This window comes from Leptinotarsa decemlineata, unplaced genomic scaffold, assembly GCF_025532065.1.
Source record: "Leptinotarsa decemlineata unplaced genomic scaffold, Ldec_3_MD MMD2_tig00003348_RagTag_RagTag, whole genome shotgun sequence".
In the NCBI taxonomy this organism is placed as follows: Eukaryota; Metazoa; Arthropoda; class Insecta; order Coleoptera; family Chrysomelidae; genus Leptinotarsa; species Leptinotarsa decemlineata.
Window position 1 is genome coordinate 3,029,526 of NW_027412588.1, and position 144,179 is coordinate 3,173,704.

Below are 144,179 nucleotides of genomic sequence, written 5' to 3' on the forward strand. Positions count from 1 at the left end.
GAGTATGGATTGTGCTTGTAAAGCTTTCGTGAAATCTAGTGAAATATTTTGTAGTAGACTGAACAGTGTAGAATTTTTGCCAAAAAAGTATAATATGGTGACCAGTATATTACGGTTCATATAGTTAGAATCTGGGTGCTCCTCTTTCTGAAGATTCACTTTCAGAACATCTTCGAGAAAAACGGGAATTATTCAAATTGTTGACCACCAGATTGATCTTCCTAAACACGTTGCATTTTTTCTTTTTTGAAAAATTGTTTGACGATTCCAAAACTCACGTACGCCCTCAGATGTTTCCTCACTTGGTCAAAGTCAGTAGAGCTTGAGGAATTTGATAATTTACTCCGTAACATGACGGAATATGTTAAAAACAATCATTTCAATAATGATTCATGGCTCCAAGCAACGCTTCCTGTAAACCTTAGGGGACTAGGGCTACGTTCGGCTTCTTCCTTAGCTTTACCAGCTTTTCTGTCATCAGTCAATAGTGTTTCTGATCTTATCGATTCCATCCTTCCTTCCATATTCATCAATATCGAAGACGTTTTTTATGCTGAAGGTGAATCACTTTGGCATACCGCAACTAATACAGATAAAAAGCAAATACAAACATACTAAATGATAAGCTTCTGAAATCTACAAGTGTATACGATAAGGCTCGTCTGAAAGTAGCAATGACCACGGAATCGGGTACTTGGCTGAATGCTTTATCCGTTGCATCTCTTGGAACACTATTAGACAATGAATCTTTCAGAATAGCCGTAGGACTTAGGATGGGTTTATCTATTTGTGTGCCTCATACTTGTGTTTGATAGTTGATGAGAAAGATATACTTACATGGTTTGAGTTGCAGGAGAAGTGCAGGGCGTACATCTCGACATCACCAAGTGATCGTCATATTGAAACGAACTATGGTGTCAGCGGATGTTTTTGCAATTCTAAAAGCTTTAGGTACCAGTCGAGATGATGGTAAACGACCATATGCCATGTCTGTCATACCGTGGAAATACGGAAAACCTGTGATATGGGACTTCACTTGCGTTGACACGGTCGCGGTTTCCCATCTAGCCGAAAGTTCGAAGTCTGCTGGATACGCAGCATTTTCTGGCGAAAAATTGAAACTTAAGCGTTGTAACTTTTGGCTCGGATTCTCTGTTATTCGTTCATGAACTCGGAAGGAGTTCATGAAAGAATCAGTATTGCTATTCAACGTGGTAATTCTGCTGAAGTCCTTGGAACTATTCCGCCTTCACATAATTTTGATAAGATCATGCATTGCCCTCATTTCAGTACGGAACTAAAATCTCTTCGAAACAAGCCGAGATATATGGATATTCATCAGTCTCCTATCAAGGTAAGTTCGCAAGTGATTGATCCACCTTCTTCTTTTTCAGTGAGGTCAATGGTCATTCTTGCCCCCTAAATATGAGTTGCAGTCCTCGTGGTTCTGGTCCCCTTTCAGTGGAAAAGCTTCATGACACAATTGCCGAATTGATCCCTCTACGAAACCTTTCATCACTTGGAAGGATCGATTACAGCTTGAGGAATGCATATACTGTGAAACATGTTCTTTTTTACGAATCAGTAGAGAGTATTCCTGAAAAACTTGAGAAGAAAATTGTATTAGATAATTTACGAAACACTTGCTACATGAATAGCATGGCGAAGAATTTCAAGAACAAGGTTTTAACGATGAACGACAATGAAAATGTTTTCTACTTACTCGCTAAACTCTAATAATAATAATAATAATTATTTATTCTCCAGAAGGACAATACAAGTATTGTATAGGAGTAGTCGTTTATCTAAAATTAACAGAACATGATAACATTCAGTTGAATTGTATATAACAAAACAGTAAATTTGCAGATATTATAGTCGCTCATCTATATCTATAGTATAGAATAATTGTGTAACACATATATACATATACAGACATACCTACATATATTCACCCCAATACACAAATAACAGACAAATCATAAAGGATTTACAAATACTTATTATAGTGCCTGAATAGCATCTTCCAATTAAAAAATGTTTAAGTCTTTTTTTAAAACAAGTTAAGGTTCGACTGTCTCTTACATAGTTTGGTAATGCCTGTCAGCTGATATTTTATTCTTGTGTCATGTTTATGAATGCTAGATCTGGTTGAAAAACTGTTATAGTTACTAAATATATACACACAAACTTCAAAGATAAAGAGTGATGGTAGCGTCATGATTTTACATGTTTTGAATACATCAACACAGCTTTGTCGAGAGGATAGACTCAACATTACTCGGAGTATTCTCTTTTGTGCAACAAATACATCATTAGCTCTCGAAGATCTTCCCCAGAGGGAGATGGCATATCGAAGTCTGGAGTCCACTTGGGCATAGTAGAGCATCAGAAACTGATCATTAGACAGAACTGATCTCAAATTACGTAATTGATAGGAAACATAATTCAATTTATTGATTAAGATTTCACAGTGTTCTCCCCAGGAAATATGTTCGTCTATATATAATCCAAGAAATCGGACGGTCTTATCAACTGACTGTAAGTCTCCGAAATCCACTACACTAGCTTCTTTTTTGTCTATTGTGAAAGCGTATACCTTTTGTTTTATTTGTATTTAGATGAAGTGAGTTGGCTCTGAACCACTGAGCCATATCAAAGGATTTTTTTTTACATTTCTGACGTATACAATATTCATCCCTATCTGATACAATAACTGATGTATCATCAGCGTAAACAATGATTGAGCTATCACATATCTTCACAATATCGTTGACCGAACCCTGAGGAACACCTATTTCAGAATAATCATTGCACGATGACATATGGTTACCAATAGTGACACGATTGTTACGTTTACTCAAAAAACGTTTTATCCATTCATGAGTGACACCTCGGATACCGTATCGAGATAGTTTATTAAATAAGATTGTATGACTGATGCAATCGAACGCCCTGCTTAGGTCGCAAAATACCCCAATAGGGCACTCACCCGCATCAATGCATCTAATGACTTCAAGAACATGTGAGTGTATTGCAGTTGTGGTCGATTTAATTTGCACAGAACCATGTTAATTCGCAGTTATGATATTGAAATGCTTGAGATAAGATAACAATCTCTCCAAGAATGATAATTCAAATATTTTTGAAAAGATCGAGGGTACCGTAATTGGTCGATAGTTACTTATTAGGGAGGAATCACCTTTTTTATATACAAGTGTAATTTTACCAGTTTTCAAAGCTTGCGGGAATGTTCCATTTGCAAATGATAAATTTATGAGATAGACTAGTGGTGTCATAATATGTTTAAGAACACGTTTAACGATTATATGTTGTATTTCATCCGATCCAGAGGAAAATTTATTTTTCAGTTTTCTGTTGAGCATGACAAATAGTTCATGTTCATTAAACGGAAGAAGGAGAAAAGAACTAGACTGTATTCCAATATTATTCAAATATTGATTAGCTATACCTATCTTCATCAAGCGATTCAATTTGTGAAATTAATTTCAGTGGTTCTTCTTTGAAAAAATTGCTGAATATCTTAGAGATTTCCTCAGGAGACTCGAATATTTCATTTTCATATTTTATGGAGGAGATTGATTGCTTGCGCGATTTATTAGTTAATTCATTCACTACACTCCATGCTGCCTAAGTAGGGTTGTCCGAATTACTTATTTTATGCTGAAAGTGATGTTTTGAGTTATGTACTAAGATTTCGTGATTCTTCTTTTCTGCTTTGTAGAAATCATTCAATAGAGGATGTTGGCTTTTAAGCACAAACATGTCCTTTAATCGTATGCTGGACCTCTTAATATCGTCAGTAACCCATTTGCAGTTAGGCTGCTTCGTACGGTGATGTTTATATTGTTTAACTTTAGGGAAATGTTTATCAAAATAGTACAGGAAAATTTCTAAAAAATATTGAAAGGCACCTTCCATATTTTCCATGGTGAAAAGAGACTCCCAATTTTCATTACAGATATTAAATTCAAATGAAGTTATTGCATTCTCGGAAAAATTTCGCTTAAATATGCTGATTGATCTTGGCTGGTCAACCGGAAGTCCGGGGTCAAATAGGATGGAACGATGGTCAGAAAAATGATTATCAAAAACAGGGCATACCCCATTATCATAATTGTTGCTGAATATATGATCAATTGATGAGGCTCTACCTCCAGATGATATTCTGGTTGGCCACTTAACAAGTGACTTCATGTTGAAGCAGTTCATCATACTGGAAAGTTTATCAAAGTATCCTGAATTCACTGATGAATACATATTGAAATCTCCTGCCACAACAAAGTTTACATTTGGTTTGTACAAAAATTCAAGAACATCATATAATTTTTCCAGAAAAAAATCTGGATCCTCCTTAGGGGAAGGGGTTCTGTAAATACATAATATTATTGCATATCACTGGATCAGTATACATGATATACCACATGTCTCGAATTGCTGCTCCAGATAATATTGAGATAGATCTAATTCAACAGTATTTAAAACATTTCTTGATAATATTGCAACACCACCACCCTTCATATGTGCTCTATTAGAGTAACTGGTCAAATGGAAACCATAAAAGTAGTATGATTGTAGCGAACAGGCAGAAAACCACGTCTCTGTCAAACACAATATATTAATATTGAAATCTTGTATATCTAATAAAATACTGTCTATTTTAGTATGATTAATGCACTGAACATTAGCCAAAGACAGGGATGGATGAAATATTATGTATTCAATTGAGACCTCCTTGTTAGATCTAAAAAACGACTTACGCATGCCCCCTGTGGCCAAACATTGGGATCTATTGCCGTCTTGAAATTATTAGCCAAAATAGTAACTTTATATGAGGAGTACAAGTCCGGATACTTGGGTGTCAGGCTTTCACAAGTTACTTCCGGAAAGTATTTCTCAAGCAATGTTGAGAGAGCTAGTAGTAGTGCTCTTGTTCAATCTGTACACGTGTAGTGTTACATATTTCGGGACTCCCTTGATATCAACATTTTAGTTGTTACTGACAATAACCAATCGTTGTTGGCGATTCTTTTTTAAGCTGTTGACTTTAACCCAATTATTTTGATCTAATGCCTGTGAGCTTGTTGCTTTAGGTTCAGCATCATCATTCAAGTGTATAATCTCATTCAGTTTAATTTTTGTTTGTTCCTGTAAAACAATGTTAGATAATTCATTTTCTTTCACAGGTAGAGAACCCTTTTCCTGTAAGAATTTTTTCTGTTTGTTATTGTTTGGATGAGTAGGATTATTTTTTTCTAGGAATCTCCGTTTTATTGGAATTTATGTTCTGTGTTGTTGAGTTTTTATTTTCTTCAATTTCTGGCAGTTTTTGTTCATGCAGTTTTTGCATGAAGTCGCCCCGGAGCGCCAATTAATTTTTATTGTTGTTATTATTTTATTTTTAACATAACAGTTAATCATCTTGTTTACCCAGAAATATTTAAAGAAGTGTAAAATATTGAATTTTTCACTAATTTGTTTTTCATCTTAGAGGTAAAAAATGTATTGCAAACCTTGGAAATTGATAGTTCCGCAAATTCACAAATGTAATTGAATTCTTAACCTCTATTTGATCTGTTTTCTAATGTGGAAATTGGAAGTTAGTTTACTACATGTCTATTTAAAGAATTTGTATTTTTTTTATAATGTTTATACGTAAATTCAAGTGAAATTATTAGTCATTAAGTAGGTAGAAAGTCATAAGTTTCAATTTGGTACATTATGTAAAGCACGAATTAGGTAGAATTCAGTCAAAATGAATACGCCTTAGGAAGATATTGCATAGGGGAATACGTGTTTCGGTTTCGTGAACTGTTCAGTGAAAATCTCACAATGAACTGTAACTTGAATACGTTACGAACTTTTATCAATTATCGGCCAATTCCTATACCTATCATAGGGTAAAAATTAGAAAACATATGTACTACAGATCTCATGATTCGCTTACGAAATTTTGGAAATCTTTTCATTACACCTCTGAAGGATACTATGATTCTGCTCAGAAAGTTTGTTGAATCAATCCACATTTTTTAAAATACTCAAGTGTAAATTTACGTCAGAGTGGTTGCCTTCAGCATCTTTCATTCCGAACACGTTGACACGAAAGTGCCATGCAGGAATTTTCTTAGGAATTCAATTACACGAAAGCGTTGCAAAGAGGAGATCCGACTCGTAAACAGCGCTACATGCATCTACATGATGACCCATAAACGGAATGGACGAACGTGATGGTCGACAGGTTCATTATCAGATACGGTAAGGATGGAAATCGCCTGCCTGACGGACCTAAGAGTGTAATGAGGCAGAGGGGTCGGAATTAAGCAACCGAAGAGGGCGAGGGGTGCGGGGATACGACACGAAGACGGCTTCGATCAATACTGGCTCCAGCAACCTCAAGGATTTCTCTGCACTGCTTCTCTCTAAGGACTTCTCCTCTTTGATAGTCTGGGAAGGTTTTGAGAATTTGAAATCCGGAAGAGAAATGAGTTTCTAATGTACACTCACCTTGAATTCTGGATATTCACCGAACTTGTTGAATGTTGTGTTACAAACATTGAAATGAAAGAAAGAAATTACACAATGAATTATGTTTGAATCGAGTCAGAGTCGTTAACCCAGAGAAAAAACGTATACCATCACACTAATTAGGTGACAACTACATTTGTTATAACTTATTCAACAGCTAAATACTGGATTTCCGATTGAAAAAACTTAAACATACTTTTATTGCAAAACAAACTAAATTTGTACCTTGGAACAGTGATATTTCTTTACCTTGGGACTGTCCCTAGGTACAAGCATTTGATATTTTCTATAGCCTACTCTAGTTCAGTTATAATTATTCTTTTTACTGTCATTTTAGATACTTCGGAGTACAAATAATGTTACTAAACCCCAACCAATTGCAGAAAATGTTAAAAATGCCGTTAAAAAAATGATTAAAAAACGATGTTCTATCCGAAAAGCTGCCGAAGAGTTTAAGGTTTCAAAATCTCTAATAGGTCGTTATGTAAAGCTGAATAAAGGAAAAGAAACTACAACTGTCATCGATAAACCTAATAATGCTATGAAAAGAGTCTTCAATGATGAAGAGAAAGAGCAATTGATCGAGTATTGTTTAACATCATCCAAATTTCATTATGACATACCCAAAGAGCAATTCTTGAAACTAGCATATCAGTATGCAGTAGCTTTGAAGAAACCGTTTTCAAGTGCTTGGGATATAAATAAACAAGCTGGCAATACTTTTTATGAATATTTCATCAAACGTCATCAAAGTTTAAGCCTGCAAAAACCCGAAGCTACCAGTCTTGGCCGTGCCACAGCCTTTACCAAGGCTAATGTCAATTAATTTTTTGAAAAATACAAAGGCTGGCTGATGAAATATAATTTTACAAGTGACAACATTCACAATGTTGACGAATCCGTGCTGTCTACTGTGCACACGCCGTTAAAAGTTTTAGCGCCAAAAGGATCAAAACAAGTAGGAACTGTGACATCAGCAGAAAGAGGTAATAATGTCACAATTATTGCTTGCGTTAATGCCCTTGGCAATTCGGTACCGCCTTGCATGATATTCCCGCGAGTTCACTTTAAGAGCCACATGACTAATAGTGCTCCTCCGAAGACGCTGGGACTTGCTAATGTCAGTGGATGGTCAATCTCCGAGAAATTTGAAGACTTTTTGAAGCATTTTATAAAATATGTAAGACTTAGTAATGACAATAAAGTGCTGCTGATCATGGATAATCACAAGATTCACCTATCAATAAAAATAATAGAGTTGGCTAAAGAAAATTGTATGGTGATGTTCTCATTCCCTCCATAAACAAGCTACAAGTTACAACCGTTAGTTTGAACTGTCTTTGGTCCACAGAAATATTCTAACAGAGCTTGTAACGAGTGGCTTATGCAGCCTCCAGGAACGCCACTAACAATATATATTATCGCTGAAAGCTTTGGAAATGCTCACCCATTAGCTTTCACGTCATCAAATATCCAAAATGGGTTCAACGTTATTGGATTATGGCCATTTAATGATAATATTTTCGGCGAAGATAACTTTTTAAGCTCATTTGTAACTGAAATTCCTCTGGTAGATGATGACACCATAGCAAGCACACCAAACGTGGTGGGATTTCTTTCAAAAAGAAAAAAAACATATTATTCAGTCCAACATAGAATCGCCAGCAGCACAACTTCATAATCATTACAAAATTTAGCCCGAAAATTGCCTCTAGCTATCGTATGAATCAATATACACTTCTTGCCCACTTCAACAAATGTTAGGTGACCCTAAAGACAAGATGTTGGCGAATAAAAAGGCAAGGATATATGTGTATGGGCTGTGAAAAAAAAATATTGGTCAGACTAGGCGAGTCATCAAAACTCGTTTCAAAGTATACACATCACATATCGGCTTTCTAAGACCAGAAAAGTCTACTATCGCTCAACACGCCTTGGAGAATGGCCATAGAATATATGAAAACTCTCTGGAATAGTTGAGATCGTTTCATTATACTAGATTTTTAGATGCTTTCGGAAGTCTGGAAACAGCAAAATACTATGAACAGTGACGAAGGTCCCATTCCAAACAGCCCACATTTTTATGAACCTCTTTCTTGAAAGTTAACAGGAACCCGGTAAAATATTGTTGCTCGTTGAATAATATATTCTTTCGTTCACTTCAGGAAGCAACAGATGATTTGGAGGAACAATGGATTTTCTCGATTTACTGCCATTATTCTAGGCAGCAAATAGAAAGATAAGTTCAGAGTCGGTTTCAAAAGCTACTCAATTTTGGAGATGTTCATTATTATTCCTTACTAACTACCCTACAGATATTGATTTAATTCTCAAGACTTTCTTCAGTGTTGGTGAAAAGGAAAAAGGGTTACAGCGTATCTATAATCACTGAGTATTTCTACTCTGTCGCCTTCTTTCACATGAGTGGTTCCTCAGGAACTCTGGCCGTATAGCGGTTTGTATCGGATTAGTAGATTACATACTTTGTGCAGTCACTTTCACCTGAACGAACTCTTCTGACAATATTACGAGTGTCTTCAAGTAATTAGTGCATTCAAAAATTACGTTTATTATCAAGGGTTATATGTAGAGCTTGGTGTACGAGTGATATATGTTGAGATTATTTACAGAAAAGGGAAACAATAGGAAATAGGAGCACCGACTTATGTTCATTTCAATTATTTATCATGTCTAATGCATTTAATGAGAATAAAATTCCGTGAAAACTGCCTATTCTAGTATATTCAGTATTGTCTGAGAGTGAAAGAATTTCAAGAATGCGAACATACCGGTACATCAAAGAAAGCAACATAGTCATCTCAAGTAAGTGACACTGCAATTCATCCACAAAGTCACTGAGACATTTCTACCCGCTATGACCCTTGAGGATGCCGCTAAAAAGCCATTAAAATAGTGACTTACGACAAAGAACATCAAAAGAGGCGGTCGACGCTGTTTATCATATTGCGTTAAAAATAGGATTAATAGGTTTGTTTGAAGGTAGTTGACGATGTTTCGTGGTGCATTTCATTACGGACTTCCACTGTCTAATATGATATAAATTGATTTGATATCCCTCAAAAAATCTGTAAAATATTAAAAAAGATTACCTGAAATATAACAATTATATTGAGCAACAAAAATTGAAATTACAATGAAATAAAATACAAGCAACAACCAAAAAGTATAAAAAATTCAACTATTAACACGAGATGAAAATTGAAAAAGCATTAACAAGAAATGAAAATTAAAAAGTTAAAAAAAATCAAAACCAAGTTACTTCACGACGTTTCGATTGTTAGTATCAATAATGGTCTTCAGGTGATAACTGGACTTATTCCTCCGAGTTCTGACTATTTATAGGTCATTCGAGTGTTTTCACGCTTCCACTTCCCTCTCTCCGCTGACCGTTTGGCGGGAGTTGGTCGTATTCCGCTTGATTAGAGATTTCCATATGTTACGTATCACTACGCTAGATTGGCTACATGCGTTGTTGGACAACATATATGCGGCTTCTTTGAATTTTCTCCTAAACCAGTGTTCCTCTTTGTGGATGATTTAAGCATGAGCCCACTTGATGTTGATGAGTCCAAACATGCTGATCTGCTGGTTTCTCCTCGCTGTGTGTTTCTTGTGCTCGGCAATGCGATCTTTCAATTTTATATTGTGCTTTTGTAAGATCCATTCTAGAATATTGTTCGGTTATACCCATACTTATATCAATTTGATTGAGAATGTTTAAAAGAAATTCTTTAAGAATTGTACTTTTCACTTTGGTATTCAACGAAATGAATATAAGTACAGTTAACTCTCAACCAAGTTAAATATAAAATCATTGGAAGATAGGAGAATTTCTATGAATTTCAGTTTCCTCTTCAAATCAATAAATAGTGAGATAAACTGCTCAGAACTACTTCAACTAATAACTTTTCATATTTAATAAAAATATACGAGAATTCCTTTTCAAATTTTTTCCATATCAATTATGCTTTGAACACTCCGATGCCTCGTATTTTGAAGCTGGGAAATCAATATCATAATAACTTAGATCTGTTCAATGTATCACTTCAGGTCTTTAAAAATAAATTGAAAAGGCTATAGCGTTTTCGAAGCTTTTTTTTTATTTTACCATTTTCTTTGTAAGTACCAGAATTGTTTCATCTTCTAGTAATATAGTCACTAGACATAAGAATTTATTAATATTTCGTATTTCACACTTTGCTAAATGTTTTGTAAAATTGTAAATTGTAATGTAGACATCTGACGTGAGCACTTTGTTAAATATGTTTTTGTAAATTGGCTTTGCCGTTGAATACTTCTGGCAATACTGAAGTACCTGGGTTTTGCCTCTAGCGTGGTCACTCTGCTTGGAAATTATCTGACAAACCATTCTCAGTGTGTCATACTCAATAACAAAAAAATCGAATACCCTTAAAATAAATAATGGGGTCCCTCAAGGATCGATTTTAGGTCCACTTTTTTTTGTTTTATATACTTCTCAGTTCTCACACTGCCTTCGTCACACTTCTATGCATTGTTACGCCGACGATACACAGTTGTATTTACAATTCGATGAAAACTCACTCAATATTGCGCTAGAACAAATGAGTCATGATCTGCACTCTCTGATAACTGAATTAAGTAAATATTGTCTCTCTGTAAACCCAACTAAATCTTGTGTCATGCTCTTCGGTAGGCCAAATGCAAAGAATCGTTGCACCGAGTTGATTAACATTTCCATCGATGGGGTTCAATTACCAAAAAGTGACGTCACGAAAAATTTAGGCCTTCATCTCGATAATTCTCTGCGTTTCACTACGCATGTTTCTCAGATTCTTAGGAAGGGTTATATGAATCTAAAATTAGTATACTCGAATAAAAATCTTTTGAACAAAACTAATAAAATATTACTCTGCGACGCACTGGTACTATCTCATGCAAACTATGCTGATACTGTTTATGGTCCAGGACTCTTGAAATCTGACAGGCAGAGACTTCAAAAACTGCAGAATTCGTGCATAAGACTCGTCACGGGCGTAAGGAGACGTGAGCATGTGTCTCAATACTTGAAACAACTCGGGTGGCTGAACATGGATGCTAGGCGCACACTACATTCTGCTAGTTTATTCCATAAGGTCATATCCACTGGGAAACCTGCCTAACGATTCACGAAACTGTCCTTTAGAACCGATGTACATAATCTAAATTTGAGATTTAAACATCTCTTGACTGCACCTAAACATAAAACTTCTTTTTTTCGAGGATCTTTTTCTTATAACATTGCACACTTATATAATCGGCTACCCATTGAATTCAAATCCCTATCACCACTTAGTTTCAAGAAAAATTTGAAGAGATTCATGCTACAATCCGGTTCTCTTCTTTTATAACAGTTATCAGAACCTATACATATGTTTTTACAATAAATATGAAGAAATCATCAAATTTATCATCATATTTGTAGCATGATTTTCCACACATAGAACATATAATTTTCATTTATTCGTTTATTGCCTCTCTTTTCTTCTGCTTCTCTCCCTTTTTTCCTTTTTTTTTTCTTCTTTCTAGTTTTAATTAAGCAAACAATGTGTATTATTATAAGTTATCTCTTACTGATTGGATGGAAGAGCAATTTCTGCCTTGATTCGTCATGCGCAGACGTTGAATTCTGCCATTTGTTAGGTTAGATTAGTATCCCTTGTACTGAGTAACCTTTCAATAAAAGCATTTATTATTATTATTATTATTATTATTAATAAATAAATAAATGAGTAAATAAATTTAATTTTTTTTGGGGTGCCATTTCAAAACATCGTCGTACGTTGTTTTCCGGCAAGCATTTGCCTGATCCCACTCTGTCGGAATTTTAGGTGTGGTAAATGTTTCGAATTTCTATTGAAAATATTTATTTCCTTAAGTAGTCGACTCATTTCATACACAGTCGGAAATTCAAATCGAAATTATAATCTTACAAAGTGTAATTAATGCACCACAATACCTATTTTTTCAATATCCCACTCAACCGCTGGGTTGTTTGTGATGCAGAAATTATTTTTAGTCAGTCAAAGCCAACAGATAAAAACAAACGTGTGCCGTGAAAGAACAACTCTAGTCGGCTAAAGCGAGGATAAAGAAGCAGTAGTTGGAGGATGCACAGTTAGTGGGCTATGGAACAAGTGAAGTGTATAAGAATGCTCATCGTCAATTCCAAACTAACGCGCAGCTAATGACCCAAGAGCGACACAAAGGCGTCACGGCTTTTGTCGGACGTTGTCGTCCGTCGACCACTGCCCTGTACTAGAACTAATCACCAAAAGATGTCGAGCTTTCTCAATAGGGAATTCTCAATTATGAAATCCCGTTATGAGTTGTGTCTTCATATATAACATTTTTGAACTTTGTACATGTAGAGAGGGCTTCGATAACGTACCACAATTTGGAACAATCAGGAAAATAACTTATCGCAAAAATCCGAAAACGCTTCAAATTTGTATGGAAAGGGGTCAAGTGAAGATAAAAACTATTGCAAAACTCTGAAACCACTGAGCAAGGGTGTAATTACTTATAATTTTCAAACAGAAATAGGGCTTACGTGATTCCTCATTGAAAAGGGCGTTAGATTCCCTATCTTTTGTTTTTTTTAAGGACAAAACAACAGCACTACAGAAAAATTCTGGAGGCGCTCTCAGAGTGGTGCCTGTGCAAAAGTAGTTTATTACATATAAACGCAGTTCTCAAGATGAAAGAGTTCTTAAACAGTGAAGTTCAAGGTGTATTGAGTTGAACCTCAAAACGATGAGCAGCCACAGTCTGTAGCGTATTTCTGACATGTACCGCTATTGGTGAAATCAAATGTGCCAAGTCACTCAAACATCTCCCGTGAAAGTATCTATAGAAGAGAAACAAATCTTCAACTTTTCTTCGATGTTCCAGGCTAACAACGTTGCACGTGATATTCGGGTCTCCAATCAGGCAAATGGCTCTTGCCATGCATGAGAACAATACTCCAAAGAAGGTCTGATCTCAACTTTATAAAGCATCAAACGTTGCTGAGGTGTGTATAGTTTTTTGGATTCGAACAGTGTTCTAAACAGCCTTTGCAACTCCAGCGACATGATTATGCCCCAATTTGAAATCACTTCTAGATCCTCATTAAGATTTGCAACCTCCTGCTGCCGGTGAAGATGTGCCTCCGTAGCTGATGTCCTGGAATCCAAATGGAATGTGCTGTCGTCAGCAAAGCAATATATTGGATTCTTGGTTTTTTCCAATAAGTCGTTGATATACAATAAAAAGAGTATTGGAAATCGGTAAACTTTTTGTTTTGAAATAGGAACGAAATGTTTTCCGAGAATCCGGAAATCAAATCGATTTCGAATAAAAACCTTATCATTTTTAGCAAAAAACGTATAAAGAATTTTGACTTACCAAAAGATTCAGAAAGTTTAATGTGGTTTCACACTTATGGAGTGCTCAATTTCATAAATAATTAGAGGAAGTTTTTTTTCTAACGGAGTTACAGATCTAGCAGAATTGAGACAAATTACAATGGATAGTACGCTCAGAATTGGCCACTACAATAGACGTGAGACACCCAAGTGCCCGTCGACTATTGAAAGAGCGGCATGTAATTTTACAAATTTTTGAGTGAACGACCAAATGCTAATTTACTATTTAAAGTGTGTATTGCGAACGAGTATAATTTTAATTTCTGTTTGAAACTCTCTCTCTCTCTGGAAATTTTCTACTGGGTTTAATTTTCATAGATTTTTAACTGATGATAAACTTGTACATCTGGATTCACTATAAAATGCTATCGATCCAACTCCTATCATTATCATAGAGAATGCTACTGCATACCTTGAAAAAGAAATGAAGTGTCAACAGGATGGTGCTCCTACCTCCACATCAATCACAGAATGTGCGTAATTATTCAAACCATAAATTTCGAATTTGCTGGATAGAATTATTGGATGCACTTTAGTAGACTCTCCAATCACACGACTTACATCCCTAATTTCGATTGTGGATAATATAAGGAAACAAGTGTCTCACATTTCACCTGACCCATTAAAAATCCTACGTAAGGGTTTTGGCGGACTGCATTTCCAGCATTTAATGGATTAATACAATAAGTTTATAAGTAAAATTCATTTAATTTTCCCATTTTTCGAAAAAAAATTGTCAGCATATCAAAGCTGTATATATATTCATAATGGGTGGACTAATTTTCGATAGAGAAGTATCACATGATCCCTATTTTCCATTTTGGGAGATATCAGCCCTGCTAAGATTATTGAAGGTTGTGCAATGGAATTGAATTTTTAACCTATAGGTACTCTTCAGGAAAAAAACTTGACATGTTTTTGAATTTTTGCGAAAAGTTATTTTCCTTGGCAGTTGTTCCTTCCGGTCTGTTTTCAATGGCACATCCTATATATTAAATTAAAAAATGATCATAACTAGCTTTTCTTATCAACTTTTACTCATTTTCGTATTGAGAATTTACTTCAAATTTTTCATTTCAACCCCTGGCGAAAGAAATCATCAACTGATTTATCATTAGCTCTAAAAATATAACTAATAAGTTTGAAATAAAACGGTTTTCCGTATCTCATTAAGCTTGAAAAATAGAAGACTTTCGCTATCAATTTCTTGAAATTTCCTTGTTTTTTTCTCTGTTGGTAATTTTTATACCGTAGGGAGTGAACATGTATCCCAAAAAGTCTACTACCAACTTCTCATCATCAGATATCATAAAATAATATAGCCCTTTTTATGTTTTCGGTTTGGATGTAGTTTGATATTCCTGATCAGAAGCGTTTTCTTTTTCAACTGCATATGAATAAAAAAGTTATACTTTGCACAATACTGTTTGCATATTTTGTACAGAGTGGCCAAGCACGGCAGTCGCGTATGTGTGGCGACTGAAGCGATCGCCTTGGGCGCCGCGATCCAGGGGGCGCCGCTGGGCGGAAAAAATTAATGCGAGTGTTATCTACTTTTATTTATAAGCACTTAAACAACTATGTCGGTCCCTGTCTTATACAATTGATTCATTGCTAAGTGCGTAAAATTCTGTCTGTCTATGTATAATTGATAATGTAATAGATTACTCAGTCTCAGCAACTGTGTATACTGGCGAGCAGCGCTGTGCTACTAATCAAACCACTAAAACACTACGCAAAGTTGCGAATCCAAATCTGACAGTGACATACCACACTCACAGTGGAAAAGAAGATCAAAAACAAAGTTGCTTGGATCTTGAAAGATATTCAACAGACGAAACAACCAAAGTGTCTGATATGAACGGCATTGAGCAGATTGAGCTGTATCATGAACTTTTACATGTAAGTTCGATTTTGGATCATGGAGACAAAAAAACATCAGTCACACCAAAAAAACTATCGTATAAGATCAAAACCACAAACAGTACAGATTTGTTTCCAAAGTTGTGGGTCGCGCTAAGAGTGTTACTAACAATACCTGTGACAGTTGCTAGTGCTGAACGTGCTAAAAACGTATTTGCGCTCTACGAAGCAGAGGAAAGGGTGAACTCTCCCGCCATTCTTTCGATAGAGAATGACACAGCAAAAAACTTGGACTTCAAAAAAATTCTGAGAACTTTTGCTAATGCCAAAGCTAGACGAATGCCTATGGACCACAAGAAAGAGAACCGAGAATGAAAAATCAAAGACTGTAAATAAATAAATCAAATGTTGATATTAGTATATGTATACATATAATGTATATAAAATATGTGGTGGAGGGTGGGTGGTCCGTGATGCTGTTATTTATAAAAGCTGCCGGAACAGTATTTAATATTGCATACTAATTTGGATAACAGAAGAGGAGGGAAGTGAGCATCAAAATTGAAGAGAAGAACTGAATTGGTCGTTGCTGAGACGTCGAGATATAACCGTCGTCCTCGCAGTCAACGTAAATACCACTGATGATGTGGTTTGACGGGGGTGCATTGTTCACTCTCTCTTGTTCGAGCCGCAGGCTGATCGATCGATTTTCACTTGCTATCGTCCAATCCGTGTTAGGAATCACACGTTAAAAGGTAAGACCTCGTTAGTCCTTAGCTCGCACAAGTTTCGACTTCTGAGGGTTATCGTTCGTAGGTGTGAGGCAGCTGGTTAACGGAAAAAACATATTTTAACCTATATACAGGATGTTTCTTTTATCATGTGGTAACATTGCTATACTCTAAACCGTAACAGATACGAAGACGATTAAAAGGGAAGAAAGGTAAGTGTCATCGAAGACAATACGATGGTCGAAGAAAATTCACGGGAACTCTCGCCCTTCTCAAGTTATAAGGGGAAAACCAAAAATGCCGTTTTAGGTTTTTTTCGAATGGAATTGTTATTTCGGAGAATATCAAAAAATGGAAAAAAAATGTTATTGTATTCGAAGGGTACTATGACTATGTGATAATAAATATTCCATAAAATGTTTCGTGTCAATATGGCCACCATCAACCTCTTTTTTAATACCGGCCTGTCTTTATTATTACAGATATTGATAAAGAGATAAATTCACAATCCAAGAAGGGATTTGATATTTTTATAGCGTTTCATTTGAAATAATCACCATCATCAGTGACAATAATCAAACAGAAAAATAATCGAATTTTCACCAAAAACTGATATATTCGTTACTTCCAAGATTGAGAATTATAAAAAAGTACGAATTTTCATTGTGTTAGGGTACCTACCTGTCGAATTTATTGGGTTGTTTGAATTATATTTTGAAGAAATCGATACAAATTACAAAAGAAGTAACGACAAGGCCGCGTAATTTAAAATCGTTGTCACTAATGATGGTAGTTATTTCAAATGAAACGCTATAAAAATATCAAATGTGATATACCCTTGGATTGTGAATTTATCACATTATCAATATCTATAATAAAAAAGACAGGTGCGTATTTAAAAAAAAAGTTGAGGGTGGCCATGTTGACACGAAACGTTTTATCGAATATTTATTATAACATTGTCATAGTACACTTCGAATACAATAACATTTTTTTTAAATTTTTGGATGATCTCAGAAATAACAATTCCATTCGAAAAAAAACGAAATACAGTATGTTTGGTTTTCCCCGTATAACTAGAGAAGGACGAAAGTTCCCGTAAATTATCTTTGACCAATTTATTGTTCCCGATGACAGTCACCTTTTTTACCGTTTAATCGTCTTCGTATCTGTTACGGTTTAGTTTAGAATATAGTAATGTTACCACATGGTGTATTTTACATACATACATGGTGTATTTTGCATTACATACATAGTGTTGTAAATCATGCCCGAAAGAAAATAACGTCGGCCGCCACTGGTAAGCATAAACCTATGGTGACGTAGCTAAGAGCGGACGAATGTACGATGATTCCCCGCCACTCGAGAAGCAGCGAGAATAATGCTACCGACTTCGACAGAACTTCAGCGAAATTTCTACGGCATTCGATTACGATATTTGAAGGCTAGCCACGAGGATCGAGTCAGTCAATTGGACGTTACAGTGCGGTACGCGAAGTGATCTAGTAAGGCGACAGACATTCAAATAATAGTTAGAAGTTTCAGTTGAAGTATTTATGTATTTAAAGTGAGATAAAGTTAAGTTTGATTATTCAGTGTAGTCAATTATTATTGGTCAACCTACGGGTGAAAACCGTAACATTTGGTATCGGAAGTAGAATAATTGACTGAAATTTTTCTGTTTTATGGTGAAAACAAGGAGTGTCGAATACGACGGAATGGAAAAGCTTGAGAATATGTTTGACGCTTTGCAAGCGAGCCTGGCGGAGAATGAAAAACACAGAAGAGAGGAAGAGCAATTACGCCGAAATGAAGATCGTGAATTACTACTAGGTATTCAGGAAAAACAGGAAAAAGACAGAGACTTCATGGTAAATATTAAAAAAAACAGAAAAAAGGCAATCAGATGTATCTTTATCCATTGGAAGATTTAAAATCTTTCGAATTGAGTAAAGGAGAAGTAGGTACAGGAATTTATTCAGGAAGAATTTGGAAAAGTGTTTCAGGAAATAAAGGAGGGATTAGAAAAAGCAGTTGATAAGAAGCTTGAGGGTCTTGAAAAGAAATTTGACGAGGAACTTGAGAAAAAGCTATAAAGATTCGACATAAAGTTCCAAGAGATTTTCCGGGAACTTCGGAAAGAATTACCGGAACCGAAAAGGATTACTGTAGAAAAATGCAAATCGAAAAAATGGAGAAATCAGGAAAAAGCAACAGCTCTCATACTGACACTACGAGAAAAGACTTCCGAAATTCTGCAAAATATTCCAGTGAATAGGCAAAAGGATGTGAAGCAATACCTCAGTAGGTGCCCTTTCAAGAGAATCGCACTCGTCATTTTGGGACCACTACCTATGACCAGATCCGGTAACACGTACCTTATGGCTGTGATGGACTAATTTTCCAAATTGCCTGAAGTAGTAGCCTTACTCAACCAAGAGGCTGAAACGGTGGCTGGAGCTCTGTTGCAGAACGTAATTGCTAGACGTAATTGCCAAGAACTACACTCAGATCAGGGCTGCAACTTCGAATCGGATTTATGGAATGAAATGATGACTCTGTTGGGAATAAATAAGACAAGAACAACTGCTCTTCACCCATAATCCAATGGAATGGTCGAGATACATAATCGCACTATCAATGACTACCTCTCGATGTTTGTTTCCGAAAACCAAAGATACTGAGATAAATTGGTTTCTTTTTTTCTGTTGGCCTACAGGAGCTCCCAACATGATGCGACAGGTTATACACCATCCATGTTGTTAACTGGTAAGGAACTAAAGTTTCCGATAGATGTATTTCGATGAAACTCAAGAGGTACCTCTTTCAGAGTATGTGAATGACCTGAAGGAGAGACTGGAAATTGTACACGAATTTGCCAGGACCAAATTACAGCTTTTCAGTGACTGAAAATAAGATTTGAAAATAGTCGCTGCCAGTAAGCTTCAAGGAGGGCGATGCAGTGTGGCTCTACCAACCCCAACTTCGAAAAGGTTTGTGTCCCAAGTTGCAGAGACCATGGCAAGGACCTTACTTGGCAACCAACAAGATAAACGATCTGGTGTACAGAATCCAATTGTCACCCAGAAGCAAGCCAGAAGCAGCGAGAATAATGCTACCGACTTCGACAGAACTTCAGCGAAATTTCTACGGAATATGATCATGATATTTAAAGACTAGCCACGAGGATATCGAGACAGTCGAATGGACGTTACAGTGCGGTACGCGAAGTGATCTAGTAAGGCGATATTTCTTCCCTGTCCCCTTCTCTGTTTCAGTATCACTGTCGTCATTTAAGTCAATAATGAATTAATTTCCACCATTAATATGGAAGTGTCCAATCTCCATATCGTCTTTTTCAACCAAAATTACTTTTTTAATCCTTTTCTGCCTGTCTTCTTCGGTAATATTAGATACTTCTTCTTCAAATAGCTCTATTACCTTCTTATCAAATTTTGGAAAATTGTTTATACGGCTGATGCTTTGTTTCAATTTTCTCCAAATCAACTCGATGGGATTGAAAATACAAAAATAGGGGGAAGTGTCAGTATGGAGTGTCCATACTTTTCAGCAATACTCTCAAGGGCACACACTGTTTCAAATGTTTTTGTCTGTAAAACTTCAAGTAGGTGGTTGGTTTTTGATATAGTAATCTTCAAAGTACAAATATATGCATATTAGATTCCAATTTATAGCAGACTTACTCCAATGAATAACCCGAAAACCACATTTTCTTTTTAGATACGTACACTAAAATTCTTAATAGAATTGAAATATATTGTAATAACGGCCATTGCGAGAGTAACAAAAAATATTATTTTATTCATTGAGATCGAGGCCGATCACCTGTTTCTTCGGTGTTGATATTTTTCCAGTTGAAAAAGCGCTGAATTACTTTATGACTGTCGGACTTTCGAGCGTCGTTGAATTTACTTAGACTAAACAAATAAATATATTGCATCCTGCCCATGATCATACACGTGGGAAGGTTGAAAAAACGCTGATATGAGGTTTTTGTGGATAGCGTAGCTGACACGAGGGCTTGGGAGTTTCTTGCGAGACAGAAGAAAGTCGGTCACCGGACCCCGTCGAGACGAGATCGGGGGTATCATCCCTCAGCCTTTGAGGCTGAGGAGAGTGGCCTAAATCAGCGGAGTTATTTTGTTTGTAAGCGGGTGGTGCGAAATTTAAGAAAAATCCGTGTAGTTAAATTATAAACCGGCAATTGATACAGGGGAGTTTCAAATAAAAGTGTTGGTAGGTCAACGGAACCTATGGTTGACCATAGGTTTGTTATTTTTTTGTACTAACCAGTTGATATTTAGAGAGAGTTCACATAATATTTTATCTGATTCCACTTCCTATTTGCAGAAAGTTACATATTTTGGGGTTCCTAGCGCTGATTGTTTAGCTGAAGTTGATAATACAATTACAGAAAAGGGCGAAATTTTGAAGTTATACACCACTCTACCTGAAGTAAAAGTAAAACTAAGAGTATTTTGTACTGAGTTGGCGCATTTGTAATTATTAAATAGGTTAGATTGATAGTAAATAGCATGGTAAAATTGGCAGCATTTCTTTTGTTCTAATTCTTTAATTTCATAGAATTTAACATTTTCCTTTTATATAATATTTTACACGTTGTTTTTATTTTGTCTATGGGGTCAACTTTTTACTTATTATACTTTATATTTGAAACCTTTGGACTTTTATTTTCTCTTGGAGTGAGAAAAATACCATCCCAGTAGAGTAAGATGAAGTTAAGAAAACAAAAACAATCTATCTAGAAGAGAATAGTGGGTGAAAAGCATTTTAACTGAGATTAAAATTCAGTTCTGGAACCACATAATGAGAGAGAAGAAAGGTAAGTATTCCAAATGATCAGATTTCAAAAAGACCGTCCTTCGTGCGCTTGGCACGAACCCTACAGCTTTTTCGGACCTATCTTAATATTCAAAATTTGATGCGGAGAAATCTGCATCTAGTGACAGCGCTGCTAAAATTCATTTCAAAAAAATCAAATGAGAAAGGAGCTAGATAGCTCCTTTTGTTCCAATATATTCAAATGAACGCTACACAACATAATATATGAAAAGTGTTGCCATAAGATTTCACTTCAAAAAACGATTTTCAAGCGAATTTCCATGAATTTTCACAAAAAATGATGAGGAATCAAAAAAAAATTAATTGTATTTGATGTTTCAATTGAGATGTACCTACTCGTATCCGTTGGACCTGTTATAAGCGCATAACATGCAAAATACTTCAATATCAACAAAATATCAAAATAATAATGAACGAATGTTTTGTGAACAAGACAACGGGGTTTTCACCTGGAATATACAATTTTAGTTCGGGTTGGTTTTGAAGTTTCAAGTTTTAAATGTGAAATATGAAAATGAAAGTATTATTGAGAATTTAAAAAACCAACTTTGTAAATTTTTCTGGAGTGTACAAGTTGATAAGTCCTTCTAGAATTTCACCTCCATCTATCAACCATTACACTGATACTAGAAATGGTCTCACTCGAATTATTAACAGAATGTCAGTAAGGAACAAATCGTTGGTAGGTATATCTTCACTATTCTAACATAGTACAATTATTATATTATCGTAACTCTGTAGCCTTGATTGAGCCCATTCAATAAGCAATTTTAAAGACCAATAACAGAAACATGAATCCCAATAAGCTACAATCCCTGTACACCTTCGTCATTGAAACAGAAAAACTGGTTGGAATGAATGCTATCAAGATCAATAGAGGTAATTAATATGCGGTGTGTCTATCCACATCCATAAAACAACATTATAGAGTGGAAAGCGGATTCAGCACGGAATTTATGTATTGAAAACAATGAGAACAACGAGGCAATGTGATACTATTAGACCTGCCTGTACACCGATTAGCAGTGGGCTGACCGTTGTATCCGCCGAAAGATATCGCAGTAATTCCTGTTTAATTTCTCTGTCAGTGTAGCTGGTTTTTCCTCTCATGCGGTACGTCCTCTGATGACATAAAGGTGTCTTGTAGTATATTTGTTATTGAACATAGTTTCATGCGTTCATGGAACAATGCGAAAGCAAAATAGGGGTGAGTCAAGAGAAATTCATGTCATCCTTCGAACTTCTGAGGGTTGTAAAAAAGAAAAACGTACTATCTCAGTTCCAGTACTACAGGAAAATACCCATTGAAATTCTGGAAAGCCGCTGAAATGAGTATCCAAGAATTGCGGAATCTCTGGAAATGTAATGAGGACAACTATATTTGGTATATCAAAGTCTACTGGAGGCATTACAAGACTATTTGACAAATATTGAGAGACTGTAGCCTATCTCTAAGGCTCAACATAATGTGTGGAATAGACTGACTTCCAAGTTTTGAATGACTCCAAGGTCAAACATATCCTGATACAAGAGCTGTTGGTTGGAGCTTGTAACTACTTTTGATTCTGAATGAAAGAACATGCAGTTGAGGAAAAATAAGGTTGAAAGAGAAAGTCAACAAGCCCATATAAACTCCACGGGAATTGACCGAATTGTGATACCAAACGAGATTTTGTTATAACTGCAAAATACTAGGACGTCTTCGAATTGAATAGTGGAAACAATCAAGGCCTCATGTATATAGAAGAAAAAAATCACCAAATGCAGAGAAAAAGCAGAAAAAACCACATGGATTCGAAGATAAGCGAAAGATTGCCAATACGCTGCTCTCCAAGCCTGGAGCAAAGACGAATAAGACAATAAAATGAATCCTGGAAATGAAAAGACTATTTCAGAACATGCAACTCTGAGGAAATAAGAAATTCGGCATTCGATACGTACCACAACATCGTAGCTCGACCTGTGTAGTGTTTTCTTGATCATTTATTGATCTAGAGATTCTAGAGCAAGAAAGTAGTATATGTGCCCAGTTGGAATAACTTTCACTTGATTTGCGGAGGCAAGAGCGCAGGTCGGTTCTTGATTCTTCATAGAAATTCATTTATAAGTGCTGGAAAGGGTTACCAAATTATAAGCTCTTATTGGGACTCCACCTTCACCTGATTGACTTGATCGACCTAATCTCCAACTATAGTTCAGTTGTTATTGAGTAATGGGCTCGGTGGGTTTCCCCATGTTTCTGCGATGGTATGTTGAATCGCACAAGTGCAGACGAAGCAACGGAATTGCACCAGTTGGTATTACCAAAAGCACATGAGATGTACATGAGACGGTAAAAGTGTGATGCTACAGCTTTAAACATGGAAAGAAAACAGTTGATACAAAAAAAGAATAAAATATTTTCAATAACAGATTTTGGATAACTATCATAAATGTGGAATATACATGGATAAGTGATAACGATTACTCAAACATACTTTTTGATAATATAAAAAAAATATATCCAGAAAATCGTGATGTTTGTGAAAATATGAAAACAACCACTACAGACACGGACTACAGTTTCAATAATCATCAAGAATTATCATTATTGCGTTCTTTGAAGCGTTTGCTCATGTTTTAAATTCTCTGGAAATTCGAAAATTCCACTAATAATCTCCAGTGAATCGTTAAACGTCCCTCAATGCAAATCCGAATGAAACTTCATTCATGAAACAGTTATTGGAAATTACTAAAATTGTTCTTTGAAATTTTCGATTACACGTCCGTTTATGACTTACAGGTGGCTCAAGTTTTCGTTTTAACGCCCTATATACAAAACCCAATAACATAGAAGAAAGAACAAAAAATTGCATTCATAAAGTACCTTGTTCTTGTGGTGAATATTATATTAGTGAAATTTCAAGACTAGACCATTGAAAATGCGAGAGAATGAACATCGAGATTACATCAGAAACAGACAATTGACAGCATCAACAATATCAGAACACATTCTCAGATCAGACGGTGAACAACCAGTTGAATGGAACAAGATGAGAATGATTGACAATGAACCCTATTCTATAAGAGACGTACGTTCAAAGAATCACCGTATTTTCTTATATCTGGGAAGTGTACTTTGAACAGCTCCTTAGAAATGGATCGCACTTAGCTACCCGTCTTGGAGAAAAATATGGAAAATGACGAAATAGCAACTGATATCAGAGAACATCGTACATGTACTACATCGAATGTTTATGAAGTGAAAAAATACTGGCGAGTACCATTCTGCAAACGGTGGCAGATTTTAGCTTCCGAAACGTTCTTAGTTTATTTTTTGATAGACAGAATTCATAATTTCACACTACAAGTTAATGATGAATAAAATATTTTTCTTTGTGAAAAATAAATTTAATTGACAGTCATTTACCGAAACGTTTGCCAATTTTATATCTGTATAAAAATTATATATATTTTCACGTGTTGTATTATCTAACCAAAAAAGGTCGATGAAAACTATTTCCTCCACAAACAATAACTTTCGTTCGATACAAGTGCTGTTTAAAAACCGATTATCACCATATATTCTAGACATATAAGTAACTTTATCAAAAACTGGCTAGTAACACAAATAGTTCAATAGGTTCATTTCCAATATTATTTGAAATGAGAGGGAAGAAAAAACATGACAACATGATAACAAACGCAAATATTTCGAAAACGAACATTGACAGTCGCGATCTGAGAAAATGATATTCATTGCCCTTTCAAATAGGCAAGCAACCTACGTTTAATCCAACCAACCCTGTAAGTTTTACCATTTAAATATTAGAACGCTGAAAAAAACGGTGTGTAAATAACTTTACTGAATCGAGAGCCAACAGTAATTGAAATTGTTCTAGTAGTTCCTAGTAGGTACATAAGGAATCCATCCACAGTTATCGACAAAGCGTAAACTATTCGGCAGCAAGTCAAGAATAGAGAACAAAATTTGAAATATTTTTACTTTTTCTAATTCTTTACTTTTTATATTCTCATCGCCATCTAGTACGCGATAGCTCAACTGAATAAAATTTTAAAACTCCAACCCTTATTCGTTTTTTCTCCGCTGTTGCAAGCGGGAGCGCTAGCTACCACAAGAGTTAGAAAAACGATCGCAAGGGATCGTAGGGGAAATTTAAGAGGGCTGGTCTCAGAATGCTCCGCCCATAAAATGGCCTCCTTTGATAATAATCACAAGGGATTCTGAAACTTTAGAGAAAGAGCCACTCTGTGCTGCTGCAACCTCCGGCTGAAGGCATAATTTGTAGTCCCTGGTTGGTATTAGGAGGGAATTGTAGTGGTATGGAATGGGAACTTGGAAGCTCCGATAAATATGATGAAATCGGTTCATGTTTTATTGACAGAAACAACAATGCCTGTTAGAGATAAACAGAAGAATTTATTCGACAAGAATTTCAAAAGATTATCTACAGTGTCGCCTGAATATTTCAATCCATAAGTTTCCTAGGAATAGATATTCGCACAATATCTTTCCCTAAAGTGGCTGTTGATTTTCACAGAAAAAATATACAAAGGGTATGAGATGAACCTTTAAAATTGACTCTGAACAAGATAGATCTGGTACAGTATGTACTAAAGAAGTAAAGAGACCTGATTTCAGGCAAAAAAGTGACAAATACATAGAAATAACCGTAATCCCATTTTCAAGTATATCCATAATCTTAACATCATTCAAATTTATTGCATTATTAATAATGTTGAACAGATATAAAACCATTGATATGATTACCTACCATTCCATTACCTTCATTGTTGTAAGTAATTAAATATGAATTACTGTTTTTTGTCAAAAATATTTTCGTGTAGAGTCCCATCTATCATTTAATTGATTCCTGAAGTTTTATTGATAGTCGTTAGATACGTTTTTTTAATTAGATACTTCAATTTTGAAGAAGTTCAGTTTCAAATTTATTCATTTTTGCTGAAGTAATTTATATCAATTTGACTAAATTCTCAACCATTTGAAAGTGAAATGGATAGGTACCTTTTTTTTTTGAAAGACTATTATATTTGGATTTCAATATAGATAATTATTGTTCTAATCGTTTTTTTTTGTGTCGAAAATATGAGGTTTCATATAATTCACTATCCAGTTAGGTGGATATTAAAGTATTCAGACAATGAATACCTACCTATTATATTTTTCGCGTGATGAGTTCCTCACACAAGTTGCAGGGACTGCCGTGAGACGTCCGAGACCCCAATGCACAATCTGTTAGCAAGTCCAGCATATATGCGGTATCGGCCTATATCCATCGACATAACGAGACCTTGAGAGTGCTTTATTACCACCTACGACACTCTTACGATATCGACGAGACACCGGTGTTGCCCTACGTTCCGGGGGATATTGAATCCTTTGTGGGAAACAAGAAGGGCCGTTCGTTCGTTTCCCACCTTCAGGCTCATACAAACTAATAAGCCTGATGTATAGATAGTCCTTCTCGACCACCAGAATAAGATGATATTTGTCGTGGAGTTTTCAGTTCCTGGCGAGACGAATATCGTCCGAAAAGAGAAGGAAAAACAGATGAAATATCGAGATTTCCTCTTCGAACTCCGCAGACGTTATCCAGACCACTCTGTCAAGGTGGTTGTTCTGATTATTGGAGTTCTTGGTGAAATGATGCCCTCTCTGCTCACTGAGCTTGCTCAGGTCACATGATTCTTGGACCCCACGGTGTGGATATACAATAATGCAGAGTAATTTTTCAATAAAAAAATATCTAATGAAGGTAAACAAAAGGAGAACCGTTAGAATCTGCAGCCAATTCTTCCAGAGTCCCCTTGAAAAGCCAATAAATACATACACACACGAAAAGAAAAATGAAATATAAATACCTACTTGACCAACATGAAACGATAAAGCATGAAACTATTCCACCATCACTATTTGCAACGAATTCGGTGCGTTTATAATTTTTAGTACGATAGTTCTGAGTTTTGCTTGAAATTGTTTACTATTTCACACTCAAATTTTAACACTGAAGAAGTCCAGGTCATTTTCACTGAAAATTTGCAATATGTATATTTTTCCAGTTACTCATTAGGGTGAACTAGATAGAAGTTTCCTCTTTGTTGGCACACTAGTATGACGTTACCAATTTTTTTTTAGATGATGGAAGATGGAAATACCCAAAAGGGTTATTCAACAGTATACAATAACTTTTTCACTATCTTGTCAATGACAAGATTCTCTACTAAGAATGAAAAACCTGGTAGTGACTTCTAGTCACATATATTATTCAATAACTCATTGAACTACAATGAACTCGTATATTCTCTTCAACAGTTGAATTCATTCCACTATCAAAAGTAAGGTAATAAATACTTGAACTACACCTTTTTTGCGGAATACGAAATACAGTAAGTGAATATATTATTGAATCAATGGGTATCCGGTTGATCAGACGATAATATTTTCCCTGTGCATCAAGCAGTCCTCTACTTGGGTGACTCCTCTGAGGTTTACGAAATTTCAATTCTATCTTTGCTCTTAAACTAAGGATATGAATTTTGAAGATTTTTCTTGATTTTCTTATCTTTCTCTCCAGACAGTAGGTATGGTCTGAGGCTTGGGTATGCATATTTCTCCAAATAATGTTTCAGATTTTTTTCTTGAAATGCCCAGATCTTATAGTCCGTGTCTGTCATGACATATTTTTCATTAGGATTTATTTCATATCAGATAATTGGAAGTGGTGAGTATATATTTTTTTTGGAGTGTGTGATGATAAAAATCTTGATGAATCATTGAATATTCAGTTGAAAGTGAGAATATTGAATAGGTCAATTTACCTAACCATAATTCATATAACGAGGAACCTCAAAGCCGACAGTAGATCTGTCACACTCAGAGGAGTGGATACATAGGATTGCCTCATTCTGTTGGTGATTTTTGGTGGATCATGATATTATATAGTAGCTCAAGGTGAGAATCTACGGCTAAACAGTTTCTAAGTATTATTCACCGTTTTCTTGCATTGAAGGCTTGGCACAAAAAAAAATGAACACTCCAAATCCCTAAAGAGAGGTGAAACAAAAGATAGAAGTTTTTAAAAAGATAGGAGGTTATTTATGTGGATAAAGAGTTTTAGGTATTATCTGCAAGTTTAATGAATGACGGGTGGTCGGTATCAGTTTCGTTATTCAAAAAAATATCTGAAATAACCATATTAACGTGTAATGTAATAAAATTATGTTTTTACATCAAACACGTAATATAAACCTACGAATTCTATATTCAAAGGAAAAATCATTAGCCTTCCTTATATATGGTTAACATTTTTGGAAAGTTATCTCTTTCCATTTTGGGAGTCGCTGGTTCAAGCCGCGGGTTGAACCCTCAATTTCCACTTTGCTATCGTCCAACCCGTGTTTGAAATCACACGTTAAAATGTAAGACCTCGTTTGTCCTTAGCTCGCACAAGTTTCGACTGCTGAGGGTTGTCGTTCGCAGAAGTGCGATAGCTGGTTAAAGAAAAAAAAAATATTTCAAACATATTCAAACATATTTCAAATTTATTGAAGGATTATATGCGACTTACTCGGGTCTTCCTATTTTCATAGACGTTTAATAGAAGTTACTGACGAATCAGACCCTTCAGTAATTTATTTTACGAGTAATGTTTTGTTTTGTAATGTTCGATTCTCTTCAGCTTAAGCTTTGTTAATTTTTCACATTTCTGAGGATAAAAACATCCTTCATGGATAAGACAAAGAAAAAGGAAAATGCTTATACAACTTGCGAAAAACCTGATTCAATTTTGTTGAATCATCTGAAAATTGAACTTTCAACGGGTGATGATCAACTGTATTGCCAAATTAACTATTATAAGAAAACAAGTATAGCTGAGGCATCAATCAATCTAATAATAACAATGATGATATTCAAACATGACTCAACCTCTGATGGAAGCTCCAAACTCTTACGAAGGTTCGAAGTAGATAAACACCTAGAAGACCACCTTCATAATCTTCACGCAGTCATTGTTCACTATGGTTCTGGTGTTGAATCTGGTCATTATTACGCATTGGTCAAAGACGAAACGGACTGGTTTAAGTTTGACGATAGTCGTGTCAGTAAGTGTCCTGGCGATGTCTTGAATTTATTGGAGCCTCTGCAGACACCCTACATTTTGTGTCATGAAAGAGAGGACATTAGCAGATCAAGATCTTCAGATAATGTGGTGCTGCAGATTTTTCGGGGTATTCCAGCAGCTGAAAAAGCAAATGGCCCACTGGAATCAATTAGGTCGCCCTGAAGCGCCAATTAATTTTTGTTGTCTCATAATTTCATGATTTGTATTACTTTCTTCTTCAATATATTATAGTTATAGATTTTGGAGCAAAAATTTCAAAAACAATGGGTAGAATTTGGCTTTATAAGTTATTGAAGCTGGGGGAAATTCATCAAGTTGTCTTCAGGAATAAGATAAGGCTATTTTTTTGAAGGTTTTGTTAGTGATAAAAGTGGTAAAAGTGATAGGTATTTTAAAGATTTATTGATCGTGTATCTTATTTTGCCTTTGTTAGTTTCTTCGGTTAGATATGTCAATATTATATGTGTTTCTCGCTTCCACGTATTGCTTTTAGAAATCGATAAACGATTGGTTACGTTTAGAATTCCTTAACCATCAGTCATATGTAAAATACATATGTTGTACTATCCTTCCGTGTATGTAGGGTAGCGGTGGGCCAAGGCCTGAATTTGGTGTGATCAAAAAAGAACAGATTTTATACAGAGCAATAAAGGTGAAACTAATGATAATAGTCAATTCCAGAAATGATTTTATTTTCAATTAAATAATCGTACTTATTGGTTCATCAATCGTTTAAAAGTGTGAATTCTGAAAGATCCTTTCACTATTTGAAATATACAAAACGAACGGTGTTGTTGGTGTATTAGAAAAATACATCTTGTATCTTGAAATAACAGATTAGTGCCACAAAAGAAAAGGCGTTGTGGTTTTGTAAACTGTTCACTAAGAACCTTTTATTATCATGTTGCCTAAATACGTTAAGAATATTCATCCAGTCCCGGCCAATTCCACCACATAGGTATGTTCTTCGTTGATATCAGAAGCCGATTACTTTTTTGAAAAGTTTTCTTGAAAGATAATATAATCGTTTAGAAATTCGATAAATAATTCGTAATAGCAACAAAAGATTTATTTGAACTTTTGTTTTATTCAACTTTTCTTTTATTTGAAATTTTGTTGCACGTTCCAAAAGGAACGTGTTAGATAAATAACTCAAATCTGATCAAGAATATTATTCGAAACGTGCTAAAATTTTCTCTGGTCTGAACAAATTAGAAGTAATCTATTTGCACCTCCGCCAATGCACCAACTACAATGGGAAAGAGAATATCCTTTGTAATGAACAGCTTTAGGTTAGACCAAGTTAGGCGTTAGTTACGCTAGGTAAATTATTCAAGAGCGCTTTACACCACTCCAAAGCAGAATAAAGCAAACTGATTTTGCTGCTACACTTAGTAATATTTTGCGGTTCTCCTATCGTCTGTGTAGTTGTACAGCGTGATAGGGAAGTGTAAGTTCATTTGTCTTCAAGAATGGGTACAAAGTATCAGGACCCCTGAAATAATTGAGTATTTAAACTCAAATATGGTGTCATTAAATGAATAACAAAATCAAATTAAGGCTGTTTTTCGAGGAGACACATAAAATGTTTTTTGTGAAGAAATACATTCTACTTTGATTTTGGACTTGGATTTTGAAAAGGATAATTGATCTATTTTTTAAAGCTTTCTACGATTTTAACTCACTGATGATCATATGTAAATTTCCTGATGATATGAATATATAGTTTTATCTTCTCCGATAATATATAAAGAGTGGGGAACTTCAAAAGTGGGACAAAATTCAGATCCATATTCAAATGAAAAATCTCCACAAAGTTGTGTAGATTATATTAATGATTTTTCAATGTCAACCAAAAAAATTACTTTCACATATGATGAATGAATTCCACAGAAAGCACTTGTTCACATTCACTTTGCACACCAAATATTCCTGAAGGAATTGAAACACATGCCACATAAATAAATGCAATAAAACATTAATATTTTTTCCGAATGTATTTAAAAAGTTTACAACGTCATGTTATGGCAGAAACACTCCGTAATGATTGAAAAAAAGTAATTCAATTGAAAATCATTCATACATATATTGTTACTTTGAAGGGAAGATGTTTAGGCAAAATCAGTGTATTCCAATAGTTTTTTCAACGGATGGGCTTTCGATGTAGAAAGCCAAAAAGCTGTTTCCCGAAACCCAATCAAAAAAATATTCTCTTTTGAATATATGGAACAACCATGTGATTTATTCAGCTCATTTAGGCAATTTTAAATCCATCATTCAAGTGATATAACCAGCCTGTATTTATCAATTATTTACCTTTCACAATATAATGTTTCCGTTCATACGTTATGTTCGTTTGCCGTTATGGCTATTTTTTTCCCAAAACCTTTCAAATATATTACAAAAATAAAATAAATGAATCAGGTAAAAACTTTAGAAAAATTTGGAACGAAATAAAAGAAGTAACGAATGATAACTCGCATCACAATAGTACGCAAAATTTCCACTTTATCAATGAACAAGGCAGAAAACAAACGAATGAAGAAGTAGTGAACGAGTTCAATTACTATTTCATAAATATAGGTGAAATCATGTCAAACAAAATGGATAAACTAACATTTCCTCCTATGGAAAACAACAGTAATATGATAAATTCGCTATTCCTCCACCCGATAAATGAAAATAAAATCATAAAGATAATATCTGGATTAAAAAATAAGACTTCTGGTCCTGACAAAATTACGGTATCCTTTATTAGAAAATATCACATTCATCTCATAAAACCATTACGCTTTATTTTGAACTCAATTTTTCTGTTTGGAAAAATCTCGACTTCCTTTAAAGGAGACAAACAAAAACAAACAACTATAGACTCGTAACAGTTATGAACAATTTCGCAAAAATATTTGAAAAATGTTTAAAAAACAGATTGGTAAACTAACAGATTGAACTAACAAATAAGGTATTCAACTGCTTTCAGGATCAGAAAAAAAGTTCAGCTATATTTTCAGACCTGGCAAAGGCGTTTGATACCCATAACATACCTACTCTTTCAGAGATTGAAGGACGTGGGAGTGAGAGGCATTGCATTAAATTCATTCAAAGATTATTTATCAAACAGAATACAGAGAGTAAAAATAAATGATTCTTATAGCAATCCACTGCCTGTTATCAGAGGTGTACCACAGGGAACTGTCATGGGCCCCATACTATTTTTACTGAATGTCAATAATATTTTTAACATTAAAAATTTTGAAGGGAATTTAACGTCTTACGCTGATGAGATGGCTGTAGTAATCGTAGGTGAAACATGGAACGAAGTTTATGAAAAAGCAGGATTTGGCATGAAACAAATTCACCCTTGGCTAAGTGCTAACTTACTGAGCCTCAATCTAGACAAAACAAAATTAATAACTTTCTCCTCTACAAAAAAAGATCAACAAACAATACAATATTTCCTATTCAAAAATCAACTTGCTCAGATAATTCTAATTGCTTCTGCCCAGAAATAAATAAAATAGAATCAACTAAGTACTTGGGTATCATGATTGATCAATCGCTACGCTGGAACGATCATGCAAAATATACGGTGGAAAGAATTCGAAAGCTTATTTATAAATTTTATCAACTACGAAATATTCTTAGAAGACACGTTATATTGCTGGTTTATAACGCCTTGACTGAGTCAGTCATACGCTATTGTATCATTGTTTGGGGGGGGGGGTTATACAAGACTTACTAGCAAAATTTAGATATAATTCAAAACTATTCAATTGAAATAATGTTTAGAAAAACTCGAAGATATTCAAGCGAGTCCTTATATGAAGAAACTGGCCTATTTAACATAAGGAAAATATATGCCTATGAATGCTTACTAAGGGCAATATGTAAATCCATTGATATAATTTATCACATGCAGAATATAAGAATGATGGCAAGCTAAGCTATAAATATACCAGGTTGCAGATTGACTCACAATCAAAAATTCGTCACTTACCTTGGTTCTAAACTATACATTCAGCTACCTACTCATATTAAAAATATCAAGAGCCATAAAAAACTCAAAAAAGAAATGAAACTATTCATTGAAAACCATTACAATCAACTGAAAAATATCTTTGAGAACGACTGAATCAGAAACCTCCATCAGTGTATAGTCTACATAAATATGTCTCTATTCAAACTGTTTTCTAAAACTAAGTTACGTTTTTACTTAGATAGCATTAATACATTGGTATATTCTTATATCTTTTATGTTCAGATGAAATTTAGCAGCCTGAGGGGCACAATACAAGCTTGGCTTAGGTGACCTCAGACTGCTAGGAATAAAATATTCTACATCGTTTGCTTAATATGTATTTATATTAACTTTGTAATACTGATATCGACCTGAATAAAAATATATCATCTATCTATAATACTCAAATTTCAGCAGACACTCAGTACAGAATAAAAAAATACTCAATAATAAAATTAATATCGTTGAAAGGATAGTTAATTACGTACAGAAGTTGCCATATATGTAGCAAAAGTTCGGCTTGTTGAGAAATGAATTCGAAGGATATTTTCAATCTTAAAAAACAAATGTGCGTTGATGTTGACGGTAAAACCGTTAAAACTCACTAATTGTTGGTTGAGTGAATAAATTTAATAAATTCATAATAAAATAATACGGAAGGTGATGTGGATTCACATGAAGTTCTTTGCGACAAATAATGTTCTAGTGATTTTGTGATAATGATCATCAGTAATGGTACGCTCAGTCGACATCTTGTGGAGGCTCATGTAGTACAAAATGGGTTCGAGAAAACTGATCAACAATAACATAGATTGACTTAAAGAATATAGTAGATGCTGGTGGGTAAGGTTAGGTTACGTTAAGTCAAAAGTGAGTGGGCTCTCCACTGCAACAGGCAAGGGTTTATTGTGGCACATACCTATTCAAACTCGACCAAATGAACCCAATAAGTTTGTATGAAGAGTGATCTTTCAGGTCAGATGGTTCTACCATACTCTGAAAACTTGATTCGATCCCCAGCGAAGCATGTACAAAGTATGTGTTTTGCTGTTTCATTATTTTCGACACACTGTCTTTCGACAGTCCGAGTCTCTGCATATGATGATTCAAATGACAGTGACCTCTAAGAAGGCCTGCTAGACATCGTAGTTCATCCCTACTGTAGTCTAACAACTGTTTGGTTTCAAGCTTCAACGGGTGAATGAATGCCTTGGAGTGAGCCAATCCTGAAAGATTTTGCCAGGATATGTCAAATCCTCTTGCTATCCAAGCAATGCAATGACAGGTTCTGGTCTGATGAAGCTACTTGCAGCACCCTCCTTTGCAAGGGAGTCAGCAACCTCATTGCCTTCCAGGCCAGTGTGGCTGGTAGGTCCTCGTACAGCTCGTCAAATCTAGAAAGAGACTTGAGAATTTTCTCTCTCGCTCTCATAGTCTTTTAATGAACGCACATCTAGTGGGCGGGACCATAACGGAATTCAAAAAGCTCTTCCTACATTTGTCAAGCTGTACTTGAACACGAAAAAAATTTGTAATTTCAATAAATCATTCAATAATATTGAAGTTGTAATTGTGTAGATATTCTCGAAATTCGTCATTTGAAGAGATAAAAAGCTTATAGTTAAACTGGTTTTGGCACTAGTGTGATATTTGAGATATACCCTATGCATCTATATATCAATTCATTTTCGTTCTTCGATTGTTATTGTAGAACATTTTCACACACAGGCATGCATAAAATCCGACGAAAGGCAATTAAATTAGAATTTCATCAATTCCCTTCCCCTAACGTTTTTATGGAAGCTCGTTGTGACATTTGCTGTAGATAATTGATCAATTGGACTGGTAACAATTTGTATTGAAAATATTATATTTTAAATCATATTTATTAGTTATATGTGTGAATATTAGTGAATTCGAGTCAATTGACGAGATATTATTGAGGTTGGTAATAATAAACCATTAAGAGCCACGAAAAATGAATTCGGAAAGGAACATATCACAGAACCCATAATGAAAAGTACTGAACTATTGAAGATATTTGAAAGCTCTCAAATTATTTTCTCCATCACAAAATGGGAACCAATATGATTTATCGACATAATTTTTGCATCAATCTATACAGACACTGAAATTGATACAATTGTGGCGAAAAGATGGCATTATGATATATTTTTTCCTAAAAAAATGTTTTTCACTCAGAGTATCTAATGTCATAGTAATGATCCACCAGAGGCTTAGTCTATGCTAATTTTATGGTATTTATCTCATTCAATTGAAATTTCAATAAGAAAAGTAAAAATATATAAAAAAATCATTCTTCCTTTTCATTATTATGTTATAACTACGAAATTTTTTTCTTCAAACTCCTTTCGTGGGCGCTAGTTACCTTTTGTTGTTCTTGAAACAATAAATTGATGGATGTAGCCATCACTACGAGGTAGGAGATCATAATGAAAAGAGTTGAAATAGTTGGCCAATTTTTAAATAGCTGCTTTCAATACAGTCAAAAATATTCATATCCTTCTCTGATTTGTCTTTACTAGACAGAACGAAGCCAGACCTAGTTCTTTTCGAATTCTTTTATCATCTGCTGCTAGGTAGGGTGAGCCCAATGTGTGTGGGACTATTCGATCCTCGACTGCAACCCGCAAGTGTTTATTGTGGTTGATCGTCAACTGGTAACTGATGAATTGCACCTGAGAAAAATTCAACCTAAAATTGGAAACACGTAATATATTCAATACTAGTGTAATTTTATCTTCGTCAGGTGCCAAATGCTCGATTTATGATATTTGATTATAAGTTATATGAACCAAATAAAACAAATTTTCTTACAAGATAACTCTTATTTCAGTGGTCATTTCAAGCAAATCATAACCACAAAATGAAATAAATATTTACTTTGAGTTCCCATGAGTGGAAACGATTATTAATGCCCTATGCATACACATTTTTCAGTCATGTTTCCTGTAATTCAGTTCACGTTAGCCTTGCAAATACACTGAAAATTGAAAAGTTTAGGGAGATCATTGCTTACCTAATTTTTCAACGGAAAGTTTGAACTTGACCCAATAGTATTTATATCTAATTATTCAAGAACCACCGTTATCCTGCGTAGAATATACGAGGCATTTTCCAAAAAAAGGTGGATGTTCAAATTTAGCGGGATACCCAGATATATTCGATTAGTGATTTTTTTTGTTAGTACACTCGTCTTGAACATATGTTCACAGTTTCGCTGTTTAGCATGTTTAGTTTGTTGGTGAGAGGCATAAAAGTTAGAAGTATTTTGCGGGTTCGGCAATTTTCTGCTATCGAAAAAAATGGATCAAATAATTTGCATCGATTGCAAAAATGAAATTGAATGTTCAAAAACACTCGAAACGTTGACAGGGGCATACGGTGATTATATTTTTAGTCAAAAAAATGTTTACAACTGGTACAAGCTTTTCACAGAAGGTCGAGAAGAGGTGAACGACGACGCACATCAACAACCGATGAAAATGTTGAGAATATGAAGAAAATTAAAATGGAGAATCATCGAATCACTATTAGAGAAGTTGCTGAGGATATCGGCATATCGGTTGGCTCAAGTCATTCAATTTTTTTGTAAATTTTGCGTGTGGCAACGAAGTTCGTTTCAAAATTGCTGAATTTTGACCAAAAAACCGACGCATGCAGAAATTGTTGAATGACGTCAACGGCGATCCAGATTTGCTCTAAAGGGTCATAACTGGTGACGAACAACGGTTATGACATCGAAACCAAAGTCCAATCGTCCCAATAGACGAGCCTCATAGAGCCAAGACCAAAAAAGGACGCCAAATTCGGTCAAATGTCAAAGTTTTGCCCAGTGTTTTCTTTGATAACCGCGGCGAAGTCTATCAGGAGCTCTTGTCACATGGTCGTACGGTCAATAAGGAGTATCTTCTTGAAGTTATGCACCTCTTGCAAGAAGCAATACGAAAAAAACGTCCGGTTTTGTGGAAAAACAAGATTCCAGAAAGCCTTGACAGGTTAAGTCAGGTTAGGTCCCAAGTGAGTGGGTCTATTCGACCCTCCACCGCAACCCGCAAGGGTTTATTGTGGCTCACAGCTATTCACACTCGACCAAATAAACCCAGCTTCTTAACGAAGCCGATTAGTCTGTATGGAGAGTGGCCTTTCAGGTCAGATGGTAAGAGTACGGCTCTGTCGAACTCTAAAAACCTGATTTGGTCCCCAGCGGGGCTAGCACAAAGTATATGCTCTACTGTGTCATCGTTAATGAGGCAGTCGGATAGTCAAGGTGCAAGATTCCCATCTTGATACCCGCGACAACCTTCCCATATGAGGTTTTTTGCACGTCAGTTACACCTGACGATGCTTTAGATTCAATCGTGCAGGGCTTTTTCGCCTCTGGTTTTGGTGAATCATCACTTGAGCGCAAACGTTTGCTAACCTGTTCATAGGGTTTGTTCTTCCAACTGAGACAGATTCTGCTTACGCCGCTCAGTAATTTGGGGCAAGGTGGTTTCATAAGGTACGCCGTTCTTGAAGAGACGACTATGTCGTTTCCTGGCTGCACCACCAAACCTTCTTTTCATGTTCATTTATTGGATCAGTAGTTGGAGAGTTGAGAAGCTCTCGCTCCTGATCTAAATTTACAGGAAGATCAGTTGGTGTCGTAAGCTCGACATTCATCTCCTCTGTAAACTCAGCGTCAGAATGAATTTTTAAGTTTACTCTGTCCATAGAAGTCCCACGAGTAACTAGGGAAAGAAAGGCAATCACGGCAGAGCCCCGCATTACCGCGACAAGGCGATGCTACGACGACCAGGGCACCCGGTATCTCGAAGGTTCCGTAGAGCTGAGCTGATAGGCTCAGTGTCATTCATCTTCTCGGCACGGATACACACACCTTAGGATTGAGCCATCGTTGGGATGCCATTCAGTTATGGAATAAAAGAACCACAAGTGATTCTTTCATTCCCGTATCCAGCGGGGCTACGTGGAAGCAGGCCGGTTTGCAGTGGTTCAGGTAGTGAAAGATGAACAAGGACAGATAACCCGCCAACAGCCAACCTGTCCTTGACAGGACGGCGCCGGCGATGATTGAGGAGATAAAAACCGAATCGCTGATAGAGTTCATGGACACCAAAAAGTGCATATCAGAACTGCTTCGAATATTGGAAAAAACGCTGGCACGAGTATGTAATATCTGAGGAGGGCTACTTTGGAAGGGACATAATAGAAATTGATGAATAAATAAATATTTTTTGAGAAAAATTTAAATTCACCTAATTTTTTTTAACAGACCTCGTATAATAATATATTGTAATAACATCAATCATCACTTTTCGATCTGAAATTGAGTGAGTTTTCCCAAATAATGGGAATCTGGCTCATTCTGAAACAATGTATATTCACTGATTCATCTTTAAGCAACCTGAATTGAAATCATAGATTTCAATATTGGAAATATACTGAAATAATTCAATAAAGCTTCATTCTTTTCCTCTTTTGTGTACTAAAACATTGTATCCTTCCACATCTACTGTGAAGTTTCAATTATACTCAGCATTGCGACTTTTTTTCAATCACATACATAATTATGACAATTCTTGAAATATGTCAGTTAGCTTCACGATGTGGGCAAATATTCGATCACATAACATTCCATCACAGTCATTTCCTCATCCTGACAGTGATGGACTAATGGACCTCACTTTCCAATACACCAATAGACAAGACAAGACAGTGATATAGAAGGCATGATTTTGTTAACTGAATTTAGACTCTTTCAACTGATATCCCTCTGACCTTCAATTCAAATATTCGCTTAACTTATGGCAAACGCTGTTAATATTCTTATTTGAGGTTAGTCCTTCTCACCATTAATTATCAAGACCACAGGAACTCAGAAAAATGGTTTCAGAGAGATCACCAAAATATCCCAGCAGCACATTTTCATTTATTTGTTCGACACAAATTTCTGCCACCCAGTTTGGTCGCTTGTCACATAATCTGCCCTAGATACTTCTCTATTTCCCAAGAAACAGGGTTTGTATTGCTTTTTCTGCTGTGTTATTGCATCGGAAATTTAAACGATTGTGATACAATTAATATACAATCAAAAAGTGGGAATCAATTGGAATTTTCATATTGTTTCAAAGTGTTACGTATGTATATTGTAAATCTTCTAAAACTCGATTATACGTCACAAATACATGTACCCTGCTCAACGAATATTTAGCTTTACATCATTGAAAGACCGAGATCTAGTGTTGGCCGCAAACCAGAACAGTAACCCTATATTGTGAAACGATACCGTTCAGTTTCACACCGTTTTAACATCCCGCGTTCAAAACCGATAAAAAATATCCGTGAAAATCCGTTACTAGAAACCAGTTCTTCAGGTGGTTGTCGCGACGCTTTTTATCTCGCGGCAGATGTCCCGGGAGGCTGCGTCCCTCGGTGGACCAGTTATACAACTTCTGACCACTGTCCACTCTGCGAAGTGATGAGATTATTTCTCCAGCATAAAAAACCTGTTGGAAAAGACCGTTGCCCGAAGTATTCTATAAAGCATACAAAACAGTTTGTTTCTGATGTTTGATGTGAGAAGATAGTTTGTGAAGTTATAATGAAATTTTACTAGAGGTGCAAAGTAAGTTGTAAGATTATTTATTTTAACATTCATCTGTGTTTTCTTCAATTTAATGAAAATTTCAATCAACTTCGAATTCAAAAAATATATGAAGCCCTCATCTGATTGCAAGTACTGATTATTTAACATTTTGGAATGGCTGATATTATAGACTTTCATCAGCGTACCCTTGTGTACAATTCTGAAGGGGTAAATATTCCTAATCCATTTTTCACCAAAAAACTTCTGGGTATTTTGGCATATGACTATGAGCTCCAGCTCAAACCTGAATCGGTGATCATATTTTTCGCGATTGAAAGAAGTGTTAATAAGGTATTCTAATTCAAATATAGGAAAATGTGAATTAATTTTATTGTTTATATTGTAAAAAAAATACTAATTGGATTATTGTAAATGATAACATTGATCTTTGCTTTCATCAAAGGATTTTAGATATTCATTGTCTTACCATCTGCAGTTTTCCAAAGAAACAGCTTCATTCAGGAAAAATGTAACCTTATCAGTAAACGTTGTGTATTCTGGGATCCACAACTTCTGTATTTTCTTATCTGTTCTTGAATCCAAAATACATCATAAATCAGGTTTATAAGGAATGTATTGATTATATTTTGAAATTCTCACTTTTAGTGATTCTATGTAAATTTACTCATATTACGATAGCATTCATACGTTTTTTATTAAATCCCAGCCTTATGAATCTTGTTCAACATGAAAGGGGTATATTTTTAGTAACCCATTCTACACAAGGACTTTTATAACACCCTATATCTAAAACAATTTTGTGAATTTGCGTTGTAATATTTCCAGAAGAATATTCAACATCTATAGAATACAAAAACATATCAGATTCATTATTTGGTATTTTTTGATAAATAGTTATGGAGTATCTTAGATTTCTTGACTTTTTCCAGATATTTTTTTTCAATTCCAGCAAATTCGTCTGTTATCGATATACTGATCGATGATATACCATATCGTGAATTATTCACTATTTTTCAAAATTTTGAATATGTATGATGCTTACTACAATTTTTCAATCACGTATTTTACAAAATAATTCCATATAGGATAGAAATAGACCTATCTGAGTATTTCTTTTCTATATTTATACTCAATGGGTTTCAATAACAAGCTGTTGAAAACTCGGTTGAAAATGAGATACATTTGTTAAACTGGCGTTTTCAAGTAGTTTTCTTCACGTATCCAAAAGTTTTGTGAGCTCAAGGAAAAATAGATATGTTTCTAGAAAAGTATATATTTTTTCTGTTTGGATGAAACAGCTTCTTTTGCGGTTTTTTTTTTCTGAAAAGAGATTAAGGTATGAAGATTACATTTACTCAAAAATGATGAAAGTCTACTCTCCAATAGTTTTCCGGAACCCTTGATAGAGAATTGGGTATTAATCAATATATTGCAAACATATACTACCTATAGATTATCCAAAATCCTCAAAGTATATAAAATTTTTGTAATAACATATTTGACAAGAAATCAAGAAATGATCAATATTTCCATTAGTATAATTGTCACAATTGTCAGGATATTCATCATTCTTTTGAAATTTATACCTTCCAGCTCTTGTTTGATGAATTTACATTTGATAGGGGAAGTTAATTCACCCAAAAATTATTTTAAATGGAATATTGACTGTCTTTACTACGCAAAAAGAAATCTTTATGCTCATCTGTTTTGTTTGCTAAGGAGGACCAATACCAGATGTTTCTGCAAATTTGGTATTTGACTTAGTTCCACAATTGATTCAGTCCAATGATCTTCAGCGTTTCAGCACGTAAGTTAGTAATTTCAATGAAATCTGTTGACCGGTCCAGTTTTCTATTTGGACGACATCCTCATAGATGAACTGCTGATCTTCATGAAGAGATGGAGTTGCAGTCACCTATCGATTGTTGATTTGTTATCCACCTTGGAAGGTTCGAATGAATTTGCATTCATATAACTAACTTCTTATAATTTTGCCTGTAAGAACTACCCTACGAGATGTAATTTGAATTTTCGATCCAATTTTTGAGATGGTACGAAAAACAAGACATATATCTTTGTTTCCCAATGAATATTTTGTATATTTGAATAATCTAACACAAAACATGTCACTTCTGGAATTTATGACCAAAAAAATTCCGAACCAATTTCCAGACCCTTACATAAATTATATTTCTCGCTATTTCCGCCTATTCCATCGGAAAGCAAGCAATAAATCAAGTTTTCTTATTTCTGGCGCCGCGACGCTGCTGAAATTCGATTCTATGATACTGCCTCCTCCATCTACGAGTCGAGAACCGAAGTTGGCTTTCTGAAGATCTGAAATTATACTCACTTCATGCAGTTGTTCACAAACATACCTTGCTTGAATAATTGTATAATTTTTATATCATAACCGTCTGCTACGATTTCAATATGAATTATTGCAAGTAACGAAAGTCGTGAAGAATGCAACAATGTTGCATTCTTCACGACTTGCAACAATGAAATTTCCAGGAGCTACCGAAAGATTTCTATGTGTGAGTTATTGATTTTTGTGGGTGATCAATTGAATGAGAATATTCAACTGAATTACTGAAAACAATATACAGGCTGATTCACGGTGGATGGCACATTAGACGTTTCTGGTGAACTAGACAAAGGATCACTTTGAAAATTTAATGGAGGGCATATTCGGACATTCTCTAGCCAACTAAAATATTTTCGACAATGCGGTGTTGCCGCTTCTATTAGAAAGCAGTAGCAACTTAGATTTTTCAAATGGAACACTCTGTATATAATATTATTTTTGGAATCTCCAACAATTGCCCGACAACTTTTCTTGATATTTCCCTATACCTATCTGTTACTTCTCTCCGTTACTTCAATACAGGGTGGTGAAAAAATACAGTTTTTTCGTTTGCTTGAAAAAGTTGCTGAAATTTGATTATTTTAAATGGAACACCCTGTATATTACTGAAAATTCGGAAAGCTGCTGAAATTTGCTTTCTTTCTATGTATATCATACCTATACCTAACTAGTCAAGTTTCGGACTTATGAACATTTATTTGTGAAAATGTCCCTTCAGAATGGTATTTCCATTCGGTATTTGGTAAGCAGGCCATGATGACTATTTGACAGTAGCGTTGTGACATTCTCCTAATAATATCGACATTTTCGTCACTTCAGAAGTTGCAAATACCTTCAAAACGATGGAACAAAACTATTCAAACGAAGTTCTTATGAATTTGTTTATTATTTTTGGACAGTGTGACAAAATTATCAGCAGAACATGTAGAAAGTTCAATGAAATGTATCCGAATCTACCGCCAATGAACCTCAAGAAATTTATACGAATTCAGAACAATTTCAATGCATTTGGATCAACTTTAAAAGCACCAAGAAACTTGCCTCGACCCGTAACTTTCGAAGACAACCAGAATAATGTCTTAGCATATTTTCACGCATTTCCCGAGTCATCGATAAGAAGTGCTGAAGAAGATTTGGGTATAAAATATTCATCGGTTCAAAGAATCTTGCGAAGACATAAAATGCATGATTATAAATTCACCAAAATTCAAGCAATGAAGCCTCAAGATCCTCAACAGAGAGTAGAATTTTGTGAAATGTTGTTGACACGCATTCAAGAAGATCCACTTTTTTTAAATAAAATTATTTGGACTGATGAATCGAAATTTTCGAGAGAAGGGATTTTCAATAGAAAAAATCGTCATTATTGGTCCAGTGAAAATCCTCACGTCACAAAAGAAGCCGGATTTCAAGAAAAATTTAGTTTTAATGTATTCTGCATGTTGATGGACAACAAATTGAGGTACGTGATATACGAGGAGTCATTAACATCCAGAAGCTACCTGAATATTTTGGAGAATACTGTAGACAGTTTCGTGGATAATCTGCCACTCGAAGATTATCGAAACTGTTGGTACCAACTAGACGGAGCTCCTGCACATTGCACAAGAGAAGTGAGCGCAGAACTGGATAGACTATTTGACGATCGGTGGATGAGGCGCTTGGGACCATGGAATTGGCCAGCGAGATCACCCGATCTTAATCCATTAGATTTTTATTTGTGGGGAATGTTTAAAGAAAAAGTTTACAAAATACCCGTGCGTTCGAAAGATGAATTGTTAGAAAGGATTGCCCAAACATTTGAAGATTTGGATCCCAATGAAATCAGATCTGCCACCACGAAAGCAGTCAACACCCGCATTTTAAAGTGCTTGGAAGTGAACGGCCAGCGATTCGAACATATTTTGAAATATTCCACATGATTGTTTTACTTTTTTATAATTATTCATATCAATATTTCCAATTTCAAGTTTCTTGGTGCTTTTTTAAAGTTTATCCAAACATATTGAAATTGTTCTGAATTCGTATAAATTTCTTGAGGTTCATTGGCGGTAGATTCGGATACATTTCATTGAACTTTCTACATGTTCTGCTGATAATTTTGTCACACTGTCCAAAAATAATAAACAAATTCATAAGAACTTCGTTTGAATAGTTTTGTTCCATCGTTTTGAAGGTATTTGCAACTTCTGAAGTGACGAAAATGTCGATATTATTAGGAGAATGTCACAACGCTACTGTCAAATAGTAATCATGGCCTGCTTACCAAATACCGAATGGAAATACCATTCTGAAGGGACATTTTCACAAATAAATGTTCATAAGTCCGAAACTTGACTAGTTAGGTAAAGGTATGATATACATAGAAAGAAAGCCAATTTCAGCAGCTTTCCGAATTTTCAATAATATACAGGGTGTTCCATTCAAAATAATCAAATTTCAGCAACTTTTTCAAGCAAACGAAAATACTGTATTTTTTACCACCCTGTATTGAAGTAACGGAGATTAGGCTGACGTGTGGGAAGTGTCCAAGTATCACCTAACTCCAAACCAAATTTCGATATCATAGTACTTCTTAACTAAAAGATATCGGCATTTTTAGAAGTCATGATTTTCGAAGAAAAAAATTGAAATTAATTTTTATTTCGAAAATGGTAACAGATAGGTATAGGGAAATATCAAGAAAAGTTGTCGGGCAATTGTTGGAGATTCCAAAAATAATATTATATACAGAGTGTTCCATTTGAAAAATCTAAGTTGCTACTGCTTTCTAATAGAAGCGGCAACACCGCATTGTCGAAAATATTTCAGTTGGGTAGAGAATGTCCGAATATGCCCTCCATTAAATTTTCAAAGTGATCCGTTGTCTGGTTCACCAGAAACGTCTAATGTGCCATCCACCGTGAATCAGCCTGTATACAGAGTTCTCTCAGAAATGTTATGTTTGAAGGTGGTTGACAATGTTTCGTGGTGTATTTCATCAGTTCGGACTTCCATTGTCTAATATAATTTAAATTGATTTGAAATCCCTCAAAAAAAAGAAAAGATTAACCGAAAATAACAATTTTATTGAAACAAAAAACTGAAATTACAAAGAACATACAAGCTACAACCAGAAAATGAAAAATTGAAATATCAATAAAAGCTGAAAATTAAAATATATTATTAAAAAAATGGAAAATAAAAATAAAAATTGAAAAATTTAAAAGATTCCAAACCAAGTTACGTCACTAGTGACGTTACGTCAAGTTACGTTACTAGTGACGTAACTTGGTTTGACGTAAAAAATATTTTTTAATTTTCAGCTTTTATTAATATTTCAATTTTTTATTTTCTGGTTGTAGTTTATATCTTATTTCCTTGTAACTTAAGTTTTTGTTTTAATAAAATTGTTATTTTCGGTTCATCTTTTTATTTTTTTCAGGGATTTCAAATCAATTTATATTATATTAGACAATGGAAGTCCGAACTGTAAAAATGTTATACTTGTCATTTTCATACGAAGAGATTTGACATTTTTTCCTAATTTCCTAACGTACTCATAAATACATATCTGAAGTTTCATAGATCGGTCGATGTAACAGTAATGTTTAGGGAACCGATAATTGAACAAAAATGCGGTATTTTTCCGCCCATACAGAATACATAGTAATGAAGAGCAACACTTTATTATACCGTGACTTTTTTCCCGTAATATCGATTGCATTCTGAAAATACAGGATTTTTTTGGGATCTCGACTATCTTTTGATCTATAAAATATCCACAAAGAGTCGAAATTTTATTAAGGAGGTAGAGGTTTTGAATTTAACCGTGATTTTAGGAAAAAATCAAGATTTCGAAAAGAAAATTCGAGTAATAATATTGAAAAGTGTTTTCTACAGTTTCGTTTGAAACAAAATATGAGCGGAGCTTTTCACTGTTGCTCAAAAATTCAGGATATGTATCCCTCACATTGACGAAAATTTCGTAAAAAAAATTTGTACAAGAATATTGAGCTGAATTTTTGCGAAAAATATTGAATGGTCGTGGATCTCTCACAATACACAAAAATGTTATGTGAAGGTAATTCACAAAATCATTAATGATGTTGATTTGAAAAATTCTGCACATAAAAACTACAAAAGGTCCAAAACTATCAATTATTTTCAAGCATTCAAGAGTTTCAGAGCAAACAATAAACGTAAGATCACAAACGCATATGCCCCCTATGTGCAAGAAATGGAAAGACAGATCACAGGCAATCCAAAAGGATTTTGGAATTTTATCAATTGCAATATAATGACTCTACTCTTGATTCTTCTCAGTCAATTGTGGATAGGTTTGCGGAGATTTTCTCTAGTGTACTTGAACTCTAAGTATAATAATACCGAATTTAGATTTGATCCAGTGAATAACCTGAATAAGAGCTTCTAAAAAACTCAAAGACAAATTTACAGCTGGGGTGGACAACTTACCAAGTTTCATTCTTTAGGATTGTATTTTTGCGTTGGTAGAACCACTTTCACAGATCCTCGATTTAATTGTCACTTCTGAAAGTTATCCAGAGATATGGAAAGGAACAGAAATATGTCCCGTATTCAAATCTGGTGACCGATCATTCGTACTCAGTCAGTGGTTATATTATGCAATTTTGGAAAAGTCTTTGAAAGCATTATTTATGATCAAATATATATTATTAGAATTATAATAACACCAAATCAGCATGGATTCATATCCAAAAGATCTACCGTAACAAACCTGGCGAGTATAACTAAATATATTTCTTGTAATCTCGATTCGACAGAACAAGTTGATGTCACCTATACTGAAATAAAAAAGCCTTCGATCAGATTGGCCCCTCTTTACTTTTGAAAAAACTTCAGAGATTCGGATTCCTCAAATCTTGTCTGTCAGATCGCATTTAGTTTGTCGATAATGGGGGGTACAGTCGAACTATTATATTTCTACTTCTGGGGTGCCGTAGGGGTCTAATCTGAGGCCACTCCCATTCCTGAATTTCATAAATGACATTTCGGTAAGGATCACATGCCCTCATTTACTTTCCGCAGATGACTTGAAGATTTATTCAGTAATTAAGTTTATAGACGACTGCTATCATTCACAGGACTCGCTCAATGAAGTTCAGATCTGTTGTAGTGAAAACAGACTTCAGCTGAATGAAGATAAATGCAAAAACTACTGTCTTTATACAGAAAACTTCATCTAGTAATTTTAGAATATTCCATAAACGGTGACACGTTTAAAGATTTAGGGGTCGTATTTGATCTGTTGAAAATCTGTTTAAAACCTGATTTTTCTTTAACCTGGAACGATAACCCTCAGAAGTCGAAACTTGTGTGAGCTAAGGATTAACGAGATCTTGCTTTTAAAAGTGTGATTCCTAACAGAGATCGAAGGCTCACATTTGATACTCGTATAACTCACATTGTATCGTCAGCGTTGAAGCTATTGGGATATTTCTCCAGAAACTGGGGTAACTTTTCAAATGGTAATATGCTCAAATTATTGTATTTCACTTTCATAAGAAGTAAGGTAGGTTATGCATCGTTAATTTGGTATCCATTGTGTGTGAGTTGTTCAATAAAGTGTCCGACCTGTGCGATATACATCACGACAGTGAACAGTTTTTTTAGGAACTATTGAAAATTTAATGTGATAATTGTTCTCCATTGTTTTTTGGAATCTGTGAATTTTTTTTTATTCATATATACTCTCTAATTATTTGTATTTTCTCTATTTGTGGGTGTAAACCTGTTTAGAATAAACATATTATTATTAAAATGGTTAAAGCTTTCGCGGCTTCCTAAGAAAGAAACTCCAAAAATCGACGGCCTCCAATCCTGAAAAATATTGATACTTATTACATGAAAAAAAATTGACAAAAAATTTCAATTAAAAAAACTCTACCATCTTCTTTTTCATCCACAGTACCCCAATCATAGCATCTTGATAATTCACAAAGCAATACAATCGCCTTACATTCTCCATATTCTCTGGACTCATCTCCGGCAATATCTTATCTACCCTCAACTGCTCAGAAGTGTATATCTGCACCCCACAATTTCGCCATAATTGGAAAGGGGTGCCCTTCATCTTACCATTTATTCCGACTGATTATGGCCTCAAGCGTCCCCTTACATATGATTCATCTGTTAATAACTGTTAGTAGTTACTTGACTTAGAATTCGAGAGTCTCACAGACATTTCACTTGAGAGAATCTGAAACTTTCGTTATGGAATTTCAGTGGTTTCTCCGCTAGTGTTTACCCACGCAATTAATAACGCAGGAGAAGAGCGATCGCATTGAGACCGTATTATTTGGTATGATGAAGATAATTTCATGGAACTATCTAGAATAATTTTTCGATGTCCTCCAACTTAAAACAATTCAAAATGTTGTTCTCTACCTTGCTTTTGCGAATACAGTAGAATTCATATACAAGGACTTCGCTTTTAATGACTAACCGTTTTTAGCGACGATAATGTTTACTCAACTTGAGTTTCATACTTAGGTATTGAGAAAATATAACCATTTTGAGCGATACCGGTTCAAGCGACCAACTGCTTTTAGCGACCATTTTTGATGACTGTTAAAACGTCGCGCGATGTTTTGTATACACAACCTACGCACTAATACCATTACAATTGAAGAAAAAATATTGTTTTTCCGTTAACCAGCTGTCGCACCCCTACGAACGATAACCCTCAGAAGTCGAAACTTGTGCGAGCTGAAGACTAACGAGATATTACCTTTTAACGTACTTTCCGTGATTTCTAACACGGGTTGGACGATAGCAAGTGAAAATCGATCGTTCAGTCTGCGGCTTGAACCACCGACGAACACGGCGGTCCGTCGAACAGACGGGCAATATTAGGTACACCGATTAGAAGCCGGTTAATCGATTGCAGCCCTCGCAAAGGAGTTTGGCGTTCTACATTATACACAATTAAGAAGAATAAAGATTGAACCGCTGTTTAATGCCATTGTTTTGAAATTCAAAAGTATAACGACATAAGGCATTATTACAGTGGTTCAAGCTTCAGCTTGACCGGGAAATACTCGTTAATGCACCTCTGCTACAAGAGAAAGCAATTTTGCAATTTTGCTGGACAGTCAGACATGCAAAATTTCACATGTTCCATGAGTTGAATAAACCGTTTTAAAGTAAGACACAACATCGTCAGTGGTAAGATTGCTGGCGAGTCTTTCTCAGTTCAACAGAGTGATGTAATCGATAGGTTAGAAAAAGATGTTAAATGAAAACTGTCCAGCACATTCCCATATTGCAGACTAGAAAAGCATAACCCTGATGTTTTTGCAAACACGACATCATTGTTTCAACCCATGGATCAAGGGATTATTCGGGCTTTAAGAGCACATTTTCATAAAAACCTTGTCCTGAAAATGATCCAGTTTCTAGATGGCTGCGAAAGCAATAATGTGGAGCACCCAAAGATCACTGGTCTTGATGCTAATCTAATGATTCAAGATGCCTGGAATGAACTCAAGCAAGAGACAATTATTAACGTTACAAACACGCTGGTTTTATGCGAAGCAAAGTAGCATATTTTCAAACGCACATGATTTTAACGAAGAAGACGACGTGCCGCTGAGCATTTGGGTGAGTGCTATTCATAGGCATAAGTTACCCTTAACAATCGAGGAATTTGAACAATACACCTATGTCGATGATGTCAAATGATATCAATCCGAACAGCTCAATAAAAGACTAATGAACTGAATTAAACCACGCCGTCCATGCCATACAAAGAAACCGCCAACTTTTGGTAACTATATAGTTTTTATGCCATTCGAATTGACTTGTATATACTACACTTAAGAAATAATCTTGCCGTTTTGTGGTCGACTGGTTAGTACGACATAGTATAGTCGGTCCCTTGAAGGTCATTATATCCGGATTCTATTGTATTAACTAATGTAATGTTTTAAACTCATAACTCAAGAAAAACCAACAAAACGAAATCGAGGGTGATAACGAAACAAATTAGAGGCCAACATTTTTTTTGCAGCCAGTGCATGCATTGCCATTCAGCTAAAATTTTACAATGGGGAATGTTCCTCAATTTGGGTTATTAGCGCAAATGCAAGTACGAACAAAATAAAGTTGAGTTTAATTCATGAGTTTTTCAAATTCACTTCAAAAAGTATTCAAATTGATGTTTCAAATGTTGGGTTTTAATTTTAAAGGGATTTGTTTCTAATTCACATATTGGCAACAGCACTTATATCAAGTTGAAACAATTTATACGTACCTAAATATTCACTTTAAAAAAGGAAAATTATCTTTATAAATCAACAATTAAGGCAAAATATAAATTATAGTTCAATACCACCTCCACAAGCCACATAAACAACAGTTGTTTTGTTATTTATTTATATAGAGGAAGATAGGTTAGGCGCACAAAATGTCATATGTCACAGAATGTCTCGGAACTCGGAACATAAGTAAATAGAACAGCACGTCTCTGAAATATCTCATACAGGTAACAGATTCATTGTCCTTTATTAGCTATAACCGATGTTGCCAAATGGTGAAATAAAAACGAATCCCTTTAAATGTTGAATGCATCATTTCATTCCTCTTTTTTGGGTATTTAAATAATTAAAAAAAAAAGCTTGAAATGGTAAATTCAAAATGGGTTGTTTTAGAGCTGTTTTATGAAAACTACTTGATTTTCGTCAGGAGGAACATTCCCCATTGATAGATTTTTTTTGAGTGTTGGCACAGAACTCAAAAATATGTAGTGCCCTAATTTGTTCCGAACCTGGTTTTGGTTTCATTTTGTTAGTTAATTTCGTGTATGTATAAAAATATTTTTTGAAAATAAGGTTTCTTGGAGAATATTACAAGTTCGAACTTTCATAGTTTAATATGATGTTGACAGATATCAAGTTCATGGAAAAACATATCGAATAAAAATCATATTTCGAAATTATTGAAAGTACTAGAAATTATGGGACCGATATATGCGGTTGAGATAAAACATAGGTAATTTGAAAAAAACATTGTAAGCTAATTTGAGAAGAAAACAAATTATTGTGAGCTGAAATGAAAATAAATTTGAATAATTGTAGTAATAAAAAAGAATCACGATGTTACGAAAGTTCGTCATCAGTCATCTGCTGAAACTACTGACAATCGAAACATGAGGTAACTCGGTTTGAAATATTTTTATTATATTTATATATTTGAATATTTTTGCATATCATTATCTTTCATTGGATTTCTATTTAATTTTTTTTATTGTTTGTATATGATTTACACTTCACTTATTGTTGAACCCATTAATAATTCGTTTTTATTTAACCCAAGGAAATTTGTTTCTTTTGCAAATTAGCACTGTCACAATTTTTTTAATAATTTCTGTTTTAACTTCCTGAAGCGAATATTTCGAATCAATTATTTTCTATGTATTCAAACATTTCAATTATTTGACTCATTTTCATTTTATTTGTTCTTTCGTAGATTTCGAATCTGTATATACTGTTTCAAGCAGTGAAACTTGTCCAAACTTGTAAAATTCATCAAAATTTGTTTTAATTATTTTCATTTCGAAGTTTCTAGTAAGCTCCTGGCATTCTTATTATTGATTTTTTAATTTTCGCCGCAGATTTGTACTATAAGGCTAGTTTTGGGTTCGAACATTTTGTTGTTCTTATATACCTATGTATTTGTCATGGTTTCAAGATATTTTTCCTTCGATACCAGGTTAGCTGGTATCAATGAGCCAAGGCATCACACTCATACGATTCAGTTCTTATTATTATTATCTATTAAACCAATCTTAATGAAACTTGCACTGTTCCCTGAAGTGAAGTAGATATGAGCCATTGATAAAAAATGATCAAAATCCGAATAATATCGAAGAAATGCATGGACAAACATGTAGATACTTTCGAACTACATATACGATATATTTGTTTGGATGCCTTAATAAATTATTACAAGTGGACATTTTCTACATACATTTCGAATGGATAGCCTTCTTAATTTCAAACCGATTCCGCAGAAAATGCGGGTGGATTGTATAGAAATCCCCACCGATTGCTAGTACCCATGTAACCACTTGTACACCGATGTTTTCTTAATTGCACACATCTAGCTTGCATATATGTCTAGATTGTATATACAAAAAGAAAAATCCCACAAAGAGAGGAATACATGATATAAATTAGCCTACTGCAGACTTCTTCAACTTCGTAGGCTAGATTAGGTAAGGTTATAGGTTAGGTTGATTTTTGATAAGAAACTTCTCTCTTAAACTTCATAGGCTAGGGTTGGTTATAGGTTAAATTGATTAATTGAAGGATACGGATATTTGTCGCTTGCTGTATATAGCACTGTTTCCTTTTCCACAACCATTTGAAAAAAATCCTGGCTTTGGTCAAGAAATTCTTGTGTCAATCCTTCCAACAACGATTAGGCGCTTTCATTGTGACACAAGGAACATCTTTTGAAAAATATTTTCCCAAGCATGAGCCCTATCCAGGTGCTTCCAGATTTTTCACGTTTGTGACTGTTAAAAAATAGTAACAACTCGTCAAATACCTGTTTACAAATCAATGGTACAACCACACTTTGAGTACTATGCCTCTATTCTGTCTTCCTTTAACTTGAATAAAATGTTTCAGTTACAGAAACTTTAGAATATCTAGGGCCTAAGGCCTAGGGTAATGAGAGCAATTTTGCAATGTGAAACGTTTATTTCCATAACTAGTCTGTTATCCACGATACACTGACTTTCAGCCACAATGGAACTATTTAGAGAACCCAGAATAATAATGATTACAACAATAATTACATTAAAATTTTTTTTTACAGAAAAGTTCTTGCAGATGCTTCTCGTTCATCCTGCAGTAGAGCATTGCTGAAATATAATGTTTGGAATTCCAGTTTATCATAAAAATCATGTTATAAAAATGTAGAAGGCAGTTTGCTACTTCAAGTTGCCATAATAAAATGTTCAAGTACCCAATATTTTATGATATAACTCAACTTCTCATTCAACTCCATTCTATAATAACCCTTAATCTTACTTGACAGAAAGCAGTCTCCGTTTTATTTTCCTTTTCTTTGTGAGGGTAATATTTCCGATACATAAACCCCTATCTTTGGCAAGCGACCAAATGGGGAAAAGATGGAGGGCTGAAAAGACTGCATCCCTCCGACGGCACCCTCTTTTACAATGTCTTCGATGTCGGCAGTCCTACGAAAATCTCGTGTGAATATAAATAATTCTGCGAAATCTGTAGAAAAACGACAGAAATGAAAAATGTTGTAATAGAACGATGTCAAAATATAATTTTTTATTAGTGATGCAAATTATTACAAAAGAAGCCTCACGAAATAGCTACCTTATACAATTCTATTTTTCAATATTAAATTCTACAAAAAGGATTTGAAGCTTCATATCTTCTATTAATTGTCTGCGAGCGCTTTCGACAGTTGGTAGTACTGTCATCATCTGGCACTCCTCAAACTGAACTGCTGAAGTGCAAAAATGAATACCTGAAATAACATAAATACTATCATTAAAACACATTCTTTGTGTGATTAAGCATAATTTCATCCTGAGGCAATTTATGTAGCAAAACAAAATCCTACCGAGAATGGGACAGTTTATAATGATGTATATACCATTTATCTAGTCAAAAATGTCTCCATTATTGTATCAAATATAGTTGGAATGAGTAAAATATGTTCTTAAGAAAAAATCTGGAAAGTGTATTTTTTTAGGAACGAAACACAAGCACTACAGGAAAATCCTTAAGGCGCTCTAAGAGCGGTGCCTGTGCGAAAGTAGCGATTTGGATTTGAATCGCTGGAGATAAAATCCATTTGGAATAACGTTCTCAGGTAGTTTATTTCTGACGTATCTGAAATGATGGTTGAATGTATATTTTTTGAACAAATAAAGGCTTCCGTCATTGAGAAATCTGTTTTCAGTATCAATTATTTGCTTTCCACTCAAATCATCAAAATGAGCACTGAATACAGTTGCTTCTGTTTAGATCTCTTCAACACTTCACTCTTTCGTGAATACAGTTTCGTAAATATTTTCATTATTTATGAAACTCATTTTGAGAAACTATTTGTATATTTGTTATAAGGAAATCAATATATAACAAATATCACTGTATTTTTTTGAATTTGGTGTTGCAGCAATTGAAAATTATGAAAAAAAAACATTTGATCAAATGCCAATATAAAATTGAGAATTGATATGTCCCATGTTTTTCGAAATATTGTTGTCACCAAAGTATCAAAGTAATAAAATTTATCAGCTACTTTTGGAAATATTGTACCTAAATATCACTTTTTTCATTCTGAGAAATACAATGGATTATATAGACAAGAAACTCACTTTCGCTTGAAATCTGACTTCGATTTCCTATTCGAATAATCTGAAAACCCCAAAATAACTTGAAATTGGGCGATTGGGCGATTATAGTGAAGGAGAAAAGGAGCTATTGCTAGTTGAAATAATGAAAAATTATTCAAAAATTATATTCCTATAACATTGAATCTATCTCATAAAAAATGAAAAAAAAGTGGTATTTTGAAACTTTTCATTAGTAATAAATCGACTTTATAGAATCATATTTGAATTGGTTTTATGAAATATTCATGTTGATATATTGTTTCTGTGAATTATACTAAAGGATGAAATTTCATCTTTTTTAAAAGGCTACGTCCGATGAGTACCAGATAGGGAAATACGTGTTACGGTACCGTTTTAAGTAAAAATGATTATATATTTCCCTATAATTCGTACATTCAAGCATTGAACGTGAACTATAAAACCATGTGAAAGCGCCCTGTTTCGCAACTATGTTTTCTCATCATTCTAATTCAACTGATTCAGTCTCAAAGACAACCCCCTCTTTGTCTGGAGTTTCCGGTAGACGACGAAGTAGGCAAACGCTCCCTCCTTCTGCCTAATAAGATTATTGTATCTGTGTGGAAATTAATTAAATTTTCCTCGATGATGTGAACCATCCACCAACATCTTCCCTTCATTGCACCCGTCAAGTGCACACTTACTTTGACAACAACAGACGCTGCTGACGTCTTAGGCCTGTTCACGATGTCGAATCGGACATTTGTAAATGTGAAAATACGTATTTTCATTTACGGAATTATATAACAAATATTTCATTGAAAACAGATTTTATGACTATTTCACTAGAACCACTATTAGAATATGTGATATAAGATAGAGAATACTTTCAGGTTGACATTTTTTTCTGTACGTCGAAAAAACGCATTCTTCCTGTTTTTAAAATGTTGGATAGTGACATAATGACATTTCCATAATACGTTGAATAATCATAACATAACCTGATGCATGTTTATATCTCGGACGGTACATATAAAATGTGATGAAAGTTTTGAATACAATGAACAGCGTCATATTAACATACTAAAAAGATGTAAAGGAAATGTAAAGATAGAAATTGTGAATAAAAGTCATTTTTTGTGGGGAAAAATCCAGTTTTTATCGACTTTCTTTGGCAGATTTTTAAGGCCGATGAAAAATTTTATTACTACAAAAATCATTCAATTACATTTGTTCATATTGTACACATATTATACACGACCTTCGAGAGAATGATCTTTACTGCACCTTGAAGCTACGACCCACCGGAGCGAACCCTAAACAACCAAGACCACAGACCTTTACAACATAAAATCGTAAATGTCTCACCGTTTGGAAAATGGGAAAGCTTGTATTGAAGAATATGTATTTAATTTTTACCAAATATTGACATTTCTCACGGAATTCATTGAAATTTGATACCACATACAGGGTGTTTCAAATTCGATCCTCACCATTGGGCTCTCGCAAACTATAAGAGATACAAAGATTGTTAAAGTAGGCAAAGTTGCGCATTTACCTGACTAACAATATGCCGTTGAGAAAGTTCTGAAATTTCGAGTATATCCGGAAATCCCCGGAAAAACAGAAATTTCGTTCAATGATTTTAATTTTTTTCTGGCTTTATATTTCGAAGGAATCGAAAATAAATTGCATTTTTACATTGGCACTTTTTCTCTGCTACATAATGGTGTTTTCAGATTTGCTATCCGACGTTTCGTCTTCCGACCACCATCATCAACTTTTTTTTCTTTTGGGCACATATGTCATGGATGACCTGCTAGATGTTGTGTAACAGGTTTTACTCTTGAACCTTTTTTATAAAAAAATGTGCAGATGATATTAATATAGCCATACTTGAAGATGGAATATCTAAGAATATTATGACCCCTAGATACCATTGAAACAGTAAATGGGTAAATGGGAACACTGGGTTCCTTTCCTTGCCACCAAGTTCATCAGAACTTGGTGGCAAGGAAAGGCGAATATCTTCCGTATTGATTGGTCTCGTCTTAATGGGGAATGTTCCTCAATTTGAGTTATTACAGCAAATGCAAGTTTGAACAAAATAAAGTTGAGTTTATTCCTGAGTTTTTCAAATTCACTTCGAAAAGTTTTCAAATCGATGTATCAAATGTTGGGTTTCAATATTTAAAGGGATTTGTTTTTAATCACATATTGTTATTTATTTATATAGAGGAAGATAGGTTAGGTGCACAAAATGTCATATGTCACAGAATATCTCAGAACTCGGAACATAAATAAACAGAACAGCACGCCTCTGAAATATGTCATCTTCGTTTGTTTCATACAGGTAACAGATTCATTGTCCTTTATTAGCTATAACCGATGTTGCCAAATGGTGAAATAAAAACGAATCCCTTTAAATGTTGAATGCATTATTTCATTCCTCTTTTTTGAAATAATTTTTCAAAGAAAAAGGTTGAAATGATAAGTTTAAAATGCGTTGTTTTAGAGCTCTTTTATGAAAACTACTTGATTTTCGTCAGGAGGAACATTCCCTATTCCCCATATGTATGATGAATAAAAATTATTGTTTGAAATTTCAAACACAAGTGTCTGAACATGTCTTTCACACACTTGCTGTAACATCAATCATCATGAAACTTCAAAAATAATCAGAAAGTAACTAATCATTTTCATTATCTTTGTTTGATAGGCAGAATTCATATTTGAAGTAATTTCAGTTTAGTCCCCCAAGTTAAAACACCCCTGTAACTTTTTAAAGTTATTTACCTACGGAAGTCTAAGAAACAAACAAAGACTTGAAAGAGAAAATACAAAGTTTGCATCAAAGTTTGCATGTTCATACCATTTCTAAATTTAAGATTTCATAACGAATAATTTACGCGGGGTAATCACCGTCATCACCGTAATCCCATGAATAATTTATGAATCATCCATGAAGTCGGTTGTTTTAAAATGTTTCAGCATCGTGAATTGTGTATATAATCTTTTTTCCTTTCAGTTGTTTGTTCTGAAGTCACGTTTTGTTGCAGAATGTGTCGAGGAAACACGAAAAAACATCATTTGAATATTGGGGAAGAGAAGATTGGTTGCTATTCCCATGGAAATATGTCGAACACAGAGAGTGGTTAATGGTATTGACATGCACCAGTTTTTGAAATATATATACTTAAAAATGCGAAAACCATTCGCTTAACACTCACTCATTCATCTCTGCTTCTCCGTATTGGTAAGCCTAGTAAGCTAAAATTTGGTATATAGGTGCTGCTTGGGTCTTAGATGTGCACTATGAAAAGATTTTCGAATATTCCAACTGAGGCGTCCCCCGTATGTGGTAAAAAGGGTGCAATTACATATGAACATCACTTTTTCGTCACTGTTTCTCCGTTTAAAATCTGTACTGTTTCGAATCTATTTTTCCGTTAACCAGCTGTCGCACCCCTACGAACGACAACCCTCCGAAGTCGAAACTTGTGCGAGCTAAGGACTAACGAGGTCTTACCTTTCAACATGTGATTCCTAACATGGGTTGGGCGCGTATACATATGAAAATTACCTTTTCACCACTGTTTCTCCGTAGCGCTATATTTTCGGAGGCTGAAATTTTGTATGTTAGTTCGTTTTATGTTTTAGATGTGCAATAATGAGGATTTTCAAATATTGTAACTGGAGGGCCAGCCGCGGAGGAAAAGGTTCATACCGGTATATTTTCGGAGGCTGAAGTTTTGTATTGTTTTATATTGTAAATCTGCGATAAGGAAATTTCATTGAAACAGGGGCGCCAGCCCCGTGGGAAAAAGGATCGTTCATAAATTATAGTTTCCTTTTCATCATTGTTTCTCCATTTTCGGTGGATAAAATGTTGTGTGTGGAATTGTTTCATGTCCCATAAGTACAATAAAAAAAATTCAAATATTCCAAGTGAGACGCCAGCCGTGGAGAAAGAAGACGGGTTCATAAAATTACCTTTAATATATATTTTATCTTATCTGTCCTCAATGTGATCAATATGGCCCCTTACAGCTTGTGATTTGAATGAATATTTTCGAAGATATCACATATTAAAGATGCAGGGACATAGCGGTTACGGCGGTACCGTTGAAGGCTAAAGAAAACATATTTGTATTGTCTACTGACAAAAAAAAGCTGTGAACGTTGTATATAAAGACATTCTGTAGCATATTCAGTATCAGCATTGCACCCGTGCGAAGCCGGGGCGGTTTGCTAGTTCAGAATAATGCTATATCCTACAGATGATAGTATATCTACTTCTTGTGAAGATGTTTCAATATACTTTATTTCAATGTAGTTCCTTTCCAAATGTTCACAAACGAAATAATATTTTAAATCTATATGTTTGACTCTTCGATTATTACCTGGATTTTCAACTAGTGCTTTACAACCTTGATTGTCTTCGAAATATTATGTTATAGGACTAACATTTATACTAAATTCTAACATAAGTTTCTTCAACCAAATACCTTCACATACCGCACTACATAATGCAACCAATTCGGCCTCAGTAGTTGAGACTGTTATACAATTTTTTTTTGGTTGCCCAATGTATTGTGTTCCCAAACAATTTGAATAGAATACCAGTAACTGATTTTCTATCAATAAAGTTATTTCACCAGTCTAAATCTACTTTTTAGATTTACATTACTAGCTCTCCTGAACTCCAATCCTATATTGTGAGTTTTACTTAAATATCTAAAAAAAATTCAAATACAACCAGATTTCACTAATGGCTTTATCCTGATACCTGCTGAAATAGTTCAAAGAGAAACAAATATCAGGTCGAGTCCTTAACATCAAATACATAATGCACCCTATCAACTGCCTTACAGGCTTGTCAGTCAAAACGTCATTTTTTGAAATAGATATTTTTTATTTCGGATCAATTGGTATATTTGAACCTTTACAATGACTCATTTTGAATTTTGTCAAAATCTTCAAATCTCAAATTGTATAAATTTAAAATTTTTTACATACATTTTTTTTATATTTCTTCGTACTAGTGTTATTATTACACTCATAAATATGTATATTAGGTTTCCTATTTCAATAAAGATTATTATTTTAGCCCATACAAGGATTTTTTCAACTTCAATACCTCTCCGTTATCAATTTTGAAACCTTTCGGTGGGTAAATATAAACTTCATTATCTAACTTTGCATTTAAAAAAGCAGTTTTGACATCTAACTGTTTGAAATGGTACCCAAATTGGTTTCCCACATTCAATAATACCTTGATTGTGGTCATTGTGGCTTCTGGTGAATATATCTCATCATAATCTAAAATCCCATCTTGTGCAAAACCCCTTACTACAAGTCTAGCCTTATATCTGTCTAACTCTTTTTCTTCTGTTGATAAATGGATATATACTCTATATCCATTTAGTGTCTATTATTTTAACATCCTTTGGCTTAGGTACTATTTCCCAAATATTATTTTTGTTTGTGGAATCTAATTCATTGTTCATGGCATTTTCCCATTTATATGTATCCTCCCTATCTTGTAAGTCATCGAAACTTTGAGGTAGATCATCTAAAAATCTCGTTGCATAAATCGCCATATATAATTCGTAATCGTTATATTTAGGGTGATGTTTTATTTGACGCTTGTTCTCTCTATTACTATCTTTAATTTCATTTAACTCATTTTAATACACGTTTTTCTCTACTTCTTTTTAATCAGTCTGAATAAAATCATCTGGCGCTCTTTCTTCTGAACCATTCTTTCGTGAAATATTTTCCTCAACTTTTAACTCTACTCTATTTTTGTACCCAAAATTGTTTTCATCAAACCTAACATCCCTAGATATTATAAGTTTTTGATGCTCTATATCCCACATTCTATACCCTGTTCTAGCAGAGCCTATCATTATACATTTGTTTACTTTTGAATCAAATTTATTTCTTACTTCTTTTCTAATATGACTAGAAGCTTTGCTTCCAAATATCCTGAAATTCTGTACATTTGGCTTTTAGTCAAACCAAATTTCTGCAGGTGTGCATTTCATTATATCTATTGGTCCCCTATTAATAACATAATTTGCATATAAAATTGCTTCTCCCCATAACATTTTTGGAAACCCTTATTCTACAATAATAGTTCTAGCTCTTTCTACCAGACTTCTATTTTTTCTTTCTGCTTTTCCATTTTGTTGGGGTGTGTATGGAACTGTATAATCTATAGTGACTCCATTTTCAGAAATGTACTCCTCCCCATTGTCACACCTCAGCTTTAATATTGTTAAACCAAACATTGACTTAGTCATCAAAAATTATTGTTCGAATTTGTTATATGCTTCTCCTTTTTCTTTAATTAAATACACAACAGTAAAATTTGAAAAATCGTCAATAAATGTGATGAAGTACTTACTTCCATCGTGAGCTAATGGTGTGATGGGACCACAAATGTCAGTATGAACAATTTCATGAGGCCGTCTACTTTTACACCTTGTTCCCAATGGATGAACATTTTCTATACCTTCTACCAATTTCCCTCTAATTTAGTTGTTGAAAAATTTAAATGACCAAATCTTTTGTGCCACTGTAGAAAATCATCATTTTCTAAATTAGTGTTCTGATATTCATGGTTGACAAGATCAAAATTTATTTCATATAAGCTATTTCTTTTTCCCGCTCCTATAATACCTGTATTATTTATGAGTTTTACCTTTCCATCTTCAAAAACTATTTTCATTTCTGACATTTCCATTTTTTTTACACTTAATGAGTTTTTTCTCAAATTAGGAACTTAAAGTGCATTTTTGATTGAACAGTTAATTTTTCTTTCGCCTACAGTACTTATTACATCAATATTTCCAACTGCAGTGGCAAATACATAATTGTTATTTTTGTCAATTGCAATTTTGATAGGATTTTCTAGCATTAAAATATCAGAAAATACAACTTCTATCATTCACTAAGTGGTCAATACACCCAAAGTCTATAAAACATGTAATACAATTTTGTTTACAAGCTGTTTACGATACCTCATTTATTGACTCATCATTTACTTCAACGGCCACATTACTGGATGGTTGCTGCTGCTGTTCCGAATAGTTACTTCTGCTTCCTCTAATATTTCTTCCTTGACCCCTTCCTCCTCTATTATTTCCTCTTGAAAAATGATATCTGCCTATGCCTCTCCCAGAAGCATTCCGGTATCCCTGATAACTCTGAAAACCTTGGTTCCCTTGGTAACCTCTATTTTGTAATGATCCTCTAGCTCTACATTCCCGCTTGAAATGTCCTTGTTTCCCACATCTGTAACATCCCCTTTCCATATAGAAATCTGCTTAGTTTATCATTGTTTCAGGGTGTCTTCTCCCCAGTTGCTTTTTCTCTTCCTCTCGTAATAATTTCTTCTTAATATTCTCATATGTTCATCACATGGAAGATTTTATATTACAGTTATCATTGTCTCATATGATTTGGGAAGTGCCATCACTAGATTACATATTACGTCTTTTTCATCAACCTCTACTCCTGCCCCTTTTAGCTGTCTTAATGTATCTTCAAAACTGATTAGGAAATTTTGTAATGATTCACCTTCTTTTAATTTCATTGTGAGCATTTTTCTCTTTAAATACAGTTGCCCTGGCAAACCTTTCTGCTGCAACTTGTCCTCAAGGACTTTCCACATCTGAAAAGCAGTATTTTTGTCTCTCAAAGTTTCTAAATGTGCATCTGAAACGCACTGGACAATTAAGGATTTAGCTTTGTTATTATTTTTCATGAAACTTTTCTTCTCCGGTTCACTCATTCTAGTTGTATCAGTTTCCTTCTCCACACAATCCTTCACCCCGTTTTCCCCCAGTATCATTTTCATTCTAAACTTCCAATTAAGGTAGTTGTCGTTGGATAGAACCTCAATATTATAGGATTTTCCTCATTGCGCCATGCTTCTTTCCTCATCTCTTGTAAGCTTGGGTTTTTTAATCCTTTTATTCTTCATGCATCCGCAATACTGGGCCCATAACCTTTTATGTTTTGTGAGTAATTCTACTAATTTTTCTTTCTTATTCATATATTTTAATAATAGGAAACTTATTACGTTTATAATTTTATTATACGACTGTTATAACCTCTCATTAACATGTCTAACTTACTTCTTCATTTTCGGCGTTGCCAACTATCTACTTTGTACTTAGAGAGTTTTTAGCGTTACATCCAACAATATTTCGTCGAACTCAAGACTAATCGTATTATAACTGAAAATTCTACAAAAATGAGCGTATACGAAACTTCATTCTAATAATTTTTATCAATAATTGGTGTAGTCAAATTCCGAATATGTGGTTTCACCATGAGGGAAAGTCTTGTTTGAATTTGATATAGAACATTATCCCCATCATGTTGTACTGACCACAATTAAAGTATTACAATGGAAATTAGGCCGAGAGACATATTTTCTGAAATTCAAAAATATCTATTTGTTTCTGACATTAACATGATATTGTCAAAAATTGAAATTTTGACAGATATTTCGTGCCATTGTTAAATATGACCCTGAAAGTTTCAAAAAAAATGTGAGAAATTCAGGAATGAGCTCAAGAAGCACCCTTCAAAACTTATTTTTGGCTTTTATAGCAATCTCATCAATTGTTTCATATGTAAATAACAAAACAACATCTTTTTTTCCCATATATATCATCTTAGAAGTAAGAAGGCTACCTTATATTTTTCAACTTCTTGATGATAATAGCCTCCACAATACCCAACTTTGTCACCATTCAACTTTCTTTGGAGATCTTATCGTTTCAAGATATCTGCATCTACTAAAATGTCACTCACACATAACCACTTCTTGAACATTCCTTTGATACGTTTTGGTGACAGGAAGCAGTCTCTATTACAAATCGTTGACCTTAAATTCAGGCCTATATTCGCATATGCCAATGCAGCTAGTATACATCGACTCCCTGTGTATTTATTTATCAAAGGCCGTGCGGTTCACATCCCCCAACGCTTCATCGTTATTAATCAAAAACTGGACTAAGATGGATCTAAAGTTAGTCGTAAGAGTTTAGTCGTGAGAAGACAAGACCGAGAGCTTTATTTGCTTTATGTTCAAATTAGTAACTAAACGAGAAAGCTTACGTGAGCTTTGGAGTTAGGAAGTTGCAAGTCAGTGGGACTATAAAGTATAGGAGGAACTCCGGTAAGCTACGCTTTATTACTCGGGGTATGAAGACTTGTCGAACTAATTTAACTTATTATCTATAGAATCATATGGAAATTTGTGACTAGTAAGACCTTATAATATCCTTCATCTGAACTAGCTGAAAAGATTGGCATTAGAAAATGTATCCAAAATATATTTGATTCGTTGATCAAGTGTAACATATTTTATCGATCAAAATTTGTTCCCTTTGGATACTTCATATAAATGTGCAGATCCAAAAAATGGAATAAAGTATGATCTGAAAGTGCACTACAGAAATGAAGGAACTGGCTGACGGAATACACTCGGGAATCATAAGAAACGAAAGAGCTGATGAGTAAGCTATAAATGAACTATTTCAATATTTAGAGATAAGACAATTTTTGGGATCACACGTGAGAATATCTGAGAAACACGTGAGAAATGATAAAACCATCTTAGAAAAGAACTGAATATATTTTCCAACAAAGCAGGGATTCGCTCAAAATAACATCCTACTGGGTTACCCAACGGGCTCCTCATATTCGAAGGATACCTGAACAAAGTAAGGCTGTGAAACGAAGACCTTAGATGACATTATGAAATTATGTCAAGTAGAATATGGTAAACATCCAACAAATGACTTGAATAAACTAGTAGGGAGAACAAATTTGTTGAAATGAAAGAAATGAATATATGAAAAACGGGATGATCTCACGGGGCTGCAGTAATTAGACTTAAATAGATAGCTTCCAAACAGTTTACAAAAGCTTCCAGATATTTAGATGGGAAACGGATAACTTACTTTTGAATGACATCTGCTACTACTCTCATGGTATAATTTCAGCAACTGCATTGAAAAACTAATGATGAATTCAGGCCTTCACAACTTCTGTCGTCTCCAATTTTACGACATTTTAGACTGTAACGCTGTTATTATTTACATTAAGATATCATTCTTGTAAGTGATAAAATATTAAGTGACCTAAATATCAACTACAGCTGAATTCAACGGTTTAATAAAATCATATGAAAAACTACATAGGTACGTATTTATGATGGTATATACAAAAACTGGTCTTCCTGATCGATCTTCATCTTTATATGATTTGACTTTTCGGCATGAAATTTCACACTGACAGGTCTAATGATTTTGTTTTAATAAGAATTCGGTCTAGGCAACTGGATATCAGCACATGCTTCACTTCCCTTTCTTTGTTGGAAGCATTGGAAATGAGTAAATTGTATAAAAAAACCCAAACTAAAAACCTTCCATGATCAACTAGAACTATGTGACTCTCTCCTTTTGAATTTGTGGATTTTGACAATTAATTTAGGATTCATTATTAGCTGGAAAAATCCACAAGTAGGTTTTTGGGATAAGTAGTTGCAGGCAACTGTCTGTATCAGTGTATATTTTTAAGGATGTCAAAACGCATCAGTTCACTTGAAAATGATTCAACAAGCCGAAACCGGTCGTAACGAATAAAAAACAGTATAAATCAAACAAAAGGTATTTTGTTAACTAGTTTAGTGATCTAATAATTTTTATGAAGAAATGTTGGTTGGGAACACGATCAATTTTTCCGTAAAAAGCAATTGTTTTCTTGCTGACGTTTCGAAGAAGAACTTGAATAAATTCGAAACGTCGGCAAGAAAACAATTGTTTTTTTAAGAAAAAGTTGATCTGCTTACCTTACCAACCTCTTTTCAGAAAATTTATTTTCTTTATTTTATATTCAATATGAATTTCTACAAAATAAATAGGTCATCAATCGAACAAAGGAAATTATTCCTGTGTTTCTAGAGTTTTTGGTATCATTCATATTGTGAAAAATTCATCCGTTTGGGTATTCCAAATCAAATTCAAGAACGTACCCAATGACCAAATTGATTTTTTAATACAAAAATGACAGTAAAATGTAGAATAGTGCTGAAGTTCAATTTACTTTTGGAAATTCAACAAAATAATTATCAAAGCCATTTACAAAATATTTCATTCATATTGATTGTGTGTCTCTTTGAAAAGAAGATAAGCTTTCTAATTCATCATTAGTTCTCACATTCACTCCTATCCAGAAAATGGCAGGTATTCATAAACAAATAAATTTTGACTGAAAATTTCAACAAGTATGTGGAAATGTTGAAACCGTTTTATTCATTTCCAAAATGATGTATTCTGTGCGGGTGGATCGAAAGTGTTTCTATATACCTAGAGTGCTTAGTAGTTTCAAGATTAGCATTTTAAATGCAATTTTCCAGATGGACCAACTGGTACCTTTTATGTGACAAGTTCTTTTGTATAATGCATCTGTCTGATAATGAATACGCTTACAGTGTGAAAAGTTTGAAAACGGATCTCATTAAATTCATCCTATCTTAAGTAAAACATAAATAAATCGTACTTGAGATACTGAATGGAAATTTTTCGAATGATAATGGACCATGGCACTTAAATTGAAAATTGTCTTTTTCACATACAAAAACCTAAATATTAATATTCGATAAGACAAATTAACACTGTTATAATGTTTGTTATGAAAGAATTATAAATACAAGAGAAAGTTTTTTGCTGATTTTCCACTACTTTTTATGCGAGAAGAAATTATTTACTATTTCAAAATCAGAGCTTCAAGTGATGCTTCCTGATTTTCCTTACAAACTCAAAGTGAGTTTTTAATTTGTGAAATTAGGTGCAAATCTAATAAAATATCTTACTTATTTTTCAGTTACGAGAATGGACGAAAACTAGCAAGTTGGTTCATATGCCCAAAAAAATATTGGCACCAGCTTTTTTCAGTTCTTGTGATTTCCTGAACCGAATGTATACAGATACTGGATGCTTGTTTTGATTCGTCATCCTACTATTTCTTTCATTCCAGAACCACTTCATTGTGAGATTTTCATATAGAATAATGAAAATAACTTTTGTCTAATTTCTACTGAGTTTATTATTTGTTACGACCGGTTTCGGTTTATTAGACCATTTTCAAGTAACTAATACATCAAGTCAAAATATCAATATTAAAGGTACCTGACCTCATCAGTGTATACTCAAGTACTTGTCTTAACTTGCTGTATTAGTTTTTTGAAAATGGTCTAATAAACCGAAAACAGTCGTAAAAAATAATAAATTTGAAATTAGACAAAACTTATTTTTTTTACTCTATATTCAATATGAACTTCTTCAGAATAAATAGGTCATCAATCGAACAAGGTGAAATTTTCACTAAACTGTTTTACAAAAACGTAATATGTGTTTTGCTATACAATAGCTTCTTTAAGCGTGTCTTAACATGTCTATGTATGGGCCGATTTCATCACATATCATTTGACTGATGGCAAAGTAAAAACGAAATCCTTTATTTATTGCAATCCACTTCCATCATTGACCATCTCGCAAACGCATTTTCAAGAAATGTTTTCGTTCTTACCCATATAATCATTGTTGTTTCCAATGATTTATTTCAGTAAATTCAGATGTTATCAACCTGTTATATATTTTTGAAGATTTGTGGTTTTTTCTTGATAGACTGCGGCATTTTCATCTAGAAACTTTCTTGTTTTTCTTCACATTTGGAACACCTATTTATTCATTGTATACTTCGAATTCAGCTCTCTTGATTTCTTTTTCATTCCATTCGAAACAGTAATCGGAATCTAGCTTGGCTATCAGTGAAACGTTGATCAATAGATTCCAGATAAAACACCAGTATTTACAGCATATCGATGAACTTTGGGGCTTGAGTTTATATTGAACTGAACAGTGTTGAACATCTGCTCACCACCCCTTCAATGTTTCTTTTTGTTGACAATATTTGCTATCATATTGGTTCAGGTCTAATTGTTTCAAGCACTAGTGTCCTAATCGGGTGGACACATTTTGTATACTCCTGAAATTTAAAATTTCTTTGTTTTCCTGAACGTTCTGAAGAATTTCTGGTGCTTGATCTCGTTAGTGGTGCTCCTGCCTCACATTGTTTATTGAAAGTCTTGGTTTGAAATGTTCAATACTTGAAATATTACTTGTCATTCTGAATTTTGAAACAGCTCAATATCAAGAAGACGTCTGACTCTGATGAAGTGCTCGTCATAGTACTCAAAAAGTACGCAAATGAACTCGCATCAGTATTTTGCAGACTTCTCAACCTGTCTTACAAGAAAGGGGTTATTCCTTCTTGTTGGAAGACTTCTCGCGTTCAGCCTATTCCCAAAAACAGCAAAAAATCTTTCAAATAACTATAGACCAGTCTCTTTGTTATCAGTGATATCAAAAATCATATTTGGAAGGCTTCAACATCTTGAGCGATCATCAATATGGCTTTCAGAAACAAAGATCAACAGGCGACCTTCTATCGTATGTCACCCATATTTGGAATACGCAATCGAGAAAGAGCTGTTGCGCTTGATATTTCTAAGGCCTTTGACCATGTGTGGCATGAGGGTTTGCTGACCAAACTTAGATGCTATGACTTGTCGGATCATTTTTGTGTATGGCTCTTCAGTTTTATGAAAGAACGTTCCCTGCAAGTGGCTGTCGATGGATATCTTTCGCATACTTTCACCATCAACGCTGGTGTTCCCCAGGGATCCATATCGTCTCCAACTCTCTTTTCATTGTATATCAACGACTTATTGAAGAAAACCAAAAATCCAATATATTGCTTTGCTGATGACAGCACACCTGTCTCGTCATTGCATTTGGATACCAGGACATCGGCTACGGAGGCACATCTTCACCGACAACAGGAGGTTGCATATCTTAAAGAGGATCTAGAAGTAATTTCGAATTGGGGTGAAAGTAATCATGTTCAATTCAATGCCATAGAAACCCAGGCATCGGTTTTATCCAAGAAGATAAATGTCTCCGAACCGGATAAAATAATGTCAGATCAGATAATTCCGCTTTCCGCTTCGATAAGTTTGGTTGGGATTGAAATGGAGACCAATATGTTTTGGCACAATCATTTCGCTGGAATTGCAGAAGTTGCTTCCCAAAAGCTTGGAACAGTGTTTCAAGCCAGAAAACTGTACACACCTCAGCAATTCTTGATGCTTTAAAAAACTCAGATCAGACCTACTTTGGAGTATTGTTCTCATATATGGAGCTCCGCCCCCAAATATACCCTGAAGTTGCTGTATTCCATCCAGAAAAGAGCCATCCTCCTGATTGGAGACGCGAACATTACGTGCAACCTTAATAGCCTGGAACATCGAAGAGAGGTTTGAGATTTGTCTCTCTTCTATAGATACTTTCACGGAAGGTGTTCAAGTGACTTGACACATTTGATTCTATCAGTACCGGTATATATCAAAAATATGCGACGGACTGTGGCTGCTCATCGTTTTGAGGTTGAACTCAGCACACCTCAAATTTCACTGTTTAAGAACTCTTGATTTTGAGAACTGCGTTTATGCGGAATAAACTTCCTGAGAACGTTTTTCCGAATGGATTTAATCTCCAGCGATTCAAATCCATTGTGAATCGCTACTTCCACACAGGCACTCTGAGAACGCCTTAAGGATTTTCCTGTAGTGCTTGTGTTTTGTCCTTAAAAAAAATTGCATTCCAGAAATTAATATTCTTTAACTCACACCTAATCTTGGAGCCCTGGCATAAAATAACTGAAAGTACTGTAACTGAATATTGTTGCAGATAGGAAGCATACATTTATAAATCGTGACTCACGGTCGATGGTAGGTTAGACGTTTCTGGAAAACGCAAAGCATGATTTTTCTGAAAATTTCACCTCTCACATTTCCTTACCTGTTCTATCGATCTGAAATATTTTCAGCATTGCGGCGTTGCCACTTCCATCAAAAAGTCCTAGCAACTTTATTTTTTTGAATAGAACACCCCGTATATTAATACATTTTTGGAATCGCTCTGGTATTTTAATACTTTCTTGTTGATAATGTCCTATACCTATCTCTATCTGTTTTCGAGATTAAAAATAAATTGTGCTAAATATTATGGTCCAAAACATAGCCTCAATTGAAATTAAGTACATCAGTACTCTCAATTCATGAAAAGTTGATATTCTGATGATAGTTTGGACAAAATCGAAATATTCAAATAACACCAAGAAATCGACTCCATATCATACAGGGCGTGCTAAAATTCCTATTATATCCATTGTGCATAAAAGTAGTCAAAAGTTCATTTTTTCAAATGAAACACCCTGTATATCACTCGGTAAATTGAAAGATGGTGAAAATGCATGTCCCTATACCTAAATCGTCAAGTTTTCTCTAAAAAGTCGCTTCTTCTAGAAACATTATTTTTTTTTAAGATTTTGGATTTAGGTAGCAGTGGAATTATCAAGCTTATAGCAGTTCGGTCACTTTTATAAGTAATTTACAGAGAGCTATCGACGGTGTTTCAAATCATCTACCAAAATGAATGCAAATATCGATTATTCAAACGAAGTTCTCAAGAAATTATTTATTATACACATAAACAAAGTGATCAAATCATTGTCAGAACGTGTAAAAAATTCAACCAAATGTATCCTGAATTAACACCAATGAACGAGAGAAAGTTTGTAAGGTTACAAAATAATTTCCTTAACTATGGCTCAAAGTTTCCAGCGAACAACTGTACCAAATATCAGTCATTTCTAGGTAAAAAGTAACATTTTGTGGGCTAAAACATGTGAAAGTTCAGACAATAACAGAATAGGATGATTCAAAATAACAAAATTGTAAACAAAATATCACATTTTCACAATAAATGCTGAAAATGTTGTCCATTACATTCTTAACACTTTAAAATATTTTTTTGTACGCGACTTGTGGTTGCTTTTTCAATTTCCTAGGGATTCAGATCTTCAATACTCCGCACTATTCGCCGTCGCAATTCTTCTTTGGTAGGCACTGGAGTACTGTATACCCTTTCTTTCATAACACCGTATGAAAAAAGTCAAGTGGCATGAGATCGGGTGATCTCGGTGGCCAATCCCACGACCCTAAACGCTTAAACCAACGATCGTCGAAGAGTTCGTCAAGTTTCCTGGAAACTTCCTGGGTGGAATGAGCTGGCGCTCTGTCCAGTTGAAACCACGAATTCCTATATTCCTCTAAAGGCAAATTTTCAAGAAAATCGATTACAGTCGTCCTTAATATTTGGAGATATCTCTCTGCATTCAGTGTGTCTTCATAAATAAAAAAGCTAATTTTATTGTTCTTCAGAATACAGAAAACAGATCAGCCTAAAAATGTTTATTCCTTCTATTGAAAATACCATCCCTCGTAAATTTTGATTCGTCGCCTCAAATCATTTTTGACAAAAATTCCCGATCTTTCTGTGTATGAATCAAAAGGGATTCAAAAAAATGCATTCTACGTTCGAAGTCTTCTGCTTTTAGAGCTTGAACTTTGGTAAATTTATACGGATGCATTCAGTGATTTTTCAAAATTCGTTGTACTGAAGCATGTGATACACCTAAATCTTTTTCTGCACTGCGAAGGACAGCTTCTGGATATGCATAAAAATATGCCAAAACGTTAACAGTATTGTCCTCATTTGAAGTAACAGGTTTTGGTAATGTTGAAGGCGCTTTTAACATGGAGCCATAGTTAAGGAAATTATTTTGTAATCTTACAAAAAATCATTTAGAAAAGTTCACACATGCAGTTGGTGCTATTGGTAATATTAAATCCCTGTGAAGTTACTGACGATGACGAAGTAGTATTCAGTCCAACTGTAGAAAGTCCTCCATGACTAACCAATAATCCTCCTTAAAATAACGTGAGTTGGCGTATGTAGTTGTAACATATGCCTTGTAATCCAAAGATCGTGTGTTCAAATCCCATGGACCCTATAATTTTTTTCATTATCAGCAGTAACGTTATACAAATTAAAAATTTGTTAAAAGTGATTTTATTTTGCTCGTGAGTTTGCTCCACTTGCTGACGCTCGTTTTGCAATAATCCCCACTCACAAAATAAAATGCCACTTTCAACACTTGTAGGTAAAACGTGAATAACTATTTTTCCACAAAAACGGCTTTATTAAGAAAACTTGACGATTTAGGTGTAGGGAAATATCATTTTTCACCATCTTTTAATTTATCGAGTAATATACAGGGGGTTTCATTTGAAAAAATGAACTTTCGACTACTTTTATGCACAATGGAAATAATAGTAATTTTAGCACGCCCTGTATGATATGGAGTCGATTTCTTGGTGTAATTGGAATATATAGAGTTTGTCCAAACTATCATCAAAATATTAACTTTTCATGAATTGAGAGTACTGATGTACTTAATTTCAATTAAGGCTATGTTTTGGACCATATTTAGCACAATTTATTTTTTATTTCGAAAACAGATAGAGATAGGTATAGGACATTATTAACAAAAATGTACTAAAATGCGATTCCAAAAATGTATTAATATACGGGGTGTTCCATTTAAAAAAATATATTTACTAGGACTTTTTGATAGAAGTGGCAACGCCGCAATGCTGAAAATATTTTAGATCGATAGAACAGGTAAGGAAATGTGAGAGGTGAAATTTTCAGAAAAATCATGCTTTGCGTTTTCCAGAAACGTCTAACCTACCATCGACCGTGAGTCACGCTGTATATGGATATTGAAAGTGTCAAACAATTCCACATTTATGCAAACAGAGATTCAAATTAGATTCGATTAGATAAGATTAAACAGTATTAGGTCAAATTATTAATTGATTGCATTTAAAGTTGACTAATTTCAATTACTTCCATGTTTCACTGAAGCTGTTTTGAGTATTTGGTTGTGATAGTTCAGTGTTTCAATCATTTCAAAGAAATATTACCTACTATCTGTTGATATAGAGATTTTCCTTTGTGTCGGTTAGTTTAGTGTGTTTCTATTCTCAAATTGTTTTTTTTTGTTATCCATAAATAAATGGCGTAATATTTTCCTTAGTTAAAAGTGAAAACTCTTTATTTTCGACTAACAATAGGTATCGAGTATATTACATAACAATTACAAAAAAATTGTTGAAATCGGTTCTTAAAATATAAAGCTCCGGATATTGGCTGCCCTTCTTGAAAATTTGATGATTATGAAGAAAAATGAAAATATTATTTTTAAGGTAACTCCGACATTGTACAGCAACGAACGTAATAATTTTGAAATATACGAAATAATTATTTTTTGGTAATAAGCAAAATTCCACAAACAGTGATTTGGCGTTCTGTTGTAATGATACTTTCCATTTTCTCGTCTGGTCGGAGAGGAAATAACGATCAGGTCTTTGGTAGAGGGGTCGGTAACTCGCGTGATTATGACTGGAGCTAATCCAAGTTGAAATCTCTTGCAAACCGATTCAAACAGTCATGTCGAGGAGTGCCATGAATAAATTACTGCTCCGACCGGGCGCAGAACGAGATGGGAGTCTTGTGGATTATTGGGGTCCTTACAATGTCCTTGGGGAACACTTTCCGGCCGCGTCTTACAACGCGCCGTTATCTCTAATAATTATCTGGAAGTTGTTCGGTATAAACTGCTCTACATATCAATGTGGAACGTTTCATCTGTGATGTAAAAACTGCCCAGTCATGAGCAACTATCTATTTCGAATCAAAAACAATAATTTTATGAAGACAAAACACTTTTAGGGAGACATTCATTATTTTTGAATTTTTCAAAAGAATATTAGTGAATTTGTATCACATTTCATTTATTTTTATCAGTTTGGACTTCCATTGTCTGATATGATTCTACTATGATTCGAAATCTATAAAAGAACAAATGAAAATGAGGACTTGTTAGGAATCACACATTTAAAGGTAAGACCTCGTTAGTCCTTAGCTCGCACAAGTTTCGACTTCAGAGGGTTGTCGTTCGTAGGGTTGCCAATAGCTGGTTAACGGAAAAAACATATTTAAAACATATTTTTTCAATAGCTAAAAAATTAATTATATTAAACAATAAATTGTGACATAAAATAATAAATGACTACAGGGTAGAATCAAAATGAACAATAATTAAAAAAAAATCAAAGCAGGATACTTCAGAACGTTTTGATTGTTAGTATCCACAATCGTCTTCGGCTGATGATAGTCATCAGGTGACGCGGTGGACATCCTACTAAATCATTGGTTCACTCTGTCTGAAATGACCTTTCCTGTACTGACGAGGAGCAAGTACTCCTCAACCGGTCTATCGGTGGTCGTTCCGACCAAATGTAATAAATTTCTGCTTTTCATGTGTTCGGATAGGTTTCCGCAGTTAGTAGTATGGTGCCGTTGAGTTCGGGTTGAACCGCGTCGATGTTTCGGCTCCGAGTTTGAAGCCATTTTCAAGAAATTAATGTGATTTGATGCCGAGGCCTCAATCTGCCTACTATACTATATTTGACGGCACCAATTTCGCAATATTTGGTTTCCTCATTTTTGTTGAATGTATAGTAAATTGTCGTATAGTTCGTGTCCTGATGTTTTACATAGGTATAATTGAAAAAGCATTTGAAGCACGCATGAAAAACCAAATAAATGGTTTACAGAATGAAACAATGAATTCAACGCATTCTACTAGTCTCACCTCAGAATAATTCCAAACATTTAATTTCCAGAATTAATTTGTGAAACCTAACCTTTATTGACCAGATTTTACCTGTTCATACCTGTTTTTACAAGTATATTGAGAATCGTATCTAGCCCAGGATTAGAACGTCGGTAATAGCTGATGTTTTAAGAGTATACATTTTTTATAATTTTGTAGCAATTTGCAGTCCTGTTTGAGAAAGCTATTGAATAGCGAATTACATGGTCAGTCCTGGATTAAAATTTCCATTTTAGACATTTTCATTGTAATGGAACTGTCAGTGCTTTATTTGATCCTCGTGAATAAGTTTCTGTTTACCAACATATTTAGTATTCCATTATCCACCAGTTAGGTACTCCACGAAAAATTTTCCGGGGTCTCTAAGAGAATTATTGAATTCAAGGAAGAGTGAAGGTCTTACTTTTCCACTTTGGATGCTGTACAAATTTTTGACCATGAAATGAAGAAGGAGTATGAAGAAGGAGCAGTGAAAGACAAAAAGATTTTTCACCAGAAACTATTTTGTCCTGAAACAATAACCCTTTCAATTTGAAGAATAAATAGTAGTTATTTGGAAATTCATTCATTCTAATACAAATAGTGAACTCAATCCGTCTACGTTCTCACTATTTCAACTCAACATCTCCACTATGTCAATTCATCAGCATTTCCACAATTTCGAATCCATAGTGGAAAAAATAGCTTGAAAGGGCTAGTAAAGCGGCAGCCAGTGTATTCCTACAGAATAACTTCGAGTTCGGCTTTGTAGACTTGTGAGAACACAGATACGGCGAGATAGCATCACGTAGCGTTTATTGTCGTTCTGGTTGCTCCATTATCAGCCAACTCAGGGTAGCATCTTGATGGGCACTTGAGGCTAAAACGATCAAGATTACGTTCTGAACAGATTATCACAATGAAAATGGAAGATTAGATGTGCATATATTTTTCACATCATATATTATTTACGTTCTTTAATAATTTATCTGGAAAACGGGGTCGAAGAGGATACCAAAAAACTACCATATACAATTGTTAAAACCATTAATGGTCAAGAAATTGAATATTACATCACAATAAAATTATTTTTCCATAGTTTCAGAAAGAGAAAAAATCACATACTTACAATATGGAATACGACTAAATAAATACACTTATTGATAAAATATAAAATTCATTCATTGCGTAAAACAGTGTTAATTAAAAAAAATCTCAAATCTATGCAGTGTTGATCTCTTCTCAGATGAATTATTGGAAACTTGTTCCCAATGTCGCTTCTAGAGATTTATAGTTCATTTCGAATATGATCAGTATTCATAAGGTTAGTAATATCTGAACTGAACTGAACTGAAATTTGTTTTTTCAGAAATATAGAAACTTCTAATACATATATTTGAAATGCCACAAATTATCGAATGTAGATAGACCACAGAGATATATTCTGTACCATAGGCTTTCGGGATTCAACCTAAGCAAAATACATGCTTAGCAGCTGTTTTTTGAGAATTTTGCTAAGGTTCCCAAACAAACTGTAAAGGGGGAAAATTTGGATATGACTGCCCCACTTTTGAATCTCAAAATTTGCTTTCATTATGATTGCACATCATGTCATAATTTATAATGAAATTACTGACATTGTGAAGCATGTAGTTTTCTACTGTAATGAAATGATTTTTCACTTTCTTATGATGAGATGAGGGCGAACTCATCGCCGTATAGTGTAGCCGTGTAGTCATTACAAATACTATTTACAATGCTAAGGTATTGCTGACATAAAGTATGAGGGAAAAAATCCGATAATTTTCAATGAATCAATTTGCTTCATACGTTTTTAGGATATTAGATTTGTTACTTTGGTTTATGAGCAGATTTATCGATCCATTTGCAAAACAATTTACAATTTCTGGGGGGGTCCGTCATTTTGTTATCTTTTTCATTTTTATACTGATATCATTCTGAAGTGTTGCCACGGTTTTGTTTTTCAGTAATTTTATTGACATCTAAGCAGAATTCATGTGGTTATCTGAATGTATGGATTCATTTTAATAATGCTGTTTTTTGTTTGAGTATAAGTGGCTCTTAGATCTGGATGAGTTTTTGATCTTAATTAAAGATCTTTCTGTTTGACTCATAGATTTTATATCTTTACTGAGGAAAACAAACTTTTCGTTTTGGGTTTACTTTATAACTTTCTCGTGGACAACCACTCTTCCTCAGAACTTTTGTTTGAAGTTTTCAATACTACACTCAATGAATAATGTTTTTCATTTGAATATATGCTCATCTTCTGGAAATATATTACCGTTCAAGATGTTCATAGATGTTCTCCATTTTCACTTGATTGATTAACGTACACATTATCTCAGTCGCTCTCTTGTCCACTTTACGATTATACACGGTGTTAAATCATAATTTACAAATATGCGCTACAGCTCTTTATATTTGTTGCTTTGATATTTTTTATAATTTTTTTATGTATAATTCTTCCCCGAAAAAAACATTGTTCGGTATCCTGAGTTACTAACTCAAAAATGTCTAGAATTGTCCTTTAGACAGAATTTCAAGTACCTAATCATACTATAGCATATTGAATAATCACCCGGACTTAATAGGTAATTGGAACACATTAAGACTAGTTTTGAGAGTGGTGAAAAGATATCGCTAACTGTATACCTACAACTGTGTATTCAAGACAAATTTAACATTTTTTTGGTTTATTGTATCAAGATCTGTACGTATTCCATTAACATATCAATAATAATAACAACGTTTATAGTACATGATGGCATCATAAATAAACAGTTCAAACTTTGTGACTGCAAAAATGCGAGATTTTTCTCGTATATTTGCACAATGATTCAATCACCAAATTTTATTGAAGAAAACTATAATTTATTGGATTCCGTGGAGGAATCCAGAGGAGATTTCAAAATCAGTTGTATGGAAGATATGGCGAACAAATATTCGAAACACATATCACTTGTACACGTTACAGTAAAGCTCTTTTCTCGGTTCATCCTTATTTTCGACTAATACCAATAGTTCTGTATTATCTCTGAGTCTGGAAAAAATATTATTAGCCCTATAAAAAATTATTGAATTCATGCAGTTAAATCTGTCAAAATTATCTGACTTATTCCGAAAACATTAACTATTTAGGATTATTTACTGATTGTAAGTACTCATGAGAAATGATAATAATAGCATATAGAAATTATGAGACATGATAGGGATTTATTTCTAGAGACTCCAGCAAGCAAGCGGATGATTCGATTGCAACAACAACCATAGAAAGAGCAAATCTACTAGCTGAACAATCTGTGTTCCACTCCACAGTCGGTTTTCTAGGAAAGGCACCACCCACTATTCCCACACTAGAATCCACAATGCGAGAAATTACTATTGGACAACGTCTAGTCAAGCGAATTTTGAAACAGCTTAATATCAACAAGGCATCTGGTCCTGATGAAGTGCCTGTTATCGTACTTGAAACTCATCAACTTACTTTTCAACCTGTCTTGGAGACAATATGGATCCCCAGGGAGTACCCTGGAGTTGCTGGATTCCATCCAGAAAAGAGCCATCCGCCTGATTGGAGACTGGAATATCACTGGCACCTTTGATAGTCTGGAACATGGAAGAAAGGTTGGACATTTGTCATTCTTCAATAGATAGGTGTTCAAGTGACTTGGCACATTTGATTCCACCAAGAGCGGTACATATCAGAAATAAATACGCACGGACTGTGGCTGCTATTCGTTTCGAGGTTTAACTTAGTACACCCCGAACTTTACTGTTCAAGAACTCTCTCATTTAGAGGACTGCGTGTATGAGAATATTTTTCCAAATGATTTTAATCTCCAGCGAATCAAATCCAACGTGAATTGCTACTTTCGCACAGGCACTGCTCTTAGAGCGCCTCAAAGATTTTTTCGTAGTGCTTCTGTCCTTGAAAAAAGTTCAAGTTCTGTCCTTCAGCTTCTACATGGAGAGTGTCGTACATAGTGTTGAAATCGTGATCATTCTCTAAGAGGTGGCACGCATAGATGGAATTGGTCTTAAGACCTTAAGAAGACCTTGAGGAGACAAATATATTCCACAATATATTTCCAATACGCGAAAATACAATCTATACTGTGAAAATTTGTAATTATTATCATAAACGAACATTTTATAACTCTGATCATTAGTATGGTCATGTCATGATCTAGCAAGTTTCCTAATTCATTTTCTGTTTTTTACATCAGTAAAAAGTGATCGATTAATGGCATTCACAATCATAATTTTTTTTGGCTGTCTACATTAATTGTGGATCTTAATGTAAAACTTCCTGTGCACTTGATGATTTCATGTGATACTTATTGGTCGTCTTTTACAAATGCTAGTACTAGATATACAAAAAATCTATGTCATATCCAACTTCTGTAAAAATATATTCGACCCATTTTATTGCTTTACATACTTCGACTGTTATTATACCCAATTTTAAAATTTGAAAGCCCAATTCATTTCGAAAATTTCATTTGCACTGAAATGTTTTTAACTTGTGTATTTCAAATTTGCTTGTGTGAGGATTCAAATTATGGTTTGAAATAATTATTGTTTAAGAAAATCTGATCTACATTGTGAATTTAATTGGTAGTAACCGTTCCTAGCAAAATGCAAACATGATTCTATCAAGATTATATCACACGACATTTCAACTAATAAGAACTCATCTAAATCCTACTACATTCTATGCTTCCATTTTTTCATTATTCTCACCCCTAAAGAAGGTCCAACCCCTCTATTCATTACAATGTATACCTAATAGGACGTTTTGAATTTCAGAAAGCAATTTCTGAGTAGGCAATGATGTGAAAGATGCACAGAATGGCGGTTACGACTTTGAGGAATGCTCTTATGTTGTTGCACCATCTTAGACAATCAGATACAGGGGTGGATTAATTCATGTTTGACATCAAATTTCCTTGTTATTTTCTAATGACCTATTACCAACTACAAATACTATATGAAGACAAATATCAAATAGAAACAAACGTTATGAGTATTGAGTCAGTATATTATGTAGTATTAAAATTCAGTTAAAGAACACGGTTAAGTGAACTTGATAACTGCTGAAAAGCCAAGAACAGTTTTTGAAGGACTATAAGAATAAATCCAGGCAAATGAATCCAATATATTCAGTTTATCCACTGATACACTTTTTCGAGCGAGATGAAGGTTTTTAACCTATAGTAATATGAAAATATTTCAATTCAGGTAGTAGTCATAGATAATTTCGATAAAACTTCTTATAACTCTGAAAGTAACATAACTTTTTTTTTCTGTTCATACTTGTCATGTGTAGTTTATGAAAAGAAGTAACTTTCACATACAAACTGAAAGGAAAAACCTTTTGGAAACAACTACTTTCATAGAAACATTGGATTACACAAAAAAATACCTGTCAAACATCTACTAGTATATGAACATCAAATTAACAAAAAATAATTTTTTCTATTCAGTATATGAAAAAGGTGAGATAAATATGTATTTTAGAACCTGAGAAATTCAACTATGGGAATTTTTGAAAAGGGCTAACTCAACCAACGGATCTGGTTGAGTTGGCCTTGAGTGGATCACACATTCGGTCCACCGCTATGTGGAACGGTGGTTCAAGCCATAAGGCAAGATGATAGTTTTCCACTGCTCATCGTGTAACCTGTGCTATGAATCACACGTTGAAAGGCAAGACTTTGTTGAACCCCAATCCGCAGGGGTTTTTTCGTGTGAGGGTTATCGTTCGGGAAAAGTGACAGCTGGTTAACAGGAAAACATATTTCAACAGATATCTATTGAATCAATTATGGGTAATAATAACAGCCTATGTCATGTCGAAACAAAGGAATAACGCTCGCTTCAATTTTTTTTATGAAAAAGCAAATTTTCCATCACGGACTAATTATTTTCTTATTGCTTCTTTTTACCAGAACCAATTTTGCACAAAACAAAAAAGTAACTTCGAAATTTGTTAAACCCTGAGACTGATTGATGGTTACATGCATAATACTTTATTTTCAAGTTGAGATGATTCTGCGACGTTACGTGGTTTCTATCGACGAATCGAGTTCTATCTAGGAGTTTCGGACAAGTTTAGTTAGGATGACCACTTTTCTGGGCTCCATTTTATTCCCCAGTGAATCTACTTTTCATAACAATGGCTCAGTGAACAGACACAACTTCCATTATTATAGTGATGTAAATCCTCATTTTTTCTGCACTCTGGATCAACAGAATAGATTGTCTGTTAACGTGCGGGGAGAAATTATAGGTACAAAAGTTATAGGACCATATCTTTTTAATGGAAACATAAATGGTAATAAAATTTACAATTTATACCAGATGATTTTCATGAATTTTTGGAGAATGTGACGCTCAATATCAGACAACGGATGAGGTTTCAATTGGATGAAGATCCGGTACATTCCAAATTCAGTATCAGATAGTTTTCGAATATGTGCTTTCCGAATTAATGGATTGGTAGGATCGTATCACAAAACTGGTCAGCGAGATCACCAGATTTGACTTGACTCGATTTTTTTCTATGGGAATACTCGAAGAATGAGGTTCACGACACTCCTTCAATCTCACCGGAAAATATGAAGGAGAGAATAAGGGCTGCTTCTCAAATATTATTAAATGTTAAGCAGTCTTTCATAGAGAACACCTACTTTGAATTAAATACATTTCTAAATTGAAAGTGTATATTTTTAGGAGAAAGAAAGGAATCAATTTCAAAAAATTAATTCTGCAAAGATGTGAAGATCGTACAAAAAAGTAACTTTTAGACACAAACTGGAAGAAAAAGCCCTCCTGAAACAGCTACTTTCATATAAACGTTGAATTACGCGAAAAAAAAATTGTTTCAAAACAAATAAGTACTTTCACATGTACGCTGAATTATACGAAAACCACTTTTCTCTATTCCGTTTGTATTCCGAACATTCGTAATGGAATCAAATCAGACATCATTCTCAGGATACAATATAATTAATGAAAGGAGTAAAAGTCATCCTCATTGCTGAACATCCGATATTTCACGTAAGAAAATTGCCTTATCGGCTCTTCAGTAGCAATGTTATCCGCATTTGCTACTGAAGAGCCGATAAGGCAAGTATCTTACGGCGAAATATCGGATGTCTTGCAGTGAGGATGTTCCATGTAAATGAAATTTAACTTCTTTCATCAATTATACTGTGTAGGAATCCTGTGAATGATATCTGATTTAATTCCATAACGAATATTTGTAATACAAATTGAGTAGAGAAAAGTATTTTCTGTATAATCCAATGTTCATATAAAAGTATTTGTTTCGAAAACATTTTTCTTTCATGTAATTCAATATTTAGGTATATGAAATTACCTGTTTCTAGAGGGTTTTTTCTTCCAGTTTGTGTCTGAAAGTTACTATTTTGCATGATCTAGACATCTTTGTATAGAGTTAATTTTTTTAAATTCATTCTTTCCTTTCCTTGTATAATTCTTACATTTTTTGTATCATGATGGAGAAGTAGGAGGCCAAAAACTTTCTCTTCCAAAAATTGATCTCTACTAGAAATATATCCTTTCAATTTAAACAAGATTCCTATGGCTGAGATTTAATCAAATAAGCGACTGAATATTATTTACGTATTGGCATCAATGACATGGGTGGATTCTACCCATTCCGTGACAAAAATTCGTAATTATGAACGAATTGAGTGATTTTTCATAACGTTATTCGTATTTGGTACTGAAGAACCAACAAGGCAAGTGTTTTACGGCGAAACAGCAGATGTCTAGCAGTGACGATGTCGCTGTGCCATGTAGTGAGATTTTACTTCTTTCATTAATTATATTGTATAAAAATCATGTGAATGATATCTGATCTGATTCCATTATGAATGTTTGGAATACATACGGAATAGAGAAAATAGTTTTTCGTATAATACAGCGTTCATATAAAAGTATTGGATCGAAAGTATTTTGCTTTCGTGTGATTCAATGTTTATATTAAATAGCTGTTTCGAGAGGGCTTTATCTTCCAGTTTGTGTCTGGAAGTAACTTCTTTGCATGATCTACACATCTTTGTATAAAGTTGATTTTTTGAATTTAATTCCGTAACTGGATAGAACTGGCAGATACTTGATGAAACTTCATATTGAAACTAATAAATACAGTTTAATGTATGATTTTCATCATAAAGGTTTTTACAAAAACCTCGACACGTGTTTCGCTATATAATAGCTTTCTCAAGCATAAACTAAAAGTTAGTTCTAATTTATAACCACTTTATACTCTAACCTATTACCATGTGCATGCCTAAGTTGTTGGTTTTGAAAGCAATATTTACACCTTCGCTGTGCAGAAAATCTGAAAAATTAGTAGTGGGTTGGCCAAAGCAGGCTAAATTTTTATAACTTGTATCCTCCTCTCTTCGAATTGGGTAAACTTCTTTCAAAGCTTGACTGTATAACTTTTTTGATAATAAAGAATGTATTAGATTACTATCATAATCATTGTTGACGGCCATTTGTTTTATTATGTTCAGTACTTCATTGAAATTCACCTCTGACAAGGGCATATTTATCAGTCTGTGGATCATACTGTTGAAAGCTGCTACTTTGTGCTAATACGGGTGGGTGGACGAATTATGAATGATAATATTTGTATGTGTCGGTTTACGATAAATTGAAGAATCATGTTTGTTCTTAACTTTTGTTATTGTCAAGTCCAACAAATTTATACAGCCGTCCTCTTCCATCTCTGCTACTTATTCCTATTCTGGCAGAGATTTTCATGGACAATTTGGAGATAAAAGTACACAGTAACCCACTGGTAAGAAGTTTCGTGTATTGTTATATATATGTGGATGATATCCTAGTATATCGTATTGTTATTTATATGTGGATGATATCCTGGTATGTTTCACAGAAACGAAGAAACAGTTGACTAACTTTTTGAATTTAATCAATTCTCTCCACCCTTCAATCACATTCACACTGGAGATGAAAAAGAACGACTCTATGAATTTTTTTTGGCTTGACAATAACAAAAGTTAACAACAAACATGATTTTTCAATTTATAGTGAACCATCATATACAGATATTATCTTACATAATTAGTCAAGCCATCCGTATCAGCACAAAGTAGCAGCTTTCAACAGTATGATCCACAGACTGATAAATGTGTTCTTCTCAGAGGCAAATTTCAATTAAGAACTGGACATAATAAAACAAATAGCCGTCAACAATGATTATGATAGCAGTCTAGTACATTTTTTATTGTCAATTTGAAGAGAAGAGGATAAAAGTTATAGAAGGATAAAAGTTATGGAAACTTAACCTACTTATGTCAATCCACTACAAATATTTCAGATTTTCTGCACAACAAAGGTGTAAATATTGCTTTCAAAACCAACAACCACATAGGCAGACACATCCAGAAGAAAAGTTTGAAACTTAACCTGTTGGAGAGTATGGAAATAAAAAAATTCCAAAACTCTCAATATCTTATGAACGATCAATCTGAACTGTATAATTCGCCATTATTGAATCTGTTCATTTCCAGGTATAAATAGTTAGGTCTTTACGGTACTTTTGAAAAATGTATTGATATAGTTAAAGAATTCATACCTGACCTTTATACGTAGATTCATTCATTATGAATTAGGCATACCTACGAGTAGGTAATAGGTTAGAGTATAAAATGGTTGCAATTTAGAAGTAACTTTCAGTTTACGTTTGAGAAAGCTATTAGGTTCGTTCCAACCAGCGTCAGAAACAGTTTCTGACAGTCAGGATTCGGCGCAGTAATGTGATTGCGTTCCAACGTGAGTTTCCAACCATTAGTAAACTATCAGTTTTCTGTTCCATCCAAGATTCAAACCTGTTCGAAATCTATCAGAATGGTTTGAGGATTATCTTCTAACCATCAATCTGGCGCATGCGTATTCCGTATTACTGTTTCTGTTTTATGTTCATGCAACTTACAAACAAACAACATAACCTGCAAAAATTGTTATAAAATAAATTATGTATTTGCTGGCGCAGGAAAAATTGGTAATTCTTTAAGTGAACCTATAATATGAACATCTTTAATTACACAAATTAATTATTGCGGTGACCTCCCAGTTCCATGTTGATAAGTAAATAGAATAGAGATATAAAATACTGCAACCTTCTTTTACTCTCCAGAAATACACTTGATTAGATTTATTTTTAAAGAATTGAAGGGGCTATATTTTTATGAGTGACATTCGTTGTGGAATGTTTGAAATAAAAACTGAGTAGAGAAAAGTATCTTCTGTATAATTCAGTGTTCATATAGAAGTATTTGTTTCGAAAGAATTTTTTTTTTCTTTCGTGTAATTCAATGTTTATATGAAAGTAGCTGTTTCAGGAGGACATTCTTTCAGTTTGTGTCTGAAAGTTACTTCTTTGCATGATCTACACATCCATGTATAGAGTTACTTATTTTCAAATTGATTACTTCCTTCCTTTCTTTGGAAGATTCCCTCATTCCCTTTTTTTGATTTAACATGGAGTAGTAGAAAGCTAAAAACTTTCTTTCCCAAATTATTTTTAAAGGTTATGTTGAAATTCCATGCCAAACTTCAGTTGAAGTATCAGCTGTTCCAATCAGAAATTTCAAGTTAATCAGAAACCAATATTTACCAGACATGCGCGTTGACAACGATTTACAAACAGTTGGAAATCTGTTTGTGACTCAAGGTTGGAACGAACCTATTGTATAGCGAAACACGTGTCGCGGTTTTTGTAAAACCCTTTATAGTGAAAATCATAAAATAAACTGTATTTATTGGTTTTGAAATTGATTTCTTCCTTTCTTTGGAAGATTCCTGCCTTTTTTGTATCAAGAAGGAAACGGAAAAGGAAAAAAACTTTCTTTTCCAATTACATTTTTTTGTTGTTGTTTCAGTTGGATAATAAATAAAATTGTATGGTATATTTAATGAACTGTACTGTCAGAATATGAATGTAAATGATCATTTCTTTTTAGTGAACAGTAAATATTTTCGATGAAGTGAAGTATAAACACTGTCAATGAGAATTCTGTTAGCAAATCAAATAAATGTCGTTTCTTGATTCAAAGAATGCATCGAAATAAGAACTTCTATTTGGAAAAGTCAATATCTGGAAACATTTTCAGGTTAGGTATAGGTAACTTCAAATTCGAATGAAAGATAAGTGAATTTCATGTTGCTCAGTCCAGCAAATACAGGATTTTCTATTTGAAATGACAATGATTTCTAAACATTCTGTATAATATTGAGAAATGGGTTTTATCGAGATCAATAGCCCAAAATCCCTCTTATACTTGGTCTGAATTCATAGGAATGATTTCTTTACATTTCGATGTTATTTAGGTTCCAATTGTACCTAGCATTTTCATAAAAAATTAATGACTTGAGAACGGTTATAATTAGGCACATAGTACCTTATATGAAAGCATACAATTTTTTCCTGACCTATTCAGAAGTGTAACGAAGTGCAGGGTGTTCCTTTCAATTGAATACAATTTTGATATGACATTCTTTTATGTGTACCTAAACAAAATAATGGTTTCGTTCACATGGACCGTGTCGTATGAGATGCTCCATTCTGTATAACTGATAACTAAGCACATCGGTTACTGCAAATTCTGTATACCATGGAAATTCTCTCGTTAAGAGAAGTCGAGATGATCTTGATGAGAGAAGGCATTCTCTTTTCTAGTCTCGTCTTGACGAAAGAAAGTAGTATCTTCAATATTCAAGAGGTTTTGCATACTTCTGCATTTACAACCTCTAGCCTAAAGTCAATTCTGTATATCTATGAAAATACTATACTACAATGTTGCATTATCCTCTAAATACCCGAGAGAGAATTTCTCTCTCGTCTTGACAAGTATACCGTTTCTATTTTCTTGTCTAGTAACAACTGACATCATTGTAGTCAGTTGGCATCATTGTAACTTTTGCACCGTTATAGCAGTTGTTACTTACTAGACATGAGGATAGAAACGAGAGATAAGTTTTCGCTCGGGTATTCTTGGGAAAATAACAGAGAATTTTTTCCCTTGGGTAAGTCGACACAAAACGACAACACTTATTTTGAGAAGCTCACACGAAAGAAACTACAGTCAATAATAACAAACAACGATAAATACAAAGATGGAATAACTTATTATTTTCCTGTTTTCTTCATTGAAATTTACCTGAAATCTTGGCTCAAGTAATGCAATTTGAGGATGAATTCGATCCATATATCCTGTTTTTCATAAAACTAGCTAACAATTTGGGACGGCCCTGATGAAAACTTACAAATCTGTTAACTATCTGCAATTGTATTGTAAGAGAAACCTCCCCAAATGTTATGGATATTGGGACGGCCGCAAGGAATAATTAGCATAAGATCCGAATTCCACTTCGATATCTCAAACTTCTCCGGCTATATCCATAAATACTTGAACAACTTATTAATTATGATCCCCCAGGGAATGGGCTAGGGGAATTAAATTGAAGGATCTTTCGTCTGTTACAGAGAAAGAATGCGACACTTAGAAACATTTCAAATGGTCAAACCAGGGCTGTTTCAAAAGTTTGTAATTGTATGTTTTATTCAACTTGTTTTGAATTTTTGTTAAATCACTGATGTATTTCGGAAGTAGGCTCTCAAAATTCATTACATTCAAGAGTAGGCTGTATTAGAATCGATTCATTTATTTATGGGCTACATATCATATGTCCCTATCGAGAAATATGATAATGTGAAAAAATCGATATAGATATTTCTTAAATATCGATTCAGTTTTGTAAAATAAGTTTTTTCAAATCATCTTGTATCCAATGCTTCAGATATAGATTGGAAAAGTTTTAAATGAAGTTATTGTATGAGTTTTTTTTATGGATTAACTTGAGTTTAAATTTTGAGACCTGTATTTTTCTATGCATATAGGTAAATTCAAAATTGAAGAAATCAAATACAAAATTTTACACACTTTTTTGTCTACAACATATAGTCAGTATGAATATAACACAGATGATTCATTGACAAACTGAAAAATAAAGCACTCCCGAAACAACTATTTTCACATGAACATTGAATCACGAAATATTTTGATGTGGACATGGAATTACACGAAAATCACTTTTTCACTATACAGTTTGTATTCGAAACATTCGTTATGGAAGTTTCGGTTGCAAAACACCTCTTTGAACTCTTGAAGACAAAAATACATTTCTCGTACAGATTAACGTCACCGGAAGAAGCAAATCTGCTCATGTAACTGCAATTCAATCCCAGCTATTGGAATGTGGGTCAAAATAACACTGGAGTTTTCTTAGGAAAAAATGATTTTTGGGAAAAACATTTTGCTTTGTAATCTTCATCTTCATAGAAAATATGTGGAAATACCCGAAGAATGGAAGATTGCGATGTTGAAGACAAGTGTTTTCGCCCCGAAACTTCAAAAAGTACATCTTAAGTATGATAGATTTCCATATAAGTGAAATTTCATATAAGTGCTCATTCATATGTCACGTTGTGTAGCGTACCTGTAGATAATAACTATTTTAATTCCATAAGGAATGTTTGGAATATAAACTGAATTGGAAAAGTGAGTTTCCTGTAATATGATTTTCATACGAATGTTAATTTTTTGATAGATCTTTTTCTTCCAGTTTGCACGAGTTTTTTTTGACACGATCTACATATCTTTGTGAAGAGTTCATTTTGAACTGATTATTAGAAGTTTCTCAAAATTTTTGTATGCATGAAGATGAAGAAGAAGAAAGCCAAAAAGTGTTCAACCCTGAAAGACATCAGTCGGCTTAGTCTTTATACTTTCTGACATTGCTTCTAAAAATATCCCCATTTCAATTCAAAAGTGGAAATCAGTTTGTTAAATGGAAAAATCAAGGGAGAAATCTCATGTAGATGTAAAAAAGGGCTAGACATTTGTTTTCACTCTAATGATCTGTGAACAAGAGGATATTTTATCAGGCATGGGTGGCATATATTCTTTCTTCAAGTATGTTGTCACCTTATAATATCTCGGGTCCTGAGAGTGATGCAAATTCCCGTGCCAAAAAAACGCGTCAGGTTTGTTGCTGAACAAAAGTGCTAAATGGTTTCAGAGCTTTCTGGTCAGTAGCTAACGCCGTTGATCGGAATTTTACCAAATACAATTTCATCACTAACACAAGTGGACAGTTCAACAACAACGATAGAAAAAGGGAATTACTCGCTGAACATTTCGCATTCAATTTTACCAACTACTCTCTACATTTTTCGAAAGCGTCTTATTAAGCGATTACCAACGGAACTTCTAGTCTTCATATGAAGTACATGTCATTGAACTTGAGTAGTGCTCCAGCGAACTTACACCAGCTTGTTGTAGGCCTGTCTTACAAAAACAGTTTTTTTTCTTCTTTTTGAAGATCTTTTCAAAAATTCTAACATAAATTATGATCCAGTTGCTCCACCATCAGTGATATTGAAAATTATAAATGAGCATAGCATGGGATGATGATAATCAAGTAGAATTAGATCCTGACCGAACAGAGACATCGCGAAACCTCATAATGTAAAAACCTCAGTCATGTTAGCTGTCGAATAATTTGTTCGGTGTTGAATTAAGTACCAATATATATTATATCCCGTTACAAAAACTTGAAACACCATCTCGAACTAGAAAGTTGTACACACCTCAGCAACTTTTAATGCTTGATGAAGTGCAAATCGGAGCTTCTTTAGAATATTATTTACTTATAGGGCGCTTCGCTCTCAAGCTTACTATTAGGCTGCTGAAATCAATTCATTCATAACATATTTTATTTAAACATATTAATATACCTGGTTGAAGACACAAACATCACAAGTAACCTTAGTAGTCTGGTACATCGAAGGAATGTTCGGAATCTGTCTCAATTCTATATACAGGGTGTTCCCGAATTTAGTTAACAGTAGGTATTCCCGTTATTCGTGAAACTAGAAATAAAACAGAGGCAGTATTGAAAAACGTTAGAATATTCTTCTGAAATCATCTTTGGAATCTGTTTGAAAAAAATCTGTTTAAAATATGTTCCTTCCTCAACCAGCTGTCGCCCCCTAGAAACGACAACTGTCAACGTGTGATTCCTGACATGGAACCATTACATTTTTTCGGTACCATACCCAACTTTGATTTTTCAAATGGCACCCCAAAAAATTTCCACTTTCTCCATATAATATGTTATACAAGGTGTCCCGGATTCAGTTAGCATGTGATATTTTCTTATAAGAAAAGTGGCAGAAATGAAGCGGAATCAGCTTGAAGAGACGTTAAAATGCCCGCTTGAGAACATCATCGTCAAACATTAATATTAACACATTAACACAGTTACAGAACACGTTTACGATAACTAAGATTAATAAGGCATTGATACCAAGAGCTTTCGCACGCTCGAACTCAGATGAACAGAAAACGATTGAAAGAGCCAACCTATACTTCATCTGTAGAGTAACAGATTGAATAGGAAAGATTCTAGGTAAACACAACACAAAATTTACCTTCAAAACAAAAAGGAAGGTAAGGGATTCTCTGTGAATGATCAAAGATTTCAGTGACCTACAGTATATCGTACACTATGCTTGCGTGGTAAAGTATACAAAAGACGTCAAAGAGGTCCATGGGTAATAGGCCAAATAAATTGCAGACTGGAACAAACAGATAAGTCAGCAGTAGCGCAACATGCGCTCAACGAGATGGATCACCAAACTTTTTTTTGGGAAGTTGAGTTACTAGCGCCAGCCGAGGTCAAATCGGTCAGTACGTGTGAGAACAGAAATGCACTGAAACACGGATAATTTCGAAAGAGGAGAAGAAATACTAAAGCCGAATCCAATATAAAACGAAAATAGCACAACAGTGCCTCGCCCAGAATCACTTCTGAACAAATAAGCCACGTGTGCTAGCGGAACGTCAGGAATAAATTCCACATTGCGACTGCTCTCAAACCCGACAAAAGATACTGTTGTGAATAGCGACAGGGAGAACCAAATAGGGTACCAATAAACTTTCTGGGGGTGGCAATATATTGTGTAATAACTGAATTCTGTATGAAAAAATGTGACAGATTTTACAGTGACATGGATACTTCAACAAAGCGGAAATTTTCTGGAAAAGTCATTTAAGAAAAAAAAAAGGTTGAGAATGATTTCTGCCAAACTGCAATGGTAACAACTATTCGAAAGAAGATTTCAGAATATCGCCTCTGTTTCATTTCTCTAGCTTCACACATAACGGAGATATCACGTATTGTTTCATTTCTGGGACACCCTGTATATTCTCACAGAAAGTGTTTCAACCAATTTAATTTCATTGAGAGCGGTTCATGTTGAAAGTTCGTGACAAACTATAACTTCCCATCGCTTCGAGATTCAATTGAAATACCTCGAACTACACATGTCATAAGAATTCTATCTGAAGAAGGTTTTTTTATGCAGTACTTGTGCATCTCCTAGATAACATAGTGATAACATTATAAGATGATAACTTACCCGTTGTCGAAAGGATATTTTCAATACTTTTGCTTTCAAACGAAAACTTCTCAAAACAATTTGAGAAAAAATTATTCGGCAGAATGACAAGTGATGACAGTAATTTTTATTTATTTTATTATTATCCATACCAATAACTGCTATCATTCCTAGGAGCACCACATGAAAATCCCAAATAGATGATCAAAATGTTTTTCAATCAAGGAATCAACGTTGAAAGGTGAGACCTCGTTAATCTTCAGCTCGCATAAGTTTCGACTTTTGATTGTTGTCGTTCGTAGGGGTGCTACAGCTGTTTAACGGAAAAATAGATTTGAAACAGATATTTACTGTTCTATTCGTGTTCATATCATTTTTCACTTCGGAATTTTCTTTCATTCACTAATAATGTTCACGAAGTTTTTACTCACAACTTGATTTATTTGTACCACCTTTTCTTGCATTTTCATCCGCTGCAACAAAAAACGTAATAAAAATTGATTGAATGCTTAAGTTCAACACGCTTTTTCACTATCAACTTCACTTTAATTCAATAAAATCACCAAACTTCAGAACTTATCGGTTCTTATCTGAATAATAGGAACATTCGGCAAGAAAAGGGTTATTTCGTGCCAAAAATAATAACGTTCGAAGATTAATGTCTTCAGTCTTGCTTATACGATCCAAAAGCTGCAGTATTAATCTTCCAAATTGCTTTCAAGTTGTTGAGTATCCAATATTTCTCTTCATTAGTATACATTTGATTTATTAAGCGTCTTACTCTCAGTATGAAATATATTAAAATTAATGAATACGTACTTGTTTATTATGTTTTGAACTAACTCAATCACAGTTTCCCCATAATTATCAATGGGACACAAGGCATTTTCTTGAATAGTCTTAAATAGTGTTTTCATGTGAAAATTAATGTATTCTTCATTATAAATGATTTCTCGAGCTTATATTACTCGGAAGTGATCATATTGCGTCTATGAATAGAAGTACCATCCCTATTAACACCATATTAAAACGTTTATTTTGTGTTTGTGAATGTGGTTTTATTGTACGTTTTCCAATCCAGAGACTCTAATTTTACTCTGAACTGTGATATTATCGTTTAATTCAATTTGATTATTTCATTTTTTTTTATTTTGCATCTTCCGGAAGACAAATTGAAAAGTTTGGTTTTCAAATGTATTTCGATTATTTTCAAAAATACCCGCTTGGCAAAACTTCGACGGTGTGGATACCTACGTTTTGTTTCCAACATATAATTTTTTATTACTGCAAAAATCAGGATGTAATCTAACCTAGAATATGAATGCAGATATTATTTGATCTAACTACGAACCTGCCGCTATATGAGTATACTTCTTCTACAGCCTGTACTTTAATATTCAATAAAGTTAGATTATTGTAGTTCATTAGTTTTCATAACTGCTAATCGTTTTAGACAACAAAAATATGAACCTTTCTTCTTACGTTGTCAGTCATACTCAAACAAACAAGCAAACAAAATAATACGTGGTTCCGCAAAAAAATTATTTTTCTGTTGGAGATCATGTGTTTGAATTCAGTACCACGCCCTACGTTTGATACGTAAACATTATCATAGACGCACTCCTTCAGTGATGAAGTCTTTAACTAATTTTGCCCTAATTTAGTTACCTAACTTTCGGATGTAATACGGGTTCGAGTCCTTCAAGGAGTCTTTTCAGAGGTGGTGTAACTAAATTATTCATCAAGTAATAATTAATTGAGTCCAGCAAACTTGTATCAAGAAGCACGTTTAAGTGAATCACAGATAGGTAGAAAAATTAATTGATTGGATTTCATGACATATTTTTTATTCAATCTATTCGATTTCATTTCAATACTTCAGATATAAATAGATAAGTACTATTCCTTATTACTATTACTAGTATCATTCCCATATTGATTTCAATTCAAGCTGAAACAGCTGTCTACCGGTGGGTCTCAAATTGAAATCAACATGGGAATGATCAGGATAGTACTCATCTTAATATATATACAGGGTCCTGCAACAGTGGCGCGGTGTTCCATATCTCTATATAGGAAGCAGATAGGAATCTAATTTTCTATAATATTACCTTATTGCTCGAGCTCGACAAAATAAAAATATTGGCGGTCACACAGGGTGTTCGATTTTTTCTGGGCGGATCCCAACTGTGTCTTTTTAAATGGCAACCTATATTTTTTATCGCTTTTTCGGTTTCTTCATAGAAAATAAAATAAACTTTATGTATATCTGCACTTCGAAAATATTGATGGTTTTCGAGATATCTAGCATGACAGGTTTTTTTTTCCAATATTCGTCACTCAGAATATTTGAAATTATAAAGTGGTGCCAAGTCCAGTTGAAATTTTTTTTTGGTCGAATATTCTACATTGGTAACTCTCTCAAACGATATATCTGAAATCGACCTGTGATATACAGGGTATGAAAAACCGCTTGCCAAATATTGTAAATGAAAATTTGCAAAATCTTCCTTATATTAAATGGAACACCCTGTATATTATTGATCCATAAGAAGCGCCAACGAAACCTCTACAAATTTCATTAAGTATTCCCTATGGCTAAGTTCAATAGTTTTTCTTAAATGAGCATTTCTTTCGAAAAATGGTCATTTTTTCAAAGCGAAATCCATTTGACGACTGATAAGAATATACAAAAAATACCCTTTCCTTAAAATATCGCCCATTCCTAAAATTACCTGTTGCTAGATAAACAAGTTGCGAATTACACCACAAAATGGACGTTCTTGAATAGTTACAATAATTTCAAAAATCTCGGAATTTGTGCCATATTCTTTCGGTCTAAAACAACCTTTCAGCGAATGAAATATTTATTGGAAATCAAGTAGTCTGGCAAATGACAGAACAAAATATTTGGCTGCAAATGAATATTGAAATTTTTAGTCAATCGTGAAGTTGAACTGTCGGTATAATTTCATCAGAATGTTGTTATCAAAAAGTGATTTGATTGATATGATTTTCATATTAGGTGAATCAGACAGGAATTGTTTATTGGCAAGTAGAATTTATTCTCAACGGTATCCAGATAGAAGGCATCCAGATGAAAGATATTTCCGAAAGGTCTTGGGACGATTCGTTGAAACTGGATCTATTAATTATTCCAAACATGAGTGCATCAAGCCAGCTACTAATGAAGATAATGAATTGCAAGTTCTTCTTGCTGTTGAAGAAGATCCTAGTAGGAGTCAACGACAAATTGGGGAAATAGTGGATATAAGTGAGAGATCAGTGCAACGAGTATTGAAGAAATATCGCTTGCATCCATACCACGTTCAGTTACATCAAGAACTACTGTATGCTGATTTCGAGAAAAGAGTGAGATTTTGCAATTGGGCCATGAACAAAATTCGTCGAAACGAATATTTTTTCAATAATATTTTATGGTCGGATGAATCGACATTCCATAAAAATGGATTTGTAAATCGACATAATTACCATTATTATGCGACAGAAAATCCTCACTTATTGAGACAGGTGGATTATCAACATAGGTGGTCGATAAATGTCTGGGGAGGCATCATTGGAGAATATGTAATTGGTCCATACTTTTTTGAGGGACATATGAATGGTGCAATGTATCTTAATTTCTTACGAAATGATTTACCAGGTTTGTTAGATGATATTCCTCTTGACCTCCGCAATAGAATGTGGTTACAACATGATGGTGCACCTGCTCACTATTCGGCAGAAGTGAGAGATCATCTAAATGAAGTATTTCCCAATAAATGGATAGGACGGAATGGGCCTGTACGGTGGCCCGCTAGATCACCAGATTTGACGAAACTAGATTTTTTCTTATGGGGATACATAAAAAATATGGTTTACGTTGAGCCACCAACTTCTCCCGAAAATATGCGACTTAGAATAACGAATGCTTTTCGCAGCATTACACCAGCTGTCTTGCGCAGGGTAGAACAGTCTTTCAAACATAGACTTCAGCTCTGCATTCAAGAAAATGGAAGACATGTTGAACATATTTTATAAAAGGTTCATTATCAACCTTAATTAAACTCTCCCTTTTGTAGTTTTGTAATTTGCCAGTTGACCATTTTTCGAAAGAAATGCTCATTTAAGAAAAACTATTGAACTTAGCCATAGGGAATACTTAATGAAATTTGTAGAGGTTTCGTTGGCGCTTCTTATGGATCAATAATATACAGGGTGTTCCATTTAATATAAGGAAGATTTTGCAAATTTTCATTTACAATATTTGGCAAGCGGTTTTTCATACCCTGTATATCACAGGTCGATTTCAGATATATCGTTTGAGAGAGTTACCAATGTAGAATATTCGACCAAAAAAAATTTTCAACTGGACTTGGCACCACTTTATAATTTCAAATATTCTGAGTGACGAATATTGAAAAAAAAAATCTGTCATGCTAGATATCTCGAAAACCGTCAATATTTTCGAAGTGCAGATATACATAAAGTTTATTTTATTTTCTATGAAGAAACCGAAAAAGCGGTAAAAAATATAGGTTGCCATTTAAAAAGACACAGTTGGGATCCGCCCAGAAAAAATCGAACACCCTGTGTGACCGCCAATATTTTTATTTTGTCGAGCTCGAGCAATAAGGTAATATTATAGAAAATTAGATTCCTATCTGCTTCCTATATAGAGATATGGAACACCGCGCCACTGTTGCAGGACCCTGTATATATATATATATATATATATATATATATATATATATATATATATATATATATATATATATATATATATATATATATAAATATATATACAAATCCTTGGAGTTATTTGGGATAGCAGCGAAGCGCAAGTGTACTCTTATAACATTATATTTCCAATATTTCGACAATGGTTATTGTCATCATCAGGGAGCTAGGATGATAGATTTTGAATTAATACAGAACTCCCTCCCCCCCTCGTATCTTTGGAACGGGTATACTTATAATAATGAAATTTGGAGGGTGTAAATAAACGGATGTAGGCTTCTTAACTGGTCATAACAGGTGACGCAATAGTCATAAATGACGTCACAAGGCCACTGTGACCAAAAATTTTAATTGGGACCCTATGGCAAGTGACAGCTCGTTTGAAAGGTATTGAAAATACCTATTCAGTCATACCAATTTTGTTTGGGTTTCGGCTGATTTTGATTGATAAATTGAAGAAATAGGAAAATTATTGTTTCGCATTTAATTAATAAAGATTATAAAGTACGCCTCTGGTTCATTGTCAAAAAGGTTGACGTGTTTGAATTATCTACTTGTCAAAAGTGTTTATACCTTGAAAATTTACCTAAGCTATTGTTTAACGAGACGTTTAAGTGTTTACATAGGCAAAATGATACGTACTGTAGCCGACAAAGTAGCAGCTATCTTAATAATTGGTGAATGTAGAAACAATTTCCATGCAGCGGAACGACTGTTTAATGAGAGGTACCCCGATCGCCCTATATCGAGGGTTTATTTGAGGGAGCTTCTTCGGAAGTTTGAAGCATCAGGTAGTGTTCAAGATGCCAAACGATCTGGTCGACCAACAATTAGTGATGACAAAAAAAATTGACATACTTGGAGAAATGGTAGTGAACCCTACTTCTTCCACAGCCCAAGTTGCGTCTATCTGTGAAGTCAGTCAAAGGACAGTACATAGGGTGTTGGCTAAAAACAAATTTCATCCATACAAATTAAAAATGGTGCACCAACTTTCAGATGATGACCCCGACCGAAGACTAGAATTCTGTGAAACTATGTCCGATAAAATGAACCAACAACCAGGCTACATACAGACAATTTGTTTTAGTGACGAAAGTACTTTCTTTCTCAATGGAAATGTTAACACTCAAAATGTGAGGTATTGGAGTGACACAAATCCTCACATCTTTCGTGAAAAACATACTCAATTTCCAGAAAAAGTAAATGTTTGGGCAGGTATTTTGGGAAACCACATAGTTGGGCCTCTTTTTCTCAATGCTAACTTAACCGGTGAATTGTATCTGGAGATGTTACAAACTGATATTGAGGCGTTAATTCTTGAAATTCTAGAAGATAATCCAGATGAATTCGACAACTTGGAAATAACGTTTCAACAAGATGGTGCTCCTGCACACTATTACGGTGCAGTAAGACGTTACCTAGATGAAGAATATCGTGGTAGATGGATTGGACGACGAGGTTCGATCGAATGGCCAGCTCGGTCACCGGACCTTACACCATTAGATTTTTTTCTATGGGGGTACTTGAAATCTAAGGTTTACGCTATAGCACCTGACAGTATTGCCATTCTGAAACAACGAATTGTTGAAGAATGTAGGGCAATTTCCGCTGACACACTGGGACGAGTACGACAAGAGTTTAGCAATAGGATGCATTACTGCCAGGAAGTAGATGGAGCACATTTTGAACACTTATTATAAGAACTGGTTCTTAAATCTTTATTAATTGAATGCGAAACTATAATTTTCGTATTTCTTCAATTTATCAATCAAAATCAGCCGAAACCCAAACAAAATTGGTATGACTGAATAGGTATTTTCAATACCTTTCAAACGAGCTGTCACTTGCCATAGGGTCCCATTTAAAATTTTTGGTCACAGTGGCCTTGTGACGTCATTTATGACTATTGCGTCACCTGTTATGACCAGTTAAGAAGCCTACATTCGTTTATTTCCACACTCCAAATTTCATTATTATAAGTATACCCTTTCAAAAGATACGAGGGGGGGAGGGGACTTTTGACTAGCACTGTATATGGAACATATTCATACAAACATTTTTATTTTCTAGCGCGTTTTTGATTTTTAAGGGAACTTTTATACGATTTTTAGTACAAAAACCCAAAATTGGTCAATTAAATGCTAATAACTTCGTATCTTAACAGAAATGTCCGGTTTTTTTATTTTATTTAAGTAGTCTTATGTGTCCCCAATCGTACTAAAGTAGTTTGAAGCACCATTGTGTCCAAAAAAGTTATGTACAGAGCATTTAAACTTTACAAAAAAAGAAAGAAAATAAAAAATCTGACCTTTGATGCCAATTAAAAAAATAAAATACATACAGGTGTTCAGACACCTTTAAAAACATGCTTAGTTATTGCTCTTTCGTTTGAGGTATCATTTACCTAGCTAAGTCTTAAACTTTTTTATTAGGGTACCTGAACCCGTTAAAGGTCGTAAATATGGATTTTTGTGGAATTAAAGATAAAAATGTTTTGTACTATAAAAATTCATTATTGGTGTTCAAAATGTCCTCCACCATTGCGTATACACTTTCTACAACGATTTCGTACTTCAGTTGTGGTTACTTTCATTTGCATTTCCTGTTTCATAATTTCAAACGCTGCCTCTCTTCGCTGAAGTAATTCTTCTCTCGTGGTGATTTCTGTTGTGTATACGAGTTCTTTCACCCGACCCCACACAAAAAAATCCAACTGAGTCAGGTCGGGCGATCTGGCAGGCCAGGGGATGGGTCCGTCTTTACCGATAGTTGCCAGGAAAACAGCGGTTCAGGTGTTCGCGGACGCTTACAGCCCAATGTGCTGGGCATCCATCTTGCTGAAATGTGATCGGCCTGTCCGTGTCCAATATTGGCACTTCGGCATCATAGAGTAACATTGGCAAGTCGTTTATCATGAATTCCAACCAATGTGCGTCCGATGACCCCAGCCCACACATGTATTGAAAATTGTCTTTGGAAAGAAATCTGAAACAGAAATGCAATAAAATTTGTTAATTTAGGTAATTAAACACGTGTTGAACATGGGTAATATAATAATAATAATAATAAAAATCATTTATTTACCTGTTTTTTCCAATTTGGATTGCTGTCCTCATCAGCCCATTCATGAAGGTTGTGGAAATTAGTAATTCCTTCTCTGGAGAACTTCGACTCGTCAGTCCAGAGGATGGACTCGTCGCGGATGGACGCGTCGTCAATATCTGCGTTTAGCAAAAAACGGCAGAACCGTATCCGTCTTGCCGGATCCGTTTCCTCCAAGCCTTGCACACCCGTGCCGTGAAACGGATATTTCTTTTCGTTGTGCATCGTACTCCACACTTTCCATATCGAAAGGTTTAAATCTCTCGCTACAACTCTGATACTGATGGTAGGATCCGCTTCGAAGGCTGCGAGAATTTGCTCCTCAACATTGACATTATGTATTCCTGGATTCACTGCAGGTTCAGCATGATGAATACCAGGTTCAGACAGCCTACGAAATGTGTTGGAAAACACACGGACGTTAGGCACTCTGCAATAAAATAACTCATTTTTAACGTCTTTTGAAGGTAAAAATGGCAAAATTTAACTACCGCTACAATTAGAAATTAATTTACATGCGGTTCGGGTAACGTTCTTGGTGCAATCGTCATGCCAGAGATTCGTTACCATCAGCTCTGCCATACATAAAAATGATATCGGCTTATTCATGACTCGTGAACTCAGCCATGGCACCACACACAACAAAAAGTTCGATAGTCCAAAATAAACAACACCTGCAGGAGCGAAAGGCTACAACTGAACACGGTGAATTACAAAAATGGGGAACACAAAACCAACGTCTACTCGCAACTCGAAAGGGCAAAGCAGTGACTAGAGAACTTGTTTGGCCAACCAAACCGACCCGGCGAGGGTTCCAAGATGATTACTCAACTCAGGTACCTAAAAATTGATAAACTCAAAAGCAAGTTTATGGCCCTAGCATAAGGTCTAAATCATAACAACAGAATGCATTCCAATTAATGACTAGCTTCAGGTCAAATTCTTTGTTGTAAAATGCCACCGGCACCGGCCTTTGTTCAGTTTTCTCTTCTTTCAAGTTGGGCTGAGTTTCTTATTATTCCATGTAAGTCTAAAAATAATATCGCATATTGCTTTAGGATTTTCGTTCAAAGGTTTTTGAGCTGAATTTCATTTGAATTACTTTTTTTTCAAATTTTTCAAATATCCATATTTACGACCTTTAACTGGTTCAGGTACCCTAATTAAAAAAGTTTAGGACTTAGCTAGGTAAATGATACCTCAAACGAAAGAGCAATAACTAAACATGTTTTTAAAGGTGTCTGAAAACCTTTATGTATTTTATTTATTTTTTTAATTGGCATCAAAGGTCAGATTTTTTATTTTCTTTTTTTTTTGGAAAGTTTGAATGCTCTGTACATAACTTTTTTGGACACAATGGTGCTTCAAACTACTTCAGTACGATTGGGGACACATATGACTACTAAAATAAATTAAAAAAACCGGACATTTCTGTTAAGATTCGAAGTTATTAGCATTTAATTGACCAATTTAGGGTTTTTGTACTAAAAATCGTAAAAGTTCCCTTAAAAATCAAAAACGCGCTAGAAAATAAAAATGTTTGTATGAATATGTTCTACATGGGCTAGTGTATCACCCCCTTAAAGGTTTGCACCCAGCTACCAAACACCCTGTATATATAGTAGGGAATCTGATAATTCCTCTTACATATTCACTGTTTCACTATCACTGTCGTCATTTAAATCGATAATAAATTTATTTCCATCATTAATATGGAAGTGTCCAATATCCATTTAGTCTCTTTCAACTAAAATTACTTTTTTAATCTTTCTCTGCCAGTCTTATTCGGTAACATTAGATAATTCTTCTTTAATTATCTCTATTACCTTCTTGGAAAATTATTTTTACGCCTGATGCTTTGTTTCAATTTTTCCCAAATCAACTCGATGGGATTAAAAACACAAAAATAGGGGGGAAGTCTCAGTATGCTGTGTCCATACTTTTCAGCAATACTTTCAAGGGCATACACTTTTTCAAATTTTTTTGTCTGTAAAACTTCAAGTAGTTGGTTTTTGGTAGTCTTCTTCAAGATACAATTGTTATCCTTTAAAAAACTTTATATTTCATCTTTTCTCAAATTTTTATTCGGTACTTTGATGAACTGTCGCGAATAATAGGAAGCGTTGTCAAAAACTATTACAGTATTCGCATCCAAATTTGGGATCGATGTGTTTTCAAACCATTTCTCAAAAATATTAGCCTCTATGTTCTTATGACATTGCAGTTCTCAAGTTTTTTTCCACATAATTTCAAAAAATTTGGAACCCATCTTTTACTTCCTCCACAATGCACAATTAGTCGCGATTCTTTGTTTGCAGGCATGTTAGACGTACACATTCTCGAACCATTAGTCCACCCTTTCGTAACTGTGTCGTGAGTGTCATACCAAGTTTCTAAAGGTTTTGGTAATCCTGACGCACATCGCGCCTTGCGTTCATAAGGTTTGTTTTTGACTATTTTACGTACAGTTGAGAAAGAAATTTCGGTCAAATCCGATGTTGCTTGTTGTTGATACCCTCGAAACCAAACTTGGGATGTAGATTCTTATATACATGGAATATACTCTCTGTGTTTCAATATTTAAATGCATCCGAATCATATTCACTGGTTTCTCTTTTTCGCATTGTTCACCACCGTTATTGGAATCACTATACTGGAAAAAGTCTGCGTTATTATCACACTCGTTATTACTATTAATACTTGTCCAAGGACGCCACATTTCAAATAGATAACAAAATTTTTGAGTAATTATAACTGCACCAATATCGAATTTCAACACTCAAATCGCGATGATCAGTTCTTGAACTGAATACGACGGAGAAAACATATCCCAATTTTCCCGATTTCTATTAGTCACTGTAACATGACATCAAATTTAATTTTATGACTCTTCAGCCAATCATAAAACTCGGTTAGTAAAAATTATCCAATACGCATCGCTAGGTCTACAGTTCACGGCTTTCTATGTATTGGTTTTATTGGCCTTTGAGAGTGCCGTTAACTTTAAATATGCACAATATCTTTTACTTCGACTATAACTATTGAGTCCTGCGTTATACATTTGTCGATCAGTAGGATTTCCTCACATCCAGTGACCTTCTCCACTTATATGTTACACAGTAATTGAAAATAATTGCTAAGAGTATTTTTTAATTACAGATTATAGAAAATCTGTTTAAAAAAAATCTGTTTTTCCGTTAATCAGCTGCCGCCCCCATACGAACGACAACTCTCAGAAGTTGAGAAACTTGTGCGAGCTAAGGACTAACGAGGTCTTACCTTTTAACGTGTGATTCCTAACCACAAAATAAGATTATATGTTCAAATTGAGAAGGGTAGGTATATTTTTGGGAGAGACTAACTTTTGGAAAGAAAGGTTTTTGGCTTTCTATTTCTAAATTTTCATACAAAAAATGTGTACAACTTTCAAAGAAAAGAAGAAAGCAATTGTTTTTAAAATGAATGTTTACATTCTACTACATTTTCAGTATGAAAATGAAAAAGTAGACAGCCAAAACCTTTCGTTACCAAGACTATAGAGATTAAAAATCTTATAATTTCGAAACTGCTTGTAAGACTTGTTGATCTTAAGCCTTCCGGTTTCTAGGAGGATGTTAAGTGGCATGCTACTGCACCATAGCTCGTGTCTCACTATCATCATAAGAAAGCATTTGGTCATTGAGTGTAGTATGGAAAAGTATATTACTGAATTCATAAAAAATATTGAAATACAAAGATTATAATTGAATTTGAATTGAAGGGGTTATATTCTTAGGAGTGATTAATTTTTGGGAAAGAAAGTTTTTGGAGTAGTAGAAAGCCAAAAACTTATTTCCCAAAAATTTAATTGAATCTTCAGATATTTTCTTTTCCAGTTTCCTGTCAACATAATATGTCTGTTATATGGTGTTTTCTCTGTGCTCCAAAAACTGAAACTATCCTAGACCGGTGGGTGGGAACAGAAGTTACTTCCAACTGAATAATCACAAAAGAACTTTACTTAGACATCGACTTCATAGTAACCCGCAGTGAAAACTACAGTACTTTCAATATAAAAAATAACACATTTTTTTTAATATTGATCAATAATTAATCTTTAGAAACTCTTTCTCCGATCAATTTGTTATCAGAGATTGAGTAGAATATCATAATCCTAATTGTCATATTGATATCCGAGAAAACGGGCACCAGAAGAATTTCACAATATAGCTTTCACAAGTTTTTGATCTACCAAATGTCGAACTATATCAAATAAATAATTCAAAATATAACAATGTCACAAGACAGAAAATATTATATTTGTTCAATAAAACTGTAACGTATCACCTCCTCTTAAATTTTGTATGGCACAATCCATGTCAGGCAAACTTAACGTGAAAAGGCATCACTAATAATACATACTTTGTAATAAGCAAGACAATGATGTGGCGCCACTCGTTAAAACTGCGTTATTAACAACAGTTGGTCCATTCTGACTTCGGATTTTAGGCATGACTTCAACGACTTTGACGGTTTGACTATTATCTTCTCGCTGTTGAAATTGATCAATATGCATGGAGTGATGTCAAGGTACTGACGACTGTTCACTCCTCTTCAGTATATGAATTATATTTCACGGTTCTTTGGTGAATTCGTGTTCTGGCTCTACATCGATATCCAATTTAAAGATTCTGTGGAATTCCCCGAATACGTTTCTGAAGTATCATTCCAATTCACGCAAATGATTTTAATCCTATCGATATTCACGGGCAAATTCGTAGGTTTCGCCGGTTCTGAACAATTTGGCGTTGAATCCCAGAATATCAGTAATGCTGTTTTTATGTTTCAGATCACAATCAACCTGGGAGGAACTGGAGCTCACAAAAAATTATTGAAGCGTTACTGAGGTAGAATCAGCCAATAATGTTCTCACTCCTCTTCTTTTCGAAGGGTCGAAACACAAGCAAGCAGGACCTATAATCCAGCTATAATCAACCCTTACAAGAAGCACCGAGAGCATTCACGGAGAAAGCCCAACATGACGTTACCAACGCAAGCCATCAACGTTAATCCTTATGAACCAACATTTCTGAACCAGTCTCGGAGAAAGCCCAGCCATCATCGTCAAACTTTATAGGTCAAAACAGGCCAGCAGCGGAGAGGAGATATTCCGTAACACCGCACCTGTAGTTTAGCCTATAGCATAGCCTATAGTTAAGTCTGTTTTCCGTCAGCCATTAATGCCAACTTCAACAGCCGCGAAGATGGAAGGATTTCACCTGCACCTGCAGCGGCACCTACCGTACAATTAAATTATTTATGCCCGAACAAGAAGGTCAAATGATTCATATTCGTAAGCGGAATAATACCATTGAACAAATTTTCGAAGACCCATGAAATGAATTAATCAACTCCCACAAACATAACAAAAGTTTCGTTTTACGTTTATTATGGGGTTTTACTTTGCGCACAAGCTCATCGTTCCAGCAGATACTCATAAGCGAAAAAATAATTTCGAGAATCATGGCCAAGGCAGGTTCAAAGGAGCGTGCAAAATTAGACTCATTAATCTTATAACACCGGAAGACTTTCTTCATAAAAAATTGAAGCATTACTTTAAAAATCACTTCTTGCTAATCCAATTATCTTGCTATCTTTCAATATTTTTACTACAAAACTGTCTCTCATATGCAATAATTTCAAATTCAAAAACTGTATTATTTTTATTCATTCATTAATTGTTCGTTTTGATTGTCTTGACGTACCTACACAATGATGTGAATTTGTCTAATCAACATTTTTTGTAATTTTTAATGGTCAATAAAAATATTATATGCTACTTTTCTCTCAGTCATTCAGCTAATTAGAATACAGTAATAAAAAAATTGTGACTTCGATTGGAAAATGCGACTTTTGCTTCCTTAAGAGGAAGGAGGGAAGGGAAGATGTCTGTAGGACCTTCGAAAAACATCCAGAATAATATTGATGTCCAAAGGTTGCAGGAACCCTTTCGTTATAGTACTATTCAAAAATCGGTATACCTATACACCCCACTAATTTCTGAGGAATACCGTCAAAATACGAGTCTTAATAATTTCGTAATATTGAAATTCTGAAAATATTCTCGTGTGAAGAATATTTTGAAAATGGTGATAGTGATAACTAGTATATTCAATACACAATTCAAAATATCTCTGCAATAAACAGTCCACTGCTGATTTATGTTTTTCATTTTCATTACAGATGTTGATTCTCCAGAATATTGACAAAAGATATGACATATGTGATAATTTTATGTTTTTGATAGTACAATGTTTATTATGAGAGAAACATTTTTGGATTTCAACTTCTCCATCTTGGAACAAGAAATGTGGGAAACTTCGAAAGGAAGGACGAAAACAAATAATGTCAAAATTAATTTTTTACAAAGATATAAAGATGACGCAGAGAAGTTACTTTCAAATACAAACTGTAAAAAAAAGCTCTCTGGAAACTACTACTATCTTATAAACATTGAATTACACGAAAAAAGAAGTATTTTCGAAAAAATTACTTTTAGATGAAAAATAAATATACAAAAATAAATTTTTTCATTCAGTTTGTACTCCAGACATTCCTCATGAAATTGAGTCAAATATTCATAATTGATATTTCTCTAACATCTTTGTCGGTAGATTAGCGTATTTGGGATATAAAAAGGCTACAAGTCTGATGCAATCATCTGCTGGCACTATTTATCTGAATTGATCATCTATTAGCCATAATTTAATTTTTAGTAAATTAATGTCATGGTTTGACGATTAGGACGTCTTTCAACACGAATCATTCATTATATATGACACTATTGGTATAGCGGAATCCATTTCCTCTGGATACTCACCTGGATAACACATCTACATATTCAGAAATGGCCGTTCTGAAAATCAATTGCGACTATCAATTCAAAATGTATTCTACCATTTGAAAAAAGTTTTCACTTGACTATGAAGTAGATGAGATGATGAATATTTCAGATTCTACCATATTTTCACTATAACTGAAATCATGCTGAAACATGTAAAATCACTAGTGTATTAAATTCAACCAACGCTCAACTTTTAGTAGTGAGAAATTCTTTAAGAATTCTGCCCAATATATATAATACTGAGTTTCAATCTCAGATGAGTTTCTCCCGTGAACTGTTTTGTGGTTTCACAAGTCTCTGAAGGTAGTATCACAACCACTCATCCAACAATACAAGCTGAATAGAATAATTATATCGCGTCGTCATCTTTCCAATTTTATAACAAACTGAGGATTTGTTGAATTACTGCAAAATTTTTCTTTTTGATATCAAATTTCAAATGATCTTTTTTGAATAAAGTTGGGTAGCAATGAAAGACATACTTGGCACTGAAATTTCACGAAATTGAAATAAACATGATTCACATAATATATATATGATCTTTGACCAATAGTTTTTACAGTTTTTACTGTTGTGATGTCATAATGATTCTTATGCCTTGTATCAAACATGATTCATCGTATAAACTTACGTTTACTTTAATACTGTACGCTCAACACTTCATAACAGTATATTTTATTTATGTCAAAACAGAAACTTCTTTGAAGAGTTTTTCAGAACTAGATACCTATCTCATACTGTATCAACGATTCTACGAGGGCATGGTGAAAAATTTTCAGATCTGTGATTTCGACAATGTTTTTCAAATGTTTTATGGTAAGGATCTCAGTTTTTTTGACAACTGCAGTAGTGGTAAGAGATATTTTTTTCGCAGGCCACAATCGAGAATTTTGAACCTCGATATTCGAGGTTCAATTATTTGAACCTTTTTCGGTTTCTCTTCAAAGAATGGATAAACTTCCGCCCTCTATTGAGATGTTCATGCGACGATTAGTCCTTTTCATCATAAGACGAGCGCAAGCTTAGCCGTCATATTGAAATGACAGTAATCCAAAACATTCGTACTGTTTTAATCAACAATGGCTGGGCAAGGAATATTATCTCTACAAACAAATAAATTATTGGAAAAAACCATTGATGGTACTTCACTTGTTTATAATTCAGTTGAGGCTCATAATTCTGAACAATTAAAAAGGTGGTTAAAACGTCATGGGCGTCCGCAAAAAGGAAAAAAAATGAGCTGATTGAGAGGTTAGGTATCAGCATTTATTTACTATCTAAAAACATACAAAAAAATAGTATTTACCGTTTTATTCTTATTAATAATGTCAATTTATTTGATGTAATTGAAAATATATTTCAGTTGACAAGAGTATTACTTATGGAACTAATAAATAAATCAAGCCCATAATATTTTCAGGCTGTACATATGACATTATTGATAAGACAAATATGTAAATACTGAATTGAATATGTTAAGTAATTTTTTTTAGAGGAACGTATTTAATACAACATAATATATATGAAATTTGCTGTCAAAAATGCAATAAGGAATAATATACGTATGTTGAAATTCCTGATAAGCTTGAAGGAGCAAATATAAGTATCTTTGGTAACACCATCAATAGATTTAAACCCTCGGTCACCCCTGTCACGTTTTTTCACCCATAATTCACATTTCGCACATTTTGCACATGCTTTAATATGTAATTTGCTTGATGATTTAATTATTTTTTTTGCGATATTCAAGACGAGGCTTGTTGGTTTTGAATGATTTGTATCGTGTATCACTTTTACATACTCCATAACAACACCGCTTTGTTGTTCCTTTTCGTACAGATAACATAATTATAATGGAGTATAAAAAGTTTTTTCTGATTATTTTGACTTACTACTTTATTTTTTCCACTTTTTTTACAATTAATTAACTTCAATTTATATTTTAATTTTAAAAACATGAGTTGCGGGCTCTTTAACATGGTTGTTTACAGAAAACGAAAAAGATGGATGATACTGACGCATGCGCACAAAAAAAATTGTGATGAAAAGGCCTGTTAAAGAATACAAAGCCCATAGAAGATAGAAGCTCAAAAGTGGCAATTTTAGTGTCATCTAAAATTTGTAGTACTTACCCTGACCAGTTGTCAGCGACTGCTAGCTATCCAGTTCTCTGTTGATACTCACAATAAATACTGACATCGAACTGCCATCGCCATCTGGTGGTCAGGGTAAGAACAAAAAATTTTAGGTGACACGAAAATGCCGCTTCTGAGCTTCTATGGGTTTTGTGTTCTTTGGTTCAGTCTTTGTATATATTCTCGACCTTAGGATAATGTGTATGTATTGACTATTCGACACAAAGTCGAGTGCCATCTAGTCAAACAACGGTATACCTATTGAATTTATTGACCGTACAGATACGCTCCCTAGAGACGAGATTCAAAATTAGAAACTTGAAGCAGGCCTGGACTCCGATAATTTAATGGGAAATGAAGTGAAATATGGAAATCTACACATTTATTTAGATTTTTTTATGAACTACACCTTACGATTTGATTTCCAAAATTTCATTTTGAAAATAAAGTTTGTGAAAATCAAATCGTAAGATCTAGTTTATGAAATTACTATGGATCTTTATCAAGTAAAGACGGAATCAACCAGAAAAAAAATTGAACCATAAATTATTGAGTTTTTAACATGTCAAGAAAATAATTGCTAGCAAATGTTCTTTATAATATGCCCATAGGGATATAACTGAAAAAATTGAATTTATGGAACCTCGGATATGAAGAACAAAAAATTATAGGGTATAGTTCGTTTTTTGTTTGTGGAAAAACGTTATTCAATGATTCCTTTTGAAATGCCTTAATTATCAGATTAAATTAATCCCAAACAGATATTTCGTTTGTAAAACATTTTGAAAGTAGTTCAATATCTTAGGTTTCTAGTGTTGGAATACTACCATTATTTTTATAATATAACGAGCTTGGGAAGTGAAACTTATAATAAGAGTGTGATAACCTTAGTTAATTAATCACACGACAGTCTTTACACTTCATTGTATGATTTTTACTACAAAGGGTTTTACAAAAACCGCGACACGCAACACGTATCTTTCTCGAGCGTAAAATAACGGTTCCTTCTAAATTACTAAACTACTTTATACTGTAACATATAAACTTGTATGCCTACTTTTTAATGAATGAATCTTTCTGTGAAGGTCAGGTGTGAATTCATGAACTGATGGATAAATTAAAGTTTCGATACTAAATATACTTAACTTTTCTTACTTGTTAATAAACAGATTCAATAATGGCGAATTCGAATTATTAAGTTCAGTTTGATTGTTCATAAGATATTGAGAATTTTAGGATTTGTTTATTTCCATACTTTCCAACAAGTTAAGTTTCAAACCTTTCTTCTGAAAATAGAAGGGCTTCAATTCATGGTTGAACCCATGTCCCTCTGTGAATAAATGAGTGGCATATGTGGAATTTATTTTTTTATTTTGGAAAATATTTTTCTTTTCCTTTATGCGGGCTTTGAACGTTCTTCGAGTTTCCCATGATAATTTATACACTCCCGATTTTTCTGAAATATATCTTTGTTATACTTAATGTGCATGCCAAATTTGTTGTTGGTTTTGAAAGCAATATTTCACACTTTTGTTATGCAGAAAATTTAAAAATTCGTAGTGGGTTGGCCTAAGTAGGTTAGGGTTCTATAATTTGTATACTCATCTCTTCGAATTGGGTAAACTTCCTTCAAAACTTCGTAATCATTCGTTATCATTCGTAATCATTCGTAATGATACGATTCAGTTCTTGAAATTCGCATCTGACAAGGGAACTTTTATCAGTCCACAAAACAGCCACACATAGAACGGTAACGGCAATGTTGATAACAGAACCACTTTTCTCAGCGCCTCCAGTGTTTGGCAGCCGAACCTAAGAGATATAGCGCGAAATTCAAATAGTGGCTGTTCGCATTTTACTTTTTTGTTGAAACTTTTCCTAGAGATCAATTACCCTAACACCAAACTGATATTTTTGCACTCGACGCGCGTTTCGCTAACAAGGTTAGCATCTTCAGAAGAAGAAAATTGATACAGTATCAATAGGAAAAGTTTCAACTGTTACACCACAGGTTCCAATCTCATCATTTATTGTTATTGTTGCTTCACTACCGGTCAGGTTTTGATTCCACAGAAATCATCTGGGAAAAACCTTGACCAATCAAAAATATCAACAAGTGAAGCAACAATAAATATGTGAACTGAATTACCTCAAATTATGATCAACCATATTTATTTTCAGTTAAATTTGTGTAAATGTGGTAGGTAATGAAACTATATGAACTCAGTTCAAAATTTATTGGAAATACGTAAACCTCAACTTACACTAATGTTTTTTCAATAAACGATTCTTTTTCTTCAAAAATTTTTCATGAGCAGACAATATAATTGAATCAATGAAATCGCTGTTTGTCTGGGTGTTCAAAAACCTAATGAATTTTTTATCTCTTCCCCTAGTAACCAAATTGACTTTTCTACACCAAAAATACAAACAGCATCTAACAATCAGATGACACAGTTTTGAATCATTGTCAGAATGATCTGGACAGTTGACTAGGTTAAAGGATAGTTGCTCCAGTATTATTTTCCTCAAAATTTGTGAAATATTTGTAAAATTACACAAACGCTTATTCTATTCCTTGTTGGTGTCCGGAAATGACTTTCTTGCTCTTGCTCAAAAGTGGAAGTTGATGGCTGGTTTATATAGCTATTATCACAGCTTCCATGACCTGAAAAATTACATCAATATATAATTTCTCTTTCTTTCTTTCATGTATTGTGTAAAATTAACAAATTGGTGTGTATGATGAACATTCCAAGATTTTTCTATTCATACCTTGGGTAACACTGATTTTCTGGAAGGTGTACCAAAACAAATTTCTTGCTCAGGTATGGAAGTGGAGGGCTGACACATGTCCTCATATTGTTCTTGACCTATAAAATGAAATTGCAGCATTTGTATGGATTTTTTTCTATAAACTACATATATTTTGGAACTACAGTTTTACAATAATTCTTACCTGCCACAGAAGACCTACTCATTCTTGCCATACCTCTTGGTTCTTCGATAGTTTCTGAAAACATATAGAACACTATTATTCAACCACATGATAACATCTCTATTTTTCTGCAAATTCATATAGCAATACTTATGGTGCACTCGATAAGTGGTTAATCAAATTGTTGTTTAATAATGAGAATATGATGAATAAGATATATAAACTAGAATTGCAAGATATCGAAAGGAGTAAGGATTATGCTTACTTACCAGGAAGAAATAAAACAGGTACAGCATGTCGTTTTAAACCTCTTCTGCTAGTAATTTTATCTTCAACAGCGAAATGTCTGTCACAAACTCGTGAGTTACAATAAATTGTCTCATGGGGTACATTGAAGAGTTCTTTATTGTTTATATTCTTGAGCCAAACATCGAAAACAGCGGGGTCATCTTTGGGAAACCGATGTTGACTACTCTTCCTATCCTCACAAGAAGGAACGCAGCACTTTTTTCGATATCGTTTATGTTCGGAAGTACTCATTACGATAAATAAAAATATGAAACTGACAGTACACAAGCAAAAACACAATTTGAAAAGGAAAACAGTCCCAAACCATATTTATACATTATTATCACAACAAAACTAACGGACGTCCTACCTAATTTAAGTTCATTCTTCTTCTGTAAACAGTAATTTGAATCATGCGCGCGCAGAAGGCACGTGATTCATTACAGAAAACTGGAGAAAACCCCGATAGTGTCGCCATCCCTGGTTTGGCAGCCGCGTAACATATAACCAAGTGTTCCCATTTAACTTACATTTCTATGTGTGGCTGTTTTGTGTATCAGTCTGTGGATCATACTGTTGAATGCAGCTACTTTGTGCTGATACGAGTGGGTGAACGAATTATGAATGATAATATATATATATATATATGGGCTGGTTTACGATAAATTGAAAAATAATGTTTATTGTTAACTTCCTACAGAAAATTTATAGAGTCGTCCTTTTCCATCTTCATGGTGAATGTGATAGAATGGTGGAGATAAGTGATGAAATTCAAGAACTTAGTCAATTGTCTGTTCGTTCCTGTGAAACATACCAGGATATCATCCACATATCTATACCAATACACGAAGTTACGTATATTGGTATTGATATATGGTATTGTATGTGAATTGCTATATTGTTACGTTGTTCAACGGGGGTGGAAAAGAAATTTGGTTTTGGAATGAAAGTTAAACCCCCCCTCGGTTTATTCCAAAACCGTATTGGTAACAAAAATATTTTTTTCGGTCATTGAAAAGTTTACTCAAATGACCACTCGGCTAGCTCAGCAATTTGGGGGTGAGTATGGAGAATAAATCCACCAAAGGGTGCTGTTCTTGATATTTTACAAAAACTTTATTGAATCTTTAACAGGTTTCAAATAACATACAATGACAAATATCAAGAGAGAATATGCAGTGTTTCTATCAACCCAAAGTGGTTTTGAGGGGTATTTCTCAAAGCAGATTAATGTATATATACATATATATAACAGAAATGCTTCCGTGGCTGTGTGATCACACCTGATTCGAGCACGTTACTTAACAGGAAACAAGTTCAATAAATCTATCAATAATAATTCTAATCTAACACTGAATCATATACAAAAGTCAGTTATCACAAATTTGATACAAATCAAAGTTACACTGACTGATAAGGGCAAAATAACAGTTTTATGCAGCACTTCTTATGAAATAGAGGCAGCAAATCGTGTTAAGGCAAGTCTCTAGTACTCGTAAAGCGTTAAGGATGCTAATGATTACGCAATGTATTGTTAAACAAACTGAATCGGTGTCAAGCACAGCTGCGGCAAGCTTTAGGCATTCATAAAGCTATAATAAATGATCAAGTGTGTTTATATGCCGCGGAATGCAGCAGGATACAGCGGAATGCAACGGGATGCAGCGTGCATGCAAGCTCACGATGGTATTTCCCAGGTTGTGACATGTATTGCACCAGTTAGGCCATAGCAAAAAGAAACGGACTCACCAGAATAAATCAAATGAATAATGCTACTGCTACTTATCATGCAGCTCCGTGATGTCCAACTTAAATGCAATATCTAACAATGGCGGCTGGTGGTCTGAAGCGGCCGTTTCGAGAGGCTATGGCAAAACATCAAATCAGACCTCTTGTCGGGATCCCGTACCAGCAAACTCCTTGTACTCGTACTCGGGACTCTCGAGTCTTTCCCTTACGAAATCCAAAATACTTTGGAATGCAACAATTTCTCCAAATTGTTAACAAAATTAGGAAAGACCTCTTGTTTCTTCCTCGTCTCCACGAACCAACCTCTCTTCTCCTCCCTTTTATCCCCCTCCTCTCATAACCTATTTCCGCCTTTCGAATTCCTATAATTGATCAAGGTGATTGTTTGAATGTTCATAACGGTCACCTTTTACGTAACACAGCTGTAGCTATTTTATAATTCGCCTGAATCAAATTTTACCGCCAGGAAGTAAACCTGACTAGTTCGGTAGTCGATCTTTCTCGACCAGCTTGCGAACTACGACGGCAGCAAATGACACCTATGACAAAGGCAACATGTAGGTTTTGTTCACTTTCCCAAATGCGCCAACTGAATATCAAAACAGGAATGCCAAGTAAGTATTGACAATTGTAACATATTGGCCTTCCCTCTACACTCATTATTTTCATCTCTTTATATAAATGAATGAAGATATTTTGACTTTTCTTCCTTTTCTGGAGTACAAAGTTTGTTTATAATAATAAATTCCTTTAAAATGTTCTTTATCAAAGGTAAACAACCAACCCTACTTGGCAGTTGTAGTGTGGGCTGCCTATCTGAACTGATATTAGTGTATTTACATAGAATAAAATAGCCCAATGTTACTTGGCGGGAAACCGGCACGTAACAATATAGGTGTAAGTTATTATAGTATAGGGGGTAATTGATACCAATATATAATCTGAAATGAATAATTTGAACACACACAGATTCATTGAAAAAAATCCGAAGGATTGCTCAACGAATTTGAAAGTTTCGAATGGAATAATATATGAAAACATGGGATGTATCAGTTAACTCAAAAAAAAATTCTCGATCTATGAATATTAAGAAAAACAAACGAAGGGCCAGGGGGAACACAGATGAAAGTCACTTTTTCGTCGATTTTGAGATATTAGCGCTATCTAGGGGCTATGAAGGAGTACTATCATCTGGTAGAACAACAGGGGGGAAAAAAGATGAGAATCGTCCGAAATTTGCATGAAAAGATTCGGGGTAAGGGGGAAAATAGATGAATGTCACAAGCGCGAATGGAAGAAAGATGAATGTCAATTTAAATGCCCGGGCCACCGGTAGAGACCAGCAGTGTTGCGAAACCTTCCTCGCAATCAGCTTATCACTTATTGAATCGCGTAGTGCTGAATTCATATTGTTTTTGTGGCTTATTGTTTTTCCTGAATTGTTGGTGTATAAAAAAATAATATTGGTTACCAGCATCATGGATACTCTGGATTCTGCAGAGAGTAGTGATGAGGTGGGGAAAGTACCGACCAAACTGACAAAAAAGAGGAAACCGACTGGGAGAATGAATGAGGTTATGAAGAAACTAAGGCTCTCTTCGTATGAACCAGAACCTGGCTGTAAGTGTTCTCGGCTTAAATATTCTCAAACTGCATCTGAATTTGCGAGGATGAAATTGATAAAGGAGTTCAACGAAATTAAGTCCTACGACGAACAAAGTTCCTTTCTTTCTGGACTCATTACTGTACTACCCGTGCAGAAATGAAAGAGCATGGAAGGCAGTAGTCGCGAAAAAAAGGCTTCTTACGCTTTTAGAGTGAGGGTCGATGTTGATAGGACCAACAGAAATTTACCTGTTTGTTTCAAGGCGTTCACGTCCATTTTTGGTATTATGCCTAAACGAGTTCAGTCCATTCAACAGTCATTAACTGAGAAGGGTTGCAGTCCCAAAGATAATAGGTGTAAACATGCAAATCGACCTCATAAAATCAGGGATCAAACTCGTAATCTTGTGAAGGATTTCATAAATTCGTTGAAGGGACGGAAATCCCATTATTCTTTAAACGATTCGGATAAAATATATCTACCCGAAGATCTTAATTTGTCCAAACTGACCAAGATATATAATGAAATTCACAAAGAGAACATCGTACATTATGACACATTCCGATCAATTTTCAACAATGAATTTAATATATCGTTCGGCTATCCGAGAAAGGATACCTGCAGCACGTGTGGCGCCATCATGTCTCAGAAATCAGCAATTGAATCAGGCATCGCAACCACTCTTCCAGACTCGCAAAAAATATTTGATCCCAAAAAGGATATACAAAAATTGGAAACTGAGCACAAGCTTCACCTATCGAAAGCTGAAAAATGTTATTCAATTTAAAGGAATTTCAAAAAATTAGTAAAAGAAATCATGCTGTTGCTGCCATTGCCATGGACTTTCAGAAGAATCTACCAACCCCCAACATAACGACCAATGACGTTTACTACAAAAGACAGCTCAACTTTTACAGCTTCAACATCCACGTTCTGTCTACCGCAGATGCAGCTTTTTACACGTACGATGAGAGCGTTGCCCGTAAAAAATCCGACGACGTTTGCTCCATGCTCGATAATTACGTGACCAATTTTTTGTCTGAAGGAGTTCGTAATCTCGTCATATTTTGCGATTCCTGTGCTGGGCAGAATAAAAATTATACCCTAATTCGATACCTTTATCATTTAGTGACTGAGAAGCATCGTTTCGACAGTGTTGAAGTATATTTTCCCATTCGAGGGCATTCATACCTCGAATGTAATAAAAACATGAGTTACATCAACCAGCAGACTTACGTTGAGTTGCCCGATGAATAGAGGGATGTTATAAGAAATAGCAGAGAGAGGCCGTCGCCCTTTGCTCAACTGCCAGCAAGAACTTTTCAAGACATGGACAGAATTCTTGACGCCTATGTACTTGAAAAATTGCCCCTTTCCCACTAGGCCCGTGCGTTGTTTAAAGGTCATGAATGAACATCCTTCAAAAATTTTTCACCGAAACACTTTTTCTGGTTGTTACATGGAAGCTGAAATCCTTTGGAAGCCACCAAAAAGGGAAAAAAACGCAAGAAAACATCCTGCTCCACGTAGACCTTTTAACTAACCTGTATGATGGACCATTGCCGATTTCTCAACCAAAGTTCAACGACTTGCAACACCTAAAAAGATTTTTGGTTAACCCTGCTGCGAAGGCGTTCTTTGAGAATTTGCCCACCATCAATCCAGCAGCTGTTCACGATGACAGCGAAGATGTATTCCTGGATTACCCAGATGAATAAATTTTCATAAGATTTGTTAGTTATCAATATCAATTATTATTAATACACTAAAAAAGGTATGATTAAATTACAAAAGGAGTTAATAGAAATCAATCATTGTTTTTCATTTTTCTCGAAATCACTTTTTGGTTATTTCTTCTTTTTTCCTCCTGGCCCTTCAATAAAATAAACTGAAATTTCTACCAACATGTTCTCAAATCATTTTACAAATATTCAGAACATGTAACTGAGGTAAATTTTGTAGAGTTATTTTATAAAATAAACAATTATAGGTCAACAATAAAAGTTCACCTTTTATTTCAAAGTTGAATGTACAGTGGTACATATTTGTCTCGCTTACTATTACTTACTAATAGCATGGTTACTTTTGTTTTTTTGCTCATCTCAGAGCCTCTGTTTAGCCATATATACATCATATATGTCTCACTTACTGTGCATCAGAGACATGAGGAATTTTATTTATTAAAGTTGACGTTGTAACGTTAGTTGAAAAAAAGAGTTGCCAAAGGTAAGCATGAACAAGCAAAAATCATCCGTAACAACTTAGAATCGATACCCAAATGTATTACTTGATCGTACACAGATAAGTAATTCAAAAAACTTTCTGTAGTTTTCGATTTGATTCGGGATTTTCTTTTTGGGAACATGGTTGTATTAGTGCAACTTTGAGATTTGAAAAGAAAAATCCAGTTTTGAGTGAAGCATTAATGATTAGAGGTACCTAGAGTTGCTATAATGTGTTTGAAACATTCCGTACTGGTACAAAAAGCAGATCATTTTCGTTTTGAGGTATGTAAATTCAACTTGTGAATGTCTCTAATGAACAATTCATAAGTGAAATGTGGTTTACCTATCCAACATATAACACAACACAACAAAGTTTTTGTTTCGGGGTTGAAATTAGATGATTTTAATGTATTTCCACGTGTTAAAACCGAAAGTGACCATAAAAATTATATATTAGCTCTTGTTTTCAAGATATAGTATCATTATATTATATATGTATATGTATATTGAGTTTTCAACAAATGAAATATTTCATCACCAACAGTTGGTACACATGTTTGTTTACATAACACCCCTCTCATCAGCTGTTCTTAAGTAGTAAACATAACCTATGTGAGTTTGTCAATTGTACGCACGTGGTTGCTATTGAAATTATCGTGTGAAGTTGATTTTTAAATTAATTTAAGTGCTGATCTGAAATGCCTCGAAAGTGTGTGAATTCTGTCGATAGCTTTTGCTATATATGTGGTGAAATAACATTTAAGGCTCAGAAACGTAAAATGACACCTATCGTTAAGACAGCCTATGAACATTATTTTGGTGTGAAAGTTGGGGACCAAGATAAATCATGGGCTCCTCATATATGTTGTAATTCTTGTTCCGTCATATTGCGAGAGTGGCTGAAAAATAAAAACCGGGCAATGGCTTTTGCAGTACCTATGGTTTGGCGTGAGCCTACCAATCATACAGACGACTGTTATTTTTGCTTAACTCCTCCCATTAAGCAAGGTTTATCTATGAAGAAAAGAGGAACGGTTAAATACCCTAATCTCCCATCTGCTCTTCGGCCTGTACCACACTCAGACAATTTGCCAGTCCCTTCTCCACCCCAAAACTATGAAATTTCAGAGGAAGGTGATGAAGACTGTTTAGAAGGAGCAACCCATCCTTCTACATCCTATGACCCTGATTTTGAGGTAAGCGATAGGTCTAGTGATCCGCACAGAATTAGTCAAGCAGAGTTGAGTGACCTTATAAGAGATCTTCGCTTGTCTAAAGAGAAGGCTGAGCTGTTAGGGTCAAGACTACAACAGTGGAATCTTCTAAAACATGATGTGAAAATATCTCAGTACAGACAGCGTCAAAAAGATTTGCTTCCTTTTTTTGAGAAAAAAGAAAACCTCGTAGTTTGTTCTGATGTTAATGGTTTGATGGACTGCTTGAATTTGGATCACACTCCATCTGAATGGAGACTGTTTATAGACTCTTCAAAACTAAGCTTAAAAGCTGTACTTCTGCATAATGGAAATCAGCTACCCTCTATTCCTATAGGTCATGCAGTTCACATGAAGGAAACGTATATAAATATGAAAACACTTCTCCAATCAATCAAATATGAACAACACAAGTGGCACATCTGTGGTGATCTGAAAGTCATTGCATAGGAATGCAATTAGGGTTCACCAAGTACTGTTGTTTTTTGTGTCTGTGGGACAGTCGGGATAGAAAATCTCACTATAAAAAAATGAACTGGCCTACACGAGACCTAAACCCTAATGAGAAAAATTTAGTTTACGAGCCTCTTGTAGATCCTAAGGATGTTCTCCTTCCCCCATTACATATTAAGTTGGGACTAATGAAAAACTTTGTGAAGGCCATGGACCAGGAAGGACAAGCTTTTAAGTACTTGAGAGCAAAGTTTCCCAGGTTGAGTGATGCTGAAGTCAAGGAAGGCATCTTTATTGGGCCTCAAATCCGTGAAATCGTAAATGATCCTGCTTTTGACATGATTTTAACAGGAAATGAAAAAAGAGCCTGGGAAGCCTTTAAGGGGGTTGTACATGGGTTTTTAGGTAACAAAAAGATGATAACTTCACAGCATTGGTTAAAGAGCTTCTTCAAGCTTACCACCAACTTGGATGCAACATGTCCTTAAAAATTCATTTTCTTCACTTTCATCTTAATTTCTTCCCACAAAACTGTGGAGCTGTGAGTGACGAACATGGAGAAAGATTCCATCAAGACATTGCCTTAATGGAACAGAGATATCAGGGCCGTTGGAATGAAGCAATGCTTGCAGACTACTGCTGGTCTGTGTGTAGGGATGCTCCAGAAGTGTTTTATAAAAGACAAGCTAAACGACAGCGATCTTACAATGAATCGGATGGACTTAATTGAAATTTGGTGGTACAAACTTCTTTTATTTGTCAAAACACTAAGGATAATGTTTTTTTTATTAATTTTGTACTTAAAATATTCTAAAAGAAACATAACAATATTGTTTTATGTACTTTCACTTTTCACGTATAGTATAACTACTCTTTAAGATTAAGTACTGTGTATCTAAAAAACCAGAGCTAATAAAAATTTTTCATTGTTATTTTCGTTTTTATCACCCCAAAATTAGTAGAAATTGACTAGTTTAGTGTAGGAAACATTCAAAAAATATTTTTTTGTTGTGTTGTGTAATTTATAACTGATGATGCGTAATTTTCAATGAGCAGTCTTTATTCTATCTAGACATTTCTTATTTGTAAAACATTATTTTTGATGTTTACTGTGCAAAACAACTGTTGCACTTAATAATTTTACTAAAACGCTTGCAAAATCTGAAGTCACTGACCATAACATCTAGAATTCCAAATTTCCAAGTCGGTGCATGAACATTTCTCAAATTGTGCATATCTAATCTAACTTTTTAGTTTAAAACTCAACGTTTTCAATTACAAAATATCCATTGTGTTACTACAAAATGAGTAAAACTATGTATAGGATACAACATCTTCAACTTTCATGGATTGTGAATTCCAAGTCATGAATTTTCCTCTATACTTATTTGTTTACAAAACCAGCCTCTATATCAATAAAATATGACAAGTAATCACACTTTGGAATTAAAGAATGCACTATCCATTGTTTGCATATTTCAGGATCCTTCACTGGAAATCTATACAACATCAAAGATTTGTCAGTCCTCTCAGTCGTCCACATTTATAAAATTGACACTTATTTCCAACCATCTGAAAGATAATAACTGTTGATATTGCAAATTCAAACTGAAAAACCCTCATTTTTTAAAGGAATAAGTTTGACTTCCATTGAAAGTGGTAGACTACTTACTGTTTATAAATGTGTCAAAAATACAAACAGGTTTAGCGCCTTCAAAAAAATACACACACCAAACAAACGAAACGTTGATAGAAAATGCCGCTATTACGAAGTTCTCAACAATGTTTAATATTATATTAATTTTATTTCAACGTGTTAGGAATTACACGTTAAAGACCTCGTTAGTCCTTAGCTCGCACAAGTTTCTCAACTTCTAAGAACTGTCGTTCGTATGGGGGCGACAGCTGATTAACGGAAAAACAGATTTTAAATAGATTTTTCAAATAGTAAAAATCTACCTGATACTCAAGAAAAATGGAAATAATGAACCAAAACCACGAACATTGATAGCAATTGCCGCTATTACGAAGTTCTCAACAATGTTTAATATTATTCAACACAAAGCACATTATCTAGTTGTTAATCCAGTCTTTGATATATACTGAAAATCTACCCGATACACAAAAAAAAAATAGAAATAATGAACCAAAACCATGAACATCATAAACTAAACTTATAAACAACGACCCTAATGCGGATCTGTCGGTGTTACTCAAGCGATTTTCGACCTTATTAGTAGCGGGAAGATGAAAGTCAAACGCGAGTCTCCTTTTTCAGTAGCGCCATCTCGTGATAGTCTCCACCCAATTCAAAAAAGTTTCTCGCACCAGTATTCTGCAGACTTTTCAACCTGTCTTACAAGAAAGGGGTTTTTCCTTCTTGTTGGAAGATTGCTCGCGTTCAGCGAATTCCCAAAAAGGGCAAGAAAAGTCTTACAAATAATTATATACCAGTCGCTTTGCATTCAGTGATGTGAAAAATCTTGGAGAAAGTCGTAAACCACCATATCCTCAAATATTTGGACAACTTGAGCGATCATCAATATGGCTTTCGGAAACAAAGATCAATAGGCGACCTCCTATCGTATGTCACCCATATTTGGAATAACGCAATCGAGAAACATGGAGAATCAAGAGCTGTTGCGCTTGATATTTCTAGGGCCTTTGATCGTGTGTGAGACGAGGGTTTACTGGCCAAACTTCGATGCTATGGCTTGTCGGATCATTTTTGTGTACGGCTCTCGAGCTTCCTGAAAGAACGTTCCATGCAAGTGGCCGTCGATGGATATCTCTCGAATACTTTCATCACCAACGCTGGTGTTCCCCAGGGATCCATATCGTCTCCAACTCTCTTTTCATTGTATATTAACGACTTATTGAAGAAAACCAAAAATCCAATATATTGCTTTGCTGGCGACAGCACACTTGTCTCATCATTTCATTTGGATTCCAGGACATCGGCTACGGAGGCACATTTTCACCGGCAGCAAGAGATTGCATATCTTAATGAGGATCTAGAAGTGATTTCGAATTGAGGTGAAAGTAACCAGGTTCAATTCATTGGCACAAAAACCCAGTCATCGGTTTTCTCCAAGAAGATGAATGTCTTCGAACCGGATATTATAATGTCAAATCAGACAATTCCGTTTTCTGCTTCGATAAGTTTGTTGTGGGTTAAACTGGACACCAATATGTCTTGGCACAATCATGCCTTGGGGGCATAACGACATTGAGATTTATCAAACTAGCCCCGATAAAAATTTCAGAATTCTTTTGGAAGTGTTGAAAGATGAAAGCAATGTCGGTAATGGATAATTAGATCCCTCTCTGGATAATTAGATTCTTCAGTGAATTATTTGAAGAGTAATTGTCTAATTACACAATGAAATTATTTTCCCATTTTTTGAATGTTCAACAACCATAAGTTTTTATTTTATCTTTTTAGAAGTGGTAGGTTGTGGTAGGCTTATACCTATTATTTCTACCTTTAACGAAGTGTTCTGGCGATGTATTGAATCTATTGGAGCCTCTGGAGACACCCTACATTTTGCTTTATGAGAGAGAGGACATTGGTAGATCAAGATCTTCAGATGATGTGGTACTGCAGGTTTATGCTGGTTTTTCTGCAGCTGAAAAAGCAAATGCGCCACTGGAATCAATGAAGTCGCCTCGGAGCGTCACTTAGTTTTTATTGTTGTTTTTATTTTTATCGTTGTTTTACATCGAAATTCATTTCTATTTTAAAGAATGAGAAATAATAATTTCTATATTTTTACCACATCAATTTGAAAGCTATAAATAATATACTTTCAGTTTCTATTTGTACCTGCTTATGCAAAAGATCTTTTGAAAATTTCAAAAAAAACACACTTCATTGTGAGATTTCTACATTCGAGTGGAAGGGCTACTCAAGTGAAGGCTATAAAAACGTGTGCTTTATCTACTATATAACTTGCGATAATCCGATTGATATTTTCATTTTTCTGAGTATCAAAGTTGCTTTGCGCTTTTTACATATCTCTTTCACACTATTTCTGCCGATTGTATGTGGAAGTCTAAGTTATAGAATGAATGTTTTGTTCCATATTTTATATTTAATATTGAATAAAACTATTACATTTTCATATTTCGGTTATATTTACATTATCATTATCACTGCAATTAAAAAACAGGCTACTCGCATAGCGTTCAAATGTAGAGTGGCTCATCTGTTCGAAATGGTGAATTTTTGCGCGTTTTCCATAAAAACATATTTTCTCTTATTCTCTGTATTCGATGGTATTTTCTCGGCAATCTGGATTGGTTTCATCCGAGGGGATTCAAGTCAAACAGTTTTTGTGAACAATTGTGACTTGAACTATCTAGAACAGCAATTTGAACCCACTCTACTCATTCCGACGTGCCATTCAACGACAGATGAGGACAGCGATGCATTCGTGCTTGAGCCTAACAGTCAATGGAAGAAATACACAAATAATTGATGAACGATATTTCATATCTGAAACGTCCTTCTTTTGCTGGTTCTTCAAAATAATAGCAGCCGGTTCAGAATTATCTTTGTGGTTCTTGAAAATCCATAGAAAATCTGATCACCCTGTCAGCCCTACAGGGCTCAATTCTATATGTTTTAAATTACGCAGTTCAATTTCTACTATACCCGAGAATGCAAGTCCACAATATTCTTCAAAGAAATGTTTATTTGCTTATTTCGTAGGATCCATCCAGGCAAAACCAGTTTGAAACATCAGTGGGGCGGTAAAAACCCTGAATAAACAAATCAGTGGGTGGTCAAATACATGTCCTCGATTCGAGCCTTTTCTGGGGATGCTTTTTTTAATTAGAATTCATAGTGATCCTCTTTCGGTATCTACCTGTAAATTACAAAGCGATTAATTGAGGTCTACTCAGTAAGAAAAAAAAAAGATTTCATATAGTCAGTTTGAATATGGATCAAATTGATTTATAAATTTCAAGGAGGATTTTCCACATATGTAGTCTGACAGACTTTTTGAAAAATTTCAAACTTCAGTGAAGTCCATTGGTAAATTAATAGCAGGATGAAGCTTCTAACCAAGTTCTATTCACTTAAAATAAATAAATAAAATAAAAATAGATACATTTTTCAATCGTTAGTTTCAAAAAGAATCATCCACTTTGCTATTTCATCAATATGAAATATATTTAAAATTACAATGAATTCACTGAGAAGGTACTCACCTCTCACTATTGATATTTCGGAAGTCTTCTGATTGGTATGTTCTCGTATTCACCTCGTATTTGCCTGTATGAATACCTGCATAAATCAATATGGCTCAGTGATAGGAGAGAACGATTTGGTAAAAAGTCATGTAGATCTTATTATTTGAAAAAATTCAGTGGAATGGAAAGTAGAAGTATGAAATTTTTTGAAGAATTGTATTCAAAGTCACGGTACAATACGCTTGGATTTTATTTCTTATAATATTTCAAAAATCAATCAAATCAATCAAAACTTTATTCATCCATTCCATAATTGTCATTTTTACAATTGATATTGTTGTAACAGGTAATATAATAATATAATATATAATATAATATAATCCTGTACAGAAATTACCTAAGCATAAATGCTTGTAGTGCATATTTCTGTAGGGAAAAATTTTTTGTTTTGTTTTAATGTTTTAATGTTCGGAGAGGTGTAAACTGATTGTGCATAGAGATAGTTTTTTTTTCAAAACATTGTATAAAAAAATTGAGTAGAAATGAGTAAACTTGAGGAGCGCTTTTTCATTTTTTTCACATCACAGATTTCTGGCCACACATGCTGACGTAGAGGAAAATAAAAATCTGTGATTGGGATACGAAATTATTAGCACCCGTACTAAAATCTGTGGCTGGAAATACCTAATCACTATAGGTTGAACGTGGAATTATCAAGAGTATTTGGTGTTTAACTTTTTTATAGAATATTGAGTAGATTGACGCGTTGATAATCGTTTTCTCATCAACAATACAGATTTAGGAAAAAATAAAATTGGAAATATTAGACTCACTTCCCAATATCTCATAAAGAAATGATATCCGATGATGTGCGTCCGTCAAAATCACACAACTTCCATAGTTTCTTAAGTAGATTAACTTGGTGATAACAATTTTCTTGTCATCTAAACAGATTTCGAAAAAGAAATTGTTGAAACAATCAGACTCATTTTTTGAGATCCCTTGTATTCATGAAAATCACACGACTCTTATAGAATCTTGAGTAGATCATCACGGGGAAAATCGTTTTCTTGTCACCCATACAGATTTCGAGAATAAAATTGTTGAAACGATCAGACTAACTTTTTAAAAACCCTTGTAGAATTGAAACCAGATGTGCGTGCATGAAAATCGCACAAGTATTATGGAATCTTGGGTAGATTGACGTAGTGATAACAATTTTTTTGTCACCTGAACAGATTTCGAAAACAAAAATGTTGAAACAATCAGACTCATTTTTTGAGATTCCTTATAGAATTGGAACCAGAAGATGAGCGTTCATGAAAATCACACAACTCTCATAGATTCTTGGATAGATAAACACAGTGAAAACCGTTTTCTTGTCACCCATACAAATTTCGAAAATAAAATTGTTGAAACGATCAGACTATTCTTTTTAAAACCCCTTGTAGAATTGAAACCAGATGATGTGCGTACATAAAAATCGAACAAGTCTTATGGAATATCGGGTAGATTGACGTAGTGATAACAATTTTCTTGTCATCCAAACAGATTTCTGTAACAAAAATGTTGAAACAATCAGATTCATTTTGAGAGATTCCTTGTAGAATTGGAATAAGGAGATGTGCGTTCATGAAAATTACAGAACTCTCATAGAATCATGGGTAGATCGATATAGTGAAAACTTTTCTTGTCACCCATACAGATTCCCAGAAAAAAATTGTTACAACAATCAGACTCACTTTTTAAAACACCTTGTAGAATTGGAACCATATGATGTGCGTTCATAGAAATCACACAACTCTTATAGAATTTCGGGTAGATCAATATAGTGAGAACTGTTTTCTTGTCACCCATACAGATTTCGATAAAAAAATTGTTGCAACAATCAGACTAATTTTTTGAGATTCTTTTTAGAATTGGAACCAGACCATGTGCGTTCAAGAAAATCACACAACTCTCATAGAATCTTGGATAGATAAACACAGTGAAAACCGTTTTCTTGTCATCCATACAGATTTCGAGAATAAAATTGTTGAAATGATCAGACAAATCTTTTTGAAACCCCTTGTGGAATTGAAACCAGATGATGTGCGTTCATGAAAATTACACAACTTTTATAGAATCTTTGGTAGATCGATAAAGTGAAAACCGTTTTCTTGTCACTCATACAGATTTCCAGGAAAAAATATTGAAACAATCAGACTCACTTTTTTAAACACCTTGTAGAATTGGAACCGAAAGTTATGCGTTCATGAAAATTACACAACCGTTATAGAATTTTTGGTAGATCGATGTAGTGAAAACCGTTTTCTTGTCACCCATACAAATTTTGAGAAAAAAATTGTTGCAACAATCAGACTCAGTTTTTGAGATTTCTTGTAGAATTGGAACCAGAAGATGTGCGTTCATGAAAATCACACAACTATCATAGAATCTTGGATAGATAAACACAATGAAAACCGTTTTCTTGTCACCCATACAGATTTCGATAAAATAATTGTTGCAACAATCAGACTAATTTTTTGAGATTCTTTTTAGAATTGGAACCAGACCATGTGCGTTCAAGAAAATCACACAACTCTCATAGAATCTTGGATAGATAAACACAGTGAAAACCGTTTTCTTGTCATCCATACAGATTTCGAGAATAAAATTGTTGAAACGATCAGACAAATCTTTTTGAAACCCCTTGTGGAATTGAAACCAGATGATGTGCGTGCATAAAAATCGAACATGTCTTATGGAATCTCGGGTAGATTGACGGATTGGTAACAATTTTCTTGTCACCCAAACAGATTTCTGAAACAAAAATGTTGAAACAATCAGATAAAATTTTTGAGATTCCTTGTAGAATTGGAATCAGGAGATTTGCGTTCTTGAAAATTAGACAACTCTCATAGAATCTTGGATAGATCGATATAGTGATAACAGTTTTCTTGTCACCCATACACATTTCCAGGAAAAAATATTGACACAATCAGACTCACTTTTTAAAACACCTTGTAGAATTGGAACCAGACGATGTGCGTTCATAAAAATCAAACAGCTCTTATAGAATTTTGGATACATCAATATAACGAAAACCGTTTTCATACAAGGGGTTTTGAATAGTGATTCTGATTGTTGCAACAATTTTTTTCTCAAAATCTGTATGGGTGACAAGAAAACGGTTTTCGTTATATTGATATTCCCAAGATTATGTAGAAGTTGTTTGATTTTCATGAACGCACTTCGTCTGGTTCCAATTCTACAAGGAATCTCAAAAAATGAGTCTGATTGTTGCAACAATTTTTGAGTCGTGATTGTTTCAATATTTTTTCCTGGAATTCTGTATGGGTGACAAGAAAACGGTGTTCACTATATCAACCTTATAAAGATTCTATAAGAGTTGTGTAATTTTTATGAACGCACGTCTTCTGGTTCCAATTCTACAAGGAATCTCAAAACATGAGTCTGATTGTTGCAACAATTTTTATATCGAAATCTGTATGGGTGACAAAAAAACGGTTCTCACTATGTAGATCTACCCAAGATTCTATAAGATTAGTGTAATTTTCATGAACGCACATCTTCTGGACATAAGAAAGAACACATTGAATTTTAGGTAGCAAAGACTGATTTTCTTCGGAGAAAGCCTCAGAGCGTGATGTGAGTTGAGTGGAGACAGAAGGCCAAAATTCAGCTGAATGTGATAGACACACTGGTCCCGCCCACCATAACGTGCGATTGATAAGCTGGGATGGAAGTAAACCCCCTGAACGACAATCTGCTGGGTTATCCTTAGATGGTACATAATACCACACATCTGGCGATAGTCATTCTTGAATATGGCTGACACTATTACTCACGATGATTTGCCATCTATGAGGGGACGAACGAATCCAATATCCAGACCCGTGGAAGAGTCTGACCAAGCTACAATCTTAATGATAAAAACTTTTTGGTCAAAAGAGGATTTAACGAAATCAAACAAATCAGAAAGAAGTACAGCTTCACACAGCTCTAGCCTTGAATTAGAAACGGTTTTAGCACGGTTTTAGCACAGCTTTAGCACAAACCAAGCGAACATGATCAATTCCATCTACCTCAGTTCTAGAATATTTTACTGCAGAATATTCTTCCTCACTGGCATCAAAGAATCCATGTAATGTGCAATTTGTGACTGATAGGTGAAATAGGTACCAATGAACACTGATTTCTGAGATGACAGGTAGATCAGATTTGAAAGCATTATGGATATCTTGGGGTGGGTGTTCATCCCAGACGATACAACATGTTCACAACATCCAGGTCAAGAGATTTTGAAACACTTTCACACTCAGATTAAAATAATTTCGATTCCTTACTTCTACATTCATGCATCTCAAACCCTACTAATTTGAGTAAAGTAATAACTTGTGATTTGAGAGCTTGAGCACATTCGAGTGTCTCGCAACTTATCACAATGTCGTCAACATACGAACAAGTTCTCAAAGCGTCAGCTGCCTAAGGAAAATTAGAGCCTTCAATTTCTGCGAGCTTCAATAACGTTCGAATTGCGAAGAATGGTGCTGATGAAACACCGTAAGTCACAATATTCAGTTCATATTACTGAATAGGTTGATCACCAGAATAACGCTAAAGAATTCGTTGATAATGCCTGTGATCATCAGCGATTAGAATTTGCTGGTTAGTTTGGCGAATGTCAACCACCAACGCTTCTGCACCAACTTTGGCAATATAGTAACAAGATCATTCTAAAGTTCAGGGCCGATCAGTAACGTATCATTCAGAGACATTCCTTCCGATGTTTTTGCCAAAGCGTCAAGTTAAGTACTGACAATTTCCGGTCGTATAATATAATGATGTGGGATATAGTACGATCCAGATTCGATTGTTGGTTATTTAATGAGAGACATGTGATGATGTGTCAAGAAGTCGACAATGAAATAACAAAATTGTTTATATAAAGAACTTGAACGTCGAGGTAATCGACGTTCAAGAGAGATGAACCTCCTCTGAGATATGCCGCGAGTGTTGACAAATGAGGATTATGAGAAACGAAATGGTAGAGAAACGATGAATCCAAAAAACCTTTGCAGGCAAAGTCAAGAGGAAATGCACAAGATCAATGCGATGAGCTGAGATAAGAGCAAGTAGTAGTAGGTACATTGAATATTACCCATCAAGATCCAACCGAGCACAGTGTGGAGAGGTTTCTTTTAGCATTTATTACATACTAGTATTTGTTTTTACTGCGTGTCGAATAACTGTGGTCAATTTTTTCAGTTCCCATCTGTCAATATGTTGCCTGGTGGTTGTCTTGAAGAAATATAGTTGTCGAATGTCAAAAATCATTGTTTCTTTGTATCAGGTGTCAGTTGAATATGTTCTTTTTTTCATGTGTAATTTTTAAAGTAAGCTTTTGAATCTGTTCTAATGGCTTTATATGACTTGTGTTTGTAGCCCCCCAGGAGACTATTCCATAGGAAAAATGGGTTTCAAAGAGCGCATAGTTCAGCATGTGCATTAGATTTATTTGCGTGTGGTCTTATATTTCTCGATTTATCAGTGACAAAACGTATTTTTTTTATGAGATAGTCGGTATGACTGTTCCATTCCAAATGGAAATCTAAATATATGCCCAAATATTTGATGGTGTTTACTGGCAAAATGGTGAAGCTTTCACTTTGGTTATATATTTCAAGTGATGTAAATTCTGGTAGATATTTTGCATAGGAAGTAAAGGGCATGTAAAAAGTTTTTGTCATATTTATACTCAAAAGTCTACTTTCAAACAGTAGTTGTTTACAGCTGATTCTCGGCCTCCCCCCACCACTATGACGTATTAATTGCTTTTTTTATTGGTTGTTGTTTGGTGAAGTCAAGGTGATGTGACCTTGAAGGGTGTGGTGTATGGATCGTTCAGAAATTTTTTCCCGGTTCTAATCCTCCCTCCACCAATATGACGTGTTATTTGCTTTTTTTGTTGTGCAGTGAAGTCAAGGCGTTGTGACCTTGAAGTGTCTGGTGCATGGATCGTTCAGATTTTTTTTTCATATGAGATTTTGTGTGTGTATGTGTGTGTGTGTGTGTGTGTGTAAGAGAATGCACGGTACAGGGTTTCATCATGTGCTTGTTTGTCTATGTACAAACATACGTCTGCATACTTCGAAGATCCTCCAAGTAATAAATGCTCCATCGGTGTGAGGGCACCAAGTTAGTAGTGGAGTGACGTCACAGCAATAACCGTTCAACGGCTAGAGAGCGACATGTTCACTCCACGACGTGTGGCAGAGTAATGCGTATTCATCGGTCTGCCCTCACCTCTCCCGAAGCGATGAAAGTTGTGACGTAACGCATGGCTCTAGCCCCGCTATCGATGGTGACACCACGGCAGCCGAGGACCGTCTGCCAAACGTCTACCCTCTCCGAGACCGCAACGACCACTGCTTGCTCGTATATCGACATCTGTTATCGCATTCAGTTGGGAGGTAATCTTGGCGCATGTAGTTGAGAAGTGGGGTTGGCTATGACGTCTTGACGGGTCCTATCAGAGTGTATTTAAGAAGCGTACGAGTGTTGGCTATGTCAGTTTACATCAAGTGAGTTAGTGAGAACTATTATATAAAATGCATTCCTGTGACTGTGGTAAATCTTTCACTCGTAGTGATAATCTTCGTCGGCATCAGCTCCAGAGTTGCCAAGGAGGGCCTGCAGTGAAACGGGTGAGAGTGGATAATGCAACACCTATGTATACGTGGAATTGTTGTAATGTGACAATTCCTATGACCCAAGTGAATTCTCACCGAAGAACCATGAGTCATAAAAATAATGCGTGTGTTCAATTGTCTGACGGTGTTCAAATTATAACGAATGCATTCAATTGCCGCATTGCTACATACAGGGTGGAGAGTTCGATTGTAACCAGTGACTACATGTCATTTTTCAATGAGATTAGGCAGAAGGTCATTGAATTACTGGAATCAGCCATCAGGATCCATAAAAGCATCAAGGTGAATATGGAAGTTTTTGGGAATTATATTCTTCAGACTGATGATTCGAGGGACACGAAGTCATTTAATTCCCAAAATAAAATAGTGGACCAATCTTCAGATTTGAATGCTGTTTTTGATGGATTCCGTGATGTAATTGTGGCTCAAACGACTGAGTTCCAGGATCGTGACTCAGGTATTTATTTTTTAAAAATTTCAATAAGATTGAATAGTAATATTTTTTTTTATAATTCAGGTTGGACTTGTGAAAAAATATTGTTTCTCGAGGTCAACATTAATAAATACAGTCCACTGGAAGGACGTTCATATGTGAAGCTGCCTCAATGTATTCAATGGAAGAAAGCTGTTGTGAATGTTCGTAATGAAGATCAATATTGTTTTGCTTGGGCTATAACATCAGCATTATATCCTGCAGATAGTCGAGTGTCCGAACTTACGTCATATCCACATTTTTCCACTGTTTTAGATGTCACAGGTATGGATTTTCCGGTTAAAGTTAATAATAAGAGTATTGAAAGATTCGAAGATAGGAATGATATTTCAATTAATGTTTACGGTTTAGAGAGTACATTTGAGAAGGGTAAAATGAAGTATGAAGTGATTGGTCCATTGCGATACTCACAGAGAAGACTACGGAGACATGTCAATTTGTTGTTTATAATTGATGACTCCGGTAATGGTCACTATTGTTGGATCAAAGATCTTTCAAGATTAGTTTCTAATCAACTATCAGCTCATAGACAGAAAAAATATTTTTGTGACGGATGTTTGATATATTTTTCTGATGAGAGATTGCTTTTACGTCATGATATGTATGATTGTAATCACATTAGTACCACAACACCAACTGGTTCATTACCAAACATTAAATTTTTATTTCTTTCTTTTTTTTCTTTCATTATTTTTGTTTCACACTTGTAAATGTGGTTTAGGGTGCATTTACAATTTATGCGAGCAAATAATTTAAATTGTTGTTTTTCAAGAACCTTACTTTGATGAAATTCTACTACTTATTCCTACTATTCAAATCTACTCATGCCGATCCTGTCCTCTTTTTTTGTTTTCCTCGAATTTGTCGTTCCGAAATATAGTCAAGGAGAGGAGCAGAGAGACGAAAAACCTTCGTCGTCGTGATCGGGTGTAAAAACTGCAATACAATTACGTCGTGGTGCGAACCCACAAAGTTACATGTGCGATTTTTCCTTGTCTAATAAGGAACTTCCACTCCTACCATACATCCTTCTGCCATACTACATCAAACAAGGTGAGTCAACTTATTCATTTTGCAATTGATTTTTTTATTCGTACTTTTACGCAAAGTTTGAGATCAAAACAAATCTCAGTGGTGAATCTGCGTCCCTATTTCATACACCGCTTAAAAAACGTTCACCAACTACTAATTTAAAGATCAATAAATATGGTAGAATGGTTGCGGAAAATAAACTAATGTTTGAAAACTTTGAGAGGCAAATGAGGGTGCCATTTGTAGTGTATGCTGATTTTGAATCAGTGCTTAAACCGATTCATGTGAATGAGCCAAATCCTGGAAGTTCATACACGATTAAAACATTCAAACATGCCCCATATTCATTTGCTTATTTGATAAAGTGTTCATATAATGATGATTTGACAAAATTTGTTACATATAGGGGTGTAGATGCAGCTCAGAAATTTGTGAGTAGCATTGAAGATGATTTGAAAGAGATACATGAAAATCATCTCAGAAACCCTAAACCAATGGATACACAAACTGTCGAAGAAGAAGAACAGTTTGTTGCAGCCAGAACTTGTGGTATATGTAATAAAGCATTTACTGATGGTGAAGTCAAAGTAAGAGATCATTGTCATGTCACAGGAAAGAAAAGATCACATGCCGCTCACTCGAAATGTAATTTAAATTTCAAAATACCAAACTTCATACCTATCATTTTTCATAATTTAAGTGGTTATGATTGTCATTTATTCATAAAAGAATTGTATAGGAATAAAGAGAAAGTTGATGTTATCCCGCAAACTAAAGAGAAATATATATCTTTCACGAAGCATCTCTTTACACACAGCTATACCGATAAAGATGGTGTGGTTAGGAAGAATTATCTCAAAATGAGATTTATCGATAGTTATAAATTTATGACTAATTCGTTGGAGAAGTTGGGTGCAAACTTGACCTCCGATCAATGCTTGGAGATGCACAAACATATCCCACAAATTGAGAAATTCAATTTGATGGGACAGAAAGGTGTATTTCCATATAGTTTTGTTGATGACATCGACAAATTGAATTATCCATTACTTCCGACAAAAAATCAGTTTTATGACACACTCAATTGTGAACATATATCGGAAACTGATTATGATAGGGCTAGAAATGTTTGGAATTTATTCGAGTGTCAGAATTTGGGGGAATACTCTGATTTGTATTTGAAGTCGGATGTATTGCTACTATGTGATATTTTTGAAAACTTCCGCACCACAAGTTTAGAGATATATAACTTAGATCCGGCACAATATTACACTGCACCTGGATTATCATGGGATGCCATGTTGAAGTTCACTAATGTTGAATTGGAATTACTAACTGACATTGATATGATTCACTTTTTTCAAAAAGGTATACGAGGTGGTATTAGTCAATGTAGCGAGAGGAAACATATAGCAAATAATAGATTTTTACCGAATTATAATCCCAATGAACCTTCCACATTCATTACATATTTAGATGCAACAAATCTATACGGTCACAGTATGTCACAACCTCTACCAACAAGTGAATTTACATGGTTGACACCAAATGAAATTCTTAATCTTGATGTGATGGATGTGAGTACTGATAGTCCGTATGGGTATGTATTTGAAGTGGACATTCATTATCCACAACAGTTACATGATGAACATTCTGACCTTCCATTTTTAGTCGAAAAAATAATACCACCTCGTACACAATCGAAAATTCCCAAATTAATTCCAAATTTGAATGATAAAAGAAAATATATTGTTCATTATAGGAATCTACAGCAAGCTGTCAAAAATGGATTGATTGTAATGAATACACATAGAGTATTGAAATTCAAACAATCATGCTGGATGAAACCCTATATAGATCTTAATACTGAAATGCGTAATAGGTCTAACAACAAATCTGTTAAAGATTTCTATAAACTAATGAATAATGCGGTATATGGAAAGACAATGGAGAATGTAGATAATCGAATTGATGTTAGACTCGTTACACATTGGGAAAATATAAAGAAAAATATAGGTGCCAGCACTCTCATAGCCAAACCAAATTTCAAAAATTGTTCAATTTTCACTGATAATTTCGTTGCCATTCAATTGGGTAGATAAACCATTATATTTGGGATTTTCCATATTAGAATTATCCAAAACAGTCATGTATGACTTTTTCTATGGATGCATCAAACAACACTTTGATGAAAATGTCTCTTTACTTTACACAGATACCGACTCACTCATTCTTAAAGTAAACACAGAAAATTTTTATGAATTCATAAAAACTAACATAAGTAGATTTGATACATCCAATTACAGTATAGTTAACCAATTCAATATTCCAGTAACAAGTTCAGTCTTGGGTAACTTCAAAGATGAATTTCCAAATGATCCAATCATGAGTTTTTATGGTACAGGTGCTAAAGCATATTATGTGAAATCTGTTGATGGTGAATTTAAGAAAGCCAAAGGGGTTAAACGATCGGTAATAAAGAATGAATTGACATGCGAAGATTATCAAAAAATCGTCGAACAAGGTGGTATGATATTCAGAAAGATGAATTCATTTAGAAGCGTGTTGCATGATATGTATACTGAATTGAAAAATAAAGTTGCATTATCATATCACGACGATAAACGATTTATCATTCCGAATACTACCCACACTCTTCCTTGGGGTCATAATGATATTGAATTTTATGAAAACGATCCAAATGAGAACATTCGTTGGATAAGTAATATTATTCAACAATCACAATCTCAGGAGACTCCATTGGATCAATTGATTAATTTATTATCTGCCGAGATCAATGATTGAAATATCATTCAATATCTTCAAAACCGGAAAATTCAATATTGATATTTATGTAGCCATTTATAATTAATAATATATGACAGAAGTAATGTGATATTAATGTATTATGTATGTATGTATATGTATTACTGTTATGAATATAAAATGATTAAAATTTTATTTGTATTATTTCTATTTCCCTAATCAATTACTGCAATATATAGTATAATGTAAATGACAGAAATATCAGTTTGAAGAGAATCATCGTAGAGTGCACAATGTCTAAAACAATCGATAAGTTTGGTAGAAAAAGAAAATGGGGTGGTAATGTCATTCGAGGTCCTCCCGGGAATGGTTTTAAATTAACAAAAGATGGTCATTATGACATGCAAAGGAAAATATTGAAAAATACAAGTGAACCAATTGACAAGAGTGATTGTGTAACTGTATCATATCTTGAGGGGGAAATTAATGGAGCAAAGGAAGTTATACTTCTAGCCCTACAAGCTGCAATACAATCCACAATAGGCAATATTGCTCGGGACGCCCGGCAAGCATTTGACGATAAAATTGGAGAGGCTCGGATAACTTTCACTCGTAAATTTGACAAACTTACAAGTGATGTAGACATAAAAATGTCTGACATAACAGCGTCTACAAATAAAAAATTTGATGCTATGTCAAACATAACAGGGACTACAATGAAAAAGTATGATGTACTGGAACAGAGAGTTGAAGTATTGGAGAAAAACCATAAAGAAGTTTTGGAGAGAAACTATAAAGTCAGGCCATCATCATCAGGTGGACTGGGATATCCAGGACTGAACATTAATCCAAATCATAGAATAATACAACCAAAACCAAAACCAACTGATGATGTATTAATGGAACCAACATGGTGAATGTATTCCCTCGTTAGGTTAGGTTAATAGTTACGTTAGGTTAGCTGCATAGTTACGTTAGGTCAGGTGTTAGGTTAGTATTCCCTCGTTAGGTTAGGTTAATAGTTACGTTAGGTTAGCTGCATACTTACGTTAGGTTAGGTGTTAGGTTAATAGTTAGTGTAGGTTAGGATAGGATCATAAATATGTTAGGTTAGGTGTTAGGTTTGCCAGCCCAGAACTTGTGGATCAACTGTGGCTTGAAGATCATCAAATCGCTCCACCAAATATCATCGTGGTGGTTGATTCTCCCGAACCTGACATCATCATTATAGATGATGTCATTATAGAAAATGAAAACAGTTAATCATTATCTTTGGATATCTTTGGAACATTATTTTAATAATGTTGATAAAAATTCGTATCATAAAGAAATTTTAAGCAATGTATATTCGGATAAGTAACGAAGGGAAAGGTTGTATAGGCGATCGCGAAGCGATCGCTTCGCGATCGTGAAGCGATCGCTCAGCAGGCCGCTTCGCGGCCTGGGGCGCTCAACATCCACCACTTGCATCCGGGGCGCGTTTTTTGCGACGCCCCGCCCCTCCCCTCCCCGAAGCCCCGCCCCCCCGACTCCCAACATTTGCGCATGTACACCCCTACCCTCAACGCGCATGTGCGCTCCCACCATTTTCCCACCACTCACGCATCGAAGTCGATACCCTCCGGAGAGCACTCCACAACATTCAGTTCGAGAAGTCATCTCATCGAGAGCAGTCCATTCCACAATAAGGCAGTACCTTCCAACGACCAACTTGATATTTGAGTAAGTAAATTAAGAATGTTATTTTTTTATATCAACTAACTTTGTATTATTTCTTCTTTTTCAGAATGGCAACCAATACACAGGAGGTGAATAATGCTGTGGCGTCTATTCTGCCGGTGTCCGCTGACCAGGAGGAGGGAGCATCTTCGGGAGCGGTGCCGGGTGACCAGGCAACCACTTCGCGTTCGCGAGTTAGGTGCAGATCTACTAGCCCTGACTTATTCGAGGAGGAGGAGGAAGTCAGGCCTGTGAAGAAGGTTTGCCAACGACCTGCAGCGAAGGTTGGTCCTATTTCTAAGTACCGAGCTACTTGCAATAGGACTAATCCTTATGCAGGTAGTTGGTCGACCTCTAGTAAGAGGGCCTCCACACCACCACCACCAGCAGCAGCAGTGGAAACTCCGAGGATTCCTTCTCCGGAGTTGGTGATATTGTCTCCGTTGGTGACGCGACTACCACCGCTGCCAGCGACACCGGCGGATCCTGAGGTGTTGGTGCCACAACCTATCGGAGAGGTTAGTGAAAAGTTGAGTGTTTTTTCTGCAGAGATGTAAGGAAGCAGAACGAGCTTCCCGATCTAGCGAGGCCGCGTTGGTTACCATGAACCGGCAAATGGCTGAAATGGATAACCGACTTAGGGAACTCCAAAAAGAAATGGCCGACATACATCGGAATTATGCATCTCTGCAGGAAAGGTGTAAAGCAGAGACCTCTTCGATAGAGCTGTACAAAAAATTAGTGACAATTATGGACACTTTTTTTGTAGATAAAGTGTAAATATAAGATTAGTTTTAGGTTAGTTAGGAATATTTAATTATGGTAGTTTTAAGTTTATATTTGTAATTTTAGGAACCAAAAAAAAAATAAAAAAAAAAGTGAAATAAAGGGTGTACATTGTTTTGGTTTGGTACACATTGAACAATGCGATGGTTGGAGCATTTTTCTTCACTTCCTCTTATTATTATTATTTTTTTTAATTCAATTCCAAGTTCTTCTAGACAAAAATACAAATTTTTGTGTTCTCTAATCACTTGTAAATAATTTCATGTGAAGAAAATTTAAAAAATAAAAAATAGACATGTTTCATAGTGAAATCGACAAGTATATTTCATTTGTATTTTATCCATTCAAGTATCTCTTTCATTGAATATGTCTTATGTCACTTTGCAATTTACCCCTACTCATTGAATATGTCTTATGTCACACTGCAATTTACCCCTACTCAATGTCCCACTCCTATCCCACTCCCTCTCAAAAGTATAAAAGTAGGAATCATCTGATGAAACATTCAGTTGATCAGCTAGCATCGAGATGGAACCTGATTCAACTACTGAGCCCTATAGTGTCCCGGTGCCTCAGATGCCTTACTATGCATCTATACAGGAAGGAATCGTGGACTCCACAACGGCACCTCATGACATTCCCTTCGAATTCATGAATAATGACTATAGGGTGCAGGTTCAGCATGTCACTGGGAGTGATGAAGCTGACCTATCGGACGGGGATTATCCGGATCCCTACCTATGGGATGACGAATGGGGTGACCCACCACCTGGAGACACCACAGATGATGATGACGACGACGACTCTGGCGACGATGCTGATGACGAGCTTGACGTTAGACGTCCTCCGCCATCCCCTATCCTCATCGAGGATAGTCCTCCGCCATCCCCAATCCTGATCGATGATGATGTCCTCAATTCCGATGATGACATATAATCATCTACTCGTCCATCCTTTCCTTCCACGGAGTACACACTTTTTGGTTGGTGTACACGAGGCACTGCGAGGCTGGGGCAGTGTCCTCCTCCCTTCCTCTCCCTTCCTCTCCCTCTTATTAGTTTTTTTTTTCATAATAATCACTAAGAATTTCTCCTAATAATCGCTCGGAGTTTCATTCTTGATGTTTTCGAATCTCAAACACTGTTCTACATTTACACTTCACCCCCTCCGTTTCATTTCTTCCAATATAAATATAGCAACATTCCCAGTTCTATATCATTCTTCCACAATGTCGAGTACAGGACCCATCCAAGTACATGAAATAGATTCAACGTCTGATCATTTGAGTACAACCTTCGCTCAATTTCTGCAGCGAATCTATGATCTTCCTGATGATTTCGCAGAACGAGTGGAACAAGGTATTCAGGACGACATAGATGCTGTTGACGATAACAATGCGGATGATGTGATTAGTATATCAGATGATTATGACGACGACGACATCATGAGTATATCATCTGATTCAGATGACTATGAGGATGATATCATTAGTATATCATCTGATTCAGATGACGATACCATAATTATTGTTTCTGATGATGAGGAGCGTTAGTCCATATCATTGCATGGATTAATAAAAAAATAACAGCCCTTTTCAGGACTACAATTAAAGACTGAAACATTAAAAAAAATAGCTCTTTTCAGAGCTACCATTATACTTTCAAACAGAAACAGATTCATACCATTGTTAACATTATGTTAACATTATAATCTCAAACGAAATATATGTATGTGAAAGTATTCATCATTATATGCATACAATGATTGACAAAATGCCAACTTCAACTTTCATTTAAAGTAGTACTCATCATATGCATAGATATTCAATGACTATCAAATTCCAAATTTCGACTTTTCAGTCAAAGTAGTAATTTATTTGTCATATAATGTATAGATATTCAAAGACTAACAAATTTCCAACTTAGACTTTTATTAGTCAAAGTATTCATTTGTCATATAATCTATGAATACTAATACAACTAACTACTGTTTGTGTGAATAATGTAGCCCTGAAAAGGGCTGTTGTTTTTTTTTGACCAGTAGGTCCACGGTTATTGTGCCACAGGTTGGACATTATTACATATAATACATGTAGATACTCGGGTGAAGTTTGTTAGTGGCCTCTCGCAAGCTTCACACCAATTCTGTCCCATTTCCATAATTGAGACAGTGTTGTGGGTGTTGACATGGGCATACCACCCTCCATTATTGTTTCTATGCGAATAAAACCGAAAGCAGCACCAACATAGTTTTTTGTTCTCTCCATCTATTGTGCTGATCAATACGTATGCATCCATTGCACAATACAAATCCAAGGGATCTTCCAGTGTCTCACTGACATTGAGCGTTCGCATACCGATCCTCAAAGCACCATCGCCTTCAGTTGTGTCAGCTTCTATCCCTTCATCATCTCCTTCTTCATCCATGACCCTCTCAAACTCCATCACGTCATCATCTTCGTCGCTTTGGTTGGCCTCGTTTTCAACTTCATCTTCTATCTCATCTTCATCGACTCCAACATCTTCTGCTTCAACTATCACTTCCTCTAGCGGAACATTGACATCCTCATCATCTGATTCGTCTATCCAATTGTTTTCATCAACAGCAGATATTCTATTTAATGCAGCATTTATTTTTGCAGAATTCATCTTGTTGTTGTTTGCTCACAGTTGTAGAGAGTGAATGAATGAACTCTAGGTTTGCAAGTCGACTTATATAGGAGGTGATGCGACTCCCACTTGACTCGTTTAGAGTGGAATAGTAGGAGAAGTTATCCCACTATACCTTCACATGATGTTGATTTGTATAAATAGAGATCATAGGTGTAGGAGAGAGCATTCAGAGTTTCTGTAAGTCATCTCTTAATATTTCTAATCGAATTAGTAAAATGCCGTTTCCAAAAGAGTGGAATGAAAAACCAAAAGTGTGTGTCTACCCAATGATGATTGCAGGGGCTATTGTGTGCTACTTTTGTCAAATAAGTAGACCTAAGGATTCAATCAATCCATGTACTGGTATGTGTAGTGATTGCGTGTTGCGGATTCAACTATCGCCTCCTTCTCATCCACCGAAGCGAACAAAATCGGATTATCGTCAACAACAGTTACAGTGTCTGGAGTGTTCCGAACCTATAATATTTAACAATATAGGTGAACAATATTTAACAAGTGGTGAACAATATGGTTCACCACTTGTTGATATCGATCAGACTGATTTTGAAAATATTCCAGTATTACATTTATCGAGTCAAGATTCGATAAATGATTTTGATATTAACGACTTCGTTAACTTTGCAGATGTGCCAGAACCAAATGAGCAAATTATTATTGAAAATCCGATCGTTTCGCAATTATCATCACTCAAATACTCTTCATCTACCCTTCCTCTTGGTGTTGATAAGAAATCTAGAACAATCAAGAGGAAGGTTACTAAGGCATCTTCATCGATTGTCACTGACTTTAAAGAAAAGAAAGAATCCAAAAGTGTTGTGCGACAGAAAAAACCCGCAACGAAAAGTGACAGATCGAAGAGGAAGCCAAAAGGTACTCCTAAAGAAATGAAGAGTGATTTGAAAGCTGAACCGCTATCTTCTTTCAGTCCCCTCCATCGGTTTGGGGAAATGAAAAGGAAAGCAAAATACCGTCTTGTAAAGGCACAGATGACTATTGCTGAACTTGAAAAGAGTGAGCGAGCTATTAATGCTAATAATGAAACTCTTGAAGCATTAGATGCCAAGATTGCATTAGCGAAGGTTGAATTGGCTAGAATGTCTAAAGATGCTGATGAACTCCGTTCAAAAATTGGTAAAGATAAGCAATTCCATCAACGTTCGAGAATGCAAGCTCAGGCTGAGCTTGAGGAGTCGACTAAGCTTTATGAGACGGCAGTGAGAGATAATTGGCAAAAAGAGTTGGATACTGCATTTCAAAGTGACGGCGATTAGTTTTGGGAATGATAATGTGTTTTCAATATCATGAGTTGAAAAATATAAGCGGGAATGGAGTATACAATTAATTTGGTTTGATATACACAGAACATTGCGAATGGCTGGGGAAATGTTTACCGCTGCAATATTTTTCAGTTCACATACTTATAATCGAAATGAAAACAATAATGAACTTCAATATTACTTTATTCATAAAAGTCACTATTATATACATTTAAACCATATTTGATTCATCAATCCAAGAATTTTGTTCGCTAGGAAGGCCTAACCACTTTACATATACTTTATTTTTTCTTCTCTTCAACACCTTCTCAATCAGATATACGTCAGGATTCTCGGTTCGTAATAACTCTTCTTCGTAAAAACATCCTCTAATCGGCTGTTCATTCATATCTTCAAGATTATAAGTCGTTGGGATGGTTTTATTAATTTTAACAATTTCGAATAGCTCCGTGGTAAAATTCGCAGTGTAGGACTTTTCAAAAATATTTTTGTATTTACTTATACGTACAATATCATTCAATTGGAATTTGGGTTCACTTTGTCTTCCTCCAATTCCATTGATACCCTTGAATTTCAATTTTGTTGTTGAATCAACATTGATGGGTGCCATACCTATTGTACGATGAACTTTATTATTATATCTACTAGTTATAATTGGAAGAATATCAAGCCATTTGTGGTGACCTCTCATCGAAAATTCCTTGTAGAGCCATGCCTTTATTGTACGAATCACTCTTTCTGCTATAACTGCCTTCTTTGTGCTAAATGTTGAATAATGATTGATATTATATTCTCGCATGAGAGATGAGAAGCTTTTATTGAAAAATTCTTTCCCTTGATCGCTTTGTATGTGTTTGGGGGAGTATTTGGCTTCTTTCAGTACATGTTTCATTGCATTAGTTACTGTACTACCTGTTTTATCTTTAACTGCTACAGTCCACAGATATTTGGAGTAACAATCTATTACTACAAGTATATATCGGTATCCTTCATTACTTTTTGCATAAGGTTGCAGTTCAGCTAAATCTATTTGCCATAGATCTGCAAAACCTTTGATGGTGGTTATTCTTCTTGTCGTTTGACATCACTTATTTCATTAGTCATTCTATTTCAATATGATTAAAGAGAAAAGGTGATAATGTTACTGCATTGAATGATGATGTGACAGTGATCATTACATGTGAATATGTTAATATATAATACCTTCTTCACGTAATTCTTCAATTATTGAAATTATTTCATTATCATGTCCGGTATGTCCAGCTGACTTTGAAGCTACCAATAGTCGTAGGCGAGCAACTAACTCTTTCGGTGAATTCCAGTACACATAATTCACAGGTTTAGAATTATATATTTTCTCCATTTTCACTCGTTTGAGTGCTCCACCAATTTTACTTCTACTTCTTATTGGATATTGTCGTGAGTCTAATAGAGGTTTGATAACTTCACGAAATTTTTTAGAATTTGTATTTTTAAAACCATTCTTCAGATGATATTGTTTATATGGAGCATTCGTTATTTTCAATATTTTGGAATATACTTGACGAGTTTCTTTATTATCAACATCTTGTGGATTCTTCAAAAAGATCATATCATACAATTCTGGACTACCTGCGCATTCATATTTTTTCACTTTATTAGCATCCCAAAATGAAATGTTTCCATCTTTGAAATGCACCACTAGACTTCCCATTTTCAGCTTTTGTGTACGCCATACGTACGCCAAATGTTCCATCATATGCTGGATTTCTAGATTTTACATTATTCAAATGTTTCATCAAAACATCTTCACCACTTTCATTCATATCAGGTGAGGTGTCAGGATCCGAGGAATCGATGTGGGACGATGATGGTGTTTCGAATAGAGTTGTTCTCATATCGTCTTGAAGTGTGCTCGTGTCACTATTCACAGATGATACACTACCAAAAGATTGTTTTCTTCCTATTGGAGTACTCATGGGATAATTTGAAGTAGATTGAACAGTTCCATGATTTGGTGATAACACTGGTGATTTAGAAATAGCGTTTGATGATAAAACATTCAATGGTTTCATTATGGGCTCATACAATCTTTCAAGTGTCGTACGATTTTCAATATTATCATTCTTGATAGAGTTGAATTTCTGCCTGACAGCTTCTGTTGTCTCTACTAGTTGACGTTTCAAATTCATTTCATTGTTTTTATTTTCAGAATCTTTTTTTGTATTCATAATGCCCTTTTTTGAATTTAAGCTTAATTCGCTGATGAAGTGACCTCTACAATATTCAGTGATCGAATAAGTTCCAAAAACAAGATCATGGGTATATAAAACTATCGAATCCTTTGCGATATCTACCTTCATCTATTTTTCTATCCTTATCAATGACTAGAAATCCATATTGGTCCTCCCAGCATTTAACACACATCAATTGGAATTGTTTGAATGTTACATCGGGTGAAACATGATCTGAATAAATGTGATGTAAATTCGTCTCATCTTGTTTGAACATTATAATGAAATTGGTATTGTCACGCACTAACTGTTTGGGTACCCGTGAATATGTTTGTGCTAGATAAAAACAATCAACATCCTTATGACGTCCCATACAGAAATATGATCTAATAATATCTTGCTTTTCACATATCACATCATCGAAAATGAAAACAGAATTAGGCTTAGCGTCGGAGGGTTCCACTATTTCTGCATTATTGCTGAATGTATAAAAACCTAATCCTTTTATAGGTTCCAAAACACTTCGCAAGTACTGATATTTAGGTTGATTGAGTGATTTCGAATAGAGATACACATTTCTAAATCTCAGTCCTTGTGGATGTGTTAATAGTGATATCATTGCATTCGTCTTTCCAAAATTTGAAGGTCCTATAATGAGTCCTCGAACTGATGATGGAAGTAGTGGACCATGTCTGAATACCCTTTGTC

General features: G+C 34.7%; 1 long non-coding RNA gene across 1 annotated transcript; it reads left to right on the forward strand.

The window, feature by feature from the left end:
* Nucleotides 1-40,076: 40,076 nt before the first annotated feature.
* On the forward strand, nt 40,077-105,061 carry LOC141483412 (uncharacterized). The gene is made up of 3 exons (XR_012466068.1): nt 40,077-40,286; nt 58,060-58,256; nt 103,936-105,061. It is a non-coding gene; the product is annotated as an uncharacterized lncRNA (long non-coding RNA).
* The last annotated feature ends 39,118 nt before the right edge of the window (nt 105,062-144,179 follow it).